At 50.6% G+C, this 113751-nt stretch overlaps 7 protein-coding genes across 14 annotated transcripts in view; 3 read left to right on the plus strand and 4 right to left on the minus strand.

Moving 5' to 3' along the window:
• Positions 1-12693, plus strand: part of Mlxip (MLX interacting protein) — a 61144-nt gene extending 48451 nt beyond the window's left edge. The window contains exons 9-17 of the mRNA XM_006970722.4: positions 647-1301; positions 2072-2193; positions 2300-2456; positions 3966-4090; positions 4623-4721; positions 4807-4934; positions 5158-5281; positions 7204-7333; positions 7896-12693. Coding sequence (XP_006970784.3) covers positions 647-1301; positions 2072-2193; positions 2300-2456; positions 3966-4090; positions 4623-4721; positions 4807-4934; positions 5158-5281; positions 7204-7333; positions 7896-8017 — 1662 coding nt within the window. The 3' untranslated portion in view covers positions 8018-12693. The remainder of the gene's footprint in view (positions 1-646; positions 1302-2071; positions 2194-2299; positions 2457-3965; positions 4091-4622; positions 4722-4806; positions 4935-5157; positions 5282-7203; positions 7334-7895) is intronic.
• An 18190-nt stretch (positions 12694-30883) lies between these two features.
• On the minus strand, positions 30884-43775 carry Il31 (interleukin 31). Of its 3 annotated transcripts, none has more exons than XM_015997660.3 (3): positions 33021-35009; positions 32760-32905; positions 30884-31479 (listed from the first exon to the last, which is right to left on the minus strand). In XM_015997660.3, the coding sequence occupies exons 1-3, from the start codon at positions 33364-33366 to the stop codon at positions 31156-31158; spliced, it is 816 nt and encodes a 271-aa protein (XP_015853146.3). In that variant the 5' UTR covers positions 33367-35009; the 3' UTR covers positions 30884-31155. The 3 variants fall into 3 exon arrangements, 2 of the variants coding, with proteins under 2 accessions (XP_015853146.3, XP_076416509.1); XM_076560394.1 differs by lacking the exon at positions 33021-35009 and adding an exon at positions 43382-43775 and having other exon boundaries at positions 30934-31479; XR_013047587.1 differs by lacking the exons at positions 30884-31479; positions 32760-32905; positions 33021-35009 and adding exons at positions 41587-41749; positions 42473-42654; positions 43382-43775.
• A 36-nt stretch (positions 43776-43811) lies between these two features.
• On the plus strand, positions 43812-62067 carry Lrrc43 (leucine rich repeat containing 43). Of its 5 annotated transcripts, none has more exons than XM_042267787.2 (12): positions 43812-43945; positions 46852-47112; positions 48779-48889; positions 51739-51878; positions 53221-53459; positions 54037-54251; positions 54760-55151; positions 59996-60137; positions 60340-60546; positions 60637-60825; positions 61127-61160; positions 61899-62067. In XM_042267787.2, the coding sequence occupies exons 1-12, from the start codon at positions 43829-43831 to the stop codon at positions 62024-62026; spliced, it is 2175 nt and encodes a 724-aa protein (XP_042123721.2). In that variant the 5' UTR covers positions 43812-43828; the 3' UTR covers positions 62027-62067. The 5 variants fall into 5 exon arrangements, with proteins under 5 accessions (XP_042123721.2, XP_042123722.2, XP_042123723.2 ...); XM_042267788.2 differs by having other exon boundaries at positions 51739-51857; XM_076560607.1 differs by having other exon boundaries at positions 43813-43945; positions 46878-47112.
• Positions 62068-62207: 140 nt separating this feature from the next.
• Positions 62208-67651, plus strand: B3gnt4 (UDP-GlcNAc:betaGal beta-1,3-N-acetylglucosaminyltransferase 4). The gene is made up of 2 exons (XM_076560609.1): positions 62208-62435; positions 64589-67651. The coding sequence occupies exon 2, from the start codon at positions 64599-64601 to the stop codon at positions 65679-65681; it is 1083 nt and encodes a 360-aa protein (XP_076416724.1). The 5' UTR covers positions 62208-62435; positions 64589-64598; the 3' UTR covers positions 65682-67651.
• Diablo (diablo IAP-binding mitochondrial protein) lies at positions 65896-79366 on the minus strand. Of its 2 annotated transcripts, XM_006970719.4 has the most exons (6): positions 79213-79366; positions 78323-78449; positions 74907-75038; positions 72896-73006; positions 72675-72771; positions 65896-66723 (listed from the first exon to the last, which is right to left on the minus strand). In XM_006970719.4, the coding sequence occupies exons 1-6, from the start codon at positions 79308-79310 to the stop codon at positions 66527-66529; spliced, it is 762 nt and encodes a 253-aa protein (XP_006970781.2). In that variant the 5' UTR covers positions 79311-79366; the 3' UTR covers positions 65896-66526. The 2 variants fall into 2 exon arrangements, with proteins under 2 accessions (XP_006970781.2, XP_076416725.1); XM_076560610.1 differs by lacking the exons at positions 78323-78449; positions 79213-79366 and adding an exon at positions 75222-76556.
• On the minus strand, positions 79344-83520 carry LOC143270485 (uncharacterized). Its single transcript, XM_076560611.1, has 2 exons — positions 80536-83520; positions 79344-79828 (listed from the first exon to the last, which is right to left on the minus strand). The coding sequence occupies exon 2, from the start codon at positions 79822-79824 to the stop codon at positions 79690-79692; it is 135 nt and encodes a 44-aa protein (XP_076416726.1). The 5' UTR covers positions 79825-79828; positions 80536-83520; the 3' UTR covers positions 79344-79689.
• A 141-nt stretch (positions 83521-83661) lies between these two features.
• Vps33a (VPS33A core subunit of CORVET and HOPS complexes) lies at positions 83662-111860 on the minus strand. The gene is made up of 13 exons (XM_006970718.4): positions 111687-111860; positions 110249-110314; positions 109547-109674; positions 107647-107833; positions 104926-105042; positions 103140-103314; positions 98348-98544; positions 96089-96215; positions 91966-92033; positions 90008-90145; positions 88051-88188; positions 85282-85450; positions 83662-84764 (listed from the first exon to the last, which is right to left on the minus strand). Exons 1-13 carry the CDS (start codon positions 111786-111788, stop codon positions 84583-84585), a joined length of 1794 nt encoding a protein of 597 aa, XP_006970780.2. The 5' UTR covers positions 111789-111860; the 3' UTR covers positions 83662-84582.
• Between the last annotated feature and the right edge of the window lie 1891 nt (positions 111861-113751).

A 113751-nucleotide genomic window follows, 5' to 3' on the forward strand; every position in this document is an offset into this window, starting at 1 on the left:
GGATCACTAATAAAAATATGTTGTGTATTGTTTTTACTTTTTATGTAACAATTAATAAAAGATAATTACAGGTGTTAGGGCTACAGAATGGAGTGAGGCATAGTTCTCTGCCCTGGGGGAGCACTCAAGATGGTGCTCTATTCAGTTAGTCACCCGGTAACCTGGCACCTTCCCCTCCTAGCTCAGATAGTCCTTTCTTCTGTAGAGACTGAGATCTGCCCAGGTGCTTCCTCATAGCCTTTCCACTCAGGAAGAGAGAGCCTGGTAGAAGTCGATACTTGGAGCTGTCCTGGGAGAATCCCTGAGCAGCTGTGTCTAGGCTGCTTCTGATCTGTAACAGAAGATGGCAGGGGCTGTGGGTAGACCTGGACCAGACTCTAGAAACCAGATACCCCAGGCTTCTGTCCAGCTTTGTCTGAGCTCTGTGTTATCATTAGTTCCTAATGGAAACAAGACCCTTGCTGACACCCGGGGGACTCAGATCCATTTCCCCAGCGGAGCAGTGTGTCGGGCCTGGGAGAGAGATAGCCAGCCTTCCGCCCCCCGGTCCCCATGTCCACAGTCAGCCTGTGTGCTGTGTAGTGCCAAACAGTGAGCGCTGGTTATGTAGTTATGGCTTTGTTTCTTCCGTCTCTTCCGTCTGCAGGGGAACATCTTGCCAAACCCAGCTCTTCCCACCGTGAGCCTTCCCAACAGCCTCCTTGCGCCCTCTGCATCCCCGTCCCTGGACCCCACAGACGGGCAGGCTTGTGAACGCACTCCCCAGACTGTGGACCCGTTTATTCAGCCTGCAGACTTTGGTCCCTCTGAGCCACCACTGAGTGTCCCACAGCCCTTCCTCCCCGTCCTCACTATGACCTTGCTTTCCCCTGGCCCTGCCCCGGCACCTGTCCCAGCGCCACTGCCCTTGGTTTCTCCTCCTGCCTCTACTCTGAGCCCTTCAGCTCCACCAGCTTTCCTGTCCCCACAGAAGTTCCCCGGGGTCAGCAAGTCGACCCCTGTAATCACCCACACGGCCTCGGCCACTCTTACCCACGATGCTTCTGCCACCACTTTGAGCCAGAGCCAGGGTCTGGTTATCACAGCCCACCACCCAGCCCCCTCGTCGTCCCCCTGCGGCCTGGCACTGTCACCTGTACCCCAGCCACCAGCTGCGGGACCTCCCCAGCCTCATTTAACCTTTATACACCCCAAACCTGTGTCCTTGACTGGCGTGAGACCCAAGCAACCCCCCAAAATAGTGCCTGCTCCCAAACCTGAGCCTGTGTCCTTGGTGTTGAAGAACGCCCGCATTGCTCCAGGTGAGGTGGGTCAGCGTCTGCCAGGGCGGCCTGGGGTCAGTGGTTCCCTTCCTCAACGGCTTTAAATCCGTGACACCTCCCTCCCCGTTTAAATGGAACAGAGCAACATGGATAATTCAGCGTGCAGTCTGTCTCTCCGTTCTGTATGTTTAAACATTGGTCTAGTCTTGACCTGGGTGTGGTGACTCATACCTGGGAACCCAGCACTTGAGAGGCTGAGGCAGGAAGATTTGGGGTTTGAGGCCAGCTGAGGTGCATGGTGAGCCCCAGGCCAGCCAGGGCTGTATAATGAGACCTTGTGTAAAGAAGCTCAAGTTGGGCTGGCGAGAAGTCTCAGCAAGTAAAGACACTTGCTGCTAAGCCCGGCGAGCTGAGTCGGATCCCCAGGGTCCGCGTGGTGAAAGGGGAGAATCGGTTTCCACACGTGGACCATGACACGTGCACAGCCCCCCACACACACACACACCACAGAGTGAATAAAATAGAACCTGAAGTAAATAAAGATGGGAACTCGGCGTGAAAACGCGGTTTAAGAACGCATGGTCATGGGCAGCTCTCCCGAGGGATTGTAGTGGGACTCTTTCAAGAAAAAGGCACAAAACTGTTCCAGATGCCCTGGGGCTCTGTCCGCCTGCCCCTTGGTAAGGAGCCGCATGCTTCACTAGCAGGGTATGGGATGCCCGGGTTTTCCTGGCCGTCTGCGGCTCAGCGGTTTGGATGGTAGCAGCTCCAGGACCAGCCCCTCACTTGACCTCTCTTCATCCCCGCAGCCGCCTTCTCAGGCCAGCCGCAGAAGGTGATCATGACGTCAGCCCCTCTGAAGAGAGAAGGGATCCTGGCGTCTACTGTGTCCCCATCCAACGTGGTCATCGCCTCTGCTGCCATCACCAGGGTAAGGAGAACCAGCCGAGGCAGGCCTCGGGGTCCGTCCCTCCCTGTGAGGCCTGTTTGTGTGGCTCTCAGCCAGTGTCCATGACCTCTCTCCTGTGTCTCCACAGGCTTCTGGAGTCACAGAGTTCCTCAGCCACAGCACAAGCAGCCAGCCTACCCCCGTCTCTCGGCTCTTCTCCCCGAGTACAGTGCAAGACGCCCTGGTGAAGGGCGAGCAGGCCCCACTTCATGGGGGTAGTCCCCAGGTCCCTGCCACGGGCTCTAGTAAGTAGTCTCCATTCTCCTGAGTGGGCCGGTTGGGGCTTCATGGAGGAAGGAAGCAGCTTGCTCCGGGTGGGGAGGCCGGCCATTCACAGGCTCCCGGAATCAAGCCTGGCCTACAGAACCTTCAGTCTGCACAGACAGGCTGGGGAAACGCTTACTGGGCATCAGGGTAGCTGTAGCCGCACGAGCAGAACAGGTACGCGGGGTGGCAGGTGTCCATAGCAGGGGGAGCTGGCACACTCAGGTAACCACACTCAGAAGGCCTGGCTCAGAGCTGCCGGTTCCATGCAGAAAGGGACTGCAGATGCCCGTCAGCAGTCAGAAAACTCGAGCCTGGGATGGCTGTAGCTCTGAAGCCAGCAGCAGGCTCGTCACCCGGTACCATCTCCCCTAGTCTCTAAACCACTGCGGATCTGTAGCCATTTTTATACCTCACAACTGAGAACAGTCAGGACCGTACCGGTTTTGCCTAGTGGCTTGCGGAGTCAGAAGGTCAGGGGCTGGAGGGGCTGGACATGAGTGTTGGACTGCAGGTAAAACGTGGGTTCCTTCCGGTGCCGTACTGGGGAAGGAGCTAGAAACAGTGTGCACATCCTGGGCAAGCAGTCTCTCACTGGGCTTCACTGTAATGCCTTCTCTCCTTTGCTAAAACCGTGGCTGCTTCTCAGCGTCTTACCCACGAGGATAAGGAGGGGCTTCCAGCTAAGAGGGGTGCACCTGTCCAAGGGCCGGTTTTGAAGAAGGAGACGCTTCAGTCTGGAAAGATAGAGACTCAAGAGACAGGAGTCAGGTTTCTCAGATTATCCAGGGAAGAAGGGAAGCCGGCCTGGCCTGAGGACTGCAGGGTGTGACCTTGAGAGCCATGCACTGAAGCCGCGTAATCTAGCAGAAAATGGCTTAGCTGGGAGCATCGGTTAGAACCAAGTGAAACAGGCCAGGGAGGTTCTAAAGGGACCTAGGAAATGGCACCAAGGGACACCAGTGGGTGGGACATGAACCCGTGGGGGTCACAGCAGAACTCCGGTCTAGTCTGTGTGGGTCAGAAGGTGGTATACTTTCATTTAACGTTTTCAGAGCGAGTGAGAGGAAGAATAAGAACGTATGTGTAGAACTGAACGAACAAAAATAAAGAAGATGCCAGTGTGCTGTGGGTTAGGATCTATTGCCGTAGAAACCTGTGAGGGCCCCTGGCTGCCCTGAGGCAGCAGTTTAGGGACTGGGTTAGCTGTTCAGCCCTTCCTCTGAGCAATTGCTGACACCTGGTTTGGGGGAGCATTCAGTCATGTTCCACATCTAACTTGCCTTGGAAACAAGAAATCCCCTTTGGGATATGGGGAAGGGTATCTCCACTCTTCTCCCTGGGGTAGCCATAAAAGGTTCAGAATGGACTTGCGCGAAGTCCCCCTGGTTGGTGAGGACCGCTGTGGGGCCAGGACAAAGAAGCCTCCCTTCTTATTTTTCCAGTCCCCTCTCCCAAGGATTTGCCTGTTAAGAGAACTTTTTCCTCAGGCCGTGAATGTCCCAACTCAGGGCAAGCCTCGCCCTGCCCGTCCGAGCAGAGTCCCAGTCCTCAGTCTCCCCAGAACAACCGCTCAGGGAAACCCACAGACCCCAAAAACGTGGCTGCGTTAAAGGTATGGCTTCCTTCTCTCGGGTCTTGGTTCCCTTGGTGGATGGGGAGGAAAAGGAGAGCCACAGATCCAGCTGGTGTTGCGAACCCAGGAACACCAAGAGTAAATTGACCGACCATTTCCCATCCCACCACAAACCCATGAAGATTGGGGCCTGTTCAGAGCTCTGGGTGCGCCCCGTGGCCAGAGACCAACACCATGCCCTCACGACACAGTAGGGTACATGCCACCTTGGCCACACCAGTTGGAAGTGGGACTGTAAGCACTGGCTGTGGAGACGCAGCATCGTACGTCTGGCTGCCTGGACATGAGCACGTGCTGCTTCCCAGGCCCTGAGTCCTGCCCACTCCTGCTGACTCCTATTGGAGCTTTTTCAGCCATCTGCCTCTCCTGCGTAGTTGTCTGGCCCCGGCTTGTCATGTGCCCCAAGACACCAGTCTTTCTCCAGCTGCTCAGCGTTACGTTGGGCAGTGAGGAGGGACCCGTGGCCCGTGCAGGCCTGGCCTGTGTCTCAGTGACCACTTGATCCCCACAGAACCGGCAGAAGCACATCTCGGCTGAACAGAAGAGGCGTTTCAATATCAGGATGGGCTTTAACACCCTCAACAGTTTGATCTCCAATAATTCCAAGCAGGTAAGTTACCCGCGAGCGGCAAGGTGGCGTGATAGCGCATCTCTGCTGGGTGCCACTGCCCAGCTAAGTCCTGCCACCCCCCCAGACCAGCCATGCCATCACGCTGCAGAAGACCATGGAGTACATCACCAAGCTGCAGCAGGAGCGGATGCAGATGCAGGAGGAGGCCCGGAGGCTTCGGGAGGAAATCGAGGAGCTCAACACCACCATCATGTGAGGTTCCACTTGATGCCCCCCCCCCTGCATTTCTGTGTCTTAGGCAGAGGCGACCCTTGGTGGCCTTTGCTGTCGTCATCGAAGCAGTTTAGCTTCCTGTCCCGTCCCCCCCCCCGTCCCCCCCCCCGTCCCCCCCCTTCCCCCCCCCCCCCCCCCCCCCCCCCCCCGCCGTCCTCTGCCATCACCTGCCCCAGAGCATCCTTGGCAACTGTTGTTTCAGCTCCTGCCAGCAGCTGCTGCCTGCCACAGGGGTCCCTGTCAACTGCCGCCAGTCGGACCACATGAAAGACATGTTTGAGGAGTACGTGAAAAGCAGGATCCTGCAGAATTGGAAGTTCTGGATTGTATCCTTGGGTTCCCTGCTCTTCCGCTTCCCCAGTAGACAGTGCTCTCGGGCACCCCTTGAGGAGAGGTTCTCACAGTTGTCAGTTCAGGACTAGCAGTGCTGATTTCTGTCTCAGGCAGAGAAGGTTCAGGGTGGCCCTAGGGGCTGGGGCGCCATCCAGGGGGCTTTGCTGGAAGTGGGGGTGGGTGGCCTGCTTTACCCTCCAGGCTTTGTCAAACAAAGGCAGCGAGATAACTGAAGAGGAGCCAAGTGAGAAGGGAGGGACCTGACAGCCAGCCCAGGCCCCTCAGTGACAGAGAGGGCGGGCCCTACCTGCCATGACAGGTGGAGACCAGGGCTTACTGAATTATTACTGAGGGGCCAGTCCCCATGTGGTGATGTGTTTTGTTTCTTTTCTTGTTGTTGTTACTCTTCAGATTTGGGGGGGGGGGGGGGTAATTATTTTTTTAAGTGTATGTGTGTGTGTGTGTATGTGTGTGGTGTGTGTGTGTATGTGTCTGTGTGTGTGTGTGTATGTGTCTGTGTATGTGTGTGATGTGTGTGTGTGTGTATGTGTGTGTGTATGTGTCTGTGTGTGTGTGTGTCTGTGTGTGTGTGTGTGTGTGTGTGTGTGTGAAGTACCTGCAGAGTCTGAAGAGGGTGTTGGCCCCTTGGAGCTGCAGTCATGCTGTTGTGAGCCTCTTGACAGGGGGGCTGCTCAGGGTGGTCTTGAACTCCTGAACGTAAATGATCCTCCTGCCTCAGCCTCCCAAGTAGCTATAGGCAGGGTTTGAAACCTGTTCCCTCAGGTTTTTCCTGCCTTTGTGTCCCCTGGTCTTGAGTGTCACAATAAAGCATGTCCACCCAGGTGCCAGGACCTGTCTTCTGGCCAAGGCTGTTCTGATCTCAGCCTTCAAGATGGCAGCATTGTTGTTACAGGCCGGTTCCTGCCTGTCTGCTCTGAGCATCGTCAGCTTGTGTGGCAGGTCGCCTGCGGCATAGGACAGTCACTGGAAAGCGAGAAAGCGTGGTGAGGGAGTGTGTGTACTTGAGGGGCCAAGCTTGTATGTGTTTTGTTTGCTTGCTGGCTTTTGAGGCGGTCTCGATTGTAGTGCGGGCCGGTCGGGAACTCGTTCTGTGGTGCGGTAGGTACCGCACATCCTCTTCCTCTTGAGCGGACTGCCGTGCCTGCGCTGTATTTATGTGAGGATGAGACTCGAGGCCCCACACACTGTCTAGGTAAGAACTCGACCAGTGGTCCGCAGCCTGACTCGAGGTGGCCGACAGCAGCCTGAGTCCCTGACTGGCTGCTCTCTTCCTTTCCGCCATTAGTGGGGCCTCATGACGTAAGGAATGTGTCCGAACTGCTTCAATAAAATGACACATTCTTCATTTTCAGGCCAAAGTGGGTACTGTAGGCATCAGAATCAGGAAAAACAGTTCTGTCTCCACTGGGCCCATCCCAGGATCCTTTGGGAGCTCTGCAGGAAGTCATGAGCCGGGAGGCTGCGGACAACACAAAGTCAGGCCCGGCTCCAGACAGACACTTTGCTTTTGAGTGTTGTGCCGTTCATGTTCCTGTCAGCCTGCGTGGCCTCTCTGTCCACACAGCTGTCTCCTGTACCTGACTGACCTGTGGTCTCCTGTTCACCTCATGGTGTTCACCCCTGTACCAGGCTAAGGAAACTTGCTTTTCTGCCTTCTGTCTACTCAAGGGCAGTCACAGTAAGAACAAACTGTGGAATCGCAGGGTGGGCACACCTTGCCTAGCAGTAACTGGCCTGCCCCTTCCTCTGTCTGGTCAGCTCTCTGTAGGCAGTTATCTGCTCTTTCTGAGGGAGGTCGGCAGGTAAGCCTGGCCTGCCGCAGCCTCCTATCTCTGCCCGTGTGCTCCTTAGCCCTCCTCCTCGGTTCGCCTTTTCCTTAACCCGAGTCCTGCAGTTCAGCATGATCATCAAGCCACTGTTCGAGTCTTTCAAGGGGATGGTGTCCACCAGCAGCTTGGAGGAGTTTCACCGGACGGCGCTCTCCTGGCTGGACCAGCACTGCTCTTTGCCTGTCCTCAGGCCAAGTGAGTGTGGAACAGCAGAGTCTGGGACTTCACGCCCTCCCCTGGGCAGTGCTGAGGGGAGGGTAGACCCCACTGCACGCAGCCAGGCCAGAGGCCCAAGGACATGGGAGGATCCTAGACCAGAAGAGCTGTTGGCGCCCGCGTGGGTCCCTGAGCGCCTCTCAGCAGGCCTGCAGTCTAATCAAATCCAGCTTAACATTTATTGAGTATTTGCTATTTGCCGGACTCTGCTGTAGGTGAACTGGGTGTTTCCTTACCTGATTCCGTATTTAGTTCTAAAGCCACAGCCATCTCTTGACGTTGGAGGTTCAGTAGTGGAGCAAGCGCACTCGGGCAGCAGCTGTAACGGCGCAGAGTCCTTGGGCTCCGTGCAGCCCCTGCTGGATCTGGAGGCAGCATGTGGGGCGGGGTCCGGAATGGCTCCGTCTCCTTTCCTTGCTGAGCTCTGGCCTCATCCTTGATGCTTGGGAATGAATTCACTACTTAGGGACACACGGGTGAGGTTTTCATCCTGTCGCTTGACCCTGTGTCCCAGGCTAACTCCGGCCTCCTCTCTCCACAGTGGTACTGAGTACCCTCCGGCAGCTGAGCACCACCACCTCCATCCTGACAGACCCGTCCCAGCTGCCAGAGCAGGCCTCAGAGGCTGTTTCCAGGATGGGCAAGAGACTGGGGGAATCGTAAGCATAGTTGGCATGTGACTACATGAGATGCCCGAAGACCCCCGTCCCCGTCCTGACACATCACCTCAGGGCTGCCCGTGACTCCAGTGGCCCACTGCCCCGTCAGGATGCTGTGCTCAGGTCTGAAGCAGGTTTGGGCCTGCCCACAGCAGTATCCCATCTTGGGAACCCTTGCTGTGACCTCTCACTCAGTGACCTCAATCACCAGTCTCCCCTGCATTTGGGGTGGCCCAGACAAAGGGAAACATGGCTGTTCTGCTCCTCCCCTCCTGGTGGCCTGTTGGGGGCCAGGGCCAGCAAGTGCCAGACAAGAAGACAAAGCCCGTTCCTGCAGGTGGCCGTCATCCGGGGTCCCTCAGAAGTCCTTTCTTGAGACTTGGAGACTGGCCCTGTCACATCGCTGTCTACTTGTGCTCCTCTGGCCACCCCTGCACACTTTCTGGCCTCTGTAGCAGCAGTGAAGTCTCCATCTCTTGCTACCCTGGCAGCAGCTGACCCTCTGGGCTGCCCTTCTGACCTCTGCAGAAAGGAAGGCGCCTCTTCCCTGGTGTCTTCTATTGAAGGGAAATCTTCTTCCCAAGCCCTGAGCACACATGGGAAACTGGCTGTGGGGGCCAACTGGCCAGGTGACGGTGCAGGCATGCACAGCTGCTCTTCCGGCTCAGGAACCCTCCGGGCGGTGTCCGTCCACTGTGTCTCGGCTCTGCCTGGCATTGCAGTCACCGTGACGATCCCAGCGTTGCCAGGGACGTGGCCCAGCTGAGGCCCTCCCGTACCTGTTCCCCGCCCTCTTCCACTGGAAGCTGTGGAAGAGGCGGAAACACTCCGGGGTCAGTCCCACTCTTGGGTCGAGCGTTCGCAGGTCACACTCCATGATGCTGCTGTCATCCTCGTCATTTCATCTGAAGTTTGGGAGCTCCAAACCAGGACAGTCCTCAGACCAAGATGTCATCGTACGAGAGAGAGAGAGAGAGAGAGAGAGAGAGAGAGAGAGAGAGAGAGAGAGAGAGAGAGAGAGAGAAGGAGAGAGACTGACCCATCTTGTGTTAGGAGGAAGAGACAGAGAGCTGATGGCAGCGTGCCAAGAGTCAGCCCTGGAAGCTGGCTCCAGGCTAGATGGCCAAGAGCTGTGCCCAGATTTGGACCGGCGAAGTTTGGAGGGTGACCCGTGTCTGAAGGTTCCAGTGCCCCAGTGTGTGTGTTCCAGTTGGTAGAGACAGGGAGAGGTTGGGGAGGGCGCCCTTGACCCTCACCCTTCTCTTGGCTGCCTCTGAGATGCTGCAGGCGGTGAGGTGCCCTCTCCAGCACTCAGGGAGCCCAGTCCAGGGCACCTCCGGGAAGGATGTGCGTTCGTCCTGCTGTGACACGGAGAGCAGGCAGCGGGGTTCTTAGACCGCCCTGCCCCTCCTCCCCATGCGGCCTGTCCTGAGGGGACCACGCGAAGAGGGGAGCCCAGGATGTTCCCTGAAGTTGTGACCCACGGGAGCCTGCTGAGGCCTGAGGCCTGCCCTGGACTGTAGGTGGAGAGAAAGAAAGGGCAGGGCTGCCGGCTGCGCCGCCATTGATGCGGTGAGCCCGCCATTGATGCGCTGAGCCCCGACGGCATGCTTGCGCCATTGTCTGGTTTCTGTCCTGTTTTGGATAGCTTGGGGGCCCTCCTCAGCCGTCCCCAAAAACGTGTTTACAGGTTGAGGGATGGACACAAGGCACATAGGCTGGACCTTGGACTTTCCACTGGGCACCTGTTCCTTTCCCAAAAACGAGGTGAAATTGTCCTTCAGAAAGCGAAGGCCACTGTGGTAGGAGGAAACTAAACCGCTGCTGTGAGGGCCTCAAGAAGCCCAGCCCTTCCTCCTCCCGGGCCACGGGCCACACCGTGGCCGTGAGGACTCCTTCCTGTTCTCTCCTCCCTTGCTGGGGAGAAACCTTGTTTTTCAAACTCCGTGGGTATAAGATTGGCCCTTTGCTTCTCTTGCCTACCTCTCCATTTTGCTGAGTTAATCTCATCTTGTTTCATCAGATGTTTAAGGCTGTTAGATTGTATAAAACTGGGGGTGAGAGGGGAGAGGGAGGAGAGAGAGAGTGTGTGAGAGTGTGTGAGTGTGTGTGTGTGTGTGTGTGTGTGTGTGTGTGTGTGTCCTGGCAGACTATTAGGTGCATGTTTTTGTTTTGAGTGACTCCACTTCCCTTTTCTTGGTGCTCACTTTTGCCGTGGCTGTGAGGTCACAATGCTTTAAAATCTCCAGGAATGATTCTGCCTTGGAGATTTTTTTGTTTTGAAATCTTGCCTGATGAACCTGGCCAATCAGAGGGTCCTGGCCTTGACTTCTGTCCTGGACACCAAGGTCAGCATTGGACTAGCCAAGGCCACTCTGCTGGGGTCTCCACTGGGCGATGACCACACTGTTGGACCGGGGTTTGTTTACACTTTACTTTCACTCCCATTCCTGCCCCCACTCACACAGAAGAAACTTCAGAATGTTAGCACTTTGGAGAAGAAGAATATTGGCCTAAAAGGAGAAACCACAAAGCCACCTGGGAAATCTCTGCAAGGGTTTCTGTGAAATCTTCACAAGGCATCAGCGCATGTTCTGTCTGTTCTTTCACTATGAGTGGGTGCTGCAGAGGCAGGGTAGCTCCTGCTATGGGGCTTCCTCCAAGTTAACGGAAGGTTACGCACCAGCAGTCACCCTCAGGAGAGACCAGCCATGCTCCTCCAGTGGTCTACCCAGCCCAAAGAACACACTTCAGCTCCAGGACGTGGTGTTCACACACTGGGTCTTGTAGAAGGCTGGAAGTGGCCGGTGAGCGTGAATTCTCATGTGACCCAACCATGAACCTTGGATCTTGTCTGTGTGCTCAGGACCTCTTACCTCCCTGTTAGCCCCACAACGTACATACTTTAAAAATCTGTCCTCCAATCATGCTCTGACTAAGAGTGACAGCCCTCTAGATTCTTAGAAGACATGGCGCCCATTCCCTGGTATAGTCCAGTGGCAGGTGGCATCAGGGCTGCCAGTGGCCAGCAGCCTCTCTTGGGTGTGTTGGCTCCTGTGGCTGCCTGCTGGATCACCTGGCCTCAGCTCCATTCTCGTACTGGTTCTTGTCTTCCTTCCACAGTCAGATCCCTTTCTGTTCATTCTAACCTGGCTCCTCGAGGCTCAGTCCTGCTACCTGAGGCCTCCTAAGGGAGCCTGGGTGTGTGGGGGCCTCCCCTTTTTCTCTCCTGAGTGTAGAAATGGCCGATACCTAGATGCTAGGGCACAGTTGCAGCCCACCAGTGTGTATGTATGGGACTTGGTTTCCAGTATCATCGTGTAGTCTGTTGGCGAGGTGTGCGGACAGTGAGACTGGTCAGTCGCCCAGAATGCCAGTGTTGCCGAGAGGTGCAGCCTTGGCCTCAGGCCCCTGTTGCCCTGCAGTGTTTCAGAGGACCTGTTCTGGGTCTGTGCATGTCTAAAAAGAAAGGGGCAGTTAGGGTGCCGTGGAAGAGCGTGACGCTCAGGGCATGTGTCAAGTGTGTTCCTTCAGCGCTCACCTTGGCCAGGAGATACTTAACAAGTTTTGAGATTTTCGTTTGGTTGGTTTTTGGTTTTTCGAGATAGAGTTTCTCTGAGTAGCTTTGGCGCCTGTCCAGGAACTTGCTGTGTAGCCCAGGCTGGCCTCGATCTCAGAGATCTGCCTGCTTCTGCCTCCCGAGTGCTGGGATTAAAGGAGTGTGCGCCACCACCGCCTGACCAGGTTTTGTGATCTTAAGTCCCATGGACAGCTGGTGGGAGATGCCAGGAGTGTGAGAGAAGCCTTAGGAAACAGTCCCTGTCCCGTGCCTCTTGAGATGTGGGTGAGAACAGGTCAGCTCCCAGCTCTTTCTGAGGAATGGGCCTCGCTGTTCACCAGATAGGACTGTCTGCTTGTCAGAGCTTGTAAGACTCAAGCTTCTGGAAAGAAAAGGGAACTTTCCACAGTGAATGTTAACGTGTGTGTGCACGCGCACTTGCTCAAGCCTGTGTGTGTGTGCGTGTGTGTTTACTTAGTGGAATTTTATTTTTGTGAAATTCCTTTCCAGTTGTTTAGCAGAATTCACCTGTATCTCCACGCCAAACTTTGGTTCCCCGGTTATAACCCAAGGCATAGTGAATTTGGAATTCCTTTGGGATTCCTGGTCTGGCATTCTCCAGAGCTGAGATTGTAGAGGGGAGGGAAGACACTGACGTTTTATACATTTCCTAGTTTACACCTGTAGGTTAAAAGGTCCCTTGGCCTCAGCCCGGCTGTGTCTCTCTTGAGGGGGTCTGGTTCCCACCCCTAGGCACTTTTCGCCTGGGTCTTCGCCCTGTAGAGGGAAAGCGGGCTTGTCTGCCTGCTCTAGTGCCCCGGCTGAAACAACACGTCCCCCTCCTTCAGGTTCTGCGAGTTTCAGCTTCTGTGCACAGGCTGAGTGTCTGCTGTGTGCTTTGGTGATGGTACAGGGCTGCTTTGAGGAGGCAGCTGCGCCTGGGTTAGGGTGGGGTCCACTTAATCCAGATTCCCTGGGACTGCTTCCCTGAGCCTGGTCCTCTGGATGCCCTGCTGCTGACAAGCACGTTTCCACCAGCTGTACCCAACACTACAATGCATTTTTAAAACTATATTTGCATCTAAGACAATAAAAAAAACTTATTTTTTTTTTTTTGGAAAGCTTGTTCTGTGTGACCTTCAATGCTGCCCATCCAGCTTTGGAGGAGGGAGGGATGACGTAAGGCGATCAGAGCCATGTGATGTCCTGGCCGTCAGGCTCTCTGCAGCCTGAGGAGATGAAAATTCAGCCGGGATGTAGGTAGATGGAGTGGGTAAGCAGGAGGATTCTAGAGGTGTGTCCTAGAAGATGATAGTCCTATCATGCAGAGAGAACTGAGGACAACTGGACATGGTGAGTCCTGCCTGTGAGCTCTTACACCCAGTGGCACTCTGTGCCCATAGTGTACATTACTATTAGCATGGCCTACACTACCAACAGCTTTAAAAGGGTTCCAAGCCAGGCTAATGACCAAGGACACAGTGAGTCCCCTTGCTGACTGTTGGCCCAGCACCACAGACAGAATACTGAAACGTTGACCACTAGAGATGGTCCCTCCATTCAGTGCTAAGAAGATTCCGGTCATCTCTGTTTAGATTGGAAGCTTCTCTCGATCCCCACCAGCCTCCCAAGTTGTTCACCTCAACCTGACTGCTCGCACCTGGACAGAGTGGCCAACAAGAGCCAGCCTCTGGGAACTACTGGCTTTTTTCATGAGGTAACGGCCTAGATCTGAATCTGTTTACCTGAAACTCTGTGAGCTAATATACACTCTTGTCAAATCTTGTCAAAACGCCACACCTCCGAGGAAAAGAAAAAAATCCATGGCATGAAGCAAGCTGTTGGGTCTTGAGACCTGGAGGCCTTCCAGAGAAAGATGAGTGCTGCGTAGGCCCGTTAGCCGGAAGGACCTTGGTTTCCACTGTGCTACAGGAGGGCTGGCTGCTCTGTTCTTTTCAAAGTTTTGAATCCATCTCTATGTGTCTGCGGGGGTCTAAAAAAGACACCTCAAGAGGCAGAAGTTGGAGAAGGCCAAGTTTGCATGGACCGGAGAGCCAATCCCAGCAGTTAAAGCAGCGGAGACTGGAGCTGAGTGAGGAGTGTGGTCAGTGTCCCGGAGAGCTGACCAGGACCATGCCTCCTGTGGCTGCCTGCTGGATCACCCGGCCTCAGCTCCAAAGGTCATCTTTGGACCAAAAGGTCATCTTTGTCTTATAAATGGCCTCCTTATCCACCAGGTACCAAGCCCAGATCTGAGGCGTCCACCTTGACGTCCTTGTCCTCTCTTTCCCTTTGTCCTTTAACACCAGACTTGGGGTCCCTTCTCCACGCGGAGTCCACCCGCTCGCTTCCAACCTGCTGTCATCACTGCACGCCTGCTTATATCACTGCCTACCTGACACACAAGGTAGACGCTGATTCCGTCTGTCTGTCTCGGCCTCACAGTGGGACTCTCAGGGACCCCAGCCTAGTCACGTCTCTGTGTCCCGCTTTCCAGACAAAGCTGCACCCCCAATGCAAGCCCTCTCCCTATCTCACCCATCTGGGGCCTGCTTGCCTCGGCAACCCCACCTTTGTTCTTCACAGTCGGCACCCATGCAGTGCGTAGGTTAGTATTGTCTTATTCAGGGTCCCCCAGGCACGTTTCCTACACCCTAACCCTTCCCCGTCTTAATTCCTTTTTCCAGCTACTTCCATTTTTCCCCCCAACCAGGTCTTTCCTGGAAAGTAGTTTAATCAGGAGACAGGTCCAATTCTCCCCCCTCCGGCTCACCTGGCCTCAAGATGCCCCGTGTTCCTCAGAACACTGACGTGTTCCAGATCATTCAGTTTTTCTTCCCCGTGGGCTTCCCAGCCCATTGAGACCAATACTCCTTGCCTCTTGTTCACTGTGGCTCCAGCACGCAGGGACCTAGGTAACCTGTCGATGAACTCTAGACCCAGGCTTACTCACTGGCCACCCACCCCACGGCCATTCCCGGAAACGGTGAAAGAAGAAAGATTTCTGAGTAAGAATTCCAGATGAGAGATCAGCAGTTAGCAAGTTTAAGTGGCAGGCTGAAGAGGATGTCCACTCTGATTACATAGGAAATTCTAAAACATTTTTAAAAAATTGGGTATTTGAGCTGGAGAGTTGGCTCAGTGGTTAGGAACACTTGCTCTTGCAGAGGACCTGGGTTTGATATCCAGCACCCACATGACAGTTCACAACCTCTGAGGGCACCAGGCATGCACATGGTGCACAGACATAGGAAAATCACCCATACACACAGAATAATGAATGTTTACAAAGTCATTTCTGTTTTACGTGTATAGGTGTATCTGTATGTACTACCTGCGTGCCTGGTGCCCAAGGAGGCAGGAAGAGGACATTGCATCCCCTGGATCTGGACGGCCGTGAGTTGCCATGTAGGCGCTGGGAATCGAACCCAGATCTTACTGAAGAACAGCCAGTGCTCTTAATCTCAGAGCCTTCTCTTCAGCCCCAGGATGTTTAAAACCTTAACGAGTAATTTAGGTTGTAGGTATAAAAATAAACTCTAAATGGAATTACAGTATCATTTTGATGTAAACTCTTCCCCATAGTGCTAGTGATCAAACTCAGCCTTGAGCATGCTAGACAAACACTCTCCCACTGAGCTACATTCTTAACCCTTGATACTTTGGGATTCGGTTTCACCACATAGCTCAGGCTGGACTCCAGCACACATCCTCATGTCTTGGCCTACCAAGTGCTGAGGCCAAGCCAGAGGTGCCCCCCTTGGCTTTGGACTTTGGGTTCTGTAGCTGCAGTTGCTTCTTGGATTTTGGTAGCTTATTTGTTTGTTTGTAGGTCAGGTCAGAATATAAATTTGTGGAGGACCTAACATTTAATGAACATGGTTTTTTGTTTGTTTTTTTATTTTTCAAGACAGGGTCTCACTATGTAGCTCTGACTATCCTGGAATTCACCATCTAGACCAAGATGGTCTTGAATTCATAGAGAGCCACCTGCCTCTGCCTCCCAAGTGCTAGGATTAAAGGCGTGCGCCACCACCGCCCAGCCCATGAACAGGTCTTTTTAGATGAGGTTCCCCATACACACACAGTAGTGGACAAAAGTGTAATGGACACCTAATGCTATTAAGTGTCCTAATGGCCATCACCCTCCCTCGTGGTCAGCAAGGGACCAGCTTGCTCTCTACCCACCTTGCCCACATCTTCATTATTTTGAAGCAAATCCATAGGGATTTCAACTGTTAATAGCATTTTTTTTTTTTAAATTAGTGGCGCATGGTGGCATATGTTTGTAATCTCAGCACTTGGGAGGACAAGACAAAGAGATCTCTGAGTTTAGACCCAGCCTGGTCTACACAACAAGTTTCAGGCCAGCCAGGAAACTACATGTAAGACCCTGTCTTAAACATGTAAACTAACAAAAATTCCCTCAAGTCCCCCACATTTCCAGAAATGCATTAATACCTGTTAAATCATTCAGAAGGTCCTGACAGGTTACAGTAGATAAAAAACCTGGAGAACGGATCTGTGTAATTAATCAGATTTCTCTTTCACTGAATCATTAGCTAGACAACCCTTATTTAGAAAAGGGAAGAGCTTTCTAAGATAAGAGTTTACTTTCCTGCCTGAATGACTGTGATACAGCAGACTGCCTAATCTCTTCATCGAGTCTGATTGGGTACAGCTCCTGGGCTGTGTGGTTCCATTACAGTTGTCGTGGGGGTGGGGTCTGAGGCAGCAGAGACTCCGCCACCCACTCAGCCTACCAGCCCCATTCCACTGCGGCCGCTGCTGACTCCTGAGTTACCCAGGCCACCCATCGGTGGGGGTGTGATCGGCCCTCACTAGGACACTTAGAAGCATCTCCGGCATCTCCCCCCCCCCCCATCCCTGAGTGGCTGTCGCTACCCAGCATCTGCTCCTCTCTTCTGGTCCCCTTTGGTCCATATCTGCACACAGAAGCCTGGATTTGAGCTGAGGGTGGGGAGTTCCTCAGCAGTAACTTTCCTGGAGATCAAACAAAATAGACATTGACCCCAAGTGATGGGGTCAGCATATGGAGCTTGAGACCCTCCCTGCAGGAGCGGAGAGGGTGAGAGACAAGGAGTGCCCTTGTGGTAGCATCTGGGCCAGGAAGCCCCTTCCAAGCAAAGTTAGCCAGCCTGAGGAAGGCTCTCACAGGAGAGGCCTGCGGGGATAGAGCGCATTTCAAAGGAAGGACGATTAGCAAATCTTAATAACTTCACATCTCAGATTTTGGAGAGTTCTGCCTGCCCCAGGGTTTTTTCTTGTCACTTACCCTCCTCTGGCTTTTGCATTTTTATCTCCTTTGCCACTGACTCATTCCTCTCACACATTTCTTTCTCAGCTCTCTACTTCTCATCTGCCTTTCTATAACTTTCAATCTCCCCTGCCAAAAAGTCGTTCATTCCCAACACGTGGTGCCACAGCACCGCCCGCCATCATTTGCTGCCTTAAGCCAAAGCTTGGGGTTGGTTCCACCTTGATTCTTTCCTCCCTTCATGTCTCACATCCTCACTTTCCAAAATACACACAGATCCATTCGCCATCCTTCCGGAGCAAAGCCCACAGCCCTGTTTTGACAATCACCATAACACAACCTCTGTCTCACACGGCCTTCCTGTTGCATGACCCAGGCAGAGGAGCACCCGTGGCCTGCCAGTCACGCGCCCGGATGATTCCCTCCCCCTTTGCCAATGTCACCTCCCAGCCTCGTGGCTTTCTTCCTCCGTGGTCTGGCCTGGCCTGGCGCAGCCCACCTTGGCCTTTGGACTCCCACCAGTGCTCCGTTTCTGTCAGTCACTCACGTCACATGCCGCCCTCTACTTGGTAATGTAACCCCCAGGACCACTCTCACGTCATTACCGTGGCTGGAGGACAAGGCTCACAGCTCATGTTATCTGACATCTGTATGTCATGCATCCAGCTTCTACACCCAGAGTACTTGGTAAGGTCATGATTTAAATCACATCTACCACTACCTGTTAGCGTAATGCAGCAGCCTGTGAAAATAGCTACTATTATTGCCCCCAATTTAGAGATAAGGAAGTTGAGGCTTGAGAGGTTTATGTAACACCCAGCACCAAATGCTGATCTGAGCTGGAGGCCTGGGTGTGTCTGGCTGTAATGCCCAGTCAGGGATTCCCCTGAGCTGGTTGGTGGCAGGTGCGTGCTGGCTCCTCTGCTGGACTTGGACGTTCGTCCATTTTGTCATCAGGGTCTACAGAGTAGAGATTTTGTCTCCCATTTTCACATGAAAGCTGGGCTTACCTTGCTTGCATCTTAGGAATACTTGGCAAATGAGGCGCACAGGGAACTACTTCAACTTAATAAAGGGCGTCTGTGAAATGTCTGCAGCTTCTATATTGGGTAGTGACAGACAGAAAGTGTCTAGGATCAGGAACAAGATTGGGATAGCCCTTGGTGCCTCCTCTGTTCAGCATTGCCCTGCAGCTTCTATCTGGGGCAGTTAGGCAAGAAAGAGGAATACAAGGTGTTCAAGTTCAGAAAGGAAGAAGTAAAGCTATTTCTTGCAGCTAAGCGCTAATGAGAATCCTGTTTAGCTTCTGTGATGAGATGAGACTGGGTATGTTTACCATGGTATGCCTATAAGAAACAAAACTATGTGTAGAGAACAGGATGCTATACATAGAAAAATCTGAAAGGATGCATGCACCACACCCCTGTTGGAGCCAACACGTGAGTTCAGGAAGGTTGCAGGAAGCAAGATTAGTACACAAAAATCCACTGCATTCATGTACACCAATAAACAGCCTGAAGGTAAAATAACGTCCTAGCGCTAGAGAGATGGTTCAGTGGACATAGGCCCTTGCCATGTAAACCTAACGAAGGGAGTTCAATTCCCAGAACCCACATTAAGGTAAGAGGTGAGAATACAGTCCATAAAGTTGTCCTTCACACATACCATGGTTCTGGCATGTGCACACACATGTCATGCACACACACATTAATAAAACAATCCTGGCTGGGCGGTGGTGGCACTCGCCTTTAATCCCAGCACTCGGGAGGCAGAGGCAGGCAGATCTCTGTGAGTTCGAGGCCAGCCTGGTCTACAGAGCAAGATCCAGGAAAGGCACAAAACTACACAGAGAAACTCTGTCTCAAAAAAAAACAAAAAACAAAAAAAGCAATCCTGTGTAATGTACCATCAGGAACAAAATCCTGGTGGCACACGCCTTTAACGCCAGCACTTGGGAGGCAGAGGCAGGCGGATCTCTGCTACTTCGAGGCCAGCCTGGTCTACAAAGTGAGTTCCAGGACAGGCTCCAAAACTACACAGAGAATTCTTGTCTCAAAAAACAAAACAAAACAAAAAGAACAAAATCCTAAGAAATAAATTTAACCAAGAAAATGCAAGACTATTACACTGAAAATTTCACAACAGGCTTTAGTCCCTACACTCAAGAGCCGACAAAGTTGGATCTCTGTGAATCTGAGGTCAGCCTGGGCTATACAGTAAGACTCTGTCTCAAACCATTTCTACAGTATTGTCGAGAAGCATTACAATAAGAAGAAATGAACTGTTTACATGTAGCACACTATAGGGAAGTGCCGGAATTGCAGGTGTGCACCATAATGTCCCACAAACAAACCTCAGAAACAGGGCAAGTGAAATGGGATGACCCAGAAGGTCACATGCTGTACAGTTACATACAGATGAGGGTCTGGGTGGCATCCATCCACCCAAGAGACAATGCACATCACCAAGGTCAGTGGAGGTGACATTGTTTCAGAACCAGTTGGCAGTGGTTATACAACTTTGTGAACATACCAAATGCCACCAGATCACGTGCTTTAAAATTGCTAACTTTATGTTGTATGCATTTCTTTCTGTTTGTTTTTTGTTTTTCCTTTTGAGGCAGAGTTTCTTTGTCTAGCGCTCTCTGTCCTGGAACTCACTCTGTAGATCAGGCTAGCCTCAAATTCAGAGATCCACCTGCCTCTGTCTCTCCTGAGTGCTGGAATTAAAGGGGTGTGCCACCATGTCTGGCTATGAATTTCTTTCAGTTAAAAAATGTTGAAGGAAATTATCCCAGAACATGAAAGATTGAGTGAAGCCGGGGAGTCATGAGTTTGAAGCTAGCCTGGACTGCTGCATATTTACATACTGGCCCTGTCTCAAGGCATGGTTGGGAAGACTTGCCCATTTTATAAACTAGACATCTCAAGGTGAGCTGTAGACTCAGTGCAGTCCCATCAAACTTCCACTTGCCTCTCTGCAGAAACAGACCAACCAAGTCCTGAACCAGCTGTGAGATGGGGAACCAAGAATAACCAAAACAGTCTTGGTAAAGAACAAAATTAAATCCCAATTTTAAAACGCTGTAAGCTAGGTGTCATGGCTACTTGTTATCTCAACACTTGGGGGCAGAAGCAGAAGGACTTAAACAAGTTCAAGGCCAGCCAAGGCTACATAAGGCCCTGTCTCAGAAAACAAAACAAAACAAAACCCCACTTATTGTAAATCTACACTTTTCCTAGAACTTGAGCAAGAAGATTCTGAGTTTCAAAATAGCCTGGAGTACCTGGGACCCCATCTCAAATGAAACTAAAAACAAGATGAAGCAAAAAAGAGCTGGAGATTATATATATATTATATATATAAAAACACACACATATATATATATATACATATATACACACATACATACATACATATATGCATATATATATATGCAGTTGCCTAGCAAGGCCCACAGTACTGGGGGGGAGTAAAACAAGAACAGAAAATAAGACTTGTTGGCAAGCAGTGCATTGTGGGAAATGAGCAGTGCTTCCACAAGCAAAGTGCTGTGCAAGTGTGAGGACCTGAGTCTGAATCCCCAGAACCCAAGGAAAAGATCAAATGCAGGGAGAGAGGGCTCAGCAGTGAAGAGCACAGGCCGCTCTTCCAGAAGCCCAGGGTTTGATTCCCAGCACCCACATGGTGGTTTACAGCCATCTACTGTAACTCCAGTTCTGGGGGGTCCAGTGCCCTCCTCTGGTATCCGTGGACACCAGACACACAAGTGGTGCACAATACAACAGACAAACACCCATACACAGAAAAAAAATAAACAAAACATCGCATGCAATGTATGTACCTAGTACCTCCCTGTGATCCTAGCGTTCCTACAGGGAATCAGAGGTGGAGACAGTGGACTTCCTGGATGCTCGAGCTAGTCTGGCATGCACAAGAGACAAAGAGACCCTGTCAAAATAAAACAACCCAAGGTTGTCCTCTGCCCTCCACAGATGTGCCATGGCTCCTGCTCATACACACACACACACACACACACACACACACACACACACACACACACACACTCCCCAAGCAGGGATCCTATCATACTTTCATGACATGTTTAGACCTACATTACAGCCAGATGTGGAAACAGCCCCTGAATTGTTGACTATATTAAGCTGACTGGGATCTGTTCACATCAGGGAATGTCACTCTCTCAAGAGGCATGAAGCATGACATACACTTCAATACGGAACTTGAGAGCATCGCGCCAAGCAAAAGAAGCCAGGCACATCCCCCTACAAATTGAGTGATTGTGTGTAAGTGAAATGACCAAAATAGACAGATCCCCTAGATGGAAAACAGGCTGGTGGCTGCCAGGGCCTAGAGAGAGACAGTAGAGAGCTGGTTGCTGACTTGGGGGTTAAAATGTTCTGGAATTAGATCATGATAACGGTGACTGTGGACTGTAGTGGTGTTTTAATTGCTGACTTGACACACCCTAGAATCTCCTGGGAAGAGGGACTCCGTGAGAGATTGTCTCGATCACTTTGGCCTGAGGGAATGCCTGGGAAGGGGGAATTATATTGATTTTGGCGTGTTATAGGGGAAGACCCAGCCGGGAAGTGTGTGGTTTTGAGCCCAGGACTGTATAGAGAAAGCTGGCTGAGCACTAATGTATACATGTATACATTCACCCTCTCTCTGCTCTTGACTATGGATGTGATGTGACCAGATACCTCAGGCCCTGCCGCTGTGACTTCTCTATGATACGAGACTGTAACCTGGAACTGTGAACTAAAGTAGACCTCATCCCTAGGTTGCTTTTCTGTTTTCAGTTTTGAGGCTGGGTCTCACTATCTATCCCTGGCTTACTATACAGAGACCACCTTCCTGCCTCAGCCTCCTGAGCACTAGAATTTTAAGCATGGGACCCCGCTCCCTGCCCAAACACTGTTCTTCAGAAAAATAAGAATGATCTCTGAAGTTACGTTGCCCAGTAAGCGGTAAGCCAGAAACAAACCCAGGAATATGGTGATACCGGTGCTGCTGGGAACCATATTTCTGGGGCCCTTGCATAAGTCAGTTGATGGCGTCAAGACTCAGGAAGGTTCAGAATTGAGATTTAGAATTTTCATTATAAAGGACTGTCATTTGGATAGTCTATTAAAGGGCCAGGAGAGGCAGCAGGGCATTGGTCATACTATATACTGGTTATACAAGGAGCCATCTCCCCTAACAGGCTTTGGTGGTTCTAGGCAGCTGCAAGACCTGGGGAGCAGAAGAGAACTGTGACCAGCAGACCGGCTCCCCTCCAAGATCCTTGAGGGGAAACTTGCATGTTCCTAACCACTGCTAGGGAGAGAAGCGCAGGGACCATGATTTTACCTTTGCTGATAATGTTCCTCAGCTGCATTTTCATCTTCTTGGAACTGTTTCGTTTTAAAATTTGAAGTCATGTTTATTAATCTTACCGACTTCCAAAATGACGCTAGCTAAGCAGGGTGGGGTGGCTCACACCTGTAACCCTGGCTCTCGGGGTCGCCCCAAATCCAAGGTGAGTCTACATAGTGAGTCCCAAGCCAGCCAGGGTTCCGGAGGAAATGGTCTGTCTCAAAAACTACTGTAAGATGGGGGTGAAGAGGGGGCTGAGCAGGTAGAGGCAAGCCTGGTGGGCCACATTCAATCCCAGAACCATGAAAAGGAAGGAGAGAACTGATGTCACCAAGTTGAGCCCTGGCCTCCCACACTCACATTGTGCTACATGCGTGCGCGCACACACACGCACATCATTCACACCTAGTAATAGCAACAGGTACTTGAAGAGAGCGGTGTGTAGTGTTTTGTTATTTTGAGTTAGGGTCTCTTGTTGCCTAGGTTGCTCTCCAACTCTGTGTAGCACAGGCTGGCCCTTAAATTTAGGATCCTTCTGCCTCCACCACCCCAGGACTAGGATTACAGGGCATGGTGTATCACACCTGTTATCCCAGCCCTTGGGCCATGGGAGCAGGAGGACTACAAGAGGTTTAAGGGCAGCCTGGAGTTACATGGTGGTTTTTGGGACAGCCTGAGCTAGAGGTTTTGTCTCACAGTTTTATAACCTGCTTTTATACATTAACCTGGTAATTTACCTGCTACTAGATATTCTCTGAGAATTGGCGTGACAGGCTGCATGGTTCTGTCACATAAAGAGGAACCGATTTTTTTTTTTCCTGCTCATTGTCTTATGTTGAGCTGTTAGGGTTGAGTGGTGGCCACGAGACTGTGCCTATCACATCCCTTACTTTGGGAAGTGTGATCAGCTGAGAGCCTCCGATGCTGGCCTCTGAAATGCATGGCCCACCATCAGTCAGGCCCTGCTTTTTCCCAGCTCCCCACAGACAGTGACTGAACTGGCTCGTCCTTGGGAGGCATGGACTCCTCTGATCATCAGCTTTGGTGTGGTTTCCCAGCAGCTTAGTTAAACCCTGTCAGGAGAAGCCACGCATGGGAAGGGTACCTGTGCCTCCAATCCCAGAACTCCACAGGGGGAGGCAGGAGGCCAGCTTTAGCAACACAGAAAATTTAAGACAACCTGCATGTCCTGTCTTTAAAAAAAGAAAATCAAAGCCGGGCAGTGGTGGCGCACGCCTTTAAACTCAGCATTTGGGAGGCAGAGCCAGGCAGATCTCTGTGAGTTCGAGGCCAGCCTGGGATACAGAGTGAGATCCAGGACAGGCACCAAAACTACACAGAGAAACCCTGTCTCGAAAGAAAGAAAGAAAGAAAGAAAGAAAGAAAGAAAGAAAGAAAGAAAGAAAGAAGGAAGGAAGGAAGGAAGGAAGGAAGGAAGGAAGGAAGGAAGGAAGGAAGGAAGGAAGGAAGGAAGGAAGGAAGGAAGGAAAGAGAGAGAGAAAGAAAGAAGGAAGGAAAGAAAGAAAGAAAAAGGTGAGAAAGAGAGAAAAAGAGAAAAGAAAAAAAAGAAAAAGAAAAGAAAATCAAAACAAACAAACAAACAAACAAAAAACCGGTCTTAAACCAGCTCCACATGCTGAGAGCCGCCTCCACCTGCCCTTCACTCCTCCCTTCCCCTTCCAGCAAGGATCTGACCTCCCCTGGGGTCGGGTAACTCTCCAGCCCTCCCACCCCCTCCCCACTTTCCTTCCCAGGCTCCTGCTGCCAATCTCGGACACCGCAGGTCAGCTTCCCTTCCGTGTGCCAGTTTGGTTTCTGTGAGATCCCTGATGCTGGTGTGAACGTCAGTGTGCACACCTCGTCCAGGTTGTGACCTGGTTAGTAGAGGAAGCCAGGAAAGCCCCTGGTGGGGGGCGTAATCCTTCCAGGAGACCGATGTCTGCTTCTGGAGGTGGCCCTTGGGGCTTTTGTCGCCTGATCTCTGGAGAAGCGCCATGATTGACAGGCAGAAGGCCACGCCTCCCGTTTATTTGCCTTTCGTGGTCTCTTGTGAGGTTGAACACAGTTTCACATTTACTGCTGGTTTGATTCATTGTTTGACATTTGACTTTCCCGAGGTTCTGAGGACGCCTGAGCTTTTCCTCCCCGCCCCTCTTCTCTCTCCCTGGCCCACTGAATCTTCTAATTCCTTTTTACTTTTTTTCCTCGTGTGTCTTTAGTCTCTAGCATAAGACGATGACGTCATTCAGAAATCGTTGTCTTGGGGCCGGAGAGAAGGCTCAGCGGTGGGAGAGCATGGTTTGCCCTTCCCCAGGACCTGGGTTTAGTTCCCAGCACCCTTGTCACACAGCTTATAAACCTCTGTGACGCCAGCTCCAGGGGACCCAGTGCCCTCTCTGGCCCCCAGGGGCACCAGCATACATGTGGCATAAACTCACATGGACACACACATATGCACGGATAAAAATCAAATCTTCCTTGCTACCCACTGTGGCGCACACCTATTCTCCCAGCCACTGGGGAGTCTGAGGCAGGAGAATCACTGCGGCCTGTAAATTCACGGCCACACTGGGCCCCCTAATTTGGCTCAGTTTTGTTTGTTTTTATCCTTTTCCTCTGTGTTCCCTGACTTTCTTTATAAAGTAGGCAAGCACATACCTTTGCTCTCAGAGACTCCCCCTGGAATAAATCAGTCATATTATTATTACTTATTGCTTCTCTATGATTCTATTTGGTTGCTTTTTTTTCCCCTTCTTCTCTGAGTCTGTGGCACACGACTTTCTTTTTTTGTGATTTGTTTGTTTACTTATTTATTTTTGAGATAGGGTTTCACTACATAGCCCTGGCTGGCCTGGAACCCATGGAGATCTGCCTGCCTCTGCCTCTGGATTGCTGGTACTAACGGCATGCACCACTATGCCCAGCACCACGTGACTTTTAACAGTCATATTTGTGTATTGTTTTGACGGCAAAACCACACTGTGAAAGATGTTTGGGATATTTAGTTTCCCACAAAATGCCAAGGTCTGTTTCTTTATTCTTCAGCCTCTTTCTAGGTTCTGGTTGGTCATGACCCAAAGAAATTCTTGAGAGTTCTTTTCTAGTCGGCTTCCCACTAACTTAGGGTTTATCATACTTACCATCTGCGCTTGGCTCTGTCTAACGTTACTGCCTCTCGGGAAGGCAAGTGTGAGTGAGATTTCCCTCCTGCACAGGCCTGGGGCAGGTGGTCTGGATCTAGAGTGAATTCCTAGATGATCTCTCCTCTCTTTCCTCTACACTTTTCTTGTTGCTTGGAATCTGTGGGGGGAAAGTAGGCATCAAGACAAATGTCACCGCCGTCGTGGGCCACCTGCACCAGGCCTGGGGGCTTATATCCAAAGTACTGAGCCCAGTATGAAAGCCTCTGGGCCACTGAGGAACAGTGGGTGAAGGCACATGCTACGAAGCTTGCTACTGACGCAGGCCAGCTAGGACTCAAAATAAACAAGCGAACAAGGCACAGTGGGTGTACTTATGTCTGTCCCTATACAGACGAACCCTGAAAGCATGATGCTGTGAGACAGGAGCCAGTCTCGAAGGGTGCACAGCATATGATGCCATCTGCAGGATAGCCTAGCATGGGCAAATCCATACAGGCAGAGAGATTAGTGCTTCTGAGGGGTTGAGAGGAAAGGGACTGTTAATGTGACAGGTAAGGAGTTTCCTCTGGGAATAATGAAAATGCTCTGGGAGTAGATGGTGGTTATGGTTGCACAGCTCTGTAAGTACACAGAGTTTCATCAGTTCAGGACACAGCTACTTTCTGAGAAACAAGTCTTCAGGTCCCCTGTCCATATGTGGGCGCCATAGGGTGTCCTTGGACAAACCTGGAGGAACTGCTCAATCACTAGGCTTAGCTCAACAGATGGGAAACGTGAGGTGTCGGATGCACAGCCAGCAGACTCATCCTATCATTTTGTTGTGTTTTAATTAGCAAGTAGGAGTACACGCTAAGATGATGCTAAAAGGTATTTAGGGCTGGGAGTGTGACTCAATGGTAGAGTGCTCCCCAGCAAAGTCCATCACTGAAAAACAAAAAATAAAAAAACCTAGATCTGTTGATGCAGACATAGGCAAGAGGATCACTTACAAGTTCAAGGCCAGCCTGGTCTACATCGGGAATTCTGGGCTAGAGCCAGGGCTACATAGACGCTGTCTAAAAAGCCCATCACCAACAACAATGTAGTATAGGATAGGATAGTGTATTGTATTGTGTATATAGTCTTGTCTTGTACAGTATAATGTCTTAGTTAATTGTCTATTGCTGTAATAAAACCCCATGACCCAGGCAACTTATCAAGGAAAACATTTCATTTGGGAACTCACAGTTCTAGAGGATTAGAGCCTGTGACCATCGTGGCGGGGAGCATGGCGGCAGGCGGGCAGGCACAGTGATGGAGCAGTAGCTGAGAGCTTCCATCTGGCCCACAAGCACACAGCAGAGAGAAAGAGAGAACTAACTCAGAATGGTGTGGTCTACTGAAACGTCAAAGCCCACCCCCCAGTGAACCTCCTTAACAAGACCACACCTTCTGATCCTTCCCAAATAGTTCCACAAACTAGGAAAGAAGCATTTAAATATATGAGCCTCTGGTGGACATTCTCATTCAAACCACTATATATAGTATAGTATATAGTATAGTCTTCTATAGCATAGTATAGTACTGTAGGGTATGGTGTAGTACAGTACAGTATAATATGTTATTGTATAGTACAATATGATACTGTATGGCATAGAATTGTATTGTATGATGTAGTATAGTATTTTATAGCATTGTATAATATAATACAGTGCTATCGTTTGGATCTGGAATATCCCTCAAAGTCCATGTGTTAGAAACTTGGTCACCAGCCAGTGAACTGCTGGGAAGTGGTGTCGTGTTTAATAGTAGAAGACAGCTAGGTCACTGGGGTCATCCCTTGAAGGAATTCCTGGGACCCCAGCCCCTCTTCTCCTTGTTTCCAGACTGACCGTGGGGTGAAGAGTTTCCTCCACCACGTTTGTGCTGTGATGAGCAGCCAGAAGCAATGGGACCAAGTGGCCGTGAACAAATCTCTGCTCCTGTGAGTGTGTGTGTGTGTGTGTGTAAGAATGCAGACACGTGCATACCACGGCACTCGTGTGGAAGTCAGAGGACAGCTTCCACAAGTCAGTTCTTGCCTTCCACCTTGTGTTTGAGGCGAGTCTCTCTTGTTTCTGCTCTGCGGCGTGATCCATGCTGGCTGGCCCAGGAGAGTCGGTGCGATTCCCGACTCCACCTCCCATCTTGCTGTAGGAGCGCTGGGATTACAGATGTGTGCCACCACATCTGGCTTTTACTGAGCTCCCGGCATCAAACTCGGGTCTCAAGACTTGAGTGGCAGGTGCTTTACCCGCTGGGACGTCTCATGTCTCGTCAAGCAGGGAATTAAAGAGGAGAATCATACCCGTCATAAGGTGTTTGTTTTATCCTTATGGACAAGTGTTGTTGGTTTTTTTATGTATCTGTCTATGACGTGTATATATGCATGTGTACATGTATGCATGTGTGTGGCGGTCAGAGGACAACCCCAGATGTTAATACTAACCCTCTGCCTCATTTGAGACGAGGTCTCTCGTTCACCACTGTGTATGCTAGGCTAGCTGGCCCGTGACCATGCAGGGATTCTCCTGTTTCCAGATCCTGTCCCATCTTAGGTGTGCTGGAGTTACAGGCTTTACCTGGGCTCCGGGGAACTGAATTCACATCCTCATGTTTACACTCTGAGTGTTTTACCCCTGAACCCCAACAATGTAGTTTTAATCAGAAAACTGCTGTGGAGTCCCCCAGCCTGGAGCTGAGTCATCTCTAGAACCGTGGGCTTTCAGTGACGGGGAACAGGCTGAGAGACCCCAGCTCGGTCCCTCTTCTGGCGGATTCCAGGGCAGCAAGGAGTAGAGATAGATGGGCAGCAGCCCCCAGAGTCTCTGACCTCATTGCTCGTCACCAACTAAATCTGGGGCACTGCGCCGCTACTGAGACCATAGCCTTCCTGCTCCCAGGCCGTAGCCGCCCTGTGGTTCCATCTCTTCCTGTGAGGATTCATTTCCCACCGTACCCGCTGCTCTGCGTCATGGGCTCCTCGTTCAAAGTCTGGCCCTTTGGTCAGGATTGCTGAGAAGGCTTCGCATTTCCGGGCGGCACGCTCTCCTTGCCCCCAAACATGCATCTCAGATGATCGCAATGGTCCTCCAGCAGAGCGGGGACATCCTCACGAGAGGATCCGCGCACACGGCTGATCCAGAGCTAGGTCCCACGTGTCGGTGAAGGAAGCGGGAGCTGGAAAGAAACGGCTCAAGTGCAGCCCCTATCTGGCCCCTTTCCCCTGGCCTTTGGAGCCAGCTCCCCTACCCCATGGAAACCACTTTGGTTCTCGTCTCAGGGACTCAGCTGGTAGTAGATACTGTGTCAATCAAATGCAATCCTCTCCATCGAATTGGCTACGCTGACGGGAATGTTCTGCATCTGTGTTGTTCCGTGTAGGAGAGTGTGGCCGGCCATCAAGCCACTTGGACTGTGGTCAGTATGACCGAGGAACGGAATTGAAAAAGCAAACCATGTTCCAGAGGCTGAGTGTGGAGTTCAGTGACCCAGCATGAGCGCATTGGGCAGAAGACTCCAGCTTGACCCCAGCACAGAAATAAACAACGGAAACCAAGGAGGTGGGCAGTGGTGGCGCACGCCTTTAATCCCAGCACTTGGGAGGCAGAGGCAGGAGGATCTCTATGAGTTGGAGGCCAGCCTGGTCTACAGAGGGAGATCCAAGACAGCCAGGGCTACACAGAGAAACCCCTGTCTCGAAAAACCAAAAATAAATAAATAAATAGATAAATAAATAAAAATGAAAAATAAACCAAGGAGCCAAGCATGTGGCACAGGTCTATCATTGGGCACTCAGGAAGCTCTAACAGGAACAGGATCAGCAGCTGCAGGCCAGCCAGGGCTACATATAAAAGTAGGACGTTGTCTCAAAACCAAAAGCCAGGCATGGGGCCCATAGCTTTAATCCCAGCTCTTGGGAGGCAGCGGCAGGTGTCCTTCTGTGAGTTCGAAGCCAGTTGGGTCTAAATACTGAGTTCCAGGACAGCCAGAACTACACTCCCCAGCCCACAAAGTAGAACTTGCATTCTTGCACCCAATAAGGATATAAAAAGAAGGTTTCAGTGGACTGGAGAGAAACATTTCATAAATGACAATGCTAGTAAGAATGGCATGATCTCTCTTGAGTTAATTCCTAAACAAAAACAAAAAACGTGAACCCTCAGCTCGGTGATGTCTGCAGGAAGGAGGTATAAGCAAGAATTTGTGGACATTCTTGCAAACCATCGCATTTAAAAATGCTCGTTACAGGGGAGATATGTGAAGTCATGCCAGCTTCCTCTAATTTTCATATTTTCCTGGGAATTACTGAAGTGTTTTGATGATTTTCCTGTTCTCCTCATTCCTGCTCTGTGTGTGTATTGGTTTGTGGAGACAGGGTTTCTCTTGTGTGGCCCTGGCTGTCCTGGATCTCGCTCTCTAGACCAGGCTAGCCTCGAACTCAGAGATCCACCTGCCTCTCCCAGCACTCAGGAGGCAGAGCCAGGCGGATCTCTGTGAGTTCGAGGCCAGAGAGCGAATTCCAGGACAGCCAGGGCTACTTTAGTTTTTCCTTGAAAAACCACAAAGAGAAAACGAATGGGAAGTCTGACTCCTCACTCACTCCACAGCTCCGAATCCTGACCACATCTCCCCTTCTATGTGCCCTTTATCATATCACATCTTCTCTTCCTTTGGATCTCGGTTTTCCTAAAGAGACCATGAAAGCGCTGGTTGGCTCACGATTAGTGTGGTAGGCTCAGGAGGCTTCAGAACCAGGACGACCCGGGCTGACAGTTTATCTTAGGCTTAAGTGCTAACATGCTCAAGGCCCCGAGTTCAAACCCCGGCCTTGCAACAAACAAAACTAAGCTGCTAGCCCCATGCATAGACCATGCAAGCGAGCAGTGGGGGGTCAAGGCTTTGTGTTTCCAACATGCGGCTTGGTGAAGGTTCCCAGTCCCTTTGAGACCCCCCTCCTTCCAGATGCCCACTGAGGACCCTGTCAGCTTTTACTCAAGCGGCCAACTTCATGTCTGCTGTGAGGAAGCCCTGCTGAGGTGGGAAGACCCTGGGGATACAGTGGGGATTGTACAATGGACCCTGAGTTACTGCCCTGGACCAGGCGTGGCGTCGAGGCCCCCCGAGACCCTGTCACTACCCAGGGAAGGACTAAGGTCGGGTAGAATAATAAAGTGCACGCTGGAATCTGGGTTAGACCACTAAGCAGCTGTGTCAACCTGAGTAAGTGGTTAAGTGACTTCTTGCCTCAGTTTCCCAGCCTGCATATCAAAAGGACAGTGATCATGCTTACGACCTGGAGTAAAGAAAATGTCTTTGAACAGACACCTGGTGCATGCTGGCATTATTTGTCCGTAAGTCTATCTAGTGGAGGGAAATGGTGACAGAAGCACTGGCTATTTCCAGAACATTCCCATTCAGCAACGCCGTCCAGGCTGGATTCCCACCCTCTGATTTCAGCGCCGTCACAAACTCCAAACCAGAGGAGGAGATCATGTCAATATAATTTATTAAATAGACTCTGAGGACTCCTCCAAGGAGCGATAATAACTCAGTACATAAATACCAATAAATAAATACAGCTGCCACTTCCGGCCCCCGCAAGGGCAGAAGACTAAGGTTTGGGTGGACAGAATAAAGACATCATAAATAACAAAGCTTGTCACAATGGCTCAATCTCTCTCGAGTTAATTCCAGCATTGCAAGGCCAGCTTTCCCAGGACAGGTGCTGCTGAGGATGCTGGGATTCTTCCCTGGAGCTCTATCTACCCCATCACTCCGGATGTATCATTCTTAGCCCCCAATTTTGCCATGCAGTCTGAGAGCCTCTTAAAGACAGTCAGTGTAAAGATTTTACGTTCATAGAAGTCTTCGGGCCCAGAAACGCTTGGTTTCGGTGGGTCGGAACAGCTGATGTCGTCCAGCCGTTTTCTGACATGAGCTGTGCTTATATTGTTCTCGTTCAGCCTCTCGACCTCCTCCAGATAGGCTTTGATGGTTGAGATGTTGGCTGACGCTTCGCAGCCCGGGGTGAAACATGGCAGCTGGAGAGACTCGTCAGTGTCCATCCCAGCCGCCTGGCATTTGCTCTGTAAAAAGAGGAAGAGGTTTGAAATACTGTGAGGCTTGTAATAACTGCTAGAGACCTGGACTGCTCGTTCCCAGTGCTTCCTCTGTGTCTAGCCTGACTCCGACCTCAGCTAATTGGTACAGCAACCCGGTGAGGCTTGGACCATCACTAACCCTGCGTCTTCAGGAATCGGAGGCACAGGTGGTTTGTGAGCTGGCCAACAAGGCATACCCACCCAGGTCGGCCATGTTAGTGTTGCCTAAGGGTCCTCATAAGCACTCTTCGCTCCTGCTCCTCTCCCCATCTGGCTGAAGCCACGCCAGCCCTCTGCAGCCTGCTCTCAGATGCTGAGGCTGAGGTAAGTGGGAAAAGGGGGTTCATCTGAGTTTCCATGCGGCTCCCTCCTCCTCGTGCCTCTGTCTGAATGCCGCTGATGCCACTTGCTGAGAGAGGGTGGTTCATGTGTGCCTGCAAAGGCCTCTGAGATGCTAGGGAGAGTTTCTCGAACCAATGAAGGACTCGGGGTCCTTCCTTACCCTCCCTCTTCCTCAAAACTGACAGCTTTGGGGTAAGACCAAATTGCTAAGACCCCATCGGCCTCAGCTGACTCTTCTACCTTTGAGTCTACTAAAGCCAAGGGTAAAGCTTATATGCCAGGGCAGACGACAATGTCGATGCCAGTCTAGTCAGTCAGTGTCATTTCCAGTTTGGGTATTATTTGTTTAATTGACATTATCTAAGAGGGCCCGAGGAAGTGAAGTATTCTCACTTACTGGGTCTTGTGCTATTATCCTGCCAGGGTCTGCCAAGGCAGAGGGCCTTCCAGAAAGCTCCAACAGCACACACAGAGAGTTGCTCAGTTAGGTAACTGCCTTAAACTAGCCAGAGGCACCAGAGGCCCACGGGAGGATTTTCTCAACCTGCCTCCCCTAGGATATCTTCTGCTCTCAGGGGATTCCTGAATCAAGCTGGCCCATCTCTAAAAGATGCACTTCCAGTAAGAACGCTCGTTTCGTGGGACTGTGAGCCAGGCAGATGTGAGATAAAGAAGGCTGTGAGCACACATCCTGTAGTCTTCGGGACGTGGCTGGGGCTTGGGGCCCTGGACTAGTCTGCCTCTGCCTCCTCTGTTAGTGCATGCACCCCCTCATAAACATCCCACCCTAGCCTCTCTGACTCTTCCCCATTCCTCTCTGGCCTCTAGAGCTGGTTTCACATCGAGAAAGGATAGCTTTTCTGGAGAGCAAAATAAGGCATTTTAAAGAAGTGGTTTGGAAAAGGAATCTCAAGGGCACTTACATAGTTTTTATAAAGCTCCTCCAAGTCCCCTTTCAAGAATTCAAGTATAGTTCCGATCTTTGCTGTTGGTGCACCAAAGGGTAGGCTGCAGATGGCCAGCCAGGTTCCCATGCAGCAGAGCAGCATCAGGGCAGGCTTCGTTGGTCCTGGAGAAAGAGAAGGATGCCAGAAGGCTCATGGGTCGGCCGTCCCTGTCTCATTCCCCTCGTATGACAAGAGCCATGGAGCTGAAGCCATGGGGAGCGCCCGCGCCAGCGGTACCTGTGTGGAAGATCATGACGACGGTGAGAGGCTGGAGAGAAACCTGCTCTGCTCGTGGCCTCTGGAGCTTGATGGGTTCGCCATGGCCACCCGGCAATATATAAAGGGCCAGCGTGAGGAGGAGATCAAAGGCCCGCCCATGGCAAAACCATTGCTCAGCTTTTCTCCAGAAAACACTTTCAAAAGGCTGCCAGCCACGGCCCCGGGGAAAGCGGGGCTGGAAGGAAACGCTGAGGTTACCCTCAAGGCAGGCAGAGGCCTGAGTCACAACTGTGCATGCGCGTGCGCGCAAACACACACCGACACACACACATACCGCACAGGAAGGCACACGCATCTTGGGCATCTCTTTCTTCTTGGAAAGTGCTCGTTGACTTAATGAGAGGAAATTTTGAAGCCCAGAGCTCGAAGTGTACAACCACTGAGGAAGAAATGACTTGACGAGGGCTGAGGGGCAAATGCCCTGCAGGGAATTTCGGGGAGGCCCCGTGTAGGCATAGAGTCACTGTGAATTCCAGAGTGGTCCATCTGTGGGCATTCCTGACGCACATCCGTGCCGGTGAATAGGGATCGCTCCGACGAGCACAGCGTAGGTGTGATCTTCCACGCTACCATGCTTGCCCCCCGGATTCTCACCTGCGTCCTCGTGACTTCTGGCTCCAGGACCACAACCAGGGCTCAAGAATTATTTGGTGGCGATGTCTTCCATTTCCCAAGTAACGGGAACAGTTCATTGTTGGAACAAAGCGAGGTGGCACACACCTGTAATCTTAGCACTCAGGAGGCTGAGACAAGAAGGTCACAGATTCAAAGCCAGTTTGGGTCATATAGAAAAAAAAATCACTGTCTGAAAAATAAACTAATGTTTTTGAGCTTTGAAGAAACATTTACGACCGAGTTTCAAATCACACACACAAAGCAGGTGAGACATTCTTTTATCATCTTTAAAATAAAAATATCCTTTAACTATTTTTTAAAAAATCAAAAATAATTATTCCTGGTTAACCAGCGATGGCCCAGTGGTTAAGAGCACTGGCTGCTCTTCCAGAGGACCTCTTCCCAGCACCCACGTGGCCACTCACAACCATCTTTGGCTCAGGTTCAGGGGATCCAACACCCTTTTCTGATCTCTGTGGGCACCAGGCACGCACGTGGTGCACAGACATGCATGCAGGCAAAACTCATACACATAAAATAAATTTAAATAGATACGAGTTATTGAGCAAGGCGTGGTAGCGCATGCTTGTAACCCCAGCATTCAGGAAGCAGAAAAGGGGGAATTGGTGCAAATTTGGGGCCAGCCTTGTCTACCCAGGGAGCTGCAGAGTGAGAGTGTATATCACAGAAGAAGAAACCGTTGTATTGATCGCTGTATTGATCGCTGTATTGATCTGGTGGACACTTCCATCAGATGCCCAAAGACCTGCATTTAATACCCAGTGTTTCCAAAAATATATTAGTGAAATCATTTATTCCTTTTGATAAGATTTATTTTGTGTGTGGATGTATGTTGCCAGTGCCTGGGGAGGCCAGAATGGGGGTATCCATCCTTCTGGAGCTGGAGTTACTGGTGGTTGTGAGCGACCCAACGTGGGTACCGGGAACTGACGTCAGGTCCCCTGTGAGAGCAGCAGATGCTGAGCCAGCTCTCTAGCCTCCCATTTATTCTTCTTTGTTTGTTTTTGAAGATTCAGGGTCTGATCATTTATTTGTTACTCCTTTTGGAGGTTTGGGGTTTTTATTTTGTTTTTGTTAGTTGGTTGGTTTGGGTTTTGGGTTTTTTTTCAGACAGTCTCTATATGTACCCCTGGCTGTCCTGGAACTCACTGCATAGACCAGGCTGATCTCAAATCACAGAGATACTCCTGCCTCTGCCTCCCCAGTGCTGGGATTAAAGGTGTTCACCACCATGCCCAGCTTATTTGTCCTGGATCTTGCTCTGTAGACCAGGCTGGCCTCAAACTCACAGAGATCCGCCTGCCTCTGCCTCCCAAGTACTGGGTGGGATCAAAGGCGTGCGCCACTGCCACCCAGACTTTTGACTGGACTCAGACTTCGAAGCAGAAGCGCTCAGCAAGGACAGCCTACATTTCTCGGTAATCTGCTGTTGGTGTTTTTCTTTGGCTTCCTTCATTCTCTTGACCAAACGTTTAGCATCTTCTGCGGCCTCTCATCTTCCTTCGTGTGTCGTTTCTTCAGAGCACTACGAGTCAGCGTCTGTTACAGGACTCTGGAGGAACACGACACTGGATCTTGGGTACACTGGTCCTGGGCCTCTCACCTTCTTTGTTTAAGGGTTTCTGACAACATCTTAGTGGACATCGTCTCCTTTAGAGACGGAAATAAATAAATAAATCTTAAAAAAATAAAAATAAAAAAGACCCAGATCTTAGGTTATAAAAAGCACAGTGGCGGGAGGGGCTGGGGAGATGGTGCAATGGTCAGGAGCACTGCCAAGGCACAGTGGCACGTGTCAGTCAGGAATAGTCCGTCTCTCATTGTCTTACAGTAACCGAGGTGAGAACACGCAGATTGACACCCACAATGCATCCTGAACAGACTTGTGCTTCCGCCCTCCAGTTCTCCTCGGCACCTAACAAGAAGAATGCCTCTCACTCACCAGGCAGTAGTGGCACGTGCCTTTGATCCCAACAGAATCGGGCAGAGGCAGGTGGATCTCTGAGTTTGAGGCCAACGTGGTCTACAGAGTGAGTTCCAGGACAGTCAGGGCTACACAGAGAAACACTGTCTCAGAAAAAAACAAAAAAGAAAGAAAGGAAAAAAGAAAAGAAACAAAGAAAGAAAGAAAAGAATAAAGGATAAAGAAAGGAGAAGAGGGTTGGGGATTTAGCTCAGTGGTAGAGCACTTGCCTAGCAAGTGCAAGGCCCTGGGTTTGATCCTCAGCTAAAAAAGAAAGAAAGAAAGAAAGAAAGAAAGAAAGAGAGAGAGAGAGAGAGAGAGAGAGAGAGAGAGAGAGAGAAAGAAAGAAAGAGAGAAAGAAGGAAGGAAGGAAGGAAGGAAGGAAGGAAGGAGAGAGAGAGAGAGAGAGAGAGAGAGAGAGAGAGAGAGAGAGAAAGAAAGAAAGAAAGAAAGAAAGAAAGAAAGAAAGAAAGAGAAAAAGAAAGGAGAAGAAGAGGAGGAGGAGAAGGTGGCGGCCCTTCCCACAACAGCAGGAGCACTCTGCCGTGGGTTAAGACACCCTGCTTCATGAGAAAACCTTGTTTGCTGTTCCCGCCACTGATTTGGACCACATGACCCTTCCACTCATCACCCAGAGCATCAGCAGCTACTTCCGTGGCCATGGCTTCTCATAGAAAATACGAAGTTTGCGTTCAGTATCCACATCAATGCGTTTCTGACAGCCAGTGACTGGGAAGGAGATACTCAGCTTCATCTTGACACAGCTGACCACCTGGGGGTGCCATGAAAGAGAATTAAGCGAGCTCCCAATTAATTGATTGATTGATTGATTTTTATGGTTTTTTGAAACAGGGTTTTTCTGTGTAGCCCTGGCTGTCCTGGAACTCACTCTGTAGAGCAGGCTGGCCTCGAACTCTAAGATCTGCCTGCCTCTGCCTCCAGAGTTCTGGGATTAAAGGTGTGCGCCGCCGCCGCCGCCGCCGCCGCCGCCGCCGCCGCCGCCGCCGCCGCCGCCGCCAACGCCACCACCACCTGGCCCCAATTTAGTCTTATTTTAAATGTCAACTATGTCCTCGTCTAGGTCCTCAGGAAGATTGACAGACAAGCGCATCCAAGTCCCTGTCTTTAAGGACGTAGCACTCTAAGGGGTAAGAAGAAGGATTAAAAAGCATTCACAAATAAGAAAAGACCCAGCAATAATAAAAATAGGAATAACTATTGCATGATTGGCTAGAGAGTGATGTGTAAAATACCTTAAGTCAAGGGATCAGTATGGGAGCCCACAGAGGTTTCCTAGTGAGATCTGAGCTTGCTTTACACAGCAGGGCTGCATTAGGGGATGGCTGGACCACGTGCATGGTCACCAGGTGTCTGGGATGCTTTGCACTAGGCTGTGCCGGGGGGTGGGGGGGGTGGTGGTGAGGGGAGGTCTTTTGTTCCACCCCTGGGCATTCCTTTAAAAGCCCTTTACTAGAGGCAGAAGAAGCTGGTGGGTAAGTACCCAGGCCCACTGAAGGCTATCCTGCGTTTCTGTCTCTCTCCTCCATATTTCTATCTAAATCTCTTATCTCTCACTCCTCAAGAGTCCCTGGGGTAAATAAATGTGGGAGCTGGTCTCCCACAGATCAGACCTTTAAACTAAGACCTGAAGCCAGGCATGACGGTTCACGGGAAGTTTGAAGCCAGCATGGGCTACATAGTATGTTTCAGGTGAGCCTGGGCTTCAGCATGAGAGCATCTGAAAGAAAAAAAAAAAAAAAAAACTGACTTAGCAATTAATTGATTGGCTGATTAAGATTGAGACCTGCAGGATAAGAACAGCTGTGGGACAGTCTGGGACAGTGTTCCAGGTAGAGGATAGACAGCTCCAGAAATGAGTGTGGTATTCTTCCACAGACAGGAAGAAGGCCAAGGTATCTGGAGTGAGGAGGCAGAGAAGGAGGGTGGTGGAACTGTGGGTAGAGGCCCAGCGCGAAGGTCCTTGAGGCCACGATAAAGAACTTGGGTTTTCTTCTAAGTGCGATGAGACACCACCAGATAGCTTTAGATAGGGACATGTCAGATCTGGCGTGCTTCTGAAGAGAGAGACAAAAATAGGCTGCTGAGTGAAGAGAGGCGTAGGAATCTAAGATGGACGTGAGCAGCCTGAGAGAAGCTACTCAGGTACCCAAGTGAGAGGCTAGAACAGCCTGGACGGGAGCAGGGTAGCCGGAGAGGGAGGTGTCAGAATTAGGGCACACATTCGGAAATGAGTGAACCAAGGATAACTTCCGGGGTGGTGAGGAAGCAGCTGGGCAGATGGTCTGTGATGAGGAAAGAGAAGTCTGCGGAGAGAAGTCGAGAGTCCCTGCTAGGAAGAGTGCACTTGGCTGCCATCGGGAACCTGTCTGTTCTGTGACACATGAGCCATGGCGCTGGAATCCAGAGCTCGGAATTGAGGTCAGGTGTGGGCAGCTCACAGTCCTCAAGATGCACCACAGAGGTCACACAGCCAGGAATCCTGTCACTCGCGAATCTGCCTCTGCTTCCAATTGCTCTCTTGTGGTTTTTTTTTTTTTTTACCCATGCTTCTTTTGGTTTTAGTTTTTGGAAGTGTTTCACTCTTAGCCCAGCCTGTCTTGACACTCACCATGTAGCCAAGGCTAGCCTCAAAATCACAGGGATCCTCCTGCCTGGGGTTACAGGCATACCCACCAACTCTGCCTCAGCCACGCTTCTCCACAGAGTGGTTAACCCTTGCTCTTTGCCTCTCTTACCAAACCTCAACTTAATCTAACCCTCTGGTAAAGCCAGCAGTGGGCGGGACTCTGACCGCTGTCATTTATGTCCACTATATTTCATTACATGGCAAAAGGGACCCTGGAGATTCGATCAGGTTTAGTGATCAGTTTACCTCAAGGTGTAGAAATTATCCGGATACTTGAATTGGTTTGGTGCAATCATGTGAGCCCTACGGACTAGATGTAGTACCACGGTATAGGGCTTGCCTATCTTTTCTGGGGCTCTGTGGGTCCATCCCAGAAGCCAACCAGCCAACAGAGCTGAAGTAAGGCAGGTCTGATGGTCCGTACTTATAATTCCAGAACTTTGGAGGTGGAGAGATGGGAGCCTCAGAAGGTCAAGGTCACCTTTGACTACATAGCAAGTTCTAAACCAGCCTGGGCTACAAGAGACCCTGTCTCAAACAAACAAACAGAAACCCTATAATATATAACAAACAGGCTATGGCTTAGTTGGTGGAGAACGTCTTCAGTGTGCAGAGTCCCGGAGCCCATTCTCAGCATCATACACACCGATAGTGGAGGTGCGCACAGTACTCAGGACGCAAAGACAGGAGGATCAGAGGTTCGAGGTCATCCTTACCACACTGCAAGCTGGAGCTCAGCCTGGGTACCTGAAACCCTTGTCTCAAAGAATAAACACAGTTGGACACACATAAAGTTAGGACAGAAGAGAAAGGCAGAGATTCCATTGAGGTGAAGTTAGAAGCCATTGCTGACTTAGAGGTACCTCAGCTGGGCGGTGGTGGCGCACGCCTTTAATCCCAGTACTTGAGAGGCAGAGCCAGGTGGATCTCTGTGAGTTTGAGGTCAGCCTGGGCTACAGAGCGAGATCTAGGACAGGGAAGAAAACTACACAGAGAAACCCTGTCTCAAAAAACCAAAGAGAGAGAGAGAGAGAGAGAGAGAGAGAGAGAGAGAGAGAGAGAGAGAGAGAGAGAGAGAGAGAGAGAGAGAGAGGTGCCTCGGTGGAATGTATGAGAGCAAACAAATTGGACTTAAAGGTGGGAGCTTGGTACAAGACCTTGAACCCCGGCTGAGAACAGGAGTCCCGGCCTATAGCTTCCTCTCGGGTCTATACGAGACGGATCAGAAGGTCCACCGACGGCACTCTGAACTTTTGTTTGTATGCTTTGTTTTTCAGATAAGGGCCTCGCTCTGTAGCCCCGGCTAACCTGAAACTCACTGTGTGGCCCAGGCTTTGAACTTACAATAATCCTCCTGCCTCATCCTCCCAAGAACTGAGATTGTTTTTATTAGCATATATTAGTTTTATATAATAATGGGTTTCATGATGACATTTTCGTGTGTGTGTGTGTGTGTGTGTGTGTGTGTGTGTGTGTATGTATAATGTATTTTGATCACACACACACACACACACACACACACACACACACACACACACTTTTGTCTCCCTTCCTCTTCCTCTGATCCACTTCTTTTTCCCAGCTAGTGTCCCTTATTTGCATGTCTTGTTTGGAGGGTTTCTTACAGGAACAGGGTAAATTGTTTATAACCGCATTAGCGGCTATACCACTGAGGAAAATGTCTCCATCGTCGAATTTCCATAAATCCTCAGGGAGGGGTGGGGCCAGGAGTCCTCCCTCCTCCATGCCACTGTGTCAACACGCCCAGCCTTGTGCAGATAATTTTTTTTATGGGAAGGGGGTCTCACTAGGTAACCCATACTGGTGCTGCTCCTGCCTCCACCTCCCTAGAGCTGGGATTGTAGTGCACCACTGTGTCCAGCAAACATATAGTTAACAAGAGAGAAATAATACAATCCCCAGGGACCTCACGTTGTCAGCCTCACTGGTTCTTTTTGGCTTTCATTTGTCATGACCTCCTCTGTGATATGCCAGAATTCCGACCATTACTATGCCATAAGGACCAACCATTTCACCTTCTTTTTGTGGAGACTCGATTCAGGTCCTTAGGAATACAAAATAAGCTCTCTCAAAGGAGCTATAGCCCCAGACCCATTTCTGCTTTCTGAAATAAAACCTCACTTTGGGCTGGGTGGTGGTGGTGCAGACCTTTAATCCCAGCACTCAGGAGGCAGAGGCAGGTGGATCTCTGTGAGTTCGAGGCCAGCCTGGTCTACAGAGTGAGTTCTGGGACAGCCAAAGCAACACAGAGAAACCCTGTCTTGAAAAACAAAAAACAAAACAAACAAATAAAACTTCAGTGTGGGGCCGCAGAGATGGCTCCATGGATCAGTAGTTGCTGTCCAGACATGAGGACAAATCCTCAGAGTCCACATAAAGCTGGGCACAGTCTTAGGTGTCCATAACCCTAGCTCTCCTACTGAGAGCCGGAAGGTGCAGACAGGAGGCTCCCTGAAGCCTGTAGACCAGCTAGCCTGGTGTCGGCTGCTGTGAACAGTAGAGATCCTGCCTAAACCAAAGAGGAAAGTGAGGACCCAGAGTTGCCCTCTGACTTCCACATGGGGGTGCTCCCCACTCACACACAACATTAATACACACAATCAAATACAGTCTGAGCCAGGCATGGTTACACACACTTTTAATTCCAGCACTCGGGAGGCAGAGGCAGGCGGATCTCTGTGGGTTTGAGTCCAGCCTGGTCTACGTAGTGAGTTCCAGGCAGCCAGAGCTACACATGAGACCCTATCTCTAAAACCAAAACAAACAAAAATCCAATCTGGCAGAGCAGTGGTAAACCCAGCTGCCTTCCAAAATCTCCCCTCTTCCTCTTTCTGTAATGAGACGCTCTGTCCTTCCGATTGCGCCTTCTCAGGGTTCTAGGCTGAGCACATGCCTGCTTGGCTCTTTTCTTCTTGGACATCTCCAAGGCTTCCATCTCTGACCTATATTCTGCGCCCTTTAGTGACGCCAAGCATGTCTTGACTGGATCTCAAACAGCACATATTCGTAGATGAGCCAGGGTAGTGCAACAGGGGGATGCAAAGAGATGTGGACTGGAGAAATGTGGGAGAGGTAAAACTCAGAAAAGATGGCTCAGCCAGGTGGTGGTGGCGCATGCCTTTAATCCCAGCATTCGGGAGGCAGAGACAGGAGGATCTTTGTGAGTTCGAGGCCAGCCTGGTCTACAGAGTGAGATCCAGGACAGGCTCTAAAACTACACAGAGAAACCCTGTCTTGAAAACAACAACAACAAAAGCCAGCTAGAGATGGTTAGCAGGGCACTGGACTTGGATTTGCAACATAAAGGAGGGACTGGAAATGTCCATTTGGAAGCCATCAGTATATTATGCCTGGCACAACTGCAAGCCTATGGCGGATGACCACCATAAGAGGTGGCAGTCATTTGTAGAGTCCCGGGACCTGAGCCATCAGCAGAAGAAAGAAAAAAAAAAAAAAAGGTGACTCGGTGTACAATTCAAGAAGACACGCCCCAAAAGAAAAGGAAGCTGTCATGGAACGAGATGAGAAGTGGTTTTTCAGGGCAGAGGAAGTGATTGGCATCCTCATAAGCCATGGAAAGGGCACAAAGATAAGCCTGGATAGAATCTGTAGGTTTGTAAACTTGAGGTCACAGGAATTTTGTGAGGGAACTTGGAACACATTTCTGCGGTAGAAGTCTCAGCGTGGCACTCAGGAAAAAGTGAGAGTAGATTGGTAGACTGCACTGTCCTGAAACGTGGATGAGGATCCGGTGACAGGGGAAACAGGGGCTGAGGATGCCAGGGGCGTCTTCAGGGGGGCTTCTGTCATGAATCTTACGGTCACCGGACTGTCCCGGACGGACCACATCCTGAAGCCAAGGGGAAGTCTAAATAAGCTCTCCAGATGTTTACTTTTAGTTATTTGTCACTTGCTTTTAGTAAAACTTAAAACCACTAATTGGGGTGGGGGGCGTGGAGAGATGGTCCAACAGTTACGAGCTCAGGCTGCCCTTCCAGAGGACCCCGGTTCACTTCCCAGGACTGACATGACAGCTCACGACTGTCTGAACTTCAGTCCTAGGGGATCCAGTACCCTCTTGTGGCTCTATAGACAGTGGGCTTGCACGTAGTACACAAACCTACAGGCAGGCAGAATACTCACACATAAACTAAATTCTGAAAAGACTGTAATGAAGCCTGATGCGCGATGAGACAGATATGAAGCCAGGTGCGATGGCCCATGCTCGGAGCCCCAGCACTCAGGAGGTGGGGGGAGCAGGTCAGATCAAGGTCCTCCTCCGCTACCGAGTGAGTTTGAGACCAGCCTGGGCTCCGTGGATGACTCTGGGAAACATTACAAATTAAGCAAAATGACATAAAAAAAAATAAAATCTCAACTGGGGTGGGGGTGGGGGGTGGGGGTGGTGCACGCCTTTAATCCCAGCACTCTGCCTTTATGGAATCCAGTGCCTATGGTGGGATACCTAATGCAGCCTTGATGCCGGGAGAAGGAGGGTCTTGGTCCTGACTCAACTGAATGTACCAGGCTCTGTTGACTCCCTATGAGAGACCTTGCCTTGGAAGAGGTGGGAATGGGGGTGGGGTGGGGTTGTGGGGGGAGGCTGGAGGGCAGGAGGAGGGAGGAGAGGGGGATCTGTGGTTGGTATGTAAAATGAATAGAAAATCTTTTAATAAAAATAAAAAAATCCCAGCACTCGGGAGGCAGCGACAGGCGGATCTCTGTGAGTTCGAGGCCAGCCTGGTCTACAGCGTGAGCTCCAGGACAGCCAGGGCTGTTATACAGAGAAACCGTGTCTTGAAAACAACAACAACAAATCTCGCATAATATGGCTCTACCTTTGGAAGAAGCCAGCAAATGCATAGATACCCAAAGTGAATCACCGCTTGCCATTGGCTGAGCAGATGATAGAATGGCTGTTGGCTTCATGCTTTGCAACTTGAGGAGGAACGATAAGATCACCGTGGTAAAAAGCAGATTACAGTTGCGCTATGAATACAACAAAAATCACAGAATTGGGCACTTTTGAGTTTTAGGGTACATAAATCATACCTCAACAAAGATGTTACGTTTCCCAATTAGAGTCATTTCATCCCATTAACTTCAGAGACCACGGGCGGAGGGAGAGTCCCTGCTATGTGGAGGAGGCGATTCAGGGGATGGCAAGATAAGGTTGGATGAGTCTAAAATGGGTCTGGCGCTCCAATGGTTAGATAGGGAGAACCACGCTGGAATCCCCTAACTGGAGTCCTAAAATGTTTAACCTTGGACTCATGTCGCCTCTTTTGACCTGCCGAATGGGGACGGGCGATCTTTGGGAGGAGAGAAAGAATCCCCCTAAGAGGCGCCCACCACCTGCTGTTGTAAGGGGCTCGCAGCCGGCCTGGTAGGCGCTTAGCTGGGGGCTTGGATAACTGGGATAAGTTGGCTTCCACCTGCTCTCTGCATCCAGGGTAACGCGTCTGGCGGTTGCCTAGCGACGAGCCTGCCTCAGACAGCATGGCGACCAGAGACTCCAGCGCGAGCGACAGAAAGACCGGGACCTTGAGCACCGCTGTGCACGAGCACCTTCGGAAGCTGTGTCTGCGTGAATTCCCGTGTGGCACCGGGAGCTGGGTGGGTGCTCCCCACGCGGGGGTGGGGAGGGAGGCAAGGGTCCCGCAGAGGTGGACCTGGGACGGAGCCAGAGTAGCCACAGGGAGTAGACGGGAGTAGGTGGTACCTAGCTGGGACCTGGGCTGCCCTCGGGGTCAGGAGAGGCTCAGATGCGCGAGCGCTTGAGGCCCGAGGAGAGGTTTGGATGTGGTCGTTTGGGCATTGGCTGCTTTGGGAGTTGGGGTGAACCGTGGGGACTGGAACACTGACGGGGTTCAGGGGCCAAGTGTTCCCCTTGCTATGGGGGCACCGACCTGGAACGGAAGGACCCAGCACATCAAGCTGCCCTTTGGCCTCACGCTAGCCCAGAGCACCCAGCTGGCCAGCCTCCAGGTGCCAGAGGGAAGCGATCGCTGAGTGAAGGAAGAGCTTTGGTCTTGAACAGTTTGCTCCGCAGCCCCTCATGAGAAGATGTGGAGGGGATGATCCCTGTGCTCTGGGTCTACAGGGCTGGCTTTCCCCTTTCTGAGGACTCCTGTAGCTGGAAAGCCTAGGTGCTCCATGACCTCTGCCCCCGCTTCCAGGCTGAGGAGAGACTGAGGGAAATCCAGTCGAGGGCAGTCAGCAAGCACAACTGGAGGAAAAAAATCTGGTCCGACCGGGCGGGCGGGAAGGTCCTTTCTCTATTGCCTTGGCTTGTGCATTCATCTTGTTCAGTATGCAGAGGGACCGCGACCGATGTCATCAGCTGGGTTGCACAGGGTGGCGATGAGAAGCACGGTTAGATTTAGAGGTCCGTCAGATGTGTCTTAAGAGGTCGGAATCAGCCAGATGAGGTCTTGGCTGTCAGCTGGACCCCCGCCCCGCCCCGCCCGCCGCCATGCTGGCCTTCCCTCTGTAGAGGCAAACAGACACCCATCAGGGACACACTCCATTTGTTTGGTCAACAGATGCAGGCTGAATGCCTCCCCTAGGCTTTGGAACATCTGGGGAGAGATGAGGCTAAGTGGCAGAGGGTTTTTGGCAAGTGTTTGTCCAGAATGAGGACTTTAGTCCCACCCCCAGCACCAAAGAAAACACGCCCATAAAATCTGAAGAGCCGGATTTCAACTGTCGCCTGGAGGGAGTGGATTCTGAGGAGCAGACTCATCTTTTTCTCCCAGGAGCTCAAGTTTCACCTTTCACCTTGCCGCCTCTTCGGAAAGCCTTCCCTCGTGAATCTTCAGTTTCCCAGATCACCCACCCAGCCTCCTGTACACACTTGCATGAAGTGCCGTGTTGAACACGGAATCTCCTTTTATTACATTGATTCACTGCATTATTCTTAATCGGATGTCTCTGTGTGGGTATGTGCCTGTCAGGGCGGATTCTCCCAGCCTGGAAGAGTGCATTGGATCTCCCGAAGCTGGAATTTTCGGCGCTTTTGAGCTGCCTAACGTGGGTGCCGGGAACTGAACTTGGGTCTTCTGGAAGAGCAGCAAGCGCTCTTAACTACTGACTGAGCCACTTCTCGGGGCCCCAAATCTATTCTGTTTTGCACGTTCAAAGTTCCCAACTCCACATGTGAAAACAGGAACTTGATCTTTGAACTATTCTGTGTCTTGTTAGGTGTGGTGGTGCACATCAGTCATTTCAGTACTTGGGAGGCCGAGGCAGGAGAATTGAGAGTTCAAGGCCAACCTGGGCTACACTGCAAGACTCTGCCCCCACAAATAATTATCATGTGCCAGGCATGTAGCTTGGTCGGTAGTCTTTTCTAGCATTCATAAAGCCCTGGGTTTGAGCTCCCACATCTCATCACACCTCATGTGGGGGGGTGCATGCTTATAGTCCCTCAACTTGGGAGGTAGAAGCAGGAGGATCGAAGGGTTTGAGGTAACCGTCTGTCAGCTATGCAGTGAGTTCAAAGCCAGCCTGATCTACTTAAGACCCTGTCTTGGACAGGCAGGACCAATGTGACAGTTCAGTGTATAAAGTTCTTCATGTCAACCATGATGAGCCACATTTGATCCCTGGGAACCAAGTGATAAGAGACAAGCAATTCCCGGAGATCTTTCTCTGAGCCCGGGAAGGCTATTATTGATTGCATCCAGAATTAACTAAAATCCAAGTAGCTGGGTACATCCGTGAGGGATTTTTTTTTCCCTTAAATAAATCATCTGAAGTGAGAAGACCACTTTTTTTGTTTTGTTTTGTTTTTCAGTTTTTTGAGGCAGGGTTTCTCTGTATAGCTCTGGCTGTCCTAGAACTCGCTCTGTAGACCAGACTGGCCTGGAACTCACAGAGATCTGCCTGAGTCTGCCTCCTGAGTGCTGGGTTGAAAGGCGTGTGTCACCACTGCCTGGCAAAAAGACCCACTTTTCATCTGGATCTTTTGAAGTGGGAAGACCCACTTTTCATCTGGATCTTTTGAGGTGGGAAGACCCACCCACTTTTCATCTGGATCTTTTGAGGTGGGAAGACCCACTTTTCATCTGGGTCTTTTGAGGCGGGAAGACCCACTTTTAATGTGGGCCACACCTTCCGCTGGCCGCCTGTATAAAGGACATGGAAGAGGGAAGCTGGCTCTCTTTGCCTGCTTGCTCTTGCTCTCTGTGGCGAGTCCACTCCTTCACTGGCATTAATTAGCGCCGACTTCTTCAGGATTCTGGTGTACACTGAAGATGAGCTGAGACATCCAGCCTTGTAGGCTGAACCATTACTGGATTCTTGGACCTTCCGCGGTAGACAGCCATTGTTGGACTAGCTAATAAATCCCCTTTAATCCTGTGTGCATGTGTGGTTTCATACTCTATACACTTTGTTCCTCTAGAGAACCCTGACTAATACAGAGCTTCACGCGCACTTGAAGTGGTGGACACATGAACACACACCCAGGCACGACCCAATAAAGCAATGTGAAAAGGCTTCTATCTCTATCTCTGCAGAATAAGTCACGCTTTCTTCCTCAAAGATGGCGAACCTGGAGGGAGTTGGTCCCCAAGGAGGAGGAGACAGTGAGCGCCCAGGAGGAGACTGTGGAGACCCTGCTGGGCTTGGTCCGCAGCACCCACTCTCCCTGGGTTTTGATGAAGGACTCCAGTGCTGAGGACCGTTTCCTGAGAGAACTGGCCATCCAGCATCCACTGATGATCAAAGACGCTTTCTTCTATTCCTATTTCCGGTCCCTGCGGGTGGTGGACAAGGGGGTAAGTGCTGAGCTGAGCTCTGGGCGGGCGGGAGAGGGCAGCCTCGGGAGCTGGTCCTGGGGGACCCTGTCCATTAGAACGCTCCGTGGGCAACAGGAGGGCCTTGGTGACCTTGCTTGTTCAACTCTCTCCCTGTAACCGTCTGTTTCTAAGCCCGGAGGAACTCAGTCCTGGATCCTCTTTGGCTAATTCCTTGCACACTCTACATTGGATCCTCCTAGTAAAGACCTTTCAGGGGACCACCATGTTTCTTTTTAGAGCGTGAAGAGAGGTCCTGGAGAGGGCTGGCTAACATCCAGCAGGTCTGCTTTTGACAAGCTGTCATATTAATAAGACCTAAAAATGGGAAGGACACCTAGCCTCCCTGAGTCCTTCCTTCTCCTGTGACCCACTCATACCATTTTGTCTGGGACTTTCTGAGTCCTGGGGAAACCCCCCCCCAATCCTGGGCAACCTAGGAGACTGGGTCCCTGTACGAAAGGGAAGCTCAGCCTGGAAGGGCTTCTGGTGTCCTGAGGCCACAGGAAATTGGGATTCATGGGTAGGGTGAGGAGGCAGCTGGTGGGCCCTGTTCCACCTGACCCACAGCCATTCTGGAAGACCAGGCAGGGCAACTGTTACATGATATTCTTGGGAAGATATAAAATTTAACAGGAAGTGCCAACAGCCTGAAGAAGGACTCACTGGAATTCATGTTGGTGAGTCTAATGTGTTTATTGAGTTGCTTGTGGAAAGGATGAGTGCAAACACTCGCCTCCCTGCCCAGATCTCCCTACATCCTTCCTCTCTCCCATTTACCAAAATCCTCTTTGGTTTGCCTCTGAGTTCACAGAGGGACCTAGGCAAGCTGAGTACAGGCTCGGACTACAGGGTGCAGACAAAACCAGACCATGCCAATGAGTGTTTTTGTGTGCTCCCAGACCTCCGCTGGTCACAGGAGACACTGTTTGCTTGGCCTCAAGAACAGCTAAAAGGCAGCAAGATGGAATTGCCCTGAGGGGTGGTCCCCCTTACAGCCGTAGATCCTTGGGCTTATGTGCTGTGTAGACAGAAGAAGGATTCTTGTTTTCACAAGAGTCCCGTGACCCAACATAGGAAGGACACAGGATACTGGCCTGGAGAGCTTTTAGAGTCAGAGCTGGGCTGGAAGAGGTCCCTTTAACCCTCAAAACCGTCTCCTGTGGGCGGTGAGGTAGGAGAGGAAAGGGTGGGAAGTGGGTGGACCTGGGGCTTACGTGGGAAAGGATGACCGGATGCGGTACTCCGACTGAGAGGTGTCCCCCACAGACTTGGGGGTCTGAACCCTTGTTCCCCAGTTCTTTTGGGGAGGGAGTGGAACCTATGGGAGGGGCAGCCTTGCTGGAGGACGTCCATCCCTGAGGGCCTGTAGTTTCACCCCACTTTCTTGTTCTCTCTGCTTCCCGCGTGTGGTTGGAGTGTGTGATCGCTCAGCTTCCTGCTGCCAGGCCTTCCTTCCCCTCGTTATGGACACCTCGCCATCTGGAGCCATCAACTCCTCCAACATAAACGCCTCCTTGACTTGCTTTGTCATGGGGTTTTGTCACCGCAGCAGGACAGTAGCTGACACTGCTGTTCCCTTCCTCCTGTGAACATCCAGTGCCGCCTGGCTCGCCCGAGTCCTCAGTTTCCCTTCCTCTCCTTCTAGGTGAATCTGGTGGATAAAGACCTCTTGAAATTTCTCAAGCTGGAGGAGTTGATTCTGAGTGCCAATGAAATTGAGGAAATCGATGCCAATAATCTGCCCCCAACATTGAAGGTACAGGTTCTGTATGGGGGCTTAGGGCAGGCAGCTCAGGAGGGCCCTCTCTTAACCTGCCCTGCATAGCCCTGGCCAGGGTGGCTGTGTGCTAAGAACCACCCCCAGGTTTCTAAAACATAGGTCTTGGCCGGGCAATGGCGGTGCACCCCTTTAATCCCAGCACTCGGGAGTCAGAGGCAAGTGGATCTCACTGAGTTCGAGGCCAGCCTGGTCTACAGAGTGAGTTCTAGGACAGCCAGAGCTACACAGAGAAACCCTGTCTTGAAAAACAAACAAACAAACAAACAACAGGTCATGTTTCTTAAAAAGTTACCTAATCCTATTGGACTCGGCAGTTCCCTCCCATCCAGGGCGCATGCCCACAAGAACAGGAAGGAAGGAAGGACCCAGGGAAGGCCTTGCTTTCTAGTCCTGCTATTCCCAACAGTGACCTGAGACCTGTGGCCACATGAAGAGATAAATAAAATGTGGTCTCTCCATGCAATGGAATATTGTCCACTTGTTTAAAAAAGGAAGAAAACATCACACTGGATGAAAGAAACCAGATTTCAAAGAGATTTTTTTTTTAAATAATTTATTTGTATTTTATGTACGTTGGTGTTTTGCCTGCATGTATGTCTGTGTAGGATGTCGGGTCCCCTGGAACAGGAGTTATGGACAGTTGTGAGCTGCCATGTGTGGGTCCTGGGAGTTGAACCCGGGTCCTCTGGAAGAGCAGCCAGTGCTCTTAACCACTGAGCCGTCTCTCCAGCCCGAGAGAGGGATCTTATGTATAATTGCACTGAATGCAATATGTAGAAGGAGAAAGTCCACAGAAACAGGCCAGGAGAGGTCACGGGGCCTGGAAGAACCCGGAGAACTTACTGCTTAGAGGGGGTTTTGTTTGTTTTGTTTCCTTCAGACGACTGTTTGAGGGGATGGCGGGAGCTGGCATTGTGGGTGTCATTAAAGCCTGTGCACTGTGTGCTTGAAACGGCAAATTTGCGGGTTCTGAACTTCACCGTGTTAAAACAATAGGTGAGGGCTCGGGAGCTCGCTCTGGGTAAAGGGATTTCCTTACAAGCACGGAGACTTGAGCTGGCTCTCCAGAACCCATGTGAAAAATGTGGGGTGTGCTTTAAATCTCAGTGTTGGGGAGGCAGAGACAGGGGGATCACTGTCTGGCCAGCCAGCCTGTCTGTGTAGTAAGTTCCAGGTCAATGGGAGGCTGTTTCAAAAAACAAAGGAAGTGACTTCTGAGGAAGCTGAAGCTGTCTCCTCTACACACAGACACACACACAGACACACACACACACACACACACACACAAACAAAGAAAGTGACTTCTGAGGAAGCTGAGGCTGTCTCCTGGCCTCTACATACACACACACACACACACACACACACACACACACACACACACACACGCACACGCACACGCACACGCGCACATACGCTTGCACCTCAGCTAAGACCAGACTTTCTCATGCTAAGCGTATCAAAAAGGCCCCACTGACGGTCAATGCAGAGAGTGGGAGACTCGGTGCCTTGTCCTGGCCCGTCCTCAAGACAGTACCAGATGGGCCTTAGTCAAGTGTGTAGTGAAGAAAAGGATGTTGCTAAATCAGGGCTTATTCTGTGGCCCACCCCATCCCTGTGTATTCCCATGGGTTAAGAAGGTTTTAGGGAGGTGGTACACACCTTTAGTCCCAGCACTCGGGAGGCAGAGGCAGGCGGATCTCTGTGAGTTCGAGGCCAGCCTGGTCTACAGAAGGAGATCCAGGACAGGCTCCAAAGCTACACAGAGAAACCCTGTCTCGAAAAACTGGGAGAAAAAAAAAAGAGAATTCTAGGCTATGTGCATCTGACCCCAAGCACTCCCTTCCGTCTCCCCTTCCAAACTGCACAGAACCTTCCCCTGCTCGGGCAGCATGGTCTTCCTACCCCACCCACCCCCCATTTGATTTCTCTCCTGAGACAAGGTGCTGCCGTGTAGGCTAGGCTGACTTGGAATTTCTGTGTAGCCCAAGGGAGGCAGGAATTCGAGAAGCTTCTGTGTCAGAATCCTGGGTACTGGGGTTGTAGGTCCATGCCCCCTCACCCACTCTTCCTACAGTAAATTTTTTTTGTTTTAAATGTTATTGTTTTGTTGGGGGGGGTCACGTGTGCCGTGGTTCACGTGTGGCAGTCAGAGGACAGTTTTATAATTGTGTCTCTCCTTCCACTCTGGGATTTGGGCGTCACACTCAGGTCAACGGGCTTGTGAAGCAAGGGCTTGTGCTAATTCTCACACCCCCACCCCTTTGGTTTTTTTTTTCGAGACAGGGTCTCATGTATTCTAGCCCGGACTCAAACTCACTATGTAGTCGAGGATGATGCTGAACTCTTTTTGTTGTTTTGTTTTGTGGTTGGTTTGTTTGTTTGTTTTTTCCAAGACAGGGTCTCTCTGTGTAGCCCTGGTTGTCCTCAAACTCACTCTGGAGACCAGGCTGGCCTCGAACTCACAGAGATCTGCCTGTCTCTGTCTCCCAAGGGCTGGGATTAAGGCGTGCGCCTCCGCTGCCTCCACCACCACCACTGTCTGGTAACCTTGAACTCTTTATCCTTCTACCTGTCAAATACTGGGATTACAGGAAGATACCACCCACTAGGTTATTCAGTAATAGAGATGGCATGGCCCTTGGGTCCTGCGCATGCTAGGTAAGGTCTCGTCCAGTCCAGCTACACCCCAGCCTCTTACTGTATTTTTTTTTTTTTAAGCAAGTTGTCAACCCAAACTCCCTTCTGCCTTTCCCAGGGCAGGAGCAGGGGGCGCCTGTGGTGAGTGAGACCAACCCCTCCAGTCACGGTTGATGACTCCTTCTCAGGTGCTGGAGCTGTACGGCAACCTGATCAGCAGCATGGAGTGTCTGTGCTCACCCGCACCCCCGAACCTGCAGCACCTGGGGCTCGGCCACAACAAGCTGCTGGGTCCATTGCAGAGTCTGTATGTCACCTCCAACAACTGGTAACTCGGGGGGCTGGGAGAAACGGGGGGCGGGGCGGGGGCGGGCGGGGGCGGGAGAGGCCTTAAGAGCCGGGTGTGGGTGGAGACCGAAGGTGTCGTGAGAAGTGAAGGCCCTCTCTGGTGCCCTCAGGCTCAGGCTTCCTCTGCTGTTCTCAGCCAATCTGCATAGTCTCTAGGCTCACTGGGATTCCTTCCTCTGTTGTCCTCTGCCTTCAGCAAACAAGACAGACAGGACCCCCGCCACACACACACACACACACACACACACACACACACACACACACCCTCTCTTATCTCCCGTACTTGATCTTCCTGGGAGAGCCAATTTAGGTTCATGCCGTTGACTGAGAGCAAGTATCTGGCTTTTTGATTCAAAATGTATACCATAACCTTGGGCTTCATGCCAGCTCTGGACTTCACAAGAAGCTTGCACGAACCCCACCATTCCCTGTTAGTTAAAAGGGAGACTCTTTCCTGGGACTCCACTTCTCGCCAGTTCTCTTGAGGAAGGGTGACATTGCTCAGGGTCTGCGACAATCCCTTGCAGTGTTCCTCTTGCCATTTTCCAGGGACCGGCCAGCGACTGTCACAGCAGATCAGGCCGTGGGGAGAGGGGGGACAGAGCAGAGAGAGTGCAGAGACTGGGTTCAGCCTGTGGGAAAGGCGCTGGCGTGACCATGACAGTTGCCGGGACAGTATTCCCTGGTGCTTCTTCGGCCTCTGGTCTCGGAGTCCGGCTTGCCCTGTGGCTTGGGGCATCCGACAGAGCTCTGCCTGTTCCTGCGTCTTGGTCTCCACCGGAGGCCTGGGCTTCATCGTTGCCCGCCTGTCTCATGTGGTCACACTAGAATATTCTTTCTTCTTCTCCCATGTCCCCTAGAACATGAGTTGGCCAGCTCCCTGTGGCCATGGCCGTTAGGGCTTTGAAGAGAGATTTCCAGCTCCGTTATCTCTGGATGCCAGAGCCCAATGCACCCTTCTTCCTGATCCCCCTCCTCCCCACCCTCCTCCCCACCCTCCTCCCCACCCTCCTCCCCACCCTCCTCCCCACCCTCCTCCCCACCCTCCTCCAGCGGCTTCCAGCGTGTCCATCAGTGGGGATTTGTGAAGAACCTTCTAGAAGCACGGCACTAGGCTGCTAGTTAACAGAGAGGGAGGTGCAGGTGGAAGGGAGGTGGGGGTCGCTGGGAGAGTCCAGGAACTCAGGCTGTGTGGCTGGAAGAGAAAGGAGACACAGGCTCAGAGCTGATCCGGGTCCAGGGACAGAACAAGGCGTGTGGCCCAGAGTGCCGTACCCCCGGCTCACCGAACTTCCTAACCAGTAGCGTGGCCAACCTTCCAGGCCCAAACTCGTCTCCCTGGACCTGGGCTTCAACGACTTGACCGACCTTCAGAGCATGATAGGGGGGCTCCGCACCCTGCAGCACCTGAGGCTGCTAGTGCTGCAGGGGAACCCGCTGGCCCTGGTGCCATACTACCGTGGCTTCACCGTGGACAGCCTGACGCGCCTCTGTGTGCTGGATGACGTCACCGTGTCCCCCAGCGAGAAGCACCAGTTTCGGGGACTCAGCATCCACGGTGGTAGGTGCCTCGCACGTGCCCGGCCTCTGTTTCACCCAGAAGCTCGCCAGCAGCTCTCTGCTTGCCCTTGAACCCGGCTCGGGTACACTAAGCTACCCTGGTTGGGCTTTCTCAATGTAGGTAGGACCCCTGTGGTTGTTGGGCCTTGGGGCGGCTTCTGTTCCGGGTAGATCTTGTTTCTGTGGTGGCTTGACATCACCCCCTTGTGGCTCCTGGTACAAGGTGCACCAGAGCCCTTGACAGTCCAAGCGGGGTGACTCGGGGGGCGGTGGTGGCCGCAGTCACAGACACCAGCTGAAGTAGCAGAGGTTTCCCACCTCTCTCTGTGTCTCTCTCTCAGAACTGTCTCTGCCACGAACCTCTCAGCACCCGCATTGGGCAAATGGGAAAACAAGGCTTCAGAGCATCTAACGGCTCACTCCCACCGAACTTGGCAGAGTCGGGGCTCTAGCTGCGGGGGGGTGGGGGGTGGGGGATGGGGGGGTGGGGGGTGGGGGGAGGTCACCAGACCCTATGTCTTTGCTTTTCCCTACCCCAGCCCCGGTCCCTCAAGCCTGCCGTTCATTACTCCCCGCAGACATGTTGGCACGAGAGGCACAGTTTGTGGTGACCATTGGAAATGTCAGGGGGGTGATGGACACCTCTATCTTGGACCCGGAGCCGGGACCTGATGGCCCCTTCATCAGCTACAGCTATTATGTGACCTATGATTTCGTGGAGGACGAAGAAGGCGAAAGGAACGCCTTCGCCAGCGCCATGGCCGAGATGCAGCCTGACAGTGTTCTGGCTGAGGTATGGCCCTGCCAATCTGGGGGGGCGGCGTGGGCTTCACACAGGCCTGCATGCTTTTGTGTGCACACGGAACAGCTTTTTAGCGCCCCCCCCCCCCAAAAAAAATCTCCAACACAGCATCATGCTTCTCCTCCATTCAGGGACCTGGTTTCCGCCTGCTCGCCCCTTCCCCAGGCAGAGTGAGTCTCAGCCACGCTCACCTCCTGCCCCTGTGACACCTCAGGAAGCAGAGCAGACTTTTCCCCTCAGGCCCACTCTACAAAGTCTCCCTCCCGACCTCTGCATCTCAGGCAAACCCAAGGACACCACGTGGGTGGAGAGGCCTGTCTGCTCTGTCCAGATGGCCTTTGTCTCTGCCTCCTAAGCTGGTGTGTCGGATCATGCTTTAAGCTGGTGTAGGGCTGGGATATGGCCAGATGTGCTCCATCTCCAGCACCACAGATCCATAAGGTACCCAGACGTTCGCCCGTGTCCACACTCACTGCGGCATGTTTGTCTCTGCTAACAGATCGAGCCCTCCTCCAGCACCGTGCAGTTAGATGAGGAGGGTCACGAGGAGGGCCAGCAGGAGGACCAACCTGAGGTTCTGTTGGCGGGCCGCCCCGCGGGGCCCCAGCGCCCAGCCCCAGCCCGCCAGGGCCAGGCCCGCCAGCCCCGCCCGGGGGGCCGTCAGAAGACTCGCCAAGAGTCTCCCAAGGACATGTCCCAGGAGATGTCTGAGTTTATAGCTGAGATGAATCTGATGGCCGAGGACTCGGGAGAGTCTGGGATAACGGATATGGAGGAGTCGGAGACGACCATTTCCATCCGCTCTGCCCCGCTGCCGCAGTCCATTGACTCTTCTGAAGAACTGTCAAAGCTGCGGCCACGCATAGATGCGCGGCTCTGTCCGTCCCCAGGGTAAGGGTAGAAGGCGGCTGGGCAGGTGGGGCATCCGTGGTGGCCGCCAGCCAGGGCTGCTCTTGCAGCGTCTCCTGAGCTGTCCGACAGCTGAGCCACAAGCTACCGAGGCTGGGCCTTCTCATTAGCCCGCCCGTAGGCTGTGAGCTAGAGGTAGATTTGGGCTTAGCCACAGACTCTTCTTTTCTGGAGCCCCAACCTCCCGCTCAGTACAACGGAGCTCCAGATGCCTGGGCGTGGGGGGTAAAATTCTTTGAAAGATCGACTCTCCTGTCAATGGAGAGGACAGAGGATAGCTTCCATCTCAGCTATTTTTTTTGTTTTGTTTTGTTTTGTTTTGAGACAGGGTTTCTCTGTGTAGTTTTGGTACCTGTCCTGGATCTCACTCTGTAGCCCAGGCCGGCCTCGAACTCACAGAGATCCAACTGGCTCTGCCTCCCGAGTGCTGGGACTAAAGGCGTGCACCACCACCTCCCGGCTGGAATTGGATTCTTATAGTTTTTCTTTTAAGAACAAAACAAACAAACAAAAACACCAAATGTGATTACTTTCTGTGTATGAGTATTTTGCCTGCATGTACGTAAGTGTACTGCATATGTGTCTAATGCCTGAGGAGTCCAGAAGGATCCAGCATCCTCTGGAACTGGAGTTACCGCTGGTTGTGAACTGCCATGTGGGTGCTGGGAACCGAACCTGGGTCTTCTGCAAGAGCAGCAGCTGGTGCCCCTAAGCTCTGAGCCGTCTCCCCAACCCCGTTAGCTTCTCAATCCATCTGGGATGTGTTCATAGAAAATGTAGCAAGGGCCCTCGGTTCCAGGCACTACGTTCTTTGTTTTGGTCGCAGTCCGAGAGGCTGAAGCAATGGCCCTCCTGCCACTGGACAAGCACTCTATGGCAGGACCCCCATCCCTAGGCTTGCTTCACTTTGTGCTTGGATACAAAGACTCACTAAGTTTCCTAGGCCGGCCTCAAACCTGTGATCCTCCTGGCTCGGCCCCTGAGTAGCTCAAATTCCAGGTACCACCAGTCCTACCAAGCAGGTTTTTGTTGCCTAGTACACCCAATTTTTATGTGTGAGCACGCACGCACCCAGGCACGCACGCACACAAACACATCTTGGTATGTATCGAGTGATGATTTTCCTGCTGGCTTTCATAAGAATGCAGGAAACAATGTGGCTATTTAAACACAATGTGGCCGAGCTCTGATTCACAGGCTTTGACCTTTCATGGGCTTTGCCACTCTGCACTCCTGGGGAGTGAGAGGTTAGCTTCTAAAATGGGCTGTAAGAGCTGTTGGGCTTGTTCCTGCTGGGAGGGAGTCTCGGTGTCTGCAGAGCATCCCTAGGACCCAGCTGCACCGAGTTTAAGCCTCGGCTGAGTACCGGATCTAAGCTTGCAGAGATCCCGGGAGTCGGGGTTGCCTGGATCCTGGGGCCTCCGCTCCCAGTGTTGATGGAGATGTCCTGATTCCACTGCCCTGAAAGAAGCAGGGATGGACTCAGCTGACTGTGTCAAGAGGGGTGTCCCCGCTGAGTCATTTAGTTTCGACGCTGGAAATTGAACCGGGATCTCCTGTAGTCTATGCTGCTCGGCAGGGCTCAAGCTGAGGAATTTTTATCATTGCTTTTTTACTTGGGGGGGAATATTAGTAAGAGAGGGTAAGCGGCTGGGTGTGTTGGCCGACACCCTTAATCCCAGCATTTGGAAGTCAGAGGCAGGCGGATCTCTGTGAGTTCGAGGCCAGCCTGGTCTACAGAGTGAGTTCCAAGACAGGCAAGGCTACACAGAGAAAGAAACTCTGTCTCAAAAACAGAGAGAGAAAAAGAGGGTGAGTATGGTGATACATGCTTGTAATCCTAGTTTAGGAAGCTGAGGCAGGAGGATCGTGAGCTTGAGGTCTGCTTGGGCTATATAATGAGTGTCTCTGAATGAGTGAATGAATGAATGAATGAAGAGGCATGTGGGGAATGTCCAGAGGAAATCAGGCCCAGGCTTTAAGCTTCTAAGAGTCCAGTCTTAGTAGAGTCATGCTGGGGTCACACAGTAGGTCGACAAGCTGTGACAGTTCTTGAGAAATTATGTCTCATGGAGAAGCTTGCCTAAGCCAGGTGATTCTGTTTTCACTGGAATCTGGTCACATGGGCACCCATTACCTGACATCTACAATTCCACACTATGCAGACTGTCCAGACCCAGTGAACTCTGACCAGTTAGAGAGTGGTGGGAACCTTTCAAAGCCCAAGTGCTTAGGTTGGGAGATGGCTCAGTGGGTTGTGGGGGACCAGACCCCGCCTTTTTACCCCAGGGTGCTCTTAAGGAGAGAGGGATAAGAGATTTAGACAGAAGGATAGAGGAGAGAAAAAGACAGAAACACAGGATAGCCTCAGGAGGGCCTGGATCCTTATCCACCGGCCCAGAACTTTATTCAGCAGGGCTTTTTATAACAATGCCAAGGGATGAGGCAAAAGACCTCCCCCTTGTTAGACACAGCCAAGTGCAGACCCTTCCAAACACCTGGTACCCAGGCCCGTGGTCCAATCATCCTCTGATGCAGCACTGGTTGGTAAAGCAAGCATAGATCTCACCAGGAAACCTCTGTGGGCTCCCACAGTAGGTGTAGTGCTTGCCACATAAACACATGACCACGTGTGTTGTATGGGCACCCACAGAAGTCACAAGCAGGAGTCACATCCCTTGGAGCTGTAATTACAAGTATGTGTGAGCCATGCAATCGTGGGTGCTGGGATCTGAGCCTGGTCCTCGGATAGAGCAGTAGGTGCTCTTAAGTGCCAAATCAGCCCTCTAGCCACTTAATATGAATTTTGATGAAAGGAAGGTGTTGTTGTTGGTTTTTTTGTTTGTTTTGTTTTTCAACACAGGGTTTCTCTGTGTAGCCCCTGCTGTCCTGGATCTCGCTCTGTAGACCAGGCTGGGCTCAAACTCAGAGATCTGCCTGCCTCTGCCTCTGGAGTGCTGGGATTAAAGACATGGGTCACCACACTGGCAATATTGGCAAACCTTGAGGACACTCTGCTTAATGAAATAAGCCAATCACAAATGATTAATAAATACTGCATGTTTCCATTTTTATGATTTTTAGTCAAACTCATAGAGATTGGCAAAAAAAAAAAAAAAGGATGGGGAAATGAAGATTATTATTTAATACTATCAAGCTTCATTGTACAGGAGTCTAGGAAGCATGTTAGGAATCCACACCAGTGAAGTGTGTACTGGAAGATCATGAAGCCGTGCTGGGGGAGGCCCAGGCTGTTGTACTTGGTCTAATGTACAAGATCCTGGGTTTGATCCCCAGTAGTGAAGAAGAAGAGGGAGGAGGAGGAGGAGGGAAAGGAGGAAGAGGAGGAGGAGAAGGGAGCCAATAGCAAAGATGGTAAAAATATTTTGAGTCCTATACCTGTTGTCTCAGCTACGCAGGAAGCCGAGGCAGGAGGATTGCTTTAACCCAGGAATCTGGGAGCAGCCACAGCAACCTAGACCTGGAAGAAAACCAGTGTCCAGGGTGCCATGGAGAAGAGCCTGTGTGGGCCACTGCCATGTGGGCCTTCTGTAGGCGACTGCTAGGTCCACTTAGCTTACAGGGTTGTTCAAGTTTCCTGTGTTACCCCGTTGTTGAAATGAGGGTTTGTTACTTGGTGGATTTATTTATGGGAGCCCGGGACAAGCCGTGAAGCACACGTGGGTCCCAGAGACAGAACTCAGATAGTCAGGCATGGTGGCAAGCTGCTCTACTCACTGGGCCATCTTGCCAGTCCGGAAATACAGTTTTGAAGTCTGTCCCAACATTGCTGAGTTGTTCATTTCTCCTGTCCAGTCTGTCCATTTTTTGGCTTCAGATATTTTTGTCTTTTTTTTTTTTTTTAAGACAGGGTCTCATGTAGCCCAACCTAGCCTTGAACTTACTATGTAGCTGAGGCTAGCCTTGAATTCCTCAACTTCCTCCTCCTTCCTCCCAGATGCTGGGATTACAGGCATGTGCCACCACATCTGGTTTTGTGCAGTGCTGGAGATGGACCCAGGGCTTGGTGCATATAGGCAAGCAGTCTACCACATGCTCAGCCCTCTGTCCCACTATGTGCCTGTACTCACATTTTATTTTAAAGTCTATTTTTTTCCTGCTGTTTACTTAGTCACATGTCTAAACACAGCCCCTTAAACACAGACTTGTGTTTATGATCCCCCCCCAACTTTGCTGGGTTTATTTTTGTTTGTTTGTTTTTGGTTTGGTTTGGTTTTTGGTTTTTCGAGGCAGGGTTTCTCTGTGTAGCTTTGGTGCCTTTCCTGGATCTCTCTATGTAGACCAGGCTGGCCTCGAACTCACAAAGATCTGCCTGGCTCTGCCTCCCGAGTCTGCCTCCCAAGTAAGGCGTGTGCCACCACTGCCCGGTGGTTTTGTTTTTTAAACTTTGGAGTTGACCATAGTGGTTACAGACCAACAATTCCAGCATTGAGGAAGTAGAGGCAGGGGGATTACTTCAAGTTTGAGGCCAGCACCAGCTATTTAGTGAGTTCTTGGCCAGCCAGGATTATAGAGCAAAAACTTTCTTTCAAAAACAGAACCAAACAAAAACCTTTCTGTATTCTAGCTGGAGTGCCTCAGCTGTCCCACACAGAGCATGCCCAGAAGAGCGCTTCTGCTCTGTCCTTGATCGCCTCTTTGCCAATGTCCCTCCCTGGCCCTTTGGTTCCTTTGCCCTGCCCAGGTCTTGGTCCCCCACCATTTGTAGGTGCTTGCTGTCTTCTTGGGTGTCGCTTGGCAGCCTTGCCCCAGGTAGCCAGCCCAGCCCAGCCTGACCTTCACACCGCGTGTCTCTCACTCCCCAGGACAGTGCTCTTTAGCACCGTCCGAAAGCCCTGGACCGACGTCATTCCTTGCAACTATGAGATGAAGCATACCCTCAAGGAGCTGGTGCGGGTCAAGGCCTTCCTGCTGGCCGGGACCACCGTGACCATCGTGGAGGAGAAGGTGGGCGGAGCGGGGACTCTGGCCTCTCATTGGCTGGAGGGTTCTGGGTCCACATCCTTCCCGTGACCTTTTTCTCGGGGTGGTCTCATACCCCTGCTCCCTCCGTAGTTGCCTGGCAGAGCCTTTCCAGAAAGGACAAGGTGGGGTGGGGCCCCAGGAGCCAGCCTCCCCTGCTCCCCTGAGGCCCGATCTCGTCTTCTAGATTCTCTCCTGGCCTGTGTTGCCAACCCCGGTCGAGAGTCCCTTGCCCGCCAAGAGTCCCTTGCCGGACAAGAAAGGGAAGGACGACAAGAAAGGGAAGGACGACAAGAAAGGGAAGGACGACAAGAAAGGGAAGGACGACAAGAAAGGGAAGGACGACAAGGGGAAAGGGAAAAAACAGAAGGCAGAGGAGGCGGCCAAGGTCGCGGTAAGGCCTGCTCAGGTCACCTGGGGCGGGGCCCGGGAGGGCAGTGCAGCCCAGTCCGGCTCACACCTGCGCTGGTGGCCCTGCCCACAGGATAAAAAGGCGCCCAAGAAGAAGAAGGAGCCGCCCCGGGAACTGCGCCAGGACCCGCCCGTGCTGCGCGTGCTGGGTAGCGGCCTGGTCTACCTGGAGCCCTTGCTGGCAGGGGAGACGGCGGTGACCACCGTGTGTAATTTCGGGGTGGTCCGCACCCTGGAGTCTGACAAGTTGACGAATGCCAGGGTACTAAGAGGCCCTTTGTCTCGGCCTCCCCTCTTCCGTCCGTACGGACAGCTCAGCTCGCTGGGCCAGGCAGGGATGGGGTGAGGTCAGGAGGGGTGGGGTGGGGGTGGGGCCCGGTTGGATGCCAGGGCTGCCTGGGCACCTTGATGGTCGCTGCTTTGGTGATAGCTCCTCCGCAAGTGTGGCCCAGGTCAGCAAGAGCTGAATCCAAGGTCCAGGGAGGCGTGGGTGGCCCCCAGAGTCAGTCTCAGGGTCGGCCTCTGTCCCAGCAAGCCCCTGGCTTTGTGGTTCTTTCTCTCAGGATTCAAAGAAGATAAAGAAAGGTCCCAAAAAAGGTAAGACCCACCAGCAGCCACCGAGGGCAGGGTGAGGACCGAGGCCTCGGGGCCATCCTGGGTGTAGAGCCACAGGAATGAAGGGACTGAGAATGACTTCCATCCAGCAAGTCCAGGGTCGTCCCGAGAGCCCCTAGTGCGCAGCTGCCAGCCGCAGGCTCTGATGTGCCGGGAAAGGCGAAGGGACCGGAATAAGGGGGGACCGAGTCCTCCTGGCTCTCCACGAACTGAGCTACATCCTCAGTGTCTTTCTTTCTTTTTAATTATTTATGTATTTATTTAATTATTTATGTATTTATTTTGTGCGGGGGGGGGGGGCGTGGCTTGCACGTGGAGATCAGAGGGACAAATGGGTCCTGGAGATGGAGCTCAGGTCGTCAGGCTTGGTGGCAAAAAGCACCTAATTTCGTTTGCAACTCACACAGCTGGGCCTTATTCAATGATCTCGATAGATGCAATTGAACTTACTCTGTTTGTTTTTTAAGCTGAGGACCGAACCCAGGGCCTTGTGCTTGCTAGGCAAGCGCTCTACCACTGAGCTAAATCCCCAGCCCCTAAACTTATTCTTCATTACCGCTGACATTCTAGGCCTGATCTCTTTCAGAAGCTGAGTTCCTCTAGGTCGGAGAACAGGGCTAGAGTTTCGGGATGAGGGAGGAGCAGGTCCAAGACCGGGGAGACCTGCAGCCTATACAGCCCGCCCTTGGGACTCATCTGCTGGCACGTTTATTTCCTCAGAAAAGTCAAAAACGGCAGTTCCAGCCTTCGAAAGCGTGTACCAGCCGGAGCCCCTGACCGTGGAGGTCCAGATCCAGCTGCAACAGTACCGCTCGGGGGAGGAAGCATTCCTCAGCCTGGTTGACTAGCTGGGGAGAGTAAAGAAAGGCTGCTCTGCGGCCGGAGCTTGGCTGTCTGTGTAGCGGCTGATCTGGGGAAAGGGGCGTGGCGAGGAGCGCTGCAGCGGCTACCGATGCACCGAGGCAACCGCGGACGGAGAGCATGGTGGGGCGGGGCCTCGGGCTCCGCCCCCGCCGGGAACCCCGCCCTTCCACGTGGCCCCGCCCCCTGGCGTCCCGCCCAGAAGAGTCTCGCTATTGCTCCATTTGGAGCCCCGCCCCCGCGTATTGCTCCTCCCCCCGGAGCTCCGCCTTCGCCTGGGCCCCGCCCCCGAAGCCCGGGGCCCCGCCCCTGAAGCCCCGCCCAGCAGGGTTACCTAGCGCACACGGTGAGAAGCCGCGCAGGCTCTGCAGGCGCGCGGTCCCCACGGGAGCTTAGGTAGGTCTTGGGTGGGGGCGTGAGGTCACGCAGCCTGCGGCACCCGGATCCCGTTACCGGGAGGGACGGGGACCGCACCCTGCGGGCGCCTCTGCTGCCCGGGCTTTCTGTCGCCCCTCGGTCTCGGGTCTGCTCCGGGCGTTTGCCCGGACGCACCGCGCTGCAGGCGGAAAGAATGGAGCTGACCCGGGCCCTGAGGCTGCCGACACCCCCAGGGCGAGGGCGCGCGGAACCCGGGGCGAGTGGTACGGTGGGAGGATCCGGCCCCGCGGGACGGAGATTCGGACAGGGAAGTGGGCTTTTCGGGGACTTTGGGTGGGCGTGGGGTGCTGCGGCGTGGGAGGGGGCTACCAGGTCAAGGGAGAAACCAGAGCGCCCCTCGCGAGGTGAGCGGCGCGGACGGCAGCGGACTTGGCACAGCCGCGATCCATTTCGCACACCTGAGATCCTGGAGCAGTTACGGCTCCCCGGGCCCCCACATCTCCGCGAGGTCCAGCCCCGCTTTGCAGCCTAAGAGCTTTCTAGCAGCCTCGGCCCCCTCCCGCCCCCGCCCCCCCAGGTCTTTCACATCCTGAAACCTAAGCCACAGCAAGAATGACATTAAAACCATAGGCACGTATTTAGTCCTGGACTCCACCCGCAGGTGTTGCTCCTCCGCCTTGTGGGGCATCCCCAGCTCTCTCTAATGAGCAGTGCTCTAGCCCCCCCACCCCCCACCTCCCACCCCCCATATGCTCTCCTCATCTTCAGATTGTCTGCGTGGCTCCTGCTCCAGCCCGGAGCTTGGCTGCTCTCTCAGCCTGTCACTTTTTGCTCCCGGGCTTCAAGCACTTGTTCAAATGTCCCAAGGTCTTGTAACCTTTCCTTAGTCACTTCATTAGCATTGTCTGGGCTATCTCATGCCTGTCAGGGTGTTCCTAGCTGCTTGGCTAACACTAGGGATGCTAGGAGAGATGCTCTGGACATCTCTAAGGACAACGGGGGCGAGGCTGACCCAGAGAGACGGTTTGAACAGAAGAATGGGAAAGATGCGGTGATGTGTATTCAGAGATTTGGCTGTCACACCTGTGACTCGGGACCCCATGTGTAGGTGTGGAGCTGGCTCTGGCTGTGGCTCCACGCTCCAGGGGAAGGAGGCAGACCTGTGTGGGGCCTGGGGGTGTGGCTCAGTTGCAGCATGCCTGCCTCCCAGCACCACATAACCTGCCTATGGTCCCAGCACTGTCGAGGTGGGGGCGGGACGGTCAGATGTTTAACATCTGTGGCTAAACAGCAGGGTTGAGGTTATTGAGGGCATGGGATCCTGCCTGGGGGTGGGTGGGGGAATCAGAAAACTTATTAGGCAGGGTGCAAGACAAGGCTGGGCCACACCTGGAGGGACAAAAGACAGTAAGGATGGGAAGTAAGGGTGAGCTGTGTTACCGAAGGCTACTCCGGTGAATACCATTTATCTTTGGGTCACTCTAAGACTTCGTGATCCGGAACTCTAGAGAAAAGGGAGGGTGGCATGTAGCCCAAGCTGTAGTTCCTTGGGTGAGACCTGCCCCTCCCCCAACCTTTCAAGCTGTCACTTTGTGCTGTGAACCACCATGGCCTGTTGCCCTGTTAGGAAGTTCCCTCGCCCAAGGGGCCTGGGACTCTGGTGTGTCGGGTTGTATCACCCAGAAACTCAATACAGGACCTGCCAGAGGCCAGGCTCACTCTAGGCTTTGGTTCAACGGTTGTGAGTCTGGAAAGCTCAGAACGTTAGGTTTAAGGCTTATAATACATGTGACACAAGACTGAAGCTAATCTATTTTCCCTAAGATTCCGTGTGTTTATTATGTCTCAGCTTTACGACAGCTACAGGCCACGTGGGAGGGAGATGCTGGCTGCCCAGCCCTGCCAAGAGGGCAGCACCTGGAAGGCAGGTGTTTCTCGTCTTTCCTCCAGGGGAGACCTGTGCAAATCGACTCATGCCCATAATCGCAGCCCTTGGGGAGGCTGAGGCGAGCAAGGTCAGGCTAGACTACTCAAAAACGAGACTCTGTTTTGAAAAACCAAGACACAGGTCCCAGAGTCGGGCAAGGACTTTGCTGAGGGGTTGCAGGTAGCTCACTCTGCTCCCCAAACCAGGGCCGTGTGAGCCCAGCTCAGATGCTTTCTCCCGGCAGGGCCTCAACTATGCTGCGCAGGCTGGGCTGCGGGCTGTTCTGCAGCCTTGTGGCATGGCTGCTCTGCTGCCCGCTCTTCCTGAAGGAGCCCACGCCAGCAGGGAGCCCCAAGGCCCACCAGCACTCCAGGGCACTGCCAAGGCCCTGGCACAGCCAGTGCTCACCCAACCCAGCAGTTGCTAAGGCCTCCCTGTCCCTGCCCAGCCGCCACCGCCTCTTCTTAACCTATCGACACTGCCGGAACTTCTCCACCTTGCTGGAGCCTTCCGAGTGTGCCAGGGACACCTTCCTGCTCCTGGTCATCAAGTCACAGCCTGGTCATGTCGAGCAGCGTGCGGCCATTAGAAGCACTTGGGGCCGGGCTGGGAGTTGGGTCAGGGGCCGGCAGGTGAAGCTGGTGTTCCTCCTGGGGGTAGCAGGGCCTGTACCCCCCGCCCAGCTGCTGGCCTATGAGAGCTGGCAGTTCGATGACATCCTGCAGTGGGACTTTGAGGAGGACTTCTTCAACCTGACCCTCAAGGAGCTGCATGTGCAGCGCTGGATGGCGGCCGCCTGCACACAGGCCCACTTCATACTGAAGGGGGACGATGACGTCTTCATCCATGTCCCCAATGTGCTCGAGTTCCTGGAGGGCCGGGATCCCGCCCAGGACCTCTTAGTGGGCGATGTCATCCACCAGGCCCGGCCCAACAGGAACACCAAGGTCAAATACTTCATCCCATTCTCCATGTACAGGGCCCGCCACTACCCACCTTATGCAGGAGGAGGTGGCTATGTTATGTCCCAGGCTACTGTGAGGCGTCTTCACACAGCCATGGAAAAGGCAGAACTCTTCCCCATTGATGATGTCTTTGTGGGGATGTGCCTGCAGAAGCTGGGGGTGAGCCCCACACACCATGCTGGCTTCAAGACATTTGGAATCCAACAGCCCCCCAACTCCTGGGACCCCTGCTTGTACAGAGGACTCCTTCTGGTGCACCGTCTCAGCCCCCTGGAGATGTGGGTCATGTGGGCACTGGTGACAGATGAGGGCCTCAAATGTGCAGCGACCCCCAAGCCCAGCCCTGAGGGGTGGGTTGAGCCACAGCTTTAGCGTGGCTGCTGACTTCCTGTACCAGGAGAAATAGATCAGGTCCCTGCTGGTCCGCAGGAAATGAACTCATTTTTACAATGCCACCCACCTTTCCTGGTTCAAAGTGCTGCAACCCAGCAAACTTGTGGAGCATGTGCTGAATGGGAGTGGATGCTGCCAGAAGGCCAGGACCCCCACAACTCCCACCACCTAGGCAGTGAAGGAAAGACGGCAGGACGGCCACAAAGACTTTTTTTTTTTTAATGCAAACATCAAACTTCTCTTCCTTTGGACACAGTGGAGAAACTCTGGAAGGAGCGAACAAGCAGTGTGTGTGTGTGTGTGTGTGTGTGTGTGTGTGTGTGTGTGTGTGTGTTGGAAAAGCCCTGTGGGGAGCACCAGGTGAACACTGTCATGCTGAGAAACTCCCTAGCTGAGCTGTGCTCACAGGGACAAAGGACATTCTAAACATAAATCTTAGAAACCAGACAGGCTCCCTCCTCTGGAGCAAACATTTAAATTATACTTGAAAATCTGAGTAATACTAAAAAAACGAGCTAAACAGCGATTGAACTTAAGGGTGTAGCAGAAAAGACCCCTCCTCCTCGGGCCCAGGTTGGTGAACTGCTTTGGGAGTGAGGTAAGATTGGCACGAGAGGTGCTGAGTGGGACAGTGTTGAACGAACCACGTCAAGGGCTAAGAACCAGGCCCACAGAGGCTGAGAGCAGAGGGACCGCTCACAAAAGGCTTCCGGTCTGCCTGGCGAGGGCCGAGCCTGTTGTCTCCGCAGAGTTGGGGCAACACTATGTGGGTGCCGACTCCCGCTTTCCCACTGAGGGGCAGACAGGGGGGTGGGCTCAAGCCCTCAATCTTCACGCAGGTAGGCCTCCTCTTCCTGGTCAGCCCTCTCGTCTACAGCTTCCTGGGTTTTCTGGTGCAACTCCTCGGTCTGCGCCTCAGCCAGCTTGGTTTCGGCTTTCTGGGAGAGCTGGCGCACCTCCTGCACCTGCGACTTCACCAGCTGGATGTGATTCCTGGCCGTTATAGAGGCCTGATCGGCTCCTGTCGAGAAGACGGTGCACTGAGACCACAGGAAGGCAGGGAAGGCAGGCCCAAGCAGCCCTCATGAGCTCACCTGCCCTGATGTCCTGCTCTGAGGTCAGGCCTGCATCTTGCTGCTTTTCAAGAGATGACTCAGTGGTCAAGAGAGCTTGCTGCTCCAGAGGACCCAAGACGGGGAGTACCCCACATTGGGTGGCTCCCAACCACCTGTAATCTGAGCTCCAGGGGAGCTGATGCCCTGTTCTAGAATCTGTGAGCACCCACATGCACAGACACCCACAGACACACGTACCAAACTGTTAAAACAACTGGGGTCTCCCCATACAGCCCAAGCCAAGTGCTTCTGTCTTCCTCATAAGGTGCACTCTTATACCCAGGTAGGTGCTTCATTTGAACATTATGGGATGTGTGTGTGTGCACGTGCGCGAATGCCCAAATGTGACTTGCAGCTCAGTTTAGCAGTCAGTCAGTCCCATTCACCTGTTAGTTTGGTGCTGTGCTGCCCTCATACAATTACCACGGGCTCGTCAGCACTTCCTGCACATTGGCAGTGTGGGTTTTTTAAGGGTCTCTGGCCTCACTTAGGGTTTGGTGATTAGGCTACTCTGGCTAGCCAGGCAAGCCCTCAGGAGAGAAGAGGGACCCCACTCCCAGAACAGTGCATGTCCTGCAGTGTGTACCATCCCCAGCTTGTTTCTGCATGGGCGCTAGAGATCTGAACCTGGGGCCTCATGTCTGCAGAAGCATGTTGGCCACGGAGCCATATCTTCAACCTGGAATTTTAGTTTTGAAGATTTAACTCTTCCCCCCCAATAACCTGGGCTTGGTGTCCATCTTTGAATGTAATTTCAATTTTCATTATTACTACTTCTATGGATTCCTTAGTTCTTCAACCTATTTTGGATTTATGTAAAGATTTTATATGGTCTTTGGGTGATGTTTATATTTAACATTTGTCTCTTAGGAGAAAGCAAACACCTGCGTACCCAGATCACGTGTTAGGTTGACATGCTGTCTAGTTCTTAGCTATGGATCTGTTAGATGGCACTAATTTCTTCTGGTTCAAGGTGGAGGATGTTGTACATGTGGAAGCCAGAGGTCATCTAGTAGAAGCCAGACAGCTCCCCCACCCCCCACCATTTCCCCGTGTAACCCTCGCTGTCCAGGAACTCTGTAGCCCAGGCTGACCTCAAACTCACAGAGATCTGCCTGCCTCTGCCTCCCGAGTGCTACCCCAGTTCTCTTTTTAGAGTTTTTTTTTTTTTTTTTGGTTTTTCGAGACAGGGTTTCTCTGCGTAGCTTTGCGCCTTTCCTGGAACTCACTTGGTAGCCCAGGCTGGCCTCGAACTCACAGAGATCCGCCTGCCTCTGCCTCCCGAGTGCTGGGATTAAAGGCGTGCGCCACCACCGCCCGGCCCAGTTCTCTTTTTAACACCATTTGGGCCCAGGGACTGAATTCAGGTGGTCAGGCTTGGTGGCAGGAGCCTTTATTTGCCGAGTTATCTCAACAGCCTGCTTTCTCCATTTCCTGTGGTGCTGTGTAAACAGAAGAACTCAAGTTTCCAGCTCGATGCACAGCCAGCTCCTGGGGTTCTGACCCTGCATCCGTGTGCGTCAGAGGGGCTACAAAGCACGACAGTGTGCTCGGCAAACCCGGGGACTTGAAGCCCGATCCCTAAGCCAAGAGTTACGGAACCTTCCAAGATCTTTTCGGCAACAATGATCTCTTCATTCTACATCCCGAGCTCCCCCCTCCCCCAGAACTGCTGGAGTGATGGTAACACTCTATCCCTGCAATGACTGGAAGCAGCACCTTGTAAACAGGCAGAGCCACTTCCTCCACATCTCCCTGCATTAGGTTCACAGTGATGTTCCTCTATTGGAAAGCATCACCAGTGTGATGCTAGGCCACAGTGCCTCCTTTCCGAGACTAACAACCCAAAACCAGTCCAGATACCGGCTCCCTCCTCAAGTCATCCACCCCTCTCATCCACTTTTGTCTTTCAGACTGTGCCTAGTTACTTATGTTCAAATGTTTTCTTTTGCCTGATTTCTTGGACTTGCTTTTCATAGTTCATGCTTTTATTAATTTATTTAGTAGCTGGCTGTGCCTATAGTCTTGAGGCTCAAACTCAGGTCATCAATCAGTACCTTCTCTCACCAGCCCCTAAGCCCACTTTTTGTCTAATTTACCCACTCCAGCAAAGATAACCTACCATTCATATATTTATGAGACATACTTTATAGGCATAATCCCCCATGGACTACTTGTATCTGTGGAGGATACACATATCTCACATAGCCCAGGCTAGCCTCAAACTACTGATCTCCCCAAGTCCACCTCAGGTGCTGGTGATTACAGGCATGTATCATGTGTGGAGGTCAAGAGGTCGAAACGGGTATGCTAACTAAGTTTTCCATATTATTTTGACAGGGTTTCTCACTGAACCTGATGCCCATTAACTGGTTAGGCTGGCTGGCGAGCTCCAGGGATTCTCTTGTGTCCCTGCCTTCCTCATTCTGGGGTTACAGCTGTGTTCCACCACCCCTGGGATTTTCACTGGGTCCCATGCTGTGCTGCAGACACCTGAGGCAGCTTGTCAGCCCCAGGAGCTCCTTCCTAAGTCCCCTGTGTGTGACAGACTGGACTTGTTCTCAGGCTCTGAATACTCACACATTTCTATTTATCCCTCCTTTAGCTTGGGACTGTTTTTAAATAATTCGATTGTCATGTGAGTGGATGCCACATGGTATGAGGTACCCTGGAGGCCGGAAGAGGGTCCTCGGAAGAGCAGCAAGCACTCTTAATCACAGAGCCATCTCTCCTGCCCCTAGCTTGAGATTCTGAAGAGTCAGGCTTTTATTTTTTTGAGGGGTCAAGAAACCCAGGGCCTCTGCTCTGCTGGGCTTGGTGACACACGCCTTTAATCCTAGCACCCGTGAGGCAGAGGCAGGTGATTTCTGAGTTCAAGGCCAGCCTGGTCTACATAGCAAGATCCAGGACAGCCAGGGCTACACAGAAAAACCCTGACTCAAAAAAAAAAAAAAAAAAAAAAAGAAGAAAGAAAGCCAAGGCATTACCACTGAGCTACACTGCTACCCCAGAAAGCATGTTTACACTTCACAGAGCAGGAATGTAGGAAGTGGGCTGAGGACAATGCATGACAATTTCCAGGAAGTGACTGACATCAGTGGTACAACAACCAATCTTCCTATGTTGTTAACTGCATTGTATTTGCAGGAGGCAGGTCAACACTGTGTGTGTGTATGTGTGTGTGTGTGTCTGTGTGTGTGTAAATTGAATATTAATCTTGGTGGGATGGCTCAGTGGTTAACCACTTGACACCCAAATTCGAGGACCAGGACCAGAGTTCGGATCCCCAGAACCCATGTAAGTGTGGGGTGGGCAGGAAGGCCAGCTGTAATTCCAGCCTTGGAAGACAGATGGGAGAGCCAATCTCCCAGAGCAAACTGGCTCGTGACACCAACCACATTGGTGAACTCTAAGCTGACTGAGAGCCCCTGCCTCACCAAGATCTTGAAGATGCAAAGCTCATCTCACCTGTAATCTGTTCTTCAGTTCCCTCTCTGACAGCGCTGTTAGCTTCTATAAGTAGCTGAGTTTTTCTTTTCATAATTTCCATCTTTCTGTGCTATATTGTTTCAGGTGTCTTCTGTTTACAACTTTTTCATACTCATGTGGGAGCACGTGTGTATACCACAGTGTACAGGCCAAGATCAGAGGACAACTTCTAGGAATCCTTTCTACTGTGTGGGTTCCAGAAACTGAACTCAGGTCATTAGTGGTGGCAAGTGCCTTAACCAGCTGAGCCGTCTTGCTAGCCCTAGAATTATTTTTCTGGCACAGCCTGTTAAGGTTTCTTTGTGTCACCCTGGCTGTCCTGGATCTCAGTCTGTAGACCAGGCTGGCCTTGAACTCAGAGATCCGCCTGCCTCTGCCTCCCAAGTGCTGGGATTAAAGGCGGGCGCGGGCGGCCACCCAGCTGGTCAGACTTTGTCATTTTCTGCCTCAACTCAATCCACCACGTTTTCTGTCCCCTTCTCCCAATTCTCTTTGTAGTGTGTGAAATCAGTACTATTACTTCTCAAAAAAGCTTTGCGTGCTTTCATTTCCCCACTACCTTTTTTTAAAGATTTATTTATTACGTATGAGTGCTCTATCTGCATGTACATCTTTATGCCAGAAGAGGACATCAGGTCTCATTACAGATGGTTGTGAGCCACCATGTGGGTGCTGGGAATTGAACCTGGGTCCTCTGGAAGAGCAGCCAGTGCTCCTAACTGCTGAGCCATCTCTCTAGCCCACTACTTTTTACAGTCAAACTTATCCAAGTTTTAGAAAAGTAAGTTTCTGCTTTCAAACTTGACTCATGAGTAGTATTTCCAGAAGTGGAGGCAGCTGGGAAGTCTGTTTAATCAAATATAAAACTTCAGTCTATCAATGATCTTGCATCTACTCCTGCCTGGTTCTAATTCCTCCTTCTAGTACCTTCCAGGAGTATGACACTTTTGAACAGACATTTTTCCAGGAGTGCTCCCACAGGGAGTGTGGGGACCCCGGGAGGCGCCTGATGCAGTGCTTGGCACTTCCTCGGGAGCTGCCCACATCTGGTGAGCCACTCACTCCCACAATGCCTGCTCTCACGCTCCCCTTCTCAAGTTTCAGTTCTTCCCCAGCAGAGCAGAAAATATGATTATGCAGCACCGACTTTCCAAACAACCTGCGGGGAATGGTGGCTCATGCCCATAACCCTAGCACTCAGGAGGCTGAGGCAGGAGGATCATTGCAGCCTTAAGGCTGGCTTGGGATGCAGAGTGAGACTCGGTCTCAACATTTCCCTCAAAATAAAATCACCTCACTACTTAAAAAAAAAAAAAAAATCGATATTAGGACTTAATGCTATAAGCCTCAATCTGATATCCTGCTAGGAGAAAAAGTACACATCTGGTTTGGGACTGGATCAGATTAGATGTTGAACATTTAATCTTTTCTCGTAGGTCCACTGGATAGACACCAACAGTAAAATCTCACCTTGGTACAGAAAGGAAAACAGCTATGTTTTTTGTGTAGGGCATTAGTAAGAAAACAGAGCTCTGGCCCCGAGCTCCAGGGTTCCCCATTTCCAGGATGTTAACTTGTGTTTTTGTTTTGTTTTTTCCTGAGACAAGTCTTACTATGTATCCCAGGCTAGTTTCAGATTCACAGACATCTCCTGCCTCAGCCTCCAAAGTGCTAGGGTTATAGGCATGAGCCACCATATCCAGCTCTAACATTTGCATACAGGAAAAACAAAGGCTCAGTTTCAGTCTGGTCACTCCTAACTGGCCTGGGAGTGACAATTCTAGCTCCATGTGTATGAAGTGCCGCCCCTGAGCCTGCGCAGACACGCTCTAGCTTCATGTCTGCGGTCTCATTATTTAAAGGTCCATACGCACTTATGATGTACACACCTCTGGACAGCGGCGGCTTTACTAGTTACTCTTCTAGACACTCGCAGCCCGACATCCACGAATGCAAATAAAATGTTAAAGCTTGACGTGGCAACCCGGTCTGCCACTGGGGAGGGCGAGACCAGCCTGTTCTACATATAGTGAGTTTGAGGCGAGCCAAGGCTATATAACAAGACCATGTTTCAAAACATAGAAATGGGGAAAACCTCTAAACCAGTGGTTCTCAACCCCTTTGGGGGGGGGGGAAGCACACATATCAGAAATCCTGAATATCAAATATTTACATTACGATTCATAACAGTAGCAAATTAAATTTATGAAGTTGCAACAAAAAATTTATGTTTGGGGGTTACCATGACATGAAGCACTAAGTTCAAGGGTTGAGAACCACTGCTCTAAAAGATATCATCAATCGTCCTCATTTAACAACTAAACTCAAAGTAAAAAGCACACACACAAAGAACCCAGCCTTTACCTACCAGTTTGATAGGCAGCCTCCGCGGCCATCTCTGAAAGGCCTACTGCAGTCATCCAAGTGGTTTCCAGCTTCAAGTATTCCTGCTGTTTTGAAGTCATCTGTAAGTTCAGAAAAGAGCTCCAGAGACCATGAAGGAGTTAACACAGTCACTCTCAGGGTAACAGTTCAGACGCCACAGTGAAGACCGTTACATGGAAATGACTGACACGTGTGTGTGCTCACCTCAACTCTGGCTCCTATAATCACCTGCCACACTTCATCTTCCTCCTGGGAATTCATTTTCCCAAGTAAACTTGTATACTGTCGATACAGAGATGCTAACGTATAAACAGCCTACGAACACAGAATAAATGAGTGTGTAATTAAGTGAGGCACACTGGAAGGATTAGTGACAGTCACACCTTCAGAAAACAAAGTCCTGGGGTGGTAGTGCATATATGTGATCTCAGCACTCAGGATGTGGCCAGGAGGATTGCAAGTTCAAGGCTAGCCTGAGCTACATATTGAGACTGTCTCAAGCATATAAGGATTGGGGTGGAGAGATGGCTCAGTGGTTAAGAGCACTGGCTGCTCTTCCAGAGGTCCTGAGTTCAATTCCCAGCACCGACACAGCAGCTCACAACTGTCTGTAACTCCAGTTCTAGGGGATCACACCCTCACAAAGACACACATATAGGCCAAGATCAGCCCTTGAGTGTCATGGATTACAGTCCTCAGAACTGCCAGTGGGCAGCCCTGTTTTCCTGCCTCAGACATTCAAATGAGAGGGAGGAGGGGGAGGCTGACTCTGTTACAAGCTCTTGCAGAGTTCCGTTTCCAGAGTGCAGGACATATGGACAGCTCATAACTAACCACCTATGATTCCAGCTCAAGAAGGCCCACCCCAGCCTCCCTGGGCACCTCCCTGGGCCTGCACTCCAACACATGCACATAAATAAAAACCCCATTACGGTCAACTGGCTCTTCATCCCTATGCCTCACTGAGCTGTACCAGTGCAAGAGACAGAGGCATCGCCAGGGACATCAGTTACATTTGTTGTATTGTTTTTGAGACAGGCTCTCACTATGTCAACTAGGCCTGCCTAGAATTCAGAGATCTACCTGCCTCTGCCTCCTGAGTGCTAGGGTCACACACAAGCCTGCCTTTTAAAATTTTCATTAGCAACAGAATCTCTGAATTTGAGGCCAGCCTGATCTACATAGTAAGTTCCAGAGCTATACTGTGAACTCTGTCACCAAAAAAAACTAAAACTTTCCGGGCGGTGGTGGTGCACGCCTTTAATCCCAGCACTCGGGAGGCGAGGCAGACGGAGCTCTGTGAGTTGGAGGCCAGCCTAGTCTACAGAGTGAGTTCCAGGACAGCCAGGGCTACACAGAGAAACCCTGCCTTGAAACCAAACAACCGTAAGTGTTGCTGGCAGTCCAGGCAGATGCAGAGAGAAAGAAACGCAGAGGTGACTTGAAGACTGTCCTGCTTAATGTGCTGCTGCCCAAGATGGTTCCCAGACAATCCTCCTCCAGAGCAGCTAGGGCTGGAGCCAGGGACCGCTGCCCGCTGCCTGCTGGGAGGTGACTGTATGTATCACGGACCTCTTTGAACCCTAGTGAACCAGATGAGCTATTTTAGGTACTAGGCTATCTGCCTTGACCTTCATCCTCCTGCCTCTACCTCCCCAGTGCTGGATCATGTGTGTGCATCACCATGTTGTTGCGAATACACCCAAGGCAAGCACTCTAAAGGAGCCACCACAAAAACCCAGCCTCAGCAACATCTTTTTTAAAAGTTGAGGCTCAAGAGCCTTATGACCTCTGCTAAAGCTACTTAAACCTAAGGCTTGCCGAGTTCCAATACATTACAAACGCAGCAGCTATCAGACTAGATATGGTTGTGAGCATAGTTTGCAAACTGCTGGTTCAGCAGATCAGTGCTCCAGAGGGAGTGGGAGTGCAGCTCTGTAGAAGAGCATTTGCCTGGCATCATAAACCTCTGGGTTCCACCTCTTCACACTGAAAACCAAAACCAAAACTGCACAAAAGGAACCCTACTGGGCTGGAGAGATGGCCCAGCGGTTAAGAGCACTGGCTGCTCTTCCAGAGGACCCGGGTTCAATTCCCAGCACCCACATGGCAGTTCACAACTATCTGTAACTCCAGTTCCATGGCATCTGACATCCTTACACCAATGCACATAAAATAAGGTTAAATAAACTATTTTTTTAAAAACGAGCCGTACCTTCGTATACTCGGTGATTGCTTCGATCAGAGCGTACGTGGTTTGGGACAGAAAGGTGGAGGTGCTATCGGTCACCAAAGACACAGCCCTCCTCATTAGTGCTTCGTTACTAAGAGAGTGAGGCTCCGATTTCTGAAAGACAAACAGATGATTTCCAACCTGAATAAAGCTTAAGATGAAGACTCGATGGTCTCAGATCCCCCTGCGCTTTGTGTGTATGAACCTACAGCAGCACACTTCTTTGGGGTAACTTTTCAGGCTTTCATTTGGGACATCATCTCAGGGTGAGGTTTCTTTCTCTCCACTCTCACTCACCTAGAAAACGGAGTGTCAAGGGAGCTGTGGCTGGAGTCACACAGAAAACTACCAAGCCCGTGTTGAGGTATCATTAGCAGGAAGACCTCAGAGATCCGATGTGAACTGCACGGAGTCTGACCGTGAATGGGTGGACGTGGGAAGAGAACCTGAGAAGACTGAGTAGAATGCTTGGTGGCAGGGACGAACTCTTCACTATAACCTCAGCTCTTACACTGAGAAACAAAAATCACTAGAACCCTACATCAGAGTGATGGGTTTTGGCCACGCAAACTAAAAAACCTGTGGCTCATCAGCTAAATAACCTTTCTTCCTCCTCGACAGAGACCTTGCTGTCTCAAAACCAACTGCTCTGTCATCTACTTACTGTCTTGGTTTTGCTGCATGGAGTGTAAAAGCCCAGAATAACTGTTAAAAGCAGCATGACTATGAAAGTTTTTTTTAATACGTGACTAAATCAAGGATTTCATCATATCTACATTTCATACATACCTCAAACTGAAGAGTACACAGATGGACAACTCTGCTCATAAGGGAAATGTTGAGATAGCACCTTGAAAACCTGAGTGTAACATGCTAACTTTACAATGTGTTTTCACTCATTTCCGGTGTGGGCCCCACTACTTTTTACAGATGATGGAATCCACGCACAGAACAGTCAGGTAACTTTTCCTAGAAATCACATCCCTAGTTAAACCTCAAAGCAGACTTTCTCCGAAACCTGTGAACAAAACTGAGGAAGGGTCTAAAGGGACGGACTTGGTCCTGGATGAGCTAAGACTCTGAGGTCCTTGGAAGGAAGGGACCGAAAGGCCGGTGGGCACAGAGAAAGGAGGCTGGTTAGGGTCCCGGGGTGCAGGCCGAACTGGATACAGCCTGGCTCTGTCCGTAGCATGTAATGGAGTCGTGGGAGCTTGGAAGAGCAGAGGCTGCTGCAGGAGCGTGACTGCAGAGCTCTAGTCCTGTGGCCCAGAACTGATGAGTACCCGGGATGCAGAGAAGCGGGCAAACCCCACAACTCTCAGAGAAAAACAGAGAACACAGGGGGCTCAGCTGCTAAGAAGGCACTCGGCTGCCGTTCACCCCCAGAGCCAACCCTTGCAGCTGTCCTGATGGTCACCCACCACACAAAATAAATGTCACTTTAAGAGGGCCGTATTGTCAGTTCAAGTGGACACTTTAGAGCTGAGGTTCATGCAGATGACAGCTGAAATGAGACAGATGGGGTGTTAACTAGCCTCAGGTGTTAAAAGTACTTGCAGTAAATGGATACAAAAGTATCAGGACTGTTTTGCTGAAGTGAGCTTGCTGGTTTCTTATCTAGCTCTTTTCTAAAGCACATAACCCGTGATTTAAAAAACAAAACAAAACACCGTTTTCCTTCCAGCTGCTCTTGATAGCTCCACTGGGCTCTCACTGACTACAGCGTACACGCTGTAACTTTCTTGCTATGGAGACCCACTCCTCTGTCCCAGCAAATGACAATTCCCCCTCACTCCTCTGCTGCCTGCCAGTCTGACGACCACCATTTCATCTAGATTGTAACCGTAGCCCTTTAGTCGCCTTAGATAAATGACCTTAAAAACCTATACAAGATCATCATAGTCCAAGAACAAACCCTTCGTGGCCTGTTCAGAATAGAATCTTAAGCCTCACAATGATCCACAAAAATCAAATCCTGGTATCTGACCCCTGGTTACCTCTGTGACCACACCCATTAAACAGTTCCTTGGTCCACTCGGCCCACCTGGCTTTGCTGCACACCACACAAAATTCAGCTTCAGGCTTTTACCCATAATCCTCTGCTGCAGGCTTCTCCCTTACTTAGGTCTTTACCATGGTGCAGTCTCACATTACCCAGAGCAGCTGTCTCGAATCACCCTTACACGAAGGGGTCCCATCACACTGCACCCTAGTTCCTTCAGATTACATCACCAGCTGACTTTTCTTTCTTTCTTTTGGTTTTTCGAGACAGGGTTTCTCTGTGTAGCCTTGGCCGTCCTGGACCAGGCTGGCCTCAAACTCAGATTTGCCTGCCTCTGCCTCTAAAGGCATGTGCCACTACTGTCACGTTTTTTTTTTGTGTGTTTTTTTGTTTTCTTTTTTGAGACATCTCAAGATGTAACTAACACAAGCTAACCTCAAGGTTAGGCTTTTCCTGCCTTAGCCTCCCCAGTGTTAGGATTACAGGGATGTACCACCACACTCAACTTACATTTGCTTGTTTTCTACCCAGAACCTCTTACCTCCCCAGTGTATGGCACAGAAACGTTCAGTGAAGTTCTGCTCAGTGACAGACTTCTGCTGACAGACTATCATACTCAGTCTGTCCTTTATGTATCTTGAAGTGCTGTTTACCCCCAGGTACTGACTAGGTGACCGGAACTTGGTTCCTGGCTAACTATCTGGCCTCACCTACTAACCAGTTCCTCATTCCACTACTAACCTATCCTCCCACTCCTACACTTGAAGACAGGATGCCTATACATGTCCTCAAGTAAGTTAGCCTGAACTGGCGGGCGGGATCTAAGACGGTTGCCAGAGACAACCAAGCAACCTCTAACTTCCTCACAGTCCCGAGGAGAGTCAGTGGATGCACTGGAGGGTGCATCCACTGACAGTTGACGATTACCTCAGTGAAAACTAAACCATTAAAAAAAAAGAAAAGAAAAGAAAAAATGGCATATGAATTCCCAGGAAACAGCCACCCATTCTCAGACAAACAGGATTTCTCCTCCCCTGTTTTAGCCTACCACCCCACTTCTTAATTCTTTTGAAATATATTTTTAACCTCTGGAGCTTGGGAAGCTCATTTGCAGTTTATCTTCGACTTCCGTGTTTGGTACAAGGATAAAGGTCTACTTCCCAATTCAACTGATGCTCAGATTTTCACTGGTTCCTCAATTCGGGGTGGTGGAGTAGGGGCAGGAAGTGGAAACAGTACTGTTCCTACAACATCATGATGCAGGGAAATCGGGAAATATGCTCAACTCTGAGAAGATGCCGGTATAGCGCAGTGCACACAGCATCATGGGAAGCCGCACTTGTCAAACTATGGCAGCTTCACTAAAATGGGAAAGAGTCACGTGCCCGTCCCATACCTGAGCAATAGGAACTGCACACAGGGTCATGCCGAATCCAGCCAACATAGTTTTGTGCCACGGTCTTATCAATTCTGAGAAACAGCGTCTCTTAGAGTTAGCCACGACGGGAGCACGCTGTCCATACCTGGAAACATTAAGTCAAAATTTTAAAAGCACAAGTCAATCTGTAAAAGGCTCTTGGGTGTGCAGGAGTTGGACCAAGCAGGAAACTAAATGAGGAAGTAACAGCGGTCTTCCAAAAATAAATAAGTAAATAAACCACAGGGTGGCCTGTTAAATCCCAGAAACCGACAGAGGTGGTGGCAAGCCTTTAATTTCAGCACTCAGGAGTCCGAGGTAAGCGATTTGAGTTCCGGGCCAGCAAGCGCTGCAACAGGCAAATGCGCATGGGTGCTTTCCACTAGGTGGAGAAGTTTAAAAGTTGCCTCGGAGCCGCTGAGCGACCTGACGCCGGGATAAAACTCTCCGGCCCGCAGGATCTGGCTCTGGACCCCGGGCCCCGGCTCCAGGTGTCTCCAATGGTCCCTGCTAGCAAAGCCCGGGAGCCGGCAGCCGGAGGGCGCCGCTGGCATCGATCGGGTGCCCGAGTCTCCCGGGACGTGGGCTAAGCCGGCGCTGCCAGCCCAGGCCTGCAGCCAACGCCGTGACCCGTCTGTCCCTCGGTGTCCCGGGGCCACTCGGAGCTGACTGGAGGCTCAACGGCCCCAGAGAGGCAGCCGGGCTTGGAGGAGCCCGTGATGGACGACGGGCGACGGAGGGGGTGCGCTCCTCCAAGTTCGGAGGGAGGCGGGACGCGGCGGCCCGCGGCCTGGGGCCGACGCGCTGGCTGGCGCTGCGGGGCCCGGCTCCTCTCCGCCGCTTCCCGCCCTCGGCCGCCGCTGCCGTACCTGAACAGGGAGGCGATGCTTCGGCACGTCCAACTCCTCAGAGCCGCCATCCCGCGGCGGACCGACGCCGGACGCACACGCCGGAAGTGACGCAGCATAGCGGGCAGCGGGGCGAGCGCGGCCGGCTCCAGGGAGCCCGGGGCTTCGTGGCCACGCCCCCTCCGGAGGACGCAATGGTGATTGGATGGGCGGGAGGGGCGGGGCGGGAGCGCTGCGGAAACGGCTCTAACGGTCGCACCTGGCGTTCAACCGCTCGGACTCGGGCGCGGAACGCGGCGGGCGCCGGGGCTGGGAGGCTGCGGAGCGGGGGTCGCGGCCCCCGGAACGCGGGGCGGTGTGGGCTGGGATCAGGGCGGGGCGGGGCGGGGCCGCGCCTGGAGAGGGGAAGGGGCTCAGCCTAGGGGAGGTGCTGGGTGGCGGCGGGGCGGGGCGGGGCGGGGCGGGGCGGGGGCGGGGCCAGCCTGGGCCCGGGCGCTGTCACTTCAGCACCAGGAAGTAGGTGGTCCAGCCGGCCAGCAGCAGCGCCCCGATGAGCACCGTGTAGCTGAGGAGCACGAAGGCCAGCAGCTCCCGCAGCAGCTGCAGCACGTGGACGGTGGACCAGGACGGCATCGCCCTGCAGAGACGTGGATCCTGAGCACGCGCAGGGTGCATGCGGCGGCGGCGGGACAGCACCCTCCCAAGGCCAAGGAAACCCAAAGTGCTGTTCGGAACTTTTTAAAAAAAAAAAAAAAAAAGCAAGTGCCTTCTAAAGCAGTAGTTGCCCGCACACTCTCTCACTGGCGTCTGAGCTCCAAAAGGGGAAAAAGAGCCTGGCCTTTCTCGGTCCCGACTTTGCATTAGACTCCAAACAGGCCCTCTCTTGCTACCATCTCTTGCATTTTTAATGCAGTTGGTGCCGCTAATGGGCTGGTGGAGGACAGCTTTATTTTCTCTTCCCTCAAGCTGCAGCCCTGTCTGTGGGCCTGCCTTGGCGTGGAGGAGAAGCAGCAGGCCATTGCTTATTTCCTCCGTCATTTTCCTGACCCCAGGATTGTCGATGGTAGACTTTAAGGGTGTGTGTGTGTGTGTGTGTGTGTGTGTGTGTGTGTGTGCATGCTTGCCTTACGGCCTGTCAGGATTAAAACCGAAGGGTGCCAAATGATTGGATACCAATCTGATCTTGGGCTCACATCCTTCCCGATACATGCTTTCCGCACCCCATCCTTGCAAATTTCACCTCAGATGCCAAGAGTCACAACCCAGCTCATCTCCACTGCTGCCTTGCCTGGCAGAGCCCCTCCATGCTAGCCTCTAGCTTCCCACTCTTCCCCGTTTACTCACTCGGCTAAGTTTCCACGACTCCGCCACAGCGTCCACAGCTTCCCTCTGGTCTGGCGAGGGTAGGCTTGTGCACACTCCAGCGATCTGGGCAGGGCTGAGAGGTCTTCAGGCAGCAGAAGCACTCAACAACTAGGTGTGGTCTATCGACCAATTACAACCTCCGTGTGGTTTCCGAGCTCCCGGGGAGCTGTGCACAGGCAATCCCAGGCCAGGCGGGGCACTGGCAACCCTGCCCGCCTGTGTCGCCTCCACGGTCTACAGGATGAGGCATCAGCGGTTTTCAAGGCTCCTGACTTAGATGGGCTGCGCAGGCGGTACACTAGTGGGTACACAAGCCCCTTCTTGTCTTGTCTGTCTAAACGCCCCAGCTGGGCTGTCCTTCCAGTGTGTCTAAAACTGAGAGCAGCCCTGTCAGGAGACTGGGACCGGGCAGAACCACAACTGTCTTACTAACGGGAAAGCTGCTGTCTGAAGAAAGGCGAGTGTGAACATGCACACGTGTATGTGAGAACCACAGATGAGAGCCCCAGAGTGCATGATCCTAATTTACAGAGTTTAGCAGTTTGCAAACTCATTACCAGTGTAGCCACTTCCAAGTTCAACTACAGAAGTGAGGCAACCAAGGGAGCCGGTAGGGAAAGCACTTTCCCGTTCCCCGATGTAAGAACGAGGGAAAAGCAAGCACAAATACGCAGCTTACTCCTCTGCCTATACTGGATTATGAAGACTGTGTTTTGACCTTTGGAAAAGCAGGCAGTGTGGACGTCAAGCCTTTCATAACATCATCATCCAGAAGCAAATGGCCCCTTAATTTAATCAGGATCTCTTATTATCAAATCATTGCCTCGGTGAAGCCTGCCCGAAAACAGGGGCAGAACGTCAACACGCGGCTCAGGAAGCCAGGGAGTGGTAATTGCTCCCCCAGAGGACTGGACATCTGAAGGGCTCCCATGCCCTGCCTCATCACAAGATGGGAAGGATGGCGGCGATACATACCATCACCTAGACCAGAGTGAAGACTGATGAGAGGCCAAGCTGTTCGAAATACACCTCCCTTGCCTCCTCACTCATCCTTCAAGTGGATGCCTCAAGGCAGTTATGTGGCTTATACTCTGTACCATCTACAAACCTGCCAAACTGGGGTGTTTTATAACAACAGAGCAACCACAGCTCAGAAATCCTACCGGGGGATGGCAAGCTGGCTCAGCAGGTGAAGGAGCTTGCCACCAGCCCTGACTACCCGAATTCGATCCCCAGGACCCACATGGTGGAAGGACAGCCAGCGTCTTGAAAGCTGTCCCCTGATTTCCGCGAGTGTGAATGTATACACACACACACACACACACACACACACACACACACACAACATAAACTATAATAAGGAACTACAACATGGAATAAAATTCACATTAATCCATTTATAAATAAGGAGAAATTTTACATACTGTCTTTTCCTTCTACCGCCTGACAAGGCACCTCTGTCATCCTATGACTAAATTCAGATGCTAAAAGTACCCCGACAACCTAGAGATAACTCTATTCTGCGTTCCTGTGCTTGGCTATCTTTTATCATGGCCCCTCTTCCCCTCGGCTTCAGATACGTAGTTCAATTTGCTGTTTAAAAATTTCCTCGGCCAGAAGGACTGAATTCAAGGCCAGCCCGGGCTACAGAGGGAGACCTTGTCTCAACAACAGAAGTATGGTTGCTTGAATTTAACTCCTCAGACCACAAACATTTCCTCCTAGGGTCAAGCCACGGGGCCTTTTTCTTTTTCTCTATGTGGTTCTGAGGATTAAACCCAGGGCCGTATGTGTACTCAGCAGCACTCTATTACCTGTTAAACGAATTCCCCCGCCTCCCCCCACACACAGTTGGGGTTTTTTCTTTCTTTCTTTCTTTTTTTTTTTTTTTTGAGACAGTGTCTCAATGTATAACCCAGCTGGCCTTGAACTCTCAATCCCTCTGCCTCAGCCTGCTGATGCTCACAGGACAGGTGTGCCACTGTGTCCAGTTTAGCTAACCTTTTATGTATAACTGAGAACAAGGCGGACCAGCATGCAATGACCAATCATACCCTGACTCCAGTGCACACAGAGCAGGAATGGACTAGAGCTCATGAGGAGGCCTTCGGGTTCTTAGGAAGCGTCCCATTTCAAGCTTCCCTCCCTTGACCATTCTCTCTTGCTCTACAATCCATTCAGTTAAAGCACTTTGGGTCTAGGTTTAAGGCAACAGAAGACGTGTAATTAATAGTGTCTGTGTAGATGTCTTTAATCAGGGTGGCCGGTGAAGCGAAATGGTCCATCTAACCGACTCAACCAAAGTGCAGACATGGTGTAAACCACCCCCCGTCTCTAGGAATCAATGTTCCGTCCCCACACCCCTTTTCAGCTAGAGCACACTCTTAGAGACACAGAGCTTTGAGTACTAAATGAACTGACATCAAAGGGCATGATATATGATTACCACCACTTTCTATTTGTATACAAAGGAAGCAAGTGTGTGGTTTTAAAAAAGTCTTCTGCTGAGGATGTGTTTGGAGCTGACCTTGCTATGCTCTGAGCAGGCCAATATAGACTCAGAAACAAATGCAGACGCATGGGATTACAGCCGGGTATCTGGTCTCTGGACAAACGCCCCAGCCAAGCAGGCTTGACCAGACTTGAAGCGAATCCCGGGAGTGGAAAACAGTGAGGACAAGGTGGACTGCATTCCCTGGCAGCTGAGACAAGCCCTACTGGGGCTCAATGGTAAAACCAACTCCCTAGGAAAACAAGAGCCTGAAAGAGTGTTCTGAGCCAGGGATGTTTCCCGTTTGGAAATCACCCACCCCCCACCACTCCAGATATTGAGTATCAAGGCTAAATTAATTCCATGAGAAACAAACATTATCTTTGCCACCCTTTATTCCTGTTTTGTTTGTTTGTTTGAAGATTTATTTATTATGTATACAATGTTCTGTCTGCAGGCCTGAAGAGGGCACCAGATCTCATTACAGAAGGTTGTGAGCCACCATGTGGTTGCTGAGAATTGAACTCAGGACCCCTGGAAAAGCAGTCAGTGCTCTTAACCTCTGAGCCATCTCTCCAGCCCCCATTCCTGTTTTTGTTTTTTTTTTTTGGTTGTTGTTTTAATATGCTTTCTTTCACTTATAATGTGCAGTGTATTGTTCTTAATTCTTACATGAAGAAAATGAGAAGAAAACTGTGGTTAGCGATTGACCATAGAAACCACACCTGGGTTGGGACCTGGGCAATGTTGAGACAGGCTAATTTTCCTGAAGACTTGAATGATGACAGAAAAGCCATCAACGGGGTCCCATGCTGGTGCCCTTCACTGCTCCAGCTGCTGAGATGAGGAGGTGGGTGGAAACACACATGAACTCCCAGCTCCACCAACATGCCTGCTCTCAGCCATGGCTCACTCCCACAGCAGTGGTGGCACCTGCCACTGCTGGACTAAGACTGACCTCAGTGGCTGTGGACACCACACCAGGGGCTGAGCAGCTGAGTATTTTCAAGCAAGGGAGATGTGTGAACTTGAGTAGAGCCAGAGTGCTAGAGAGGTGCATATGGCAGTTACCACGGTGACAGAGTGTCATAAAGAAACTGAAAAGCTGCCACTACTCACAATAGGAGGATCAGCTGGATGCTGGGGTCACAAGGGACACTGGAGAAAACTGAAGCCCCTGCAGCGGCATCTACACTGGCCTGTCTTGGAGATAACACACGCACTCAGAAGTGCTTTAGGACGGCTAATTCACAGAAGCTGCCCGGTAATCAGCTCGATCTTCAGCAGAGAGTCCTTCACAGGCAGGGAACCTGCACAGACGCAGCTAAATCAGAGAGCACAGGAACTTCTTACATCAGCAAGTCCTCCAAGCTTCTTGATTTTTCAGACGGAAGCAAACCTTGCCTTAGGAATCAAGTTGGTAGAGACTGGAGACACAAATGTGCTCTTCTCTGTAGGAAAGAGCAAGCACTCGGTCAATGCTGGCTTAGTCCTCAACACAAAACCACTGTCCTGGGCATGGTCGTCTTCCAGACTTATCGTGGCTTTTCCATGAGAGCCTCTATCCAGCTGCTCCCATTCATCAGTTTAGTGGTCGCAATTACATACTCAGTGCCTCCATCTTCCAACTGGGAGAGGAAGCGCAGGGCGGCGATTTCCGCAAAGGTGACACCCCCGAGGAAAAATATCAATGTGACTCGGTTTTCTCCTGGTTGGCCTAAAAGGTAAACATTTCAGAATTCAAAAATATCGATTACCGCTGCCTCTTGAAATAGTTTATTTCATTTAAAAGTATAAAAAAGGGCTGGAGAGATGACAGCCTGGTAGTTAAGAATGTGCATTGTTCTTGCAGAGAAGAGTTTACTTTCCCAGCACCCACATCGGGCAGCTCACAACTGCCTCTAACTCTAATCTCTCCAGGCAGGCACACACACACACACACACGATAATCATAAATATATTTAAAAACCAAAAAGTATAAAAAGGTCAAGTGCACCGTGCACCTTGGTACCAGGTGGAATGTCTATTTTAATCTTAACACACTCAGTCCTGGGGGTCTCAATGCAGACTGAAAGCTGCTATTCCCAAGGGCACAGTACAGCTCCGGCTTCCAATGTACATTAGCAACCGACTCCACTCTGATTCCTAGGAACTTTACAAATGTCTCTTACAAAGCAATTGCACACCACAAGCCACACCAGCAGCACACTGACTGGATAGGAGATGAAACTCACGTTTCTTCTGTAGCCCGGTGGGCAGCGGTTGCCGTTCTTCAAAGTGGGGTCCCGGGAGAATTCGGAGAACCTCCTCGATGCTCCGCCACCCCGGCCGGGAAAGGAGCTGAGCGAGTCTCACGCTGAGGGGCGCATACCCACTGTACACGTAGGATATGTCTGTGGGGTTCTGCAGACATTAGAGGAAAACAGAGACTGAGAGCCACCTGCGGCTTTTGGTAACTGAAGTTATTTGGTTGGGAGACAGAAACTCAAATGACCTCTTGCCTGTGGCCTGCTCCAATGCACCTTGGATGGGCTCTATGCTTAGCACCCAGGGCTTTACATTTTTCTTGTTTGTTTATTTATTTATTTATTTGTTTGTTTATTTTCTTTTTTTTGTTTTACCAAGACAGCGTTTCTCTGTGTAGCCCTGGCTGTCCTCTGTAGCCCAGGCTGGCCTCGAACTCACAGAGATCTGCCTGGCTCTGCCTTCCGAGTGCTGGGATTAAAGGTGTGCACCACCACCACCTGGCCATTTTTTTTAAAAGCTTATTTTTATTCATCTGTACAGCATGTATCTGTTTGTGAGTGTGTGAATGTGAGCGTGGAGGTACCTGCGGAGTCCAGAAGGTGCTGGAGTTACAGGAGCTTGTGAACCACATGATATTGGTGCTGGGAACCGTACTTGGGACCTCTGAAAGAGCAGCAAATGCCCTTAACCACTGAGCCTTCTCTCCAGCCTGGCTTCACTTTTTTCATTTGTTTTTTTGTTTGAGACAGGATCTCACTATGTAGGCCAGGACAGTCTCAAACTTATGATCCTCCTGCCTCAGCTTCTGGAATGCTGGAATTACAGGTGTACACTTGGGAGAATGAGATTGGAGTTCAAGGTTCACTTGTACGTAGGGAGTCAGAGGCTAGTCTGGACTACAATGAGACACACACACACACACACACACACACACACACACACACACACACACACACACACACACGAAGAAATGGGGTATAGCTCAGTGCTAGAGAACATGTTTAGCATGTATAATATGTGTGAGGCCTGGGTTTAATTTCCAGGACCAATAAAAAAAACAAACAAGCCAGGCGGTGGTGGCACACACCTTTCATCTCAGCACTCGGGAGGCAGAGGCAGGTGGATCTCAATGAATTCAAGGCCAGCTTGAACTACAGATCTAGTTCCAGGACAGACTCCAAAGTTACACAGAGAAATCCTGTCTGGAAAACCCACCCACCCACCCAGCCCCCTCAGTAAACAGGATTAAAAAGAATCAGAATGAGGCACCAGGCAGGCTCTTGGAGGCCTTGCTAGGCAGTCGGTGGTTTGAAGGGAAGGCCATCAGGGAAGTGGTGAACTAGCACACTGCCTATGTGATAAAATGGGAACGTGGCACATCACACTAAGGGATGACTGTCACGCCAAGACTCTCTGCAGACCACGAGCACACAGTATGTGTGGAAATGCTGCTAGATGCCTAGGTGTCTCTGGAAGGACCAAACCTGGCCACAAGGGTGGCCTCTGTGAGGAACACGGTCGCCGTGGCGGCAGCTGCTGTCTTCCTGCACTGCTGACTGCTCTCACAGAAGGACGTTTCTGTGAACTACTCTTCCCGGGGTCCCCACACCCTCCCCAGGACCCCGTGCCCAGAAGCCCCCGGACAACTGTGGCTTGTGTGTTTGCCCTGTCCTCTGGGCTGTGGCACACATGGAAGTTGGAAGCCCTCAGCCACACAGTTCTCTCTGGTTCCCAGGACAAGTTTCTCTGACAACCCCTATCACCCGTCCTTCAGGCCTCAGCCGCTGTGATGGATGCTAACTGCAGAATGGGCCTCTGGGCATGACTGATCCCATGAACTGAGCTGCGAGGACCCAGCACCGATCCCATGGGAAGGGCCCTTGACTACTAAGTGAAGGGAGTGCGTGAGCCCCAGCAAGCACAGGGGGGCTCGTCCCTCTCTGTTCCCAACTGGGTGGGATGTGCCTGGCTCCCTCAAGCCCCGGCTAGGATGGTCTGCAGCCTGGAACTGTAAGTGACAACAGTTGATGAGGATTCCACGCTGCATCACCCCTCGCTGGTCCACTCCGTTCACATCTTTATTAATCTCCAGCGAGCCAATCTGACAGCATTCTGTCTAGGGCTGAGACGGGGATTGATACAGCACACCCATGCGTTGCTTTTCCAGAAGCACGAGAAAAGAGTAAGCGGTGGTGACCCACACCTTTAATCCCAGCACTCAGGAGGCAGAGGCAGGCGGATCTCTGTGAGTTTGAGGCCAGCCTGGTCTACAAAGCAGGTTCCAGGACAGGCTCCAAAGCTACACAGAGAAACCCTGTCTCAAAAAAAAAAAAAAAAGTAAAGAGCTAAAAGAGTAAGAGTAAAGTTGCTGCCAAGCCTGGCAACCCGAGTTCAAGCCCCAGAACTGACATGGTAGAAAGAAAGAACCAACTACTTCAAGTTGTACACACGCCGGGAGGTGGTGGCGCACGCCTTTAATCCCAGCATTGGGGGGGGGGGGCAGAGGCAGGTGGATCTCTGTGAGTTCGAGACCAGCCTGGTCTATGGTGCAAAGCTACACAGAGAAACCCTGTCTCGAAAAACCAAAAAAAAAAAAAAAGAAAAAGAAAAAACAAATCAAGTTGTACACACACACACACACACACACTAAATAGGTCAATGTGAAGAGACACTTAGAAAGCAGAGAGACGTACATATTGCAGTGTGTGTACTGTCACAGTGAACTACTTAGAATGAAGTACAGGAACACATCTTACTTGTTCATTGACGTCGTCCATCCAGAGCCGTAACGTTTTCCGAATTGTTGGGTAATTGTTTCTGCCCCCTGTCTGAGCCTTTAGCAGGCCGGCCTTCTCCAGGTTGTTCAAGGTCAGTATGTGCTCATAGCCGTAGGTCTGAAGGAGAAGGCATTTGGCAGTGATGTTAGGTCAGGAAAAGGCCTCCTGCAGATTTCCAAAGAGGAGCACTCCGACAAATCAATGTGGTTTGTAGCCCAGGCTCATCAGCAAGGTCAGGACTGAGTGTGGACAGCGCAGTGGACGGGGCAGGGGGCACTCTCACGGAGCATCTCAGAGTCTGGTCCACCAGTGCTCACCCTGATTTTTGTTTGTTTGTTTGTTTTTTTCCGAGACAGGGTTTCTCTGTGTAGTTTTGGTGCCTGTCCTGGATCTCGCTCCATTGATCAGGCTGGCCTCGAACTCACAGAGATCCGCCTGGCTCTGCCTCCCGAGTGCTGGGATTAAAGGCGTGCGCCACCGCCGCCCGGCCTCCCTGCTTTTTGTTTCATGAATGATTTAAGATTTTTACTTCACTACACAGAGAAACCCTGTCTGGAAAAAAACAAAAACAAAAAAACAAAAACAAAAAAAAGATTTTTATTTCAAAGTCATTCTTTATGACCCAACCTGAGAATTAAAGAAATTAAATCTACATATACTCAGCTCTCAAAAGGCTTGTCTGCACACTGGTAAGTCCTCTGGACACACTTAAGAACAAAAATGGTTAATAGTACAATACTGCACACAGTTTTATTTCTGGTTTTTAAGAGACAAGTCATCGCTAACCCTGTGGACCACTGATGTGCTTTACAATCTCCACGGGTCAGCTACCTGGAGAGCAGCATCTAGCCTTGCCAACCTGAAGCACACACTGACTCGAACTCTGTGCACAGACACATCCTGTACGCGTAGAATAAATGGGAGCAGGAAGGAGGCAAACCAAACTTCTGGCCTGCCTACATCTGGGGATAACAAGGGAATGGGGCAGGGCTGGCGAACAGTCGGTTTTCTCCGTGTCCTCCTGCCTTACAGAATCTCGTGAGAATTTCTGTCATCTGTGTAACTGAAGAAAGAGGAAAACAAAATCCACAAAAACTATCAATATACTGAGCACTGACTGACAATAGCAATATATACTGCCTGAGACATTCAAATAGGAGAATTGTTTTCTTCAGACAGGATCTCACTGCATAGCCCTGGCCGGCCTGGAACTCACAGAGTTCCGTCTGCTTCTGCCTCCCAAATGCATGTGTGTGGCATGCTGCCGGGTTAAAGGAAAAAAATTTTAATAGCAGTGGGTTTCCCCTTACCATAAAGTCTAACAAGCTAAGCTTCCTGTAGAGGAACAATCAGAAATTTGTCCTGTACATGGGCCCATACACATACACACATGCAAGTCAGTTGAAGAATGCAATACAAGTTTCTACAGAGGCCAGCCAGATGCTTTACTGGGTAAAGAAGCCTGCTGTCAAGCCTGTGACCTGAGTTCGATTCTTGGGTCCACGTGGTGGAAGGAAAGAGCTGACTACCGAATGAACGCTGTCCTCTGTCCTCACAGGCATGCCATGGTAGATGTGCACGCACAGGCACATGTGCACACACACACAAACGTGCTAAGGAACTAAGTAAACAAACATAATTTTAAAATTTAGATGAAAAACACAGCAGTGATACAAGCTAAAGACGGGCTGGTGAGAAGGCCCAGAGGGTGAGGCGCCTGCCGCACGGCCTGCTGGGACACACGGCGGTGGGGGGAGAACAGACTCTGAAGCTGACCACCCTCCATGGGCATGCCACGGCATGGGCACACACAAGAACACACAACGGGTTCGAAAAAGCAAACGGGACCGTGTTCACAACCCACCAAACGGCAGCAGCGAGTGGATTACTAGAGGACGCTTCCCTTGTCAGCCATGCAAACACTCCGGTGCACTACCTGGAGAATCTCCCGCCTGTAGTGGTCCAGGACCTTCTGCTTGAGTCCGTTGTTGCACACAGACTGCAGGCAAACCAGCCTCAGCACCTTGATGAGCGCGTGCTTTTGGGCAATGCAGTCCTCGATGTAACTGTTGACCTGGAAATGACATGTAAGCACACTGACTAGTCCGAGGACTCAAAGCAATTTGATCTCTACTCTAGTCCCCTAACGCAGTGCTTCTCAATCTGTGGGTCACGACCCCCCGGGGAGTCAAATGACCCTTTCACAGGGGTCACCTAAGACTATCTGCATGTCAGATATTTACATCACGATTCATAATAGCAGCAAAACTAGTTATGAAGTAGCGATGAGATAGTGTCATGGCTGGGGTCAGCACAATGAGGAACCGTATTGAAGGGTGGCAGGCAGCATTAGGGAGGCGAGAACCTCTGCTCCAGGCATGGAAAGGTAACATGGGGAGGACGGCCGATTCCTTCTTCCTAACACGCGCTGAAGGTACTGGTCCTCGTCCCTATGCTCCGACCTCACGGCCACCACACAACACACCAGCAAAGGTGGTGAGGACATCACTGGGCACCAAATCCCTGCTCAGACACCTCTACCGCAGGGACAGCCGGCTTAGAGGCTGCCCAATGGCTGGGGTTTATGACTTTGTCTAAAAAAAAAAGATACCGGCCAGGCGGCGGTGGCGCATGCCTTTAATCTCAGCACTCAGGAGGCAGAGCCAGGCAGATCTCTGTGAGACCAAGGCCAGCCTGGTCTACAGAGCGAGATCCAGGACAGGCACCAAAACTACAAAGAAACCCTGTTTTGAAAAACCAAAAAAAAAAAAAAAAGATACCAACAATTTACCTAGCATGAAGTGATAGGAATTCTTTTTAAAAACAGAAACCTTTGCAAATTAAACAATTAATTATTTTTAATAGTGATGAATATTTAAAGAAATCACATAACAAATCAAAAAGAAAGTCACCTGAATTTGTTGTTGCTCTGAGATAGGGTATCCAGGTTGGTCTCAAACTTGCCATGTTGCCAAAGCTGGCCTTAAACACTTCCATCTCTCATGAGCTAGGATTAGAGGTGTGGGCCACCACACCCAGCAGATGTGTGTGTGTGTGTGTGTGTGTGTGCGTGCCTTGTTATTGTTGTTGTTATTTGCTTTAGGAATACTGGGTCTGAACCCAAGATTTCTAGGCATGCTAGACAGGTACTGTCCTCTCAATAACCCCACCCCAAAAAGGCAAATATCCTTTTTTTACTACACACACACACATACACACACACACACACACACACACACACACACACACACACACACAGAGATCACGAACGGAACCAAAACAATGGTTGGAGGACAGGTAGAGTGGTGCTCACCTTCAGTCTGAGCACTCTGGAGGCAGAGGCAAGAGGAGCTCTGAGTTGAGGCTAGCCTGGTCTACATATCAAGTTCCAGTCCAGCCAGCGTTACTTGGTGAGTTTCTGTCTCCAACAATAACAACACAGACAACACCACAATGGGCCGCTTATTTGGCTCTCATCTTAGGTGATGGACCCACGTACGCTGTGGGAGGGTCTGTATGTCAAATTACTCTGATTGGTCAATAAATAAAACACTGATTGGCCCGTGGCTAGGCAGGAAGTATAGGTGGGACTAACAGAGAGGAGAAAAGAAAGAACAGGAAGGTGGAGAGAGTCACTGCCAGATGCCACCATGACAAGCAGCATGTGAAGACACCGGTAAGCCATGAGCCACGTGGCAAGGTATAGATTTATGGAAATGGATTAATTTAAGCTATAAGAACAGTTAGCAAGAAGCCTGCCACGGCCATACAGTTTGTATGCAATATAAGTCTCGGTGTTTACTTGGTCGGGTCTGAGCTGCTGTGGGACTGGCGGGTGACAAAGATTTGTCCTGACTGTGGTCCAGGCAGGAAAACTCTTAGCTACACACGTACCTTATCAGTGTCTATCCCGGACATGAACTCTTGCTCCACGGTTAACTTATCAAAGAAGTCTTCAGAAGCTAAAACACAACCAGCAAATTTTTGACTTGAAAATTCAACAGTGTCAGCTGATTTGAGTACTGTGCTCCTATGCATACACAGGATTAGCAAACGAGGCACACGAAACCAAAAAGGTAAGGACTCCAGAGCGAGCCACCAGGAAACCCCAGAGCACTGCGCATCACGCCCACACGACTCCTTCGAGATCCTTTGCCTCAGATGCACAGGTCAGGACTTGGCGGGAGGGAGTCTCGGTCTCCGTGAGACTCTCCTCCCTGGAGCAGCTTCCTGTCAACTATGTCCTACTTTTACCACCAGCAGACACAGGACTGATTTTCCAAACCTGAACTAAGATTTAAAGCATATTTCTTTCTTTCTTTCTTTCTTTTTTTTCCAGAGCTGAGCACCGAACCCAGGGCCTTGTACTTGCTAGGCAAGTGCTCTACCACTGAGTTAAGTCCCCAACCCCCTAAAGCGTATTTCTTAACGTCTGGTACTGAACAAATGCCATTGAGTACTGAATAAACGCCTCAGCGTCTACGTCTCAGTCAAACGGACTTGCATTAGGATTTAACACATCTCATGAGGCTCTTCGTGACAATTCTGTAGGAAGTTTTTTTTTTTTTTTTTAAGATTTATTTATTTATTATGTATACAGGAGAGGGCGCCAGATCTCATTACAAATGGTTGTGAGCCACCATGTGGGTGCTGGGAATTGAACTCAGGACCTCTGAAAGAGCAGTTGGTGCTCTTAACCTCTGAGCCATCTCTCCAGGCCCTTATTTTGTTTTTTGAGACAAGGTTTCTCTGTGTAGTCCTGTCTGTCCTGGATCTCACTCTGTAGACCAGGCTGGCCTGGAACTCAGAGATCTGCCTGTCTCTGCCTCCTGAGTGCTGGGATTAAAGCATCACTGGCTTAGTTTGTTTTTGAGGTACAGTTTAATGTAGCCCAGGCTGGTCCTGAACTCATTATAAACTGAAAATGACCTTAAGCTTCAGATCTTCCGCCTTCAATGTCCCCAATGCTGGTACAACAGCACATGCCACCAGCACCAGGCCTGTCCCAGCAGGAGAGCACGCTACTAACTGAGCTACATTCCCAGGCCCCTTACTTTCTTTCCTTTTTTTTTTTTTTCCAAGACAGGGTTTCTCTATAGCTTTGGAGCCTGTCCTGGATCTCGCTCTGTAGACCAGGCTGGCCTCGAACTCACAGAGATCCGCCTGGCTCTGCCTCCCGAGTGCTGGGATTAAAGGTGTGCACCACCACCACCCGGCTCCCTTTTCTTTCTTGTCTCAGAGTCTCACAATGTAGCTCAAGCTGTCCTTGAATTTATGGTCTTCCTGCCTCAGCCTTCCAAGTGCTAGGATTACAGGTGTTCTGCAGTTATTTTTTTTTTTTAACTAAATTTCATTGATTTTACATCCTGACCATTTTCCCCTCCCACCCCTCCCCCTGTTCCTTCTCCCCACCTCCCCTCTGCACCCCGCCCCATCCACTCCTCTTCTGTTTCTGTTCAGAAAGGGGCAGGCCTCCCATGGTGTCAACAAAGCATGGCATATCAAGTTGAGGTAGGACTACTTTGTATCAAGGCTGGGCGAGATAACCCAGTATGGGGAATAGGCTCCCAAAAGCCAGCCAAGTGTTGGGGACTGGCCCTGATCCCACTGCTAGGAGTGCCACAAATAGAGCAGGCTACACAACTGTCCCACATATGTTAGAGGGCCTAGGTCAGTCCCATGCAGACTCCTTAGCTGTCGGTCCAGACTCTGAGCTCCTATGAGCCCAGGCTAGCTGTCTCTGTGGGTTTCGCTGTGATGACCTTGACCCCTCTGGCTCCTACAGTCCTTCCTCCCTCTCTTCAACAGGACTCCTGGAGCTCAGCCCAGTGCTTGGCTCTGGGTCTCTGCATCTGCTTCCATCAGTTACTGGGTGAAGGCTCTCTGATGACAATTAGGGTAGTCCCAAATCTGCTTACAGGAGATGGCCAGTTCAGGCACCCTCTCCACTAAGCTGGGGTCATCCCTGTGGATTCCTGGGAGTTTCCCTGGCACCAGGTTTCTCCCTAACCCCGAATGCCTCCCCCCATCAAGACACCACTTTCATTATTCTCCTCCTCCATCCTGCCTCCAACCCACCCAACCTGCTCCCTCAAGTCCCGCCCCCCATCCCCTCTCATCCCTGCCCCCAGTTTACCCAGGAGATCTCTTCTATTTTCCCTTCCCAGGGAAATCCAGGTGGCCCTTTTTGTTACCTAGCCTTCCTGGGGCTGTGGACTGTAGGCTGGTTATCCTGTACTTTACTCCTAATATCCACTTATGAGTGAGTACATGCCATGTTTGTCCTTCTGGGTCTGGGTTACCTCACTTTTCTAGTTCCATCCATTTGCCTGTAAATTTCATGATGCCATTGTTTTTTATAGCTGAGTAGTACTCCATTGTGTATATGTGCCACATTTTTTCTATCCATTCTTTAGTTAAGGGGCATCTAGATTATTTCCAGGTTCTGGCTATTACAAATAGCGCTGCTTTGAACATCGTTGAGCATGTGTCCTTGTGGTAAGATTGAGCATTCCTTGGGTATATGCCCAAGAGTGGTATGGCTGGGTCTTGAGGTAGATTGATTCCCAATTTTGAGAAACCTCCACACTGATTTCCAAAGTGGCTGTACAAGTTTGCACTCCCACCAACAGTGGAGGAGTGTTCCCTTTGCTCCACATCCTCTCCAACATAGACTGTCATTAGTGTTTTTGATCATAGCCATTCTGACAGGTATTAAGATGATATCTCAGGGTCATTTTGATTTGCATTTCCCTGATGACTAATGAGCAATTCTTCAAATGTATCTCAGCCATTTGAGATACTTCTATTGAGAATTCTCTGTTTAGATCTGTACCCTATTTTTTAACTGGATTAAATTTGGTATTTTGATGTCTAGTTTCTTGAGTTCTTTATATACTTTGAAGATCAGCTCTCTGTCAGATGTGGGGTTGGTGAAGATCTTTTCCCATTCTGTGAGCTGCTGTTTTGTCTTTTACCAATAATGTCCTTTGCCTTACAGAAGCTTCTCAGTGTCAGGAGGTCCTGTGTATTAACTGTCGATCTCAGTGTCTGTGCTACTGGTGTTCTGTGGTCTCCTGTGCCAATGTGCTCAAGGCTACTTCCTCCTTTCTCTTCTATCACGTTCAGGGTAACAGGATTTATGTTGAGGACTTTGATCCACTTGGATTTGAGTTTTGCTGCATAGTTCTTAAGGGGACCAAAGCTAGAGTCCCAGCAAAACCCAGAACATCATATTGTTCTAATGAAATAATCCTTCACACAGGAAAACATCATGGGAAAAACATTAACTGCTTCATGTCATTACTGGGGCAATCTTCTGGATGAATGCTTTTTTCTTATCCATATTCCAGGTATTTTATCTCATGTTTAACAAATCAGCTGAGTTGATCATAAATAGGACATTTTTTAGAGATGTATGTGTACCTGAGTGTGTTTGTGCATGGGTCTGTACATGAGTGCTGGTGCCCTCAGAGGTCAGTGGGGTCCCCTGTGGTGGAGTCATAGGCAGCTGTGAGCTACCTGCCATGGCTGGGACCCAAACTGGGGTCCCCACAAGAGCAGCAAAGCTCTTAACAGCTGAGCTGTAGCTTCGGCTCCGACAAATGTTCCTAACTGTTAACAGTCATACACTTAGTTGGGCAAAGTGGCCCAAACTTGTCATCCCGTCCCAGAGAGGGGCAGGCAAGAGCATCAGGAGTTCATGCCGGACCTGCTGTATATCAAGTTTAAGGCCAACCTGGGCTACGTAGACCCTACCTAAAAAAATCATACACTCACTTCTCCTGTGATATGTGCTTATGCTAAAATGGAACTTACTGTGGGTGGCTCAGTGGTTAAGCTCTTGCTTCACATTAACAAGCCCTGTTTTGCTCCCTAGCACTAAAATAATAAAATAAATACATAAAACACAGCTGACCTTCCCCAGGAAGGACCAAGGTGCTGATGACAAGGGTGTTGGACAATACAGTGTACACTCCAGTCCCAGGAGGGAAGAACCACAGCAAAGGATACTTACTGGTGACATCTTTGATTAACTCTGCAATTGAGGTGTGGTTGGCGAGAGATCCCCTGGCGGCCTGCATGTGGGGCAGCTGGGAAACGAACTGCTTAATCTCCCCCACCGTCTTGGCATTGTGCCTCTCCTGCAACAGAACAGAATGGGCAGTAGCTCCGTGAGGCAGGAGAACATCCCAGAGCATGTTTCATCAATATCATCAAGAGAGGGAAAATACAAATCTATTTAAACCCAGCTCCAAAGTCATAGAAAAGTTAAGTATGGTGACATGGTGCAGCTCCATCCCAGGACCCACAGCGTGGAAGGAGAGAACTCCCTCAGGTTGTCCTCTCATCCCCATGTGCGCGTGCGCGCACACACACACACACACACACACACACACACACACACACACACGATAAAAAAAAAATTAAGTTCTGTGCAGAAGAAACCACAAACACCAGAAAATGTCTAAGTCAGGCATGCTGGAGCTGGCTTAGAACCCCAGCACTTGGGAAGACAGAAGGATCAGAAGTTCAAGGTCATCCTCAGTCATGAGACCATTTCAAAAATCAAAAACAGGAAAAAATTTTCTGTGTAATGGAAACAAATCCCATCTGACACTGAATCTCAATAATGAATGCAGCCTGTGAACAAAGTGAACCTCGATTACTGACAAGAATGCTTTAATAATGTCATCCAAAACTGTCTGCAGGAATATGGAGTTACTCTGCAGACAGAATCCCTAAGAAAGGTAATACTGGAAACCAGAAACACAACAACAAAGACAAAAAGCACTTTTCAAAAACATTCCCAGTTTCTATCTCCAGAGTGTAAACTGTCATTCTGTAAGTCTGCTGACTCCCCAATTTCCAAACCAGCTCAACAAGAACAAACCGGTTCAAGACAAGCGGAGGCAGGAAGGTGCTAATGAAGCTCTGGGCGGCAGGGGATTTTGATCTCATTACTGTTCATCACATGGTGGCCTCCCCTGCCACCGCCACGCTGGCCGGACCTCCCCACAGCTGCACTCTGTCTGTCTACCAGAGCGGGCATCCTCGAGGGAGGAGGGAAGGGCAGAACAGAAGGTCACCCGAACTCGTGTATGAAAACATCAACACCCATGCTCTCACTCCCTTAGCATGGCGCTGCTGTTACAGGCCTGAGAGAAGGGTTGAAAGCCTAGGCTGGTGATGCAGAGCGAGTTCCAAGGCAGCTAGGGCTACACCAAGAAATCCTATCTCACAACAAACAAACCCAAAAAACAACAACCATAAAAACCAAAGTGAACTCCTCCTGAGAAACATTACCTGAGGGTGGGCTGATCTCTGGCTTCCATCTGCACACACGCACACATACACACACAGTTAATTTCCAATGGTTTCATTTTTTCTTCCACCTATGTTTTTCTTTTCTTTTTTTTCTTTTTTCTTTTTTTTTTTTTTTTTGGTTTTTCGAGACAGGGTTTCTCTGTGTAGCTTTGCGCCTTTCCTGGAACTCACTTGGTAGCCCAGGTTGGCCTCGAACTCACAGAGATCCGCCTGGCTCTGCCTCCCGAGTGCTGGGATTAAAGGCGTGCGCCACCACCGCCCGGCAGCTTTTTTTTCTTTTTTGATACAGGGTTTCACTTTCAGCCCTGGCTGGCCAGAGCTCCATCTGCCTTTGCCTATCAAGTGCTGAGATTAAAGTGGTGTGTGACCATGCCCGGTTCCAATTATTTCTGAAATGGCCCTAAACACACCCCTGCCATTCTTTACTGTATATTATATAGGAAGGGCAGTCTCAGAATTCACAGTTATAAAATCAAAGTATCAATCCACTCTTAAAAACCCTATGTCCCGAGTATCAGACATTCAGCCAAGATCCAATGCTTTACAGAAAGGTCAGCACGCACAGGCACCTCGCTCGCATGCAAATTTGCTTTTGCCTTTAATAGTGGATCAAATTATGAGTACACCAAGGAATGCTTTTCCTTCTTTTTTTTTTTTTTTTTTTTTTTTTTTCAGAGCTGAGGACTGAACCCAGGGCCTTGCACTTGCTAGGCAAGTGCTCTACCACTGAGCTAAACCCCCAACCCCAAGGAATTATTTTCAAATAAATTTCCTTATGCTTTGTTAAGTTTTGTGTGTACCTGTCTTACACACCTAAATATCTCAGGCAAACAGAAGTCTGAGGGGCAAATCTCCTGCTATCCCTCAGCACTGGGGAGGGGGGGTTGGGTCAGGGGGATGGGGTCAGGGGGTTAGGGGGTGGGGTGGTGTCAGCCCAGGCTCGCCTCACCTCAAAGGCTGCTGAGATGATCTTTGCCTTCTTGCTGAGCACAGAGCCCACTGCGTTGAAGTTCTTGTCTCGGATCTCGGCATAAAGCTCCTCTGCAGAATTCAGCTGGAGCTTCTTGGCCTCCGTGGGAAGGTCCTTCCCGCCACCACCGCCCTGCTTCTTGGGTGCAAACTTCTCTGGTGGTAACTTCACATAGCCTGAGGGTGGAGGGAACACTCACTTGAGCAGTTACTGGAAGACCGGAGAGTCAAATGCCTGCTCCCGGGATGCCGCCAGCAACTCACTGCAGAACGGCAGGGGGGTTGGTTATTTGTCAGCCACAAACCGAGCAGGACTTCAATACTGAGTTAGAGGAGAAACCTCTCCGCTCTCCATGGCCCATGCCCAGCACAGCGGCTCTTCAGCTCCCCTACCACGGCGCTAACTGTCATTCTGGACCGGTACAGAAACCACTGCAACAGTGCCCGTTGGTGAAAGAAATCTCACCAGCGTGGACAGCCCCAGGTGAATCCTAGCACTCAGAAGGTGGAGGCAGGAAGACTGCTGTGAGTTTGAGGCCAGCCTGCACCATATACCCACAAAACAGCAGCAGCAAACAAGAGAGAACATTCCAGAGTATTTATAAGAAGTAGCAAAAGGTGGTAGAGATTTAAAAAAAAATTCATTATTTTGATGTGTATGGATGTTTTGACATATATGACATCTATGTTTGTATGCCATGTGTGTGTGGTACCCAAGGAGACCAGAAGGGGGCACTCGAACATTGGATCCCTGGAGTTACAGACAGTTGTGAGTCACCACGTGAGTGCTGGGAACCAAACCTGGGTCCTGTAAGAGAAGCCAGTGCTCATAACTACTGAGCCATTCCCCAGCCCTACGGTGGGGGCTTTTAAAATGAAACTTCTGTTCCAGTTTTACACACACTTACACACACACACACACACACACACACACACACACACACACACACACACACACACACACACGACTGCACTATGAAAGTTAAGGAAACATGCACCACAATGTTAACATGTTCTGTTTTTAGATATTGTGTCCAGCCTGTGGGAGGCAGCGCCCTCCTTCCCCCGTGTGGTCCCAGGGTCACTCAGGGCGTCAGGCTTGGCATCAAGTACCTTTACTAACCGAGTCATCTTACCAGCTACATGGTACTAACGCTTTGTGACCTTAAAAATCCTACATCATGGAATCTGGGAACAGAAGGTTCTGACCTACGATAAACGGTTCTATGCACAGGTGCTTTGATGGTTATAGAAAATGACACAAATGTCCTACATTAGGTGAATAACTCTGAAAACCTGCAAACACTGTGAATTTTAATATTGCATTCCACATGTGCTGAGATAACATTCATCATTATACCAGATGAAAAGTGAAGTGTAAGGCCAGCAAGATGGCTCAGTGGACAATCTGAGTTCAGTCCCTGTACTCAGGTGGCAGAGGGAGAGAACCAATGATATAGTTGTCCTCTGTACCTCACCTATGGGATCTAAGACAATTTGTATAATCTGATTCCCTCTTTACACCCAATCCTGCAAAGAATGACTCCCAAGAAGAACTGGATGCTATTGGTGTGCTTTGGGCCACAGGAGGGGCTGTGCTTTCTTTCTCTGCTCTGTTTTCCCAGTTCCTCCTTAATCAGCATTTTAGTTATGCGAAACAGACAATGAAGAGACTGAGTTCAGACATACTCTTTCTCTTCTTAGACAGTACCTACCGGCCTCACCTTTTACACAGCCATGCTAAGGCCCACTCAGAGGCCACCCGTACCCAGATCCTTCCTCGTCCTAAACTGCAGGATCTCCTTTTGCTGTCACCTACGTGTGCTCTGCAGAAGCCCACCCCTTATTCTGATTCCCACCTATGGTCCAGCATCTCAGAATGAATGCTTCTGCCAATTAAGAATGAGGGTGCGATACCATTTTAGAGAACAAGTTTAAAAAAAACCAAACAAAAAAACAAGACATTGGACGGTCTAATTGAGGACCTGGCATCTCTTAGTCTTTATGGAAATGCCTCTTCATCTCTGTCCTCAGCTGCCCACGTCCCGTCCACTCGACAGCACACTCACTCTCTTGATAAAAAGTAGAGAACACAAAGTCAACAGCTCACAGCCGGTTCTGCACTTCCAACCCCAAAGGAACCAACATCTCCACAGTCCTCCTCTAGTCTCTGGACTTCACTACCTTAACTATCTACAGCTCCAGAAGGTCAACAGGCCAGGCGGAGGCAGACAGCAGCCTGGGTGTGTCTGTCTGTCTGTCTGTCCGTCCATCCATGGTAAGGGGCAGAACAGACCTTGTCTAAAGAGGCCATCTCTCCTGGACACTGGCTTCCATGTGGGAATGTGCTCTAGGGACTGCCAGAACATAGATGTTTTTTAAGACAGGGCATGAATCAAGACTATTAATAATTCCTCACAGTTTAAATGCTAACAGAATCAACTACGTTGACCAAGACCAAAGGAACAAAACATGCTGTGACCTCTGGCCTAATCACTCCTTACAGCCAGACTCCAGTTGGTCTTCCAAGATTTTCACCCAGTGACCCCGACCTCCGGAGCGGCTGCTGAGGGTTTCGCCATCTGCGTCCGTCAACTCAAGGCAAGCTGGCTGTCCCCACACGCGGCATCCCACACTGTTTGCTCCTCTTCTGGACAGCCATCTAAACTTTACTCTTCCTCCCAAACCCAGAAGCTCTCCTATTCGCCACCATCCACACGGGGCTGTGGTGCCACATGTGGCTAACCTCGGCTCACATGAAACAGGCACAGCCTGGGCAAGGAACATCTGGTCAGCCTGTGCAGTGCGCTCAGATGTCTCACCTCAGGCTCACAAGACAAGCCAGCACTTTTGTTTCCAGCTGTGCTCTGACTTCTATGCAAAGGACACCTTTTTTTTTGGGGGGGGGGGGGCGGTGTTTCAAGACAAGGTTTCTCTACGTAGTTTCGGTGCCTGTCCTGGATCTCCCTCTGTAGACCAGGCTGGCCTCGAACTCACAGAGATCCGCCTGGCTCTGCCTCCCGAGTGCTGGGATTAAAGGCGTGCACCACCACCGCCAGGCTGCAAAGGACACTTTCTAAATAACCTTTGGACTGAGTGTGGTGGTGGCTGTCTCTAGCCTAAACTCCCAGCACTCGGGAGCTTAACCAGGAAGACCAGAACTCAAGGCATCTGGGCTACAGAGCGAGACTTTCTCTCCAATCAGGGGGCCAGTGAGAGGGCTCAGTGAGTAAAGGTGCTTGTCACCAAGACTGATGGCCTGAGTTCCATCCCCAGCACTCACATGGTGGAAGGAGAGAACCAACTCCTGGAAGTTGTCCTCTGACCTCCACACATGCACAGTAGGTATCCATGCACACGTGTGTGTGTGTGTGTGTGTGTGTGTGTGTGTGTGTGTGTGTGTATGCACATACACACAATAAATAAATAAATAAATGTGGAAAAATTTTAAATAAGGTAAATATGATCAAAATATATACATGTATGAAACTTTCAAAGAAGAGATTAAGAATATTTTTTAAAATATTCTTTTTTTTCTTTAATTTACTTTTATTTTATGTTCACTGGTGTTTTGCCTGCATGTATGTCTGTGTGAGGGTGTCAGAAGCCCTGGAACTGGAGTTACAGACAGCTGTGAGCTGCCATGTGGGTGCTGGGAATTGAACTCAGGTCCTCTGGAAGAGCAGCCAGTGCTCTTAACCACTGAGCCATCTCTCCAGCCCCCAAAGAATGTTTTTAAAGATAATAATAAATAAGGTGGGTGTTATGACACACATCTTTAATCTCAGTTCTGGGAAGGCAGAGGCAGGTGGATCCTATGAGTTCCAGGCCAGGCTGGTCCACATAGTGAGACTCGATCTCAAAATAAACAAATAGATAACTGATAAACAAACGATAAAAGAGGAAGAGTACACAGCGGGGCCCCGTGGGAGCCTCATTCCCTCTCAGCTACGTCCCTGTCCTGTGTGTTCTCATTCGGTCATTTGTGCACTGTGCATCACCGACACTTCACAGACATGAGCAGTTGATAATGGGAATAAACTGGCTGGACAGCTTTTCATGGTCCACATTTGTTACTTCTGTGGCGCCGCAATGTTGTACAATGTTCTCAACTATTTAGAACAGTCTGGAAAATACACGGCAACACGAAGTTTCACACAAACCTTCCTCATGTTTTCTGGAATGTTGATTCAAGTGACATTCTTGGGATTTTTGCAGGCCAAGAACTAATAGCATTTTTTGTTATTGTTGTTTTATTTTGTTTTTGTTTTTTGAGACAGGGTCTCTCTGTGAAGCTCTGGCTGTCCTGGATCTCACTCTGTAGACCAGGTTAGCCTTGAACTCAGAGATCTGCCTGCCTCTGCCTCCCGAGTGCTAGAACTAAAGATGTGTGCCACCACTGCCCGGCTGAAGATGAATAGCTTTATATGCTGCCAACTTGCTTCAAAAAAATAAAAATAATAATTTGTTTTAGTCTCTACTTTTAAACAATCATTATAAAATGGATTTTTAGTTATGTATGAGAACTCACAACTTAGTGTAACCACAACACCAGGGAGGCAAAGGCTAGCCTGGACTACATGGTAAACTCTGTAATAGCTTGGGCTAACACTGTTTCAAAACACAAGGGTGGGAGGGGGAGAGAAAGAAGAAGAAAATAGGATCTATACATTCAAACAATGCTTGAGCACGAACCGTAAAGCAGCAGCCTCCGCACGACAGGGGCCTCTATCCTACTAGCAACCCGTGAAAGCTGACATCCCTCCACTTACTGTTCTGAATGCCGTAAATCTCATCGATGAGTCCTTCGTACGTGAGCTGGGTGGCGAGCGGCGTTAACAGATCCACGTTCCGATCAAGCAGCAGGAGGTTATCGAACACGGGGAACACTGAGTTCTGGCTTCCCGTGAACTCCCTCTTCATCCTGACCATCATGTTGGCCACTTGCTGGAAACAAAACATGGGATCCATCAAATGGGGCCTCCTGGGAACTAGCAGAGTTAGGGCCCTGCTACAAACAAAACCACAGTCAAAAGGTGAAAAGGAGAGAAGCGGCTGGGCCGGACTGGCACTGAAGGAAACAGCGATCACAGCACCCGTGGTTAACCACCACCTCGACCCCTGCACCCCAGACACCAATCAGACACAGCGACCTCTGCTACACGAGGCAGCTCCATTCTACAGTCTCTGGGGATGGTGAGGTAAGCGACTGCTGTTCCCGAGAGAAACACAGGTTCCTGTGAGCCTCTGGTCCCAGCTTTTAATTTGTTATTTATTTATTTATTTTATTTTATTTTTTTAGATTTAGTTATTATTATAAATAGGGCTGGAGAAATGGCTCAGCGGTTAAGAGCACTTACTGGTCTTCCAGAGGACCTGGGTTCAGTTCCAGCCCCGATCTCTCATTGCTCACAACCATCTCCAGTTGCAGAGAATCCATCTAGACAACCTCTGACCTTCACGGGTTACCTGCATCCACGTGGTACACATAAACTCACAGATGCACATAAATCTCTCCCCATATAAAGTAAAGAAGATTTAGTCCTTTTTATTTATGCGCATGTGTGTGTCTGGGCATGGCTTTGTGAGTACAGTGTACAGGAGTACAGTGCCCAAGTTGGTCAGAAGAGGGCATCGGACCCCCGAATCTGGAAGTACAGGTGACTGCTGTTTGATGTGAGTGCTGAGAATTGAACCTGGTCCTCGGGAAGCACAGGAAATACTCTTAACCACTGGGCCACCGTTCCAGGCTCATCACAGCTTTTATCAATAGATCACTACCAAACCTTATGTCATGCATCAGTGTTTGGTCACCTGATGATATGTTACTGAGTCATCCATACAGGACGGAAGGCTAGGAGCTGTGACGCTGGCCCACATGGAACTTAGCTGATGCACGACATTCGCTGTACGTTGCTGTGGGATGGTCTGTATGTCAAATAAAATACTGATTGGCCAGTGGCCAGGCAGGAAGTAGGTGGGACAAGGAGAGAGGAGAATTCTGGGAAGCGGAAGGCTGAGTGGGAGAGACACTGCAGCCACCACCAAGAGAAGCAGCATGTGAAGACGCCGGTAAGCCACCAGCCACGTGGCAAGGTATAGATTTATAAAAATGGGTTAATTTAAGATAAAAGAACAGTTAGCAAGAAGCCTGCCACGGCCATACAGTTTATAAGTGATATAAGCGTCTGAGTGATTATTTTATAAGTGGATTGTGGGGCTGCGGGGCTTGGGGAACCTGGAGAGAAGCCCTCCAGCAATAGTACGTCACACTACACATCTCATACCGTGCTTAGGATGCGTTTAAACAGCAAAACCACCAACGAGTGCCAAAGGGTGGAAAGCCCGACTCTAAACGGACTGTGAAAGAGACGCCTGTCACCTTGGTCACCTCTAACATGTCCAGTGGGTGAGTACTGACTAGAGAGTGACATATGAACCGCAAGGAAGAGACAAAGTCCCTAACACGGAACGCAAGAGTGAGGAGGACTGACTGCGTCTCTGGAGCTCCCCTCTCCGGCCACTCTTCTGGAATCAACCAGGAAACGGGGTTCTCACCCGAGCACATTCTCCTTTCCCAAAGATGTGGGGGATGGTCCCATACAGCGCCTGCAGGGTCATCAGCCCCTTGGCTGCATGGTACAGGCTCGTCTGGTCGCCCTCCAGGTAGCACTCCTGTGGAGACAAAGGCCAGTTACTTGGGGGCCATCATGTACTTAGGACTATTTTACAACCACCATCCACTTACAAGTCAAAATGGTGGCTGGGGGTAGCGGTACAGAAGGATGGGCAGGGGACAGGAGTCCCGGGGCACCCTGAGCTACACGAGACCCCGTTGGAGATAAGCAAAGATATATATGAAAAACATGAAACGAAAACAGTCAAAATGGTTTTCTTTTGTAGTTCAGCTTGGTGTCATACATCTTTAATCCCAGGACTCAGGAGAGGCAAGTAAATCCCCGAGTTCAAGGCCATCCTGGTCTATAGAGCATTCCAAGCCACCCAAGGATATACAGTGAGACCCTATCTAAGAAAAAAAAAATGGTACTTTTTGTCCCAAGGCCCCCAGTGCTACTCAAAGCTAGAAGCAAGAGAACAGCAAGAGCCTGGGGCTGAGAGGGAATGGTGGGGTTCTGAGCAGGAACGGGGCTGTCTCAGCAAAGACATCACAGGACTCTGTGCTTCACCCTGAGCGCCATCCGTGACTCTTCCGGGGTTGCTGTTTTTAACCTTCCCCCAGCACAACAGCCCAGGACAAGAATGCTATGAGATACATGCTCTGGAACACTTCGAAGTGAGACAATATGACAACCCACGTTTCATTTCATCTTAAAAGGCTGTATCACTACAACACCCTCCTTTTATAATTCTATCTTAAAAAAAAGATATCCAAACTAGTGATAGGGTTTTCATTGGTTTGTCGTCATTGTTTAGGTTTTGAAGACAAAAGTTTCTTTCTGTTGCTCTGGTTGTACTAGAACTCACTTTGTAGACCAGGCTGGCCTTGAACTCACAGAGATCCACCTGCTTCTGCCTCTGAGTGCTGGGATTAAAGGCGTGTGCCACTAAACCTGGCATTCCACATTTTCTTTTCTTGTTTTTGGTAGTTCTGGGAATGAAACACAGGGCCTCAAGCACATTGTTCCACTTCTGAGCTACACTCCAGTAACAACAGATTTAACCCTGAATGATGAGCGTATTGGCTATTCACTGGAAACAGCATTGGACCGGCCGAGGCCCTTGCCTACCAGAACAGGGAGGGAATCCTATGCATTAACAGCCCACTCCTTACACAAGGAATCCCATGTGGCATTTCAAGCTACAAGGACATTTTAGGATGAATGCTACTACACATTAATATTTAAAAGCTCATACTTTGGGCGCCAAACTTACTCACCCACACAACAGAAGCCCCGTGGTTCTTTACTAGGCTGTCTGACTTCAGATATAGCAGTTTTTAGTTACTAAAATGAAGGTGCCAATGCTGTGTTGACAATGAACGTTCAGTAGGGTGAGCATCATCTCAGATTTTATACACTACACAATAAAGCCAGAAGCACACAAAGATCTAGACGTCTCTCCGGGAGCTATGAAACACCAAACGGTGCTGGACTGTTTAGCCAGGTATAGCTTTACACATCTGCACTTCCAGCACTTGGGAAGTAGAAGCAGGAGGATCAGGAGTTCAAGGTCAGCCTGGGCTACATGAGATCTTCTAAAATAGCAAAATAGATTTGGGTCAAATACATTGTGTCCATGAATGAACATTAAACAAAATCTCAAAAACAAACCAAAAGAACAATGGGAGCCAGCAGGTCCATAATCTGAACACTCAGGAGGCTGAGGAGGAGGGATGACAGGTAAGAAAATCACAGACTACGGAGTAAGGTGGGGTGGGGAGGAGCTGTCTGGAGAGACGGACGGCTCAGTAGTTAAGAGCTCTTGCTGTTTAAGCCTAAGTAGCTGGGTTCAAGTCCCCACACACGTGTCAAAATGATGGAAGAGGCACTTGTGTAAGCCCAGAGCTGTGGGCACAGATGGGAGGATGTCCGGACCTGCTGGCCGACCAGTCTGACCTTCAGTTCAGGGAGAGCCCCTGTCTCATGGGACTAAGACAGAGAGTGATGCTGCAGGATGTCCTCTTCTGCAACACACACACACACACACACACACACACACACACACACACACACACACACACACACACAGAGAGAGAGAAAAAGGAAGAGAAGGAGGAGGAGGAGAAACAGGAAGGAAAAAATGAGCAAGTAATTTCCCACTGAGAACATACTGGACATGAGTGAACATGTGAGGCGGGCCTCACCACATTTCCAGCAATAAGCCCCCAAAAATTGCAAGTCTAAAGACCAGTCATGGTGGTGCTCGACTTTAATCCCAGCACTCAGAGGCAGAGGCAGGTGAAATCTCTGTGAATTTTTTTTTTTATAAGTATATACTTCACTGACTGAGATCAGCTGCTCCTGAAAAAACAGCCCAATAGCACCAATTTTTTTTTTTTCGAGACAGGGTTTCTCTGTGTAGCTTTGCGCCTGTCCTGGAACTCACTCTGTAGACCAGGCTGGCCTCGAACTCACAGAGATCCGCCTGCCTCTGCCTCCCTAGTGCTGGGATTAAAGGCGTGTGCCACCGCCGCCGGGCCCTCTGTGAATTTCAGGGCAGCCTGGTCTATACAGTGAGTTCTAGGCTAGCCAGGGCCACACACCGAAACCCTGCCTTTAAAAAAATGAGAGTTTGATATCAAGGAAATGTCAACCTTACTTTGAATGCATCCTCTGATTCCATGGATAAGAGGTCCCCGTCAAACGGAATGAGGTCTAAACTGTATTCCTCTCGATAGATAAAGGATCCCAAGACACCCAGGTCCTTCAGCCGCTGCTCACACAGCAAGCTCCGGCGGGGCACAAACAAGATATGGAAATCCCTGGCAGGGCCCCGTCTGTCTTCACTGCAAAGGAAGCAGCCATCATTAGCTTATGCACTCCTTAGGGGCGGGGGTCTTCTTATTTCATCCCCACTGCCTGGCAGGCGCTGAACAAACAGTGCTTAAGGAAACACATAAAGACAGACTCTCACGGGGCTGGAGCACTAGCTGCTTGTCCAGAGGACACCAGTGTGGTTCCCAGCACCCACACGGCAACTCACAACTATCTACAAGTCCAGTTCCAAGGTAGCCGATGCCCTCTTCTGGCCTCCACAGGCACCAGGCATGTACACAGTGCACATATGTATGTGCGGCCAAATATTCACACACATAAAATAAAAATAAGTAAATCTTTAAAAAAACAAAACAAAAAACAAAAAACACCAGACTCTTGTACCCAAATTGTTAATCAAACATTGATTACAGCACCCACATCATATGACTCACAAGTGCCTGTAACTCCAGCTCCAGGGGATCCAACACCCCCTTCTGGCCTACACACACACACACACACACACACACAAAAACACACACACAAACACACAGAGACAGAGATAGAAAAAGACATAGAGTGGGGGCTGGAGAGATGGCTCAGTGGTTAAGAGCACTGGCTGCTCTTCCGGAGGACCTGGGTTCAATTCCTAGCACCCACATGGCAGTTCACACCTGTCTGTAACTCCAGTTCTAGGGACCCAAGAGACATACATGCAGGCAGAACACTAATGCACATAAAATAAAAATAAATCACTTGGGGCTGGAGAGATGGCTCAGAGGTTAAGAGCACTGGCTGTTCTTCCAGAGGTGCAGGGTTCAATTCCCAGCAACTACATGGTGGCTCACAACCATCTGTAATAAGATCTGGTGCCCTCTTCTGGCCTGCAAGCATACATGCAGGCAGAACACTGTATACATAATAAATAAATTAAAAAAAAAAAAATCACTTAAAAAAAAAACCAGAGACAGAGAGAAGTAAAAAACCCAGCTCTCACAACAGGACATTTGTGTTTTGTTGAAAGCACACGATCCTTTAAGCAACCCAGTTTCACACAACAGTTTTCTATTAAAATGAGAACTAACTCCTGACACCCACTTTCTATTCCTTGTTTGTGGACTTAGCCCATATGCAGCCCCGGCTTTTAGGAGCTGCATCGATCAACTGTACCACAGAGTGCAGCCTGTGCCGAGAGCTTCCTCTATAGATCAGATTCAACATTAAACTTTAATCAGTTCTTACTTATTTTTGCTTATGAAATTCAAGCACAAAACACAGCTGGCATTCTGAGAAAAAAAAAAAAGACCATTAGAGGTTTTGGTTGCTGTGTTTTTTTAAGGCAGGCTTCTCTCTGCTGATACAGGTTTGAACTTTTAGCTATCCTGAGATAGGCAAGTTATTTCCCTCAAGCTATTCAGAGCACTCTCACAAGCCTCCCGCCTCAACCCTAATATTCTTCCGTGTCTGGCCCTTCTCTTCCAAAAGATGGCCTTCCAACAGTCTGGCAAGAGGGTGCTACAGGGCAAAGGTACTCAGAACATTTGAAACCACTAGAAAAACAACTCCTGGGCAGGAAAAGCTCGGCAGGGGAAAGCACCTCCCACCAAACCTGACGACCTCCACAGAAGAAGAGCACCCATCCCACCAGGTGTCTTCCGAACTCCACACGGGCACCATGGCACACACCCACCCTCCAAAGTAAATACATAAGTCAGTCTAAAAAAACCCCCAAAGTTCTGAGATACCTGAGCACATTCTCAGCAATTATATCCATCAATTCTAGCCTGGGTCTGACCAAAAAAATGATATTCTTGACATCAGCTGCCGGCAGACGATTTCCTTTAAGTGTGAACATTTTTTCCACTTCATGTTCCTAGGGAAGCATAGAAGAAACCCTCTGTCATCTTCAGATTTAATAATAACTCATAATTATTTATAAATAATTAAACCACATCAAGGACCAAGCCACAAGATAAAGAAAGCCATTGTTTCTGCATGGCAGTCAAACTCCTGACATAATAAGCCATCAAATGTTTTTTGTTTCTGTTTCTTCTCTGATGCCAGACATCAATTCCAGGGCTTTGCACACAGTAGGCAAGTACACCCCCACTGAGCAGCACCCTCTACGAAGAATGTTAACCATGTATTAAATATCAGCGTTTGTACAGATCAAATAGCTTTGTAAGTGATTATTCAGGAAAATATGCAAAAATCCCATTACCGGGCTGGAGAGATGGCTCAGAGGTTAAGAGCACCACATAGTGGCTCACAACCATCTGTAATGAGATCTGGTGCCCTCTTCTGTATAGATAATTAATAAATAAATAAATAAATAAATAAATAAATAAATAAATAAATAAATAAATAATTCTTTTAAAAAAATCCCATTACCAATATTATATTCAATTAACTATTAATTCTTGAACAAATCCCACATGGCACATTACCTTTAGTAGTGAATACTGTGCAATCAGTCCAAATGGTCCTGTTAAGTATTCATCCCACACAATTGCCTGTAAGAGAGGAAACATGCTCCCTTATTTCGGATATTCTCAGGAATTCCAACAATAGCAACAGAAAATGGCAGTTATACACAGTAGGAATATATTTTTAAAGTTTATTTTTCCCTGTGTCCCACTCCCCTTTTATTTTATTTTAATTATGTGCAGCTGTGTGTGTTATCCTTGAGTATGTGCTTGGGACTGCAGTTCCCTTCAGAGGCCAGAAGGGTCAGATCCCCTGGATCTGGAGTTACGGTGATTCTCAGTTGCCCACTTAGATGCTGGGAACTGAATTGGTTCCTCTGGAAGAGGAACATTGCCTCTTCACCACTGAGCCACCTCTCCAGCTCCAGGGAATCTTTTCCTAAAATTTGGAGTTAAGATTCTTTACAGGATCTGATCATATTCATAGCCTAAGAGTTTAAATAAAATTTTCATGAGGGGCAGATGTGATACTGGGGTCAGTAATCCCTGCTTCCTCCAGGTGTGACACTTAGTAAATCTAGAATACCACAGCCATAATCCTGCTGTGCATACAATCTATCATATCTATCTAATTTCGGTTTGTTTTTTTTTTTTTTTATCTAATACGGGACCCTGTGATTTAATCTTTCTTGACTCAATCTCAGCAAGTAATCATAATAACTGGGACCCCATTTTTTTCCAAAACGGGTTCTTTAAGCGCCTCCGTTGTATTTTTCTCTTTATAATGTACTGACAGTTCCCTAGAGAGGAGTGGAGGATGATTCGTAAATCTCAGAAAAGAGAAAGACTAAGGCTGAAAAGAAAGTCTCACGGCTAGGCAAATGAATGCCCACGTCTGTAATGCCAGAACTTGGTAGGCTGCGGCAAGAGAGCGAGGAGTTGGGGGCTAACCTGGGTTACACAACCAGGAACAGTCTGTACTGGCAGGGAACTGACTCAATCATAAAACGGAGCGCCGTGCACTCGCCTGTAACCCCAGCACTCGGGAGGCAGGGGGCAGGTGGACCTCGGTGAGTTCGAGGCCAGCCTGGGCTACAGGGCGAGACTCTGCCTCAAACTAGCCCTGAGGGGGGAAGGGGGAGGAAATGGCACCGTCCCCGACCTAGCCCGCCGCCCCGCTCGAAAGCTGGGGGCTTGAATGGGCCAAGTGACCCGCGTTAAAGACCCAAGCTATACAGTGTCAGGCAACTCCCGCCTCGTCTCACGACGCGTGTGGGGCGAGCTGGGGGCGTGGGCGCTTCAGGACTGGAAGGCGGGAGAGCTCGGGGCCGGGGGACCGGAGTTCGCTCCGCGGTCACCGAGCAGCGGCCCGGTGGTCCCCCCACCCCGCCCCCGGGGGTGGGGACCTCGCCCAGCCGCGCCGGGCTCCGGCAGGGTGGCGCCGGGCCTCGGCCCTCACCTTGCTCCCGGCGCACTTGTCCAGAAACTCGCGCAGCTCGCGACGCACCGCCTCGCGCAGCACGTTCAGGTTCACCCGGCCGTACGACAGGTGCGCGGCCATCTTGCCCGGCCGCCGGCGTCGCCCAGGCGCGGCCGCGGTCACGTGGCGGGCGGCCCACGTGACCGGCCTCGCTGACGCACGTTTGCCGCTCCCCCCCTCAACCCCTCCCACCCCCGGAAGGAAGGTTCCGCCGCTAGGCTCCCGGAGGTCCCGGTGTGCGCGCCGGGCGCCTGTCTCCGGGGTGTGTTCCCACCGTGCCTCGGTCTGGGAATGGTGGGCACTGAAAAGTGCGGGGTTTTAAGTGTCCCGAGTCAGGGTTTCTCTGTGTAGCCCTGGCTGTCCTGGAGCTCGCTCTGTAGACCAGGCTGGCCTCGAACTCACAGAGATCCTCCTGCCTCTGCCTCCCGAGTGCTGGGATGAAAGACGTGCACCACCATGCCGCCGTTTAAAAGTGTGTTTTAAGAATTCGATGTTATTTGTCACGTTTAAAGGGCACCAACCACCCTTCTGTCTTTGTGGCTAAAATACTGGTGTAAAATGATGACTGGGGCTAAACCACCAAGTGTGTGTGTTATCACACCCGGTCTAGTGTTAAAAGTGGCAGATCTCGGGGCTGGAGAGATGGCTCAGAGGTTAAGAGCACTGACTGCTCTTCCAGAGGTCCTGAGTTCAATTCCCAGCACCCACATGGTGGCTCACAACCATCTGTAATGAGATCTGGCACCCTCTCCTGTCTACATAATAAATAAATAAATCTTTAAAAAAAAAAAAAAAAAAAAAAGTGGCAGATCTCTGTAAGTTCGAGGCCAGCCTGGTCAACAAAGCGAGTTCCAGGACAACTAGGGCTACGCAGTGAGACCCTGTCTCCAAGGAAACAATTTAAATGGGCTGGAGAGCTGGCAGTGAAGGGCAGCACCTGCTGCTTTTCCAGAGGATCAGATGTGTGGCTCACGACCATCTGCAATTCCCGTTCCAGGGCATCCAATGCCCCTTTCTGTCCTACAAGGGCACTGTAGGCACACAGTGTCGATATGTACATTCAAGCGAACACATTAAAAAAAAGAAAGAAAGAGAGAGAGAGAGACAGAGAGAAGAAGGAAGGAAGGAGGGAGGGAGGGAGGGAGAGAGAGAGAGAGAGAAAGGAAAGAAAGAAAAAAGGAAGGAAGGAAGGAAGGAAGGAAGGAAGGAAGGAAGGAAGGAAGGAAGGAAGGAAGGAAGGAAGGAAAAGAAAGAAAAAGGGCTGGAGAGATGGCTCAGAGGTTAAGAACACTGATTGCTCTTCCAGAGGTTCTGAGTTCAATTCCCAGCAACTACATGGTGGCTCACAACCATCTATAACGAGATCTGGTGCTCTCTTCTGGCCTGCAGACATACATGCAGGCAGAACACTGTGTACATAATTGTAGATGTAACCAACTGTCTTATTAAATAAGAAACACAGAACCAGTGCAAAGAAGAAAGCCAAGAGGTCAGAGCTAACAGCTAAAACCTTAACCTTCCTCCTGTGATGGTCCTACCTCTCCAAATCAGAGCTACTTCCTGTGTTAAAGTCTTTATATAAACTTTCTGTTCTGCCTTCTCATTGGTTGTAAACCCAACCACATGACCGCCTTGTCACTGCCTGTCTGTATACACCTCCAGGTCTTCTATGGTTGGTATTGAGATTAAAGGCGTGTGTCTCCAATGCTGGCTGTATCCCTGAAAACACAGAGACTTACCTAGCTCTGCCTACCAAGTGCTGGGATTACAAGCGTACGCCACCACTGGCCTTCTTTCCTATGGCTTGCTAATAGCTCTGACCCCCGGGGAACTTTTTATTAACATACAAATAACATTTTAATACAAATAAAATATCACTATACATAATAAATAAGTCTAAAAAAGAAACAAAGGAACAAAGAAAGAGAGAAAGAAGAAAAAAGAAAAAGAAAGAAAGGAAGGAAGGAAGGAAGGAAGGAAGGAAGGAAGGAAGGAAGAAAGAAAGAAAGAAAGAAAGAAAGAAAGACAGACAGACAGACAGACA

The sequence above is a fragment of the Peromyscus maniculatus genome, chromosome 23, assembly GCF_049852395.1.
Source record: "Peromyscus maniculatus bairdii isolate BWxNUB_F1_BW_parent chromosome 23, HU_Pman_BW_mat_3.1, whole genome shotgun sequence".
Lineage (NCBI taxonomy): Eukaryota > Metazoa > Chordata > Mammalia > Rodentia > Cricetidae > Peromyscus > Peromyscus maniculatus.

What these genes read in the sequence shown, in the direction of transcription:
- Lrrc43 (XM_042267787.2), top strand. Translation starts at nt 43,829, where the DNA reads ATGGCGACCAGAGACTCCAGCGCGAGCGACAGAAAGACCGGGACCTTG. An exon ending in CGTGTGGCACCGGGAGCTGG is followed by an intron (nt 43,946 to 46,851) that starts GTGGGTGCTCCC and finishes CTATCTCTGCAG; the next exon opens with AATAAGTCACGCTTTCTTCC. An exon ending in GGGACTCAGCATCCACGGTG is followed by an intron (nt 53,460 to 54,036) that starts GTAGGTGCCTCG and finishes TACTCCCCGCAG; the next exon opens with ACATGTTGGCACGAGAGGCA.
- Il31 (XM_015997660.3), bottom strand. Translation starts at nt 33,366, where the DNA reads ATGCCCAAGATGCGTGTGCCTTCCTGTGCGGTATGTGTGTGTGTCGGT. An exon ending in CGTCATGATCTTCCACACAG is followed by an intron (nt 32,906 to 33,020) that starts GTACCGCTGGCG and finishes CTCTTTCTCCAG; the next exon opens with GACCAACGAAGCCTGCCCTG. An exon ending in AGGAGCTTTATAAAAACTAT is followed by an intron (nt 31,480 to 32,759) that starts GTAAGTGCCCTT and finishes CTCTTTTTACAG; the next exon opens with AGCAAATGCCAGGCGGCTGG.
- Vps33a (XM_006970718.4), bottom strand. Translation starts at nt 111,788, where the DNA reads ATGGCCGCGCACCTGTCGTACGGCCGGGTGAACCTGAACGTGCTGCGC. An exon ending in CACAGTATTCACTACTAAAG is followed by an intron (nt 109,675 to 110,248) that starts GTAATGTGCCAT and finishes ATGCTTCCCTAG; the next exon opens with GAACATGAAGTGGAAAAAAT. An exon ending in GATTTACGGCATTCAGAACA is followed by an intron (nt 98,545 to 103,139) that starts GTAAGTGGAGGG and finishes CTCCACCCTCAG; the next exon opens with GCTATGTGAAGTTACCACCA.
- Diablo (XM_006970719.4), bottom strand. Translation starts at nt 79,310, where the DNA reads ATGCTGCGTCACTTCCGGCGTGTGCGTCCGGCGTCGGTCCGCCGCGGG. An exon ending in AGCATCGCCTCCCTGTTCAG is followed by an intron (nt 78,450 to 79,212) that starts GTACGGCAGCGG and finishes TAATGTTTCCAG; the next exon opens with GTATGGACAGCGTGCTCCCG. An exon ending in CAATCACCGAGTATACGAAG is followed by an intron (nt 73,007 to 74,906) that starts GTACGGCTCGTT and finishes CTGTGTTCGTAG; the next exon opens with GCTGTTTATACGTTAGCATC.
- B3gnt4 (XM_076560609.1), top strand. Translation starts at nt 64,599, where the DNA reads ATGCTGCGCAGGCTGGGCTGCGGGCTGTTCTGCAGCCTTGTGGCATGG.
- LOC143270485 (XM_076560611.1), bottom strand. Translation starts at nt 79,824, where the DNA reads ATGCCGTCCTGGTCCACCGTCCACGTGCTGCAGCTGCTGCGGGAGCTG.